This window comes from Phoca vitulina, unplaced genomic scaffold (genome assembly GCF_004348235.1).
Source record: "Phoca vitulina isolate PV1807 unplaced genomic scaffold, GSC_HSeal_1.0 scaffold6, whole genome shotgun sequence".
NCBI classification, from domain to species: Eukaryota; Metazoa; Chordata; class Mammalia; order Carnivora; family Phocidae; genus Phoca; species Phoca vitulina.
The window spans coordinates 8,224,379-8,368,557 of NW_022589709.1; the positions used below are offsets into that span (position 1 = coordinate 8,224,379).

General features: G+C 38.2%; 4 protein-coding genes across 5 annotated transcripts; 3 read left to right on the top strand and 1 right to left on the bottom strand.

Moving 5' to 3' along the window:
- The first annotated feature begins 17,876 nt into the window (after window positions 1-17,876).
- Window positions 17,877-25,137, top strand: CCNG1 (cyclin G1). Its single transcript, XM_032403673.1, has 7 exons — window positions 17,877-18,129; window positions 19,269-19,532; window positions 21,323-21,576; window positions 22,200-22,278; window positions 22,358-22,456; window positions 22,902-23,096; window positions 23,883-25,137. The coding sequence occupies exons 2-6, from the start codon at window positions 19,269-19,271 to the stop codon at window positions 23,091-23,093; spliced, it is 888 nt and encodes a 295-aa protein (XP_032259564.1). The 5' UTR covers window positions 17,877-18,129; the 3' UTR covers window positions 23,094-23,096; window positions 23,883-25,137.
- An 8,083-nt stretch (window positions 25,138-33,220) lies between these two features.
- NUDCD2 (NudC domain containing 2) lies at window positions 33,221-39,491 on the bottom strand. The gene is made up of 4 exons (XM_032403674.1): window positions 39,008-39,491; window positions 36,454-36,502; window positions 36,076-36,227; window positions 33,221-33,718 (listed from the first exon to the last, which is right to left on the bottom strand). The coding sequence occupies exons 1-4, from the start codon at window positions 39,194-39,196 to the stop codon at window positions 33,635-33,637; spliced, it is 474 nt and encodes a 157-aa protein (XP_032259565.1). The 5' UTR covers window positions 39,197-39,491; the 3' UTR covers window positions 33,221-33,634.
- A 343-nt stretch (window positions 39,492-39,834) lies between these two features.
- HMMR (hyaluronan mediated motility receptor) lies at window positions 39,835-76,160 on the top strand. The gene is made up of 18 exons (XM_032403472.1): window positions 39,835-39,908; window positions 42,688-42,786; window positions 43,251-43,330; window positions 46,664-46,711; window positions 49,025-49,213; window positions 50,392-50,478; window positions 50,569-50,669; window positions 52,537-52,611; window positions 52,744-52,922; window positions 53,348-53,496; window positions 57,461-57,675; window positions 59,738-59,854; window positions 66,894-67,040; window positions 67,335-67,487; window positions 67,575-67,674; window positions 68,344-68,520; window positions 75,221-75,383; window positions 76,098-76,160. Exons 1-18 carry the CDS (start codon window positions 39,863-39,865, stop codon window positions 76,115-76,117), a joined length of 2,145 nt encoding a protein of 714 aa, XP_032259363.1. The 5' UTR covers window positions 39,835-39,862; the 3' UTR covers window positions 76,118-76,160.
- A 17,423-nt stretch (window positions 76,161-93,583) lies between these two features.
- Window positions 93,584-113,973, top strand: MAT2B (methionine adenosyltransferase 2B). Of its 2 annotated transcripts, none has more exons than XM_032403676.1 (7): window positions 93,584-93,753; window positions 103,854-104,048; window positions 106,095-106,209; window positions 106,402-106,554; window positions 110,112-110,305; window positions 111,473-111,586; window positions 111,953-113,973. In XM_032403676.1, exons 1-7 carry the CDS (start codon window positions 93,724-93,726, stop codon window positions 112,121-112,123), a joined length of 972 nt encoding a protein of 323 aa, XP_032259567.1. In that variant the 5' UTR covers window positions 93,584-93,723; the 3' UTR covers window positions 112,124-113,973. The 2 variants fall into 2 exon arrangements, with proteins under 2 accessions (XP_032259567.1, XP_032259566.1); XM_032403675.1 differs by lacking the exon at window positions 93,584-93,753 and adding an exon at window positions 96,024-96,203.
- The last annotated feature ends 30,206 nt before the right edge of the window (window positions 113,974-144,179 follow it).

A 144,179-nucleotide genomic window follows, 5' to 3' on the forward strand; every position in this document is an offset into this window, starting at 1 on the left:
CAAGGAGTTGATCCCATTTAAAATTGCACCCAAAACCATAAGATCCCTAGGAATAAATCTAACCAAAGAGACAAAGAATCTGTACTCAGAAAACTATAAAATACTCATGAAAGAAATTGAGGAAGACACAAAGAAATGGAAAAATGTTCCATGCTCATGGATTGGAAGAATATTGTGAACATGTCAATGCTACCTAGAGCAATCTACACATTCAGTGCAATCCCTATCAAAATACCATCAACTTTTTTCAAAGAAATGGAACAAATAATCGTAAAATTTGTTTGGAACCAGAAAAGACCCCGAATAGCCATAGGAATGTTGAAAAAGAAAAGCAAAGCTGGTGGCATCACAATTCCGGACTTCCAGCTCTATTACAAAGCTGTCATCATCAAGACAGTGTGGTACTGGCACAAAAACAGACACATAGATCAATGGAACAGAATAGATAGCCCAGAAATGGACCCTCAACTCTATGGTCAACTAATCTTTGACAAAGCTGGAAAGAATGTCCATGGAAAAAGACAGTCTCTTCAATAATTGGTGTTGGGAAAATTGGACAGCCACATGCAGAAGAATGAAACTGGACCATTTCCTTACACCACACACAAAAATAGACTCAAAATGGATGAAAGACCTCAATGTGAGACAGGAATCCATCAAAATCCTAAAGGAGAACACAGGCAGCAACCTCTTCGACCTCAGCCACAGCAACTTCTTCCTAGAAACATCGCCAAAGGCAAGGGAAGCAAAGGCAAAAATGAACTATTGGGACTTCATCAAGATAAAAATCTTTTGCACAGCAAAAGAAACAGTCAACAAAACCAAAGGACAACCAACAGAATGGGAGAAGATATTTGCAAATGACATATCAGATAAAGGGCTAGTATCCAAAATCTATAAAGAACTTATGAAACTCAACACCCAAAGAACAAATGATCCAATCAAGAAATGGGCAGAAGACATGAACTGACATTTTTCCAAAGAAGACATCCAAATGGCCAACAGACACATGAAAAAGTGCTCAACATCGCTCAACATCAGGGAAATCCAAATCAAAACTTCAATGAGATACCACCTCACACCAGTCAGAATGGCTAAAATGAACAAGTCAGGAACCGACAGATGTTGGCGGGGATGCGGAGAAAAGGGAACCCTCCTACACCGTTAGTGGGAATGCAAGCTGGTGCAGCCACTCTGGAAAACAGTATGGAGGTTCCTCAAAAAGTTGAAAATAGAGCTACTGTATGACCCAGCAATTGCACTACTGGGTATTTACCCCAAAGATAGAAATGTAGGGATCCAAAGGGGTACATGCACCTCGATGATTATAGCAGCAATGTCCACAATAGCCAAACTATGGAAAGAGCCAAGATGTCCATCGACAGGTGAATGGCTAAAGAAGATGTGGTATATATATACAATGGAATATTATGCAGCCATCAAAAGGAATGAAATCGGGCACCTGGGTGGCTCAGTCATTAAGCATCTGCCTTCGGCTCAGGTCATGATCCCAGGGTCCTGGGATCGAGTCCCACATCGGGCTCTCTGCTCAGCAGGAAGCCCGCTTCTCCCTCTCCTACTCCCCCTGCTTGTGTTCCTGCTCTCGCTATCTCTCTGTCAAATAAGTAAATAAAATCTTTAAAAAAAAAAAGGAATGAAATCTTGCCATTTGCAATGACGTGGATAGAACTGGAGGGTATTATGCTAAGCGAAATAAGTCAATCAGAGAAAGACATGTATCATATGACCTCACTGATATAAGGAATTCTTAATCTCAGGAAACAAACTGAGGGTTGCTGGAGTGGTGGGGGGTGGGAGGGATGGGGTGGCTGGGTGATAGACATTGCAGAGGGTATGTGCTATGGTGAACGCTGTGAATTGTGTAAGACTGTTGAATCACAGACCTGTACCTCTGAAACAATACATTATATGTTAAAAAAAAAAAAAAAGATGTCACGAAGGGAAGAATGAAGGGGGGAAATCAGCAGGGGAGACGAACCATGAGAGACTGTGGACTCTGAGAAACAAACTGAGGGTTCCAGAGGGGAGTGGGGTGGGTGGATGGGTTAGCCTAGTGATGGGTATTAAAGAGGGCACATACTGCATGGAGCACTGGGTGTCATATGCAAACAATGAATCATGGAACACTACATCAAAAACTAATGATGTAATGTATGGTGATTAACATAACATAATAAAATAATAAATAAATAAATAAATAAATAAATAAATAAAATGGAGTCACTTGTGTCAGGGTAAAAAATGGAGATCTTCAACATAGGTGCATAAAGAACAAAACGTAACCTCGCCTAACAGGAATTTACAACTCTCCTCAGAGATCAGCAGAGGATGTCAACCAGTCCTCAAACACCAAGTCTGCTCACACCATCTCTGGACTTCCTTGTTGCTCTTGACTCAGGTACCCTGATCCAAATAAGAAGGCCACTAGGCAACCAATCAGATAAAAAAGCCAAATAGCTTTTGTGTTTACCCTATAAAAATCCCTTTCTTTGTGAGCAACCTGGAACTCCCTGCTCTGTAGCCTTGAGCTTCCCGGCTTGCAGGTCAAAACTATTGCAATAAACTCATCTTTCTGCTTTGTTTTACTCAGTATGCAGAGTTTGGTTTTGCACTATAACCTGGTCCCTGGAGAGAGCAGAGACCATCAGGAGAGAGCATGTACTCCATTAGTCTTTGCCTGCCCCATACTAGTCTACATCATCTAGATTCAACTTGCTCTTACCCCTTTTCCAATTGTGCTGTTTAAACCTATTTCTACTTCTTTATCAGTATAATGTCCCCCCCTAGTTCTAAATATCAAGGGGCCAACACACTAAAGTTTTCATAGCAATAGTCTGCATCATCTTTGCAGTGAAAAAGATCAAGTTTATTTTAGTCCAACAAGCCTTGAAAACATCCTAGTTTCATATTAATTTATGTCAGGCCATGGTGAGAGACAGGGACAACATTTCAAACATACATAGTACATGTGACACTTAATTCACCAATTCAAGTGTGTAAGAAATTTCACATTTACTTCCCTTTAACCCAATTCTGTCATTATTTCCTTCTCCAGAGTTACGTGGGAATCTGGGGAGCTTATCAGCCCCTGAAAAATCAACAGAAGTCCATCTAATCTCCATTGTGATTGCTGCCAGTATCTTCACTGTCTGCTTTTCAGGGCCCCTTGAAGTGGGCAGTTCCACTGTTGCCTTGTCAATGGGGCACAAGGGACTTTGCCTAGCTAAGTTGCCCCAGAATTCAGCTTCCTGGGCACACAGATAGCCATTCCTTCTGCAATTTTGCCATTCTCTACGTGGGCACTAGGGTTGCAACCAAGATTCAAGATTATATCACATCATATTGTTCATGTACCTTGGCGTCTTACCACTCTAGGAGAGGGGCAAGTGCTTTCCTAATCATTCACCTGGAAGTCTCTCTCATGCAGTCTGATGTCTGACTTTGCTAGATCTCTGTACTGCACTAGAATGAATGGACAAAATGTACCCACTTGCCTGCTACTTCTGTCTCTATGAATTTTCTCCAATGAACACTGCTATCTCAGATCTGATGTGTGTGCTCTCTGGTTATCTGCCTTTACTTGCACATCACACACCCTATGCCAGAAAAAGAAAAAAATGAATCTCTAGATTCATTCTCTCTTTTTTTTTTTTTTTTATTTTAGAAAAAGAAAGAGAGCAGGGGTGGGGTGGGAGATGGCGGGAGAGGGAGAGAGAGACTCTGACCTGAGAGAGAGAAATGACCCTGAGATCATGACCTGAGCTGAAATTAAGAGTCGGACATTTAATGGACTGAGCCACCCAGGCACCCCTAAACTTTTTTTTAATTCTGCAAACAGAATATTAGAGGATCCCTTGGTGAAGAAAATGAATGCCCACTAAAAAGCTCTATAAATAATACTTTTTGAAAAAGATTTGTGGATATCTCCCCATTTGTCTTATCACTAACAGCAGAGGTCATTATGCTGAATTACCTTGGTATAATTGACATTTTGGACCATATGATTCTTTGTTGTGGGGCCTGTCCTGTGCATTATAGGATGTTTGGCAGCATCCCTGGACTCTACCACTCAAAGACATAGCTCTTCCCTAGTGGTGACAATCAAACATGTCTCCAGACATTTGTCCCCTGGGGGGGGGGGTAAAATCACCCTCAGATGCATGAGTCCATTTAGAAATAAGAAGGTAAATACAAGAAGTAGCAGCTACAATGTTAAGTGCTTCGTCTCTAATGAATGTAAGTAAGGGATGAGAAGTGGGGGATAGGGGATTTGAGTCATAGCAGTAGATATGGAATTAGCTGTTCCTATTAGTGCTAAGAAGACAAAAGGGGTTAACTGCCAAATGTATAGGACAAATAATGTAAAAACTTACCAAAAAAATGTTTTTCTTTGGGAACTGGGGAGTTCTTCATTGAAGAAGCTGTGTTTGAAAACTATCTTCAAGGGCTGTAATGATTGAGAAGAGCGGATAAAAGAGGGGGAAGACATTTCAGACAGAGGAAACTATGTTTAGGTGAGATTAAACATGCAAGTCAAGGAAAACTCCAGAGCACAGAGGACTGCAGAGTGCAGTATCACCCAGCAGTGACCTGCTAGTCATGGTAGACCCTAGCGTTCTAGGAATCTGCTGTAACTCTAAAATATTTGAGAGGGGGATGTCAACCCAGTATTTGGGATTAGGAGATGCCTACAGGGTTCTAGTCTTAGAGAGAGAATTAATGTGTTAATGTCCAGGTTTCAGAAAACTACCAAGATGAAGAGTATTGATTTAGGATGTCCTCATTATCTGAGGATAATTAATAACAGGAAAATTAAATCTATTGAAAAGGGGGCTATCAGCTCATATTAAATAATGAGAAAAAAATTTATAGGGACATTTATAATGAGAAGAGAAACCAAAGGTTATAAAATAACTTTATGTTATATTTAAAAGTTAGTTTATAATTACAAATATGTCCTATTACAACAAACAAAAAATGGATTAAGGGTTGATTTTGTTTTTGTTTTGGTATGATTCTTTTGATAAAGTTGATTAGAGTTATAAGTCAGTATTTCCTTCATATTCAATTTTCAGATTTTTGCAAAATATTCTAGAGCTTCATCAATTTTCCCAAGGGCCTCTCCTTATGCTTTGATATTCAAATCATTCCCTTCTGAATTATCTATCCTGTCATCATCCTTTTTACAAGGTTTGCAACTTCATTTTGTAATCCATTTGTGTCCTAGTTACATTATAGATTCTGCCTGACAAAGACATTGACCTGATGGGTGGGCTAGACACAAGTGCTAATGAAGGAAAGAATCTCTGAGATCAGACTAATTTCATAAGTATTTGGTTCGTTAGTGAGTATGTTCATCTTATGTCTACTATTGTAACTGTGGGGCAACTTGTGTCAACATTTATGTAACAAGAACTCCCAGTACCTACCACAATAGTCTTGAGCTTACATATAAAATAAAGGCTCTGTTGTCCGGGAGAATGACAAAGGAGAGTTAGTCAAACATTCTGGTTAACCGATAGTACTAGGGTTTACTTAACCTTTAACCTAAAACTCGTGGGAGTAAACAGGGAAACAACATCTCACTGTAACAGCCCGCTACTAAAAGAACAAAGCAACAGACTTCTTCTCCAATCAGAATAATGAACTGTCACAACCCAGTATTCACTTAATGCCCTGTTCCAGTGACTGTCAGCATTTGGTACCAATAATTAGACTAGAGTTTGTAAAAAATATCAAATGTGTCTATTCGTAAAACTCTGTGATTGGCAAAGTGACAAACAATACAATTTGGGGGTAGCTCTTTTTCTCCCAGTTATGAGTAACTTTCTCAACAGGCACATACTAACCATGGACATCACAAGACCTAGTTACCAAATGTAAATCACTTAGACTTTTAGTTCAAAAACAGCATGAATAAGGCACTGCTGATATTCTCAGCACTAACTGCATCAAAATCACTCTTTCTCCATAGAATGCTAGATGACCTTCAAATCCATGTCCTTTTCTGACTTTCCTTGACATAATACTCTTTTCAGCATTCATCTTTCAAACGGTCTAATCTTTACTAATTTTATAATTAGGTGGTTTCAGAGTTTAAAAAAAGAATCCAAACTGATAACATCCTGACCATTCTGGATGACAATATTTCAATACAAGTTTAAGCAGCAACGATAAGGAAACTTATTAGGACATTCCCTTAAATCCTGGGATTAGTGAGTTTTCAAAAATAAATTCTACTTTGCAAGACTTTGCATGGACAGCTTGACTCACTTAATCCTTGGAAAATTTGCTCATTGTTCCCTTTTAGAACTGGCCCATGCATTGTAGAATGTGTGGTTGCGTGGTGTTACTGAAAGGGCTGGCTGACTGTCTGCCGGCATTGTGTTTTATTGCCCAAAACGCCCACTTTGGCAATCATTTCTTTAGACTTTGATATTGCCTTTTCAAAATTTGTATATTACTGTTGGTAGGTATGAAGACTGTATTTCCAAAAATAGCCAGAGCAATATTTTTTGGTCTTCAATGCTCTTCCAGAACCTTGCAGCTGTCTATCAGGAAGTGGAGCCTATTTTCCCTGCCCCTGAACTGGACTAGGCTACTTGGCCAACAGAGAACAACAGAAGGAACGTGGCATGACTTCTGAAACTAGTTCATATGGACCAGATGGCTTCTGCCTGCTCACTTTCTCTATCTCTCTTTCTCTGTCTGTCTACATGCTTACCCTTGGAACCCAGCCACCATGCTATAAGAAAGCCCAGCAGCCACATGGAAAGGTCACATGCAAGTATTCTGGCCAGAGCCAAAGCTGAAGTCCCAGACAGCATTAAGGCCACACAGGTGAGTGAGTGAGTGAGTGAGTGAGTGACCCTTTGGAGAATTCCAGCTACCAGTCTTCAAGCTACTCTAGTCTACTCTGAGTATGGATTTGTAGTATGTAAATGGCATCACAGTTTTAAGTCACTTGGCTTTGAGGTAGTTGTTGTTGTTGTTGTTTTTGTTTAATGTAGCCATACATAACCAACAGGAATAACACATTAATATTGGTACAAGTTAATTTTTCAGATTAGCTAGCCACTTTGTGGTACATATAAGGACCATGAGAGATTACAACATGAAAATAAAAAGGAAGAAGAGAGATAATGTACCTAAAGCAAAACTTTTTCTGCTTATGTTGGGAAGCTAAACTTTAAAACTCTTAAAAGAAAACACAGGGGAAAAACTTCGTAACATTGGATTTGGCAATGATTTCTTGCATATGACACCAAAAGCATAGGCAACAAAAGAAAAAAAAAATAGAAAATTGGATTACATCAAAATGAAAAACTTCGGGGCGCCTGGGTGGCTCAGTCGGTTAAGCGTCTGCCTTCGGCTCAGGTCATGATCCCAGGGTCCTGGGATCGAGCCCCGCATCGGGCTCCCTGCTCCGTGGGAAGCCTGCTTCTCCCTCTCCCACTCCCCCTGCTTGTGTTCCCTCTCTCGCTGTGTCTCTCTCTGGCAAATAAATAAATAAAATTAAATTAAATTAAAAAAAATGAAAAACTTCTATGCATCAAAGGACACTATGAACAGAGTGAAAATGCAACCTATGGAATGGGAGAAAATGTTTGTCAGCCATATATATGATAAGGGGTTAATATCCAAAATATATAAAGAACACCTACAACTCAACAACAACCTGCTTAAAAAATGGGCATAGGATTTGAATAGATATTTTTTCCAAAGAACATACACAAATGGACAATAAGAATGTGAAAAGACACATCTCCATTCAGAACACAACATTCTGAAAAGAATGGGTGTTATTACTTTTAGGCAGAAGAGAGAATGGGTGCTCAGACAAGTTAATAATGTTTCCAACATTGCACATCTAGAGCTAGCCTAAATCCAAAGAGGTTTAAGCACCAGACTACACTCTGCTAAGAAGAGCTTCTTGAGATCTCAGATTATGTATTTTGTTTCTGTGTGCCCAGACCTAGGTCTCAGAAGACACCTAATAAACATCAGTTGAACTAAAAAAGAATAAAAAATAACATAAAAAGATGCCTAGCATCACTAATCATTAGAGAAATGCAAATTAAAACAACAGAAATAACTATTTCACACCCATTAGGTTGGCTATTATCAAAAAAAAGAAAGAAAGAAAGAAAAAAAGAGAAGAAAGAAAGAAAGAAAGAAAGAAAGAAAGAAAGAAAGAAAGAAAGAAAGAAAGAAGAAAGAGAGAAAGAAAAAGAAAATAGCCAGTGTTGCCAAGGATGTGTAGAAATTAGAGCCATTGTGCAATATTGGTGGGAATGTAAAATGGTGCAACCACTATAGAAAACAGTATGGCAGTTCCTCAAAAAATTAAAAATAGAATTATAATATGATCCAGCAATCCCACTTTAATATACCCAAAATATTTGAAAGCAGGTTCTCAAAGAGACATTTGTATACCAATGTTCATGGCAGCCTTATTCACAATAGCCAAAATATGGAAACAACCCAAGTGTCCTTTGATTGATAAATGGGTAAGCAAAACAGAGTACGTACATACAGTTTATTCATCCTTAAAAAGTAAAGAAATTCTGACACATGCTACAACATGGGTGAACCTTGAGGACATAATGCTAAGTGAAATAAGCCAGTCACAAAGAAGACAAATACTGCATGATTACATTTTTCTAAAGATTTTATTTATTCATTTGACAGAGAGACAGCACAAGCAGGGGGAGGGGCAGGCAGAAAGAGAGGGAGAAGCAGGCTTCCCCATAGAGCAGGGACCCCAATGTGGGGCTCAATCCCAGGACCCTGGGATCACGACCTGAGCCAAAGGCAGACACAACCGACTGAGCCAGCCAGGCGCCCCTCTATGATTACATTTATATGAAATACCTAGAATAGTCAAATTCATAGACAAAAAGTAAAACAGTAGTTGCCAGGAGTTGGGGATCAAAGGGGACTTATTGTTTAATGGGTACAGAGTTTCAGTTTGGGAAGATGAAAAAGTTCTGGAGATGGATGGTGGCGATGGTTGCACAACAATGTGAATATACTTGATGCCACTGAACTATACACTTAAAATTGGTTACAATGGTAAATTTTACCTAATAAATATTTTCTGCAATAAAAAAAATGGGCAAAGGATTTTCCAAATAAGATATTAAAATGACCAATAAGCACATGAAAAGATGCTAGACGTTATTAGTCATTACGCAAATGCAAAACAAAACCATGAGATAACACATCATAGCCACTAGGATGGCAATCATCAAAACAACAGATAATTACAAGTGCTGACAAGATGTGGAGCAATTGGAACCCTCATAACATTGTTGGTGGGAAGGTACATGGTGCAGCCACTTTGGAAAACAGTTTGGCAATTGCTGAAAATGTTAAATATAGAGCTGCCATATGACTTATCAATTCCACTGCTAAGTAAATACCCCACAGAAATAAAAATATATATCCACACAAGAACATGTGCATGACTGTAGCATTATTCATAACAACCGAAAAGTAAAACAGCCCCATTATGGAGTGAACATGCCCCCCAAATTCATATGTTGAAGCCCTAAACCCCAATGTGATGGGATTTGGAGGTTGGGGGGGTCTGTGGGAGATAATTAGATTTGGATGAGGGTGGAGCCCACTTGATGGGATTAGAGAGCTCTCCTTTCCATCCTCCCAACCCATGGGACCCCCTTTCCCCCGCTATGTGAAGATAGAGCCAAAAGGTGGCTATATGCACACAGAAAGAGGGCTCTCACCAGGAACCAAATCTGCCCAGCACCTTAATCTTGGATTTCCCAGTCTCCAGAACTGTGCAGAGGACAGACTTTGTTCCACAGTGGATGTGTCATTTGTTTTGATACTCATAAGATGTCCCTATTAATTCCACTGTTTAAAAAAAAATGAAAATCTGAAACAGCAATAATTAATTCATAGCCCAAAAGGGGTTCTTAACATCACATCCATTGCTAGCAATTTCCTAATAGGTTCTTACCCTTTTTTAAGCACTTTTTGTTAAAGGGTTTGTGAGTTAGAGAGTATTACAATAAGCTAGCCCTTAATTTCTCAAGCTAACCCAAAAGCTATTGTGAAATGACCATCTGAAAATTAAAAATAGTGATGTCTAAGACAGTGAGTTCAGTTGAACAGACCAAAGTATAATTGAACAATGAAATTCTGAACTTGGATTTCAGGTGTGGATAAAACATCATTCTTTTGTCCATGAACTTCAAATCATTTCATAAGTACCTCCATCAAGAAAGCATTTGTGGAGGGTCACCTGGGTGGCTCAGTCAGTTAAGCATCCAACTCTTGATCTCAGCTCAGGTCTTGATCTCAGGGTCATGAGTTCAAGCCCCATGTGGAGCTCATGCCCAGCATGGAGCCTACTTAAAAAAAAAAAAAAGGAAAGGAAAGAAAGCATTTCTGGAGACGTAATTCAGCAGGGAATGTAAGATGTGTGATGGGAGAAATAGAAGAATGAAAAGTTAACCACAAGCCAGGTGACCCTGAAAAATCTCTGACCTCACTGCCCTCTCCAAGAAAATATGGATCACAACCTATTCTGAACGAAACTGTGTCCCCCTTAAAATTCATATGTTGAAGCCCTAATCCCACTGTCACTATATTTAGAAATAGGGCCTTTAAAGAGAGAAAGTTAAATGAGGTCCTAAGGATATGGCCCCTAAACTAATATGACTGTTGTAAGTGTAAGAAAAGGAATAGGGGTGCCTAACTGGCTCAGATGGTAGAGCATGTGACTCTTGATCTCAGTGTTGTGAGTTCAAGCCACACATTGGGTTTGGGGCCTATTTAATTAAAAGGAGAAGAAGAAGAAGAAGAAAGAAGAAGGAGAAGGAGAAGGAGAAGGAGAAGAAGAAGAAGAAGAAGAAGAAGAAGAAGAAGAAGAAGAAAGAAGAAGAAGGAGAGAAACCAGCAAGATGGGAGCACATAGAAAAGTCCATGAGAGGACATAGCAGGAAGGTGGCCATCTGTAGACCAAGGAGAGGGCTTAGGAGAGTCCAAACCTGATAACACCTTCATCTTGGATTTCAGCCTCCAGAATATGAGAAAATAAGTTTCTGTCATTTAAGCTACTCAGTCTGTGATATTTTATTATGGCAACCTAGAAAACCAAAACAATTTTTGTCCTGAAAATCTGGCAAGGATTCTAGGAAGTTTGGATTAGAAAATACATGCGGAATTCCTTTGTCAACAATGAAGTGTACTAAAAACAGAGGATGCCATTACCTCTTTTTTTTTTTAAGATTTTTTATTTATTTATTTGAGAAAGAGAGAGAAATAACGAGAGAGAGAGAGAGAACGAGAAGGGAGGAGAGGGAGAAGCAGGTTCCCCGCTGAGCAGGGAGCCCGATGCGGGGCTTGATCCCAGGACCCTGGGATCATGACCTGAGCCGAAGGCAAACACTTAACTGACTGAGCCACCCAGGTGCCCCTGCCATTATCTCTTGATTGGAATCATCACACACTTTCATATTAAGGGAATGTTCATTTAAGGAAAATGTTTAACAGAAGGAAGTCTAAAGAAAAACCTAAAATATTGGTTTATGTTTATTCGATTTATATTAAGCCAACTCCTCCCAGTTTTTGAGCTCTTTTATCTGGCATATTAGGAGATAAATTCCTAGTTCAAGGTTAAAACAATTGGAAGACTAATTTATTATTGTAAGTAATGAAGGGCAAAGTCTTGATAACATTGCTCAGTTTAAATATACTCAGTCACTGATGTCAGCAGTGCTATGGGTTATAATTTATCTCCCAGAAGATTACTTATATTGATAGATAATGATATCTAACACTTACCGAATTCTTACATGTTCTCTTTCCATGTATTAGTTCAATTAATCCTCACAATTTTTGATATGCTGTTAAAAAAGTACTGAGGCTGTGAACTAGTAAGGAGGGAAACTGAGACCCAGACTGTAGTCTGACCCTTGGTGTCTCAAACCACAGTTTTTAATTATTGGAAGTTCTTCTTCAAGGCAAGGATTGGCAGGAAATGCCTTTTTTTTTTTTTTTTAAGAGTTACTCATTTATTTTAGAGAGGAGGGGAGGGGCAGAGGGAAAGAGAAAATCTCAAGCAGACTCTGCATGGAGCGCAGAGCCTGACACAGGGCTCAATCTCACAACCCTGAGATCATGACCTGAGCCAAAATCAAGAGTCGGATGCTCAACGGACTGAGGCACCCAGGTGCCCTGGCAGGAAATGTCTTATAGAAAGATTTGTATCAATGTTATTTGGCAGTATTATTTACCACATTCAAGTATTTTCATGCTCAGATACACTGTATTTACGGTTACATGATGTAAATATATGCATATTTCCATTAAAAATAGAAACACCCATAATATGTCTGAAGTTGTTATTCTATTTGAGTTAGATCTATGCATGGGTGGCTTCCAACAAAAAGCTAGATATTTTAGAAGGCATAAGCAAATTGAAGCCTTGTTCTATCATATTTTAACTACACATGGGCACATAAAATGCATGTTTTTATTTATTACTCTTACTTCAACACTGATATAAAGGTCCTAAACTTGACAAGCCAAAATATTTTAAATCAAGAAGAGAGTCCTGTAAATAATTTCAAAGTGGAAATTATGAACATAAAGTAGCTATAGAAAACATAAACATGCATAAAGCATTTAGTGATATTTCTTCACATCTAGTTAGAGAATTTCAAGCATGCTAAGTACATAGAATCTCTGCTCCTTTGTGTTGTTTGCTTCCATTGTAATCTGTGAGTATTTGACTAGAAGCTTCTATAACAATAGAGCTGACCAAATGTAAATTGACTAGTGTCATAGGAGGTTTTAGATTGTTCCAGTAGTCAGATGCTTCTTTTTCACTACTGGCTCTTTCCTGTCATTATTTAAACATGTGCAGATCTAGCTCATCTTTGAAAAGCAAAATATCTCTCTCAATATCATATGCACCCTGTGACCATTGCCTCCACCCCTCACAATCAAGCTCCCTGCAAGAGTGCTTTATATATCCATTGATTTCATTTTCTCTCTTTCTTGTTCATACATCATTTTATCCTCTTTACAGCATCAAGTACTGGTGCTCCCTCTGTCCTTGAAAAACTTTCTCTTGATTCCTATAACACATCCTTCTGTATCTCTTGTCTCTAACTGATTTACTTCCACAACTCAAATCATCCCCCTTTATTCTGATGAGTCCCAAAGCGATCTGCAGCACCTAAAGTTTCTCTGGGTGCTTTTTGGACATCACCACTTGGAAGTCCCTCAGGCATCACTAGCTCAAAGACTTCCCCCACAAACCTGGTCTTTTTCCTGTATTCCATGATCTGAGCATATAAACAGAATCTCCATTCAACCTACTGCTTAAACCAGAAATCTGAACATCATTACCGACTCTTCCTTCTTCCTGATCCCCTAACCAGTCAAATCTCATCAGTCTCTACAATCCATCCACTGTACCCCAAAAGGTCCCTTGAATCCATCTCCTTCTTTCCATTCCCACTCTTACTCCCTCGGTTCAATCTCATCACTTCTGTCCCAGGTTAAGGCAATGGTCTCTCAACTACTCTTCCCAACTCCACTGTTGGCCCCCTCTTCACAGTCTTCATGCCAATGCCCAGTAGTCATTCTAAATTACAATCCAATTGTGGCAATCCTTTAAATTCCATGGTTGGTTTTCTAAAAACTGTAGAATAAAGTCCAAAATTCCAAGCATAGTATAATGGTGTACATGGCCCTTTAGGATGAACAGCTGCCTCTCTCCCCATCTCACTGTTAGACGCCACCCCCCACAACGCCCTCCACACATGAGCCAGAGTAATCTATATTCCATTTACAGAAATCAGTTCACTCTCTCTTTCCTCTGTGCCTTTCCACATACTGTTACTTTTGTCTGGAATGTCCTTTGCACCAGCCTCTTCAGTTGGCTAAATCTTTCAAAACTCAGATCAGGAATTAGAGTGAAGAGGATAAAGAAACAAGGAACATAGCGACATAAAGCAAGGAAGGCCTTGACCAATTCAAGGCTAACGTAGAGAACAAAAGTTCTGACCTATGACATAACCTTATTCTAGTACAGTGCAACAGAAAAAAAAGCAAGATTAGAAAATGCAATAATACTTCATTTTCCAAATCTCAACTCTGACAAAACCTTTTGTGTAGAGGTGTACATGTGCGCACATGTGCTTTTGGGAAGAAAGTGTAGCAGCCCAGGGAGAAACCTGAATAAGGGTGGGAACTGTTATCCAGCCCCATTCCCACCCTCTCCTACCAAAGCAGCAGACCACAGAGAACCCCCCCTCCCCCCCAGTGTGGCCTTTAGACTAAAGACATGCACCTGGATGATAATGACCCAGCTTACCCTTCCAACCCCTATCATCACAGAAAATAATAACCAACACATCCTGTGGCCCAAAGTTATAATATTTTTAATCTGGGACTACAAAATACAAAATATTTTTAGTCTGGCACTTCCGATGTCCTCAATAAATATTTGTTGAATGGTCAGACAAAGTAAATAGGCAACATTGTCAAAATGTCGATAGCTACTGAAGCTGGGTAAGGAGTTTGAAATGTTCCAAAATAAAAACTTTTTTTAAATGCAGTATAATCCAAATTCAAATTATGTTTAAAGTATATTTAGTTAACAGTAAATGGTAGCTACCAACAGGAAATATATAGAATATCCCTCAGTTCTGAATAATATACGACAATAACATCAGAGTTCTTAGAGAACTGAGTAAGATCGTGTGGGTTTAAGTTCAGCACACACCCTGCCTGCCATGTGGGAAGTATGTAACAAATACAAACTCTTTTTATTATTGGCTGATCTTGGCTTTGAGCTCCGCACTCAACAGAGTCTATGTCGATTGGACTAAATGCTAGCAGATCTTCCCCTGATGTCTCCCAGTGCCTTTATGCGGCAGTGGTTACGTGACAAAGTTTAGTTTTGCATTGAATGTAGTGAAACCTCAATTAGTTGGAAGGGGATACCTTATCTAAGGTAGTTAGAATCTCTGAATGGCAAGATATACCTGACATTACTAATCTATTTTCTACGTATCCTTCTCCCTGCCTCCCCCCCACCATCCAGACTATACACAATTTCTCTGGTACCCCACGGGCTAATAAAGAGTCAAAAAGCCACTGCCGAGCAAGCTCTCTTCATATGAATGAGACTGAGTGGATGTTCTAGCGAACCATTGGAGAGGTGGAAGGGGTTGTAATAACTAGTTCCAGGAAGGATCAGAAAGCAGAGTGGAAGCTACTCAGCTGAAATCCTTTTGATCCTCGATTCTTAGTCCCTCATCACAATTGGAAAAATCAACATACAAAAGTTCTGGACATTTGTCAGGGAGCATAAACAGAGGGTGAGGTGCAAAAGCTCCTCCAATCTCCAGGATAGAGACAGACCCAGTGAGGAATTTCCCTGTGAGTGATGGCAGCGTTTGACACTGGACCACCGTTATACCTGCTTGTTACAATTTTTGTTGCTCAAAGGCACTTCTACAGTCTACAATGTAGAGAATATGATTAAGTCTTCCTGTGACTGCCTGGGATTCTCGCCCAGCTTCAAGGCCGTTATTCTGAGCTTTGGTTCTTCCTGCACTTAACTGTTGACAGAGAAGAAAGTATGAAGATGGCAGCTGCATATATCATTGAGCCTCGAAAATACCTGAGAAGCCAGTCATTTGAAATATTCCTGAAACTCATTACTAAATCTACACATCTTTACAAATAATTTCATAGCCAATGAATAGCTCATTTTCTTTCTTTCATCGTTGAGTCTTACATTTGCACATTTTTCTAATTAGGTCTTTTAGTTATTTAAATGATAGTCTCTATTCTAATATTATGGAATAAAAATGACAGTGGGGGTGAGGGGAAGGAGAAGAGGTAAGGAATATCCATTTGATTTGATTTATAGTTAATCAATGTTTCTTTAGAGCTATTGAAACAATTACTTTCATGTAGGGAATTTCAGATTTTAAAAAATAATAACAAGATCCTAATGTGAGAGAAACATTTTTATCACATAAACACTAATATACTACCTAAAGCCTCGTGTGAAAATTTCAAGTATAAAAGACGTAGAAATCAATACATGCAATTTAGATAATTTTATTAGTTTTAACTAAACAATTCTAATACTCTGATTCTAGGCTGAGAAGACTAAATCTGACAATTGAGAAAACCCAATCAAATGTATGTTTAAGCAAGACATTTCAAAAGAAATGTTAGTAATTTAATGATAAAGGCTACCATTTAGCAAGTATTTACTGTGTTCTGGGCATAGTGCCTACCTCTTTATGTACTTTGCTTTATTTCTCTCAATAACCCTATGAATAGGGTACTTTGACTTGCCCAGAATGGAAACCAATGTGATTTAATAACTTGCTAAAAGTCACATAGCTAGTTAGTAACCTATGATTTGAAAATAAGTTTTATTCCAAAGTCTATGTGTTTATAGTGTTCATAAGACTACACATTTTACCAGGACAGGGACCAATATATTTTGTTCTCCATGGCACATATTATGTGTTCGAAAGATATTAGTAAATGAGTGTATATATATACATACATATGTAGGAATATATACATATATATTCCTAATTCTGTAACTAAAAGCCAAAAGAGAAACATGTACATTTATGAACTCACACATTATTGTAGTGAGTACTTTTTAAATGTTTTAAATTGTCCATTTATACTCACTATGTTAGTTTGTTTTCAAGGAGGACCAAGGCCCCTTCCCCATTTGAAAAGCTGAATTTTGTCAGCTAAACTGATTTTGTAGCTGAAGTATTATTTTGAGGTATTAACTTTTCTCCCAGTTTTCCCTCCCCTTTCCTCTCCACAACTCTGCCCCCATTTCAGGGCTTGGTTCTGTGACATTGCCTAAAGAAAATACACCTCAGAGAAAAGAGTAGAGATACCAGCAAACTTTCAGATTTTCACTTTTCATAGCTCAGAGAGCCACTAACCAGGAAGAGGTCATGATAACAGAGACATCCAAGTACAGTTCATGAGAACTGATAACTGACTCTGCTCACCAGTCCTCAGAGGGAGGGAGTCCAAGAAGGCTTCAGGCTAATTATTTTCCCACCAACATGGCATGGGCTCACTTCACACATGAGTCTGTGGACTTAGATTCATAGTTCCTACAAATATTTTCCCATGTACTTTCCTCTTAAGAGTCAACCACACACCTTCCATTTTAAGCCATTAAAAAACTACCAACTTTCTCTTTCAATTTGCTCAAAAATAAAATTCAGAAAATTGGTAAAGACCAAGAATTTACCTAGCCCAACTCCATTCTTGGTACATTATACCAAAAGTAAAATAAAGCAAGAATCAATTGATTTCCAAAGCTCACAAGGAGAAACCTATGGAATTTAATACACCGCCGCATAGAAAAATTCATCTCCTCTCCCTGTGTGATGAAAAATTAAGGCTTTACTTTGTGTTTTGTAACTAGCCACTGTATTTTTATAAAGAGAGGCCGAACAACTCTACTAAACCGCAGGGAACAAAAACTCCCAGTACATTCTGGAATGACATTCTAGCCAATCCGGCTGCCAGAAGAGACCTTAGCCAGAACAGGCTGCGTGCAGCATCTAGTTCCATCTCCTCCTCATTGAAGACACTTTAGGAAATTCTCCAATGAGAGACGCTTAGGGGTAGGGGGCGTGGTCTCAAGGGGCGGAGACTTTGTCTCCGGGATAATGGGAAGTGTGTGCTAATTGGCTGGACTTCCTCCCGCCCAGACCAGCCCTCTTTGGACCGCTGGGGCCATCCATCAAAAGAACTACACCAATCAGAGGCTAAAATTCCCCCCTTCCCTTCCCACCAGGGGAAAGCCCCGCCCTCCAATATATTACTCAGTCGCTCCGGCGCGGCCCCTTCGGCTCCGAGCTGATCCTGTGGTGGGCAGTGTCGTCAGGGCGGCGCTGCAGAGACCTCCACCCAGGACGGCTCCCCCTCCCCGGGCCTCTCCCCTCTTACCCGCGAGTCCCCTCGCCTCGTGGGCCTGTCGGATCTGATATCGTGGGGTGAGGTGAGAGCAGGCCCGGGGAGGGTGGTTACCGCTGAAGAGCCGCAGTCGCGATCAAGGTGAGCTGGGACTTCGGGGTTGACTTCGTGGTGCGGCTAGGGAGCAGGGTTGGGGGCGTGAGGTGAGGGATAGGTCCGGCCCGCGCTCTTTTCCTCGATTAACTCTCCCGTTGCTGTAAGCAACAAGTCCAGGCTAGTCCGAGCTTGGAGGGGCGGGGCCAGATCCGACCTCCTGAGAGTGTTACTGTCAGGTCGGCCAGCTCCCAGGGACCAGCCCAGGGCAAAAAGAGCTGGACCCATAAAGTTAGAGGTTCCTCATTTGCCCACCCCTTCCGTCGCGCAACTTTAAAGATCCCCTGCCTACCTGTCTTTCACTTGGTGTGGGAGGTATCCTTGTATCTGGGGCTTAGCTTGTGGCCGGGACATAGAAGCTGTGGAATACCGATTCTTAAAATTAATGAAACTCCCAGGTTCATTTTGCAACTTAAATTAGTCTCCCGCCCTCACTACGTGTTCCTGTAGCACCCTTTAAGTTTCCTTTCCTGACACCAATAAAAGTTAACAATTATTGAGCGCCGTGCGTCAAACATTGTGCAAAACTCTACGTGAATCATGTTAATTTAATTTTAACAGCCATTCAGAGAGAGAAATATTGTTACCTCGTTTTACAGAGGTAGAAATAAATTCATTATTATCGTCCAACGTTTCTTAGGTACCTATGTGCTAAGCACTATACCTAGGTGATCTCATTTTTCCACACAGGCCTCTGAGGTAGGTAGTAACCTCATACCCACTTTACAAATGAGGAAATAGGGATGAAGTAAAATTAACTAACATTAACAGTTCATACTGTTAATATATGGCAGAATTACATACTACCATCTAATTTCAAAGTTTTGGCACCCATCTTACAGCATCTATATTGTTATCTCTTGACAATGAATGACTTGAACAAGTATTTCTTGAAGATTTGCCATTTTTTTTAAGGTATGGCTCCTGCCCTCTAGGAACTCACAATTTAGGATGTGACCAACTGGTGGGATGGGAGGTGGGGGGGATTGTAACAGATGGCACTTTGCAACGACTTAGATTCACTAGCGGCATTGGGGAGGGGAGACTTGTGTTATAAAGCACTTGGCATGATACAAGGCAGGAAGGGCTTTTCTTACACTCCTTTCTGGGCCTTGTTCTATATATAGATGATAGAGGTACTGACAACAACTGACTCTCAGAAACTGCTACACCAGCTGAATGCCCTGTTGGAACAGGAGTCGAGATGTCAGCCAAAGGTCTGCGGCTTGAGACTAATTGAATCTGCACACGATAATGGCCTCAGAATGACTGCAAGGCTAAGGGACTTTGAAGTAAAAGATCTTCTTAGTCTAACTCAGTTCTTTGGCTTCGACACGGAGACATTTTCTCTTGCTGTGAATTTACTGGACAGATTCCTGTCCAAAATGAAGGTATGTTTAAAGCTACATTACACTGAGTATTTCTTAGTTTTGCTTATTGTGTTTTGGAGATGGAATTGCTCTAGCTTCGGGATGGCATTCATAAACTTGACCTTTTTTATTTTCTTCAAGTAGCCAAAACATTGTGATAGTTCTGTGTACGTTCTGTATACGTTCTGTACACAGAACGATAGGATGAATGCTTCCTTATAATCAAGAATAAGGCATCGTTAAATTTAACTTCTGACATTGAAAAATAGTCTAATAGCAAATAATTGCAGACTCTCCCAGTATGAGAGTTGGCTGTTGTTTTTAAATTGAAAGAAGTGTGTTAGAGGTAGAATGCTAGATTGTGGTTAAGAATTAGAGGTTTGTTTTTTGGTGGGTTTTTTTTTTTTTTTCTTTTTTTGGATGCTGTGAACCACTTGGTCGGTAGAGTATATTTCTTAATCTCCAGTCATATATAAGGTTCTAATTGTAGCCTTAGACCTATTCAGATCTTGCTTATGCTTGCCATTTTTAACATCAGTTGGCATACAGTTGAGAAGAGAATATCTTCTGAAGGAGAAGCATTTATATAATTATTTCCCTATACTGGATAAGCAGGACATCCATGTAGCTTTCAGAGCTTGCTTAACTGTTAAATACATCTGCCTTCTCTGTGCCAATGGTCATTCATGGATGAGATGATGTAACAACTGGAATGGAACTCATCTTTTAGTCCTCAGTACCTAACACAACACGTCATATACAGAAGAAACTCCGTATTTGTTGAATTGGATGGTTCAAGAAACTTGCTCGACAGATTAAACTATTCTTTAGGCACCTTGTGCAAGCACTACCTTTGAATCTATAAATGTTGCACAGATTAATAATATACGTCTGTCCCTTGGGGCGCCTGGGTGGCTCAGTCGTTAAGTGTCTGCCTTAGGCTCAGGTCATGATCCCAGGGTCCTGGGATTGAGCCCCGCATCGGGCTCTCTGCTCCGCGGGAAGCCTGCTTCTCCCTCTCCCACTCCCCCTGCTTGTGTTCCCTCTCTCGCTCTGTCTCTCTCTGCCAAATAAATAAATAAAATCTGTCCCTTAAGGATATTACAATCTTACATGAAAATAATATTTGTACCAATAACTATCAAACAATGCACGGCATAATAAGAAAGATAATTAAACCAAGTATGTTGCTGAAGGGGTTCCAAGAAAAGGAGGGTACAAACACTGGTAAAAGCTTCTTAAAGTTTCATTTAACTTGGAACTTAGGATGGAGAGAAGTTTGACCCTGTCACATTGTAGACATTCAGGCAATGATAAATAAATAAGAGAATGGTAGTGGATAGAGCTTTACAGGCAGAGTAAAACAGTGTGTGCTAAAGTATTTAAAAACGATTTTATGTGTTAACTACAAAGAAAACAGCCTGGAAAAACACAACATCCTAGAAATAAATTTTGCATACCTTCCGTAAGGAGTTTTAGTCCTTCTATAAGCCTTTGACCAGTTAATTTATTTGGTCCAACTAGAACTTAGTGCTTACGGTTCTATAATGATTTAGGAGGAAAAAAAAAAAGAATATCTTATGGACTGAAGTCAAACATTATACTGAAACTTAGTCCAGTTTCTCCAAAATTGGTTGCAAGTGGGTACATAGCGTCGACAGGCTGCAGTTAAGGTATGATTAGATCTCGTTAAGTCCTGCACAGTTGAGAAATAATACCTCAAAGATACATTTTCATAATGATGGATCTGATTATCCTTTATGTTTTTTTAATTGAAATAAGCTAAAACATGGGCTTATTGTCTTTTTTAGGTACAGCCCAAGCACCTGGGGTGTGTTGGGCTGAGCTGCTTCTATTTGGCTGTTAAAGCAATAGAAGAGGAAAGGAATGTCCCATTGGCAACTGACTTGATCCGAATAAGCCAGTATAGATTTACGGTTTCAGACTTGATGAGAATGGAAAAGATTGTATTGGAGAAGGTGTGTTGGAAAGTCAAAGCTACTACTGCCTTTCAGTTTCTGCAACTCTACTATTCACTCATTCAAGAAAACTTACCAATTGAAAGGTATGTAATCTTTGTTTTGACCAGAGGAGATTTGGAAATCAGAATGTTATTCTGGATGTTGCATAAAATCAGTATCTTGGGATAATTCCAATCAAAATAAGTAAAATGAGAAAAAAAAAAAGTAAAATGACAGCTGCAGCTTCTTGGATTTCACTTCACTGTCCAGCAGAAGTGAGACTTTAAGTTGTCAACAGCTTTTTGAAGTCTGTGAAGGCTAATTCTTGGGATTAAAGGACATTTCAACATTTTTTTATTACATTTTCCACTTTACAGACTACTTAACTCATAGAACCTAGTAAGTAAGCATCTAACAGATTTATGGAAAAAGAACTTCAGTAGCTGCAGAAATAGATTAAAATGAAAAGAAAAATAACTTGATGGTTGTGATATGATACTTTTTTGGCAGGGGTGAGGGGGAGCAAATTATTTAAAATTCATGTTGGTATCTTTAAGAAGTTAATGCCCCTGAAAGAAGGGGAATTCTTCAAATAATTTATTTTCTGTGGTAAGTGTGCATAAACTTCATTTTAAAATGACTTCTTTGTTGTTCTAAACATCTGTCTTTTGACTACATGTAAAATTATCTACATAAAATTAATCTCATTTTCATTTTCTATTTAAAGGAGGAATAGCCTTAATTTTGAAAGACTAGAAGCTCAACTTAAGGCATGCCACTGCAGGATCATATTTTCTAAAGCCAAGGTAAATATTTTATAAAGATTAAACCTATTTATATACCTATTTTCTATTCAACACTTACTTTAAAATTTACCTCTTTTAGCCTTCTGTGTTGGCATTATCTATCATTGCACTGGAGATCCAAGCACAGAAGTGTGTAGAGTTAACAGAAGGAATAGAATGTCTTCAGACACATTCCAAGGTATGTCAAGGTCATAGCCTAAATGGTGTTAACAGCTGTAAAAGAAACTAAACCACTTGTACTATCTCCTGAAGTAAAATGAGTTGTCATGTGTCTATTTGAAACTTGAGTAGCTTACTTATCCTCAAATTTATTTAACAAGGAAAGACACATGTTAGTAAGATTGCAATTATTGCTGTGGTTAAATACTATAGGACTTTTGATTTTAGAGAGAGCGAGCAGGGATGGGGGGGTGGGGAGGAGTGAGAGGAGAGAGAGAGAGAATATCTCAAGCCGACTCCCCACTGAGCGTGGAGCCTGACATGGGGCCCGAGTCCATGACCGTGAGATCATGACCTGAGCTGAAATCAAGAGTCGGATCTTTAACCACCTGAGCCACCCAGGCCCCCCATGTAGGACTTTTATTTTTATTGACTAATATTTTTTTTTTTTACTTTATGTACAGATAAATGGCAGAGATTTGACCTTCTGGCAAGAACTTGTATCCAAGTGTTTAACTGAATATTCATCAAACAAGTGTTCCAAACCAAATGTTCAGAAGTTGAAATGGATTGTTTCTGGACGTACTGCACGGCAACTGAAGCATAGTTACTACAGAATAACCCACCTTCCAACAATTCCTGAAATGGTCCCTTAATTGGTAAATGTGGTTCATAGTTACTCTCCATATAAAGAAAATTTTCTAATGCTATAGTTCTATAATTCAAGAATTAAAATTGAATTCTTTTCAAAATAAACAAGACAGAGTTCGAATAGTAATGGGGAAAATGACTTCACTGATCTAGTCAGTTAATATTTTGAGGGCATTTACTACCTTCAAAATACAGTACCCTAAGAGTAAGGAATTATCTAATCTTTGGTATGTACATTAGCCATTTCATTAAATTATCAGCTTAGAAAATCATATCCTCCTTAATAACCTAAATTTTAAAAGAAACACTAAGACACTATTTTTCACACCATTTTGCTATATGTAGACTTTAAAGTTAACACAAGCCTGAGCAGGACAACAGAACCAAAAGTTTGAATGGTAAATTATCTAGTTTGAGACTGTTAGCTTATAAGCAAAATCAGTATGAACTTGGATGTTACACTTAAAGTAAGTTATGGCAGATTGTCTCCATACTGGGTATCTGCAAACTGCCAGGGTATCTCAACACTATACCATTGCTATAGCAGTTGGAACACTGGAAAGTAGTTATATGCATAAAAAAACGAAAATCTCATTACTAACGTAGGATATACATTCTTGCCATCTGAATTTAACGGAGTGGTGATTTAACTTTTTCCTACTCAAAACTAAATGTTAACACATCTACATGTGACATGATTATAAATCTTTGATTAAACAGTTCATTTGTAACAGCTAATAATATCTATGTTTGGCAGAATTCTAATAACTTGATTTTTTTGTTTGTTTAAATAGGATTGTTACAGCAACAAAAAGCTCTTCTCTGAAGCCTTTCTCCACAATCCTGAGCTATGGATTCCATAATGTTATAATGGATTTAAGCTGTGAAGCCTCAGAACATCACAACTAGATTAGCATTGATGTTCTCAGATGTGGGAAAACTACCTAATTAACAAGCTGTAGTGGAATTCAATTAAATTTGAATTCATCTGTGAGGCATACAAATCAAAGCTAAGAGCATAAATGTGAAATGTTAATAACAAGCCTGGGAAGGTAAACTGTGAATCTTCGTTTCTAACATTGACCCAACCTTCTATATTGGGTCAGTATATCGTATTTAGGTGTTATTAAAAGTGGTAACGTAATTAAATTCTAAATTAGGAGGTATACATCAAAACCAACATTTCACAAATGCACTTTTAAGGCATAACAAGAAGGGTCACTATTAGGCAGTGAAAATGGTTTCTTGGTATCTATAGTGCAAGTAATAGATAATCCAGAGATTGGACTTTATTGATACTTGGGAATTACACTTAAATTTGAAGGCATTTTATAAAAGGAAAACTACACGCCTAGTCATTTTGGCATATTAAGTTATCTTTAATATTTTTTCTAAAAAGCCGGTGATGTTTATATCCATGATGAAATTTACACAATATCTACTGCCTCCATCTAATCCCATCAAGAAAATTTGTTTTTATTGTATTAGTAATTCAAAATAACTTCGCTCCAAAAACTTGCTGATTTAACACTCCAGAAGTTTTTACTAAGGGCTGTTTTTATAAAAACTGCTGTTGCTTCTAATTTAGAATTCTTAAAGGAAGAGAATATACTTTCACTAATTGCCCCGCCTGTGCCAAAAGAAAGTCTAAAAAAGTAAGTAGGCATCTTCATAATTATAAAGTTGTTAAGGTAGTATTCGAGATTTTCTATTAAGTCAGTGACTATAAGGAGATCTACGGCATTAAAAATGTTGTAAACAGTTACTCAGTGCAGCAAGTAGCCTGAGTCCATCCATAATGGCTGTATCCAATTTTGACATCATGTTATCAGTAAATGTGCACTGGAAAATAAACCAAAGAACCACAATATATCTTATACTTTTGTGAACTGTGTTCTGTGGATAACTTCAGTTTTCCCAAAAGGCTGATATATTTCAATAATTTGACTACATCAGTGTTAATTCTGAGTTGGCAGAGGTAGCCTAACCAACTACCATTATGTTTTGGTACTAAGGGATATTATCTTTCAATAAAGTTATTGAAATGCATTCCTTTGCTGGGTAGTTCTCTTTGTTTCTGTTCTGATTTAACTGTGATACCAGAACCACAATAAAAAGCTATCTCCACTCAGTATATTTAAATTTAGCGGGAAGATGCACGATAGCAGAAACAAAATCTCTGTTAATAGTATAGCTATTGCCTAATTGATGCTTTACTTTCTAATGGCTTTTCAGAAGACACAAGATTAGGACAAATATGTTTAATGTGCATTAAAAAGTTGGTGATGTAGTACTGGTAACTTGTCATTTAGATTCATCACTACTATGGATATTCTCAATACAAATTCACCCTTATATTCTGCCCAACTGAAGTTCTGTGCAAACTGCCTTACCTTAAAAGGCATCCCAGCAAGGTGGTTGTTAATGACAGGTAATTATGTTAGTCTGCTAACATATTGTGTTAGTCTGCTTAGATTGGTAATTGGAACTGAAACATAGGATTTTGAAGTGTTCATGTTTAATTAAACTAAGAAGGCAAAGTGAACACTGCAGAGTTATTGAAACAAAAACTTAAAAGGAAAATTCCTTTTGCACTTGACTAAGATTAGATATATTTAATAATCCCTCTTTTCAGTGTAATTTTTAAAAAGGGCACCTGAACCTTATGTATTTCTACTTATGAGGCATACTATCTAAAACAAGAGACGGGTGCCTGGGTGGGCAGTCAGTTGAGCATCCGACTCTTGGTTTTGGCCCAGCTCATGATCTCAGGGTTGTGGGATCAAGCCCTGCATCTGGCTCTGGGCTCAGCATGGAGTCTGCTCTCTCCCACCTCCCTCTGCCCCTCCTGCTCATGCCCTCTCTCTCTTTCTCAAATAAATCTTAAAAAGAAAACAACAACAACAAAACACATTTCTGGGGTGCCTAGCTGGCTCAGTCCAAAGAGCATGCAACTCTTGATCTTGCGGGTTTTAATTTAAGCCCCACGTTGGGCATAGAGCTTACTTAAAAAAATAACACATTTCTCATCTAACATTTGTGATTAGCAATAATGATTTTTTACTGTCAGGCACTACTGTCGTGTTTTATATGAATCCTCTCATCTAATCCTCCAAACGGAATCAGGATATCCAAATTTACAAACGAACTGGAGTCACACAGAAGGTGACTGATTAGCCCAAGGTCACATACCTGGTAATTGGAGTTAGAATTCAAATTCAGGCAAAGGCTTTGTTCTTAGCCACTCTGCACATTACCTCCCAAATAGAAAATTAAATGGACTGATGAAATTGAGTAATTTCCAAACAAAACTGTATTCTAGCCACATTAATTTCAGGGCTGCCATCATGATCATAAAAGAAGAATAACACCTTGGAATTTATTTTCCCTATTTTGTAATAGTAGATTAATTTTTATAAAATGTATTATTGCTTACTAAGTTTAACCTGTAAATTTTCATAAACCAAAACCAGTAAACATAAGTCAAATAAGATGGATTAAGATAAGCCAATTTTGGGGGGGCACCTGGCTGGCTCAGCTAGTAGAACATGCAATTCATGATCTCAGGGTCGTTTGAGTCCCACAATGGGGGTAGAGAATCTGTAAAAAAAAAATAAATAAAATCCTAAAGAAAAATAAAAGCCAATGTTTTACATTAATTTGACAAAGTAGATTTTGGAGCAAGTAAAATGATCAGGATTAAAAAGAGATCATTAAATAATGATAAAAGAATCAACTTACCAAGAAGACTTGACAATCCTAAATTTGTAGGCACCTAACATCAGAACTTCAAATACAAGAAGCACATTGGAAAGAAAAATGGACAAAGTTTCAACTACAGTTGGAGATTTAAACACTATTCTCAGTTATCTATAGAACTACTAAGAAATCAACAAGAACACAGAAAAATTGAGTAATACCAATAACCAAGTGGATCTACTTGACAAAAAATTTCATCCTAAAACAGAACAAGCATTCTTTTAAAATACACACGGAATATTCACCAAGACAGACTATATCCTGGGTCACAAAAAACCCTGAAGAAATTTAAAAGAACTAAAATTATAAAGTATGTTCTCTGATCATAAACTAGAAATACCAGGTAACAGGAAAATCTACAAACACTTGGAAATAAAACAACAAGAGTTCTGAATAATTCAGGGCTCTAAGGGAAATTCTAAAGAGTAAAATAATTTGAACTGAATGAAAATATCAAAATGTATGAAATGTAGCTAAACCAGTGCTTAGAGTAATTCACATTATTAATTGGCTTTTATTAAGAAAAAAAGTCTCAAAGCTTCCACATAAAGAAACTAGAAAAAGAGCAGAATAAACCCACAAAGCAAGCAGATGGGAAAAGGTTATTAAAAAAAAGGGGTTTAAAAATCAGTGAAACTGAAAATAAGGAAAATCAACAAAATAAAAAATTAATTCTTTGAAAAAAGCAATAAAATTGATGAATCTCTAGCAAGAATGACAAAAAAAGACATTACCAGTATCAGGACTGAAAGAGATAACACTATGTTAAAAGGACACTAAAGAAACAATACATACAACTATGCACATCAAGTTAAATGAATCCATCCCTTGAAAGAAAAGAACTACCAGAACTTAACAAAATAAACCAAACTAAAACAAAATAAACTAGATAACCTGAGTAAGTTCTGTTTTTAAAAACTGGATCTGTTGTTTAAAATGTTACTGGCAAATCCCATAAAATGCTGAAAGAAAACAACACAAATTCTACACATCTCTTCTAGAAAGGAGAAGAATCACTTTCCAATTCATTTTAAAAGGCTAGCATTGGGCGCCTGGGTGGCTCAGTTGGTTAAGCGACTGCCTTCGGCTCAGGTCATGATCCTGGAGTCCCAGGATCAAGCCCCGCATTGGGCTCCCTGCTCGGCAGGGAGTCTGCTTCTCCCTCTGACCCTCCTCCCTCTCATGCTCTCTGTCTCTCATTCTCTCTCTCAAATAAATTAATAAAATCTTTAAAAAAATAAAAATTAAAAAAAAATTTTTTAAAAAGGCTAGCATTACCCTGGTACCAAACCAAGATAAAGATAACACAAAATCACAATGATGAGACCATTATCTCAAATGAACAGACACGAAAATCTTCAACAAACAAATCCAGATACGTAAACGGCAGTAACATGCCATGACCAAGTCTGGCGTGTGTGAAAATATAAGCAGGTTCAAAATTTGAGAATCAATCAAAATTTGAAAACCAGACAAGACAAGGACAGCCACCCCCACCACTTCTAGTTTTCTAGCAAGTGCAATGAAGCAAGAAAAAAATAAAGATCTATGGAGTAGTACAGACTAAATAAAACCCTGTTTGTGGTTTCTGAAGAAAATCCCAGGAATTCATAACAAAAAACTCCTAGAATAAGCAAGTTTAGGAAGGTCACAGGATACAAGGTCAACAAACAAAAATCAAACATTTCTATGTTACTAGCTATGTACAACTGGAAACAAATTTCAAAAAATATATCATTTACAACAGCTCCAGAAAATGAACACTTAGGAATAAATCTAAGAAAAGATGTAAATATTCTATAAGCTGAAAATCACAAAATGCTCATGACTGAAATCAAAGAGATACTAAATGGAGAGATGCCCCATGTTCAAGGACTGGAAGATTTACACTATTCCAGTGAAAATCCTAGCAGGACTTTTTGTGATACAGACTGAATATAACTGATTCTAAGCTTTACACAGAAAGACAAAGTTAAACAGCTAAAACAATTTTGAAGAAGAATTAAGTTGAAGAAATCATGCTGCCCAATTTTAAGACTTACCATAAAGCTACAATTATCAAGGCATTGTGGTATTTGTGAAGGGACAGACACATGGATCAATGAAATAGAACAGAAAGATCAAAAACAGACCCATATAAACAGCAATTGATTTTTGACAAAAGTGCAAAAGCAATTTAATGAAGAATGGACAGTCTTTTCAACAAATTATTTTGAAACAAATAGACATCCACATGCAAAAAAATGAAGTTCCACCTATATTACACAGCTTACACAAAAAATTACTTAAAATGGGTCATAGATCTAAATGTAAAACATACAATAGTAAAACTTTTGGAAGAAAACATTGGAAAAAATCCTCATAACCTGGGGTTACACAGAGTTCTTAGATATGATACCAAAAGCATGGTCCACCAAAAGCATGATGAACTAGAATACATCAAAATTTAAAACATTCATGTTTTAAAAGACACCATCAAGAAAATGAAAAAAACCTACACAATAGAAGAAAATATATGCAACTAATATATATGAGACTTGTGTACAGAATATATAAAGAACTCTTACAACTCAATAATAGACAGATAACCCAATAAAGAATGGGCAAAGGATTTGAATAAACATTTCTCCGAGGAAGATACATAAATGGTCAATAAGCACAAGGAAAGATGCTCAACATAATTAGTCATCAGGGAAACACAAAACCACAGTGTGATACCACTTCATATCCACTAGAATGGCTAAAATTTTAAAAATCATGTAACAAGTGTTGGCAAAGATGTGGAGGTATTAGAAATTTCATACACTAATGGTGGGAATGTAAAATGGTATAGCCACTTTGGAAAACAATCTAGAAATTCCTCAAATGATCAGACATAGTTTCCATATAACTCGAAATTCTATTCCTAGGTAAGAAATAAAAATATACATACACATAAAAACTTGTACTTGTTTATTTTTTTTAAAGATTTTATTTATTTGAGAGACAGAGGACGCACACAGGTGCACGGGGGGCAGGGGCGGGGAGAGAGATGGAGAAGCAGGCTCCCTGCTGAGCAGAGATCAACTTGGGGCTCCATCCAGGGACTTCAAGATCATGACCTGAGCCGAAGGCAGATGCTTAACCAACTGAGTCACCCAGGTGCCCCTACTTGAATGTTTATAGCAGCATTATTCATAATAGCCAAAAGGTAGAAACCTCCCAAATGTCCATCAACTGACAAATGGATTAATGTGTGGCAAATATACAATGGAATATTATCCAGTCATACAGAAAGAATGAAATACTGACATACTAGAACATGAATGAACCACTAAAACGTGCTAAGTGAAAGAAGCCAGTAACAAAAGACCACATTATGATTCAATGTATATGAAATGTCCAGAAGAGAGAAATTTATGAGATAGAAAATAAATTAGTGGTCACTTGGTTGGGGGTAGAGGGAGAGGGAGTTGAAAGCTAAAAGGTACGGGATTTCTTGAGGTGATGAAAATGAAAACTGACTATGGTGATGGTTTAATAGATGACTATACTAAAAATCACTGAATTATATATTTTAAATTGGTAAAATGTATGGTATGCGAATTATATCTCAATAAATCTGTTTTTTAAAAAACATTATAGGGTGCCTGGGTGGCTCAGTCGGTTGGGCATCTGACTCTTGGTTTCCGCTCAGGTAGCGTCTCATGGGTCAAGGGATTGAGCCCCACAGCGGGCTCCGTGCTTGACAGGGCGTCCGCTTGGGGATTCTCTCCCTCTGCCCCTCCGCCCCGCCCTCTCTCTCTCCAGAGTGGATAAATAAACCTTTAAGAAAAAAAGATTACATATGATTCCACTGATGAACATTCTTGAAAAGACAAAACTATCAAGACAGTCTTAATCAGTGGTTTCCAGGGTTTGAGGCTATGACTACAAAGAGAGAGTATTTTAAGTTTTTGTAGTGATTAAACTATTAAATCTCTTGGGGCGCCTGGCTCGCTCAGCTGGTAAGAGCATGCAATGCTTGATCTCAGGGTCATGAGTTTGAGCCCAATGTGGGATACAGAGTTCACTTAAAAAAAAAAAAACTTAACTGTTCAATCTCCTGATTTTGAAGGTGCTTACAGATACCTCTACATGTTAAAAGTCACAAAACTATGAACAGAATCTACATGCTAAAAATTCACAAAACTACGAACAGAAGAGTTAACTTTACTGTGCTTATTCAAAATATGAATTTCTTTGAAAGTCGAGAAGCCAATTAAAAAAGCCTCTTCCCCAACAATTTATTCCTAAATTTATTGGTTAAAGTGAACAAGATAGCCTCTTTGCCAAAGAGTATGGCAGGGATTCAGTGGCCCACAACGGGGTGTGTTCAGGTCCAAGCAGGTGAGGATATCCCTGTTTGCTGCAGGGTGTTGGAGCCTGAGCAGAGTAAGGAAGGCATTCATGTGAGATGACCTAGAATAAGCAATCAAATATATTGAGGAAAAGAGAAATCAGACTTTTCACTGTTGTTATAAATATAGAAAGGGAGAAAATAAAAATGAACCCCATGGGATTAGACATGAAAGTTTAAGTGTGAACTCATGGTTTTCAATATATAGAAATAAACATAGCTGTACATATAAACACTATACACACGAACAGCAATTGCTCACTAGCACACAAATCTTGGTTTCTAAATACCATTCTCCATCTAAGAGAAGCAGGAGACCTTAAAAACATGGCTTATTCTTGAGCTAGGGCAGGGAAAGCATAAGCCTGGTATCAACTTGTGCCAGAAAATAAGAACTTACTCAAATAATGATGGGACAGGTCAACAGGACATGGAAACCACCTAAAATGGTTTTCCCCTAGCCAAATCAAGAAAAATTGTAAGCATCAGAGTAATGCAAGTAATAGATTTTAACCCACTGAATAAAGTAGAAAATCATGAATCAATAAAGATATAAATAAGTTGGAAGTTTGATGAGAAACAGAGTAGTACTCCGAAGCTACCGTCCCACAAAATAATTATAAACCTACAAAGAATAGCTTTACTGTGGAGAAGACTGACAGACACCACTTATTCAGTGATCTAAGTAAACACCAACAGAAAAAGGACAAATCAAAATTACTAACTCACGATAGGATGCAGTAAGAACACAGCATCATGGGGCACCTGGGTGGCTCAGTCGTTAAGTGTCTGCCTTCTGCTCAGGTCGTGATCCCAGGGTCCTGGGATCGAGCCCGGCATCGGGCTCCCTGCTCTGCGGGAAGCCTGCTCCTCCCTCTCCCACTCCCCCTGCTTATGTTCCCTCTCTAGCTGTCTCTCTCTCTGTCAAATAAAATCTTTAAAAAATAAAAATAAAAAGAACACAGCATCACTTCTGTAACATCCCTGCCAAAGATGAATAACCTGAATCTAATCATGAAGAAGTATCAGACAAAACTCAAAATGAGGGATGTTGTACAAAATTAGCCTGTAATATTCAAAAGTGTCAAGGTTGTAAAAGTCAAGAAAAAATGAAGATTTGTTCCAGACTGAAGTAGACACTGGTCTACTTCAGTCCAGACACCGGACATTTAATCTAAAGGGAAGGCATGATTGTGACTGGATCCTTTTGCTATACAGAACATTATTGGGACAATCAGTTAAACTTGAATGCAATAAAGATCTGAGGATTAGATGGTCATAACGTATCAATGCTAATTTCCTGATTATATGGTTGTATTGTAGTGATATAAGAGCATGTCCTTTGAAGGAAATACACACTAAGGTACTTAGAGATGATGCAGCGTCATATCATAAACTTACAAACAGTTCAGGAAGAAAACAGTTCTTTGTACTTTACATGTAACTTTGCTATACATTTGGGATTGTTAAAAATAATTTTTAGGGGCACCTGGCTGGCTCAGTTGGTGGGGTGTGCAACTCTTGATCTCAGAGTTGCGGGTTCAAGTCCCACACTGGGTGTAAAGATTACTTAAAAATTAAATTTTTAAAAAATGTAGAGAGATATTTGAAAATTCCAAAGGACATAAAAAGAATGAAATAAAATTTCAAGATAATCCTTCCTTATATGTCTAGATCACTGAAGAGCAAAATTATGTCCCTGACTTATAAACATTAACCATTATTTGCTTTTTGTCACTGACAAAGGACTCACCCAATGATCATATTCACGTCACTGCTTGTTTTGTATTAATCCATTCCTATTGTTAAGTCTCTATTTTTCAATTTCTTGACAAAGTCATCTCCCAAGGAATAATATATTACTTCAGAAATTTTCATTAACTCTTAAAATGAACTTACTCAGAATATATTTGTGGACTTTTTCCTTTCTTAAAACTTTTTTCAGTAATATAATTCCTTGTGTGTACTGGCATACTTACAGAAAGGGGTACACGATTCCTATTTAGAAAAGTTTATTGAACATTATTCCTGCATTACACTTATTGAAAGAAAAATTTAATTGTCCCTGAAGGCACCGGTCATTTCACATGATCTATACCCTAATGTTTTTTGTATTAAAAATACAGGTTAAATCTGAAATTAGTAAAATGCAGCATATAAAACTTCATGCTGAGCAAAAAAACAAGTCCAAAAAAAAGTTACTCTATATCAGTAGAATAGTTTCCACAGTATATAAGATGTTTCCTATGTAAATGATATTTGAATGCAATTTTTAGAACCATAGTTAAATATATTTTGCAATTTGTTAACTGCAGGTATCCACATTTTCCTTCCACCACATAATCTGTTCCTTTAAATTGGCAACATCTGCTGGGATCCACAGACTGTAGCAAAAAAAAAAAGTAGTAGTTATTTCTCAAGATTTGAGAAGTCTGGTCCACCTTTAGTGTAGTTTCCCGAGATTTCTGCTCCACTGAAGTCAAAACCAGGATTCTAAAAGACATGAAAAAAATTATGATAAATCTTAATAACGAAAAATATAAGATATAACTCAAAATATAACTCAAAGGGAAATGGTAAAGATATAAACTAGCAAGTGACACAACAGGAAATCCAAATGGCCAATAAACATGTCAAAAGATGTAATCACCAAAACGGAACTTAAAACTAGGAGGTATATCTCAATTTTCAGATCTACAATATTTAGAAAATCAATATGTATATTACAAGTTGACAAGTGTATGGGCAAACATATACTTCAGTATGAGTGTGAAAACAGATTTTAATAACTATCATCGTTTGGGAGTTTACTACATGCCAGGCAGGGTTCTAAGAGCATATTCAACTTTATCAACATATTCAATCCTCATAACAATCCTAGGAAGTACTATCTCATGCTTTAGTCTTTTTGGAAGGCATTTCATTTATTCAACAAACATTTACTGAGTTCCTACTGTTTGGAAGACACTACTAGAGGCATGTGGAATTCAAGAGTGAACAAAACAAAGATCCCTGAACTGGTGGAGCTGACATTCTTAGAGGAGGACACAAGTAATAAACTGTAAGTTATCTAATGTAGAGGTTGGCAAAGTTTTCTGTAAAGAGCCAAGTAGTTAGATATTTCAGGCTTTGAAGGCCATACAGTCTCATAACTCCTTAAGTCTGGAGTTGGTATAAGAAAGACAATATACAAATGAACAAGCATAGGTGTATTCCAATATAACTTTACTTCAAAAACAGGCAGTGGGCCAGATTTCCTCTGTGGGCCATAGTTTGTGAGCCCCTGATCCAGTGTTAAAAATTGGTGCAAGTGCTACAGAAAAAGAAGAAAGAAAGAAGAAAGAAAAGCAGGGCAGAGTAAGGGAAATGAGAAGATTATAGTATTTAAATAGGATGACCAAAGATAAAGTATACTTTATTGAGCAATGACTTGAAAACAGTGAAGAAGTTAGCCAAGCTTTGGGAGAAGAACCCTGTAGTCAAAAGGACAGAAAAGGAATGGCGTGGAATGTTCAAAAATAACAAAAAGTATGGCTAGAGCAGAATGACTGAAGGGGAGATTAGTAGGAGAAGAAGTCAGGGAGATCACTGAGGACCACATCGGATAGAATGAAAGAGTTCTGAGAAGAGAAGCGATATGTTCTGACCTGCATTTTAAAAGGACTACCATGCTATTTTGAGAACACTGTAGCTTGGCAAGGGTAAAAGAGAACTAGAAGGTTATTGGAGTAATCTAGGCAAGACACTACAGATGGTCCAGATCAGAGTGGTAGTAGAGTTGGTGGTGAGAAGTGGACAAATTCTGAATATATTTGGAAGGTAGTACCAGTAAGGTTTCCTAACAAATTGGACAGGGTGTGTGAGAGAGAGACAGGAGTGGAGGATGATATCCCATTTTTGTTCTTTGGTCTGATCAAGTAGTTTCCATCAACCAAGATGAGAAGACTAGAGGTAGAACACGTGTGGGAGGAAGTTAGGGAGTTCATGTTGAATATGTTGAGTCTGATATATCTGTCAGACTGTCAAGTGGAGATACTGAATTGGAAATGTGACTCCAAAATTGGGGAAAAAGTCTAAACTAGAGATACATATTTGGAAACCATCACCATATAGAAAGAAATTATCCATCAAAACTTTAACAGTGCTTTGATCCAGTAATTCTTCTTCTAGATAAATTAACAGAACATTGGAATAGTTTTACAGAGATGAAAGCACAAATTTTGTTCGAAATAGACACAAATCAAAAAATCCAAATCTTAAAAAAAAAAAAAATCCAAATCTTATCAAAAGGGAATAGCTAAAGAAATAATGTTGATATATTCAAACTAGAAAACCCTCTGAAGTAGTTAAAAGGAACAAGTTTTATCTATACGTACTGGTAGGAAGAGACCCAAGATGTATTATTAAATGAAAAAAACATGAACAATACACATAGTGTGATCCTGAATTTATGTTAAAAACAAAGTAGCAAACCAATACATCAATGAGATAAGAATGAGACAGATGCACAGAATGGAGAGATGTTGATGAAAGGAACTTTTCACCTTTTTACACTATGTAAGTCTATATTGATTGAATTTTTATGAGTTCATTTATGCATTATTGGTATAAACAAATTTAAACTTAGAAAACATGACAGTACAAATAAATTCCTCTACAGAAAATTTGACAAAATAAAACCCACACAAAGAAAGACCAGTCATTTTTCTAATGATTTAACTTAAAAAAAAAATCCTCTAAAGAACTTTCGTAATTTTTTGTAACCACATTTGAGTTTTAATTTCAAATAATAATCATTCTATGATTTTAAGATGTTTAACAATATATATTCATACATTCATCTGACTTACTTCTTTCTGGAATCTCTCTAATGTAAGTTTTCTCTGCATTTGGTCTTGCACCCAAGGATCAGCTGCATATTCAGATTCTAGAAGAGAAGTCCAACAATTTGCCGCATCTCTCTTTGTCTTTGTAAGAACAATACGGACCATTTTTCTGTCCTCTAAACAAACAAAAATCACAAATAAATTAGAGTTCATCATTAAATTTTATATTTTCAAAAATCATTAGGTAATCTTGACATACAATTATTTTCAATGCATTTCTATCACTATTCTCTTCCAAAGCTGCAAAGACAAAGGACGTAATACGACAGAGGGAAACATACTAAGTTCCAAGACAAAATTAATTTTTAAAAAAAGATTCCAAGAATTATAGATTACCCTTACCCAAAGTCCATGTTCCCTCATCAGCTATTGTAGAATCAAAGAGCTTGCCCTGAAAAATAAACATATAAGGTACTAAAAACATATTTCATTAATTTTTATAATGCTTTCATGATTTAAGACTTTCCTAATTTCCTATGTAATCCACATGTAATTGTCTAGTTTGGTTACAGTAAGGAGATAAAATTTTATACCATTTCTTTTTTTTTTTTTTTTTTAAAGATTTTATTTGACAGAGAGAGACACAGCGAGAGAGGGAACACAAGCAGGGGGGAGTGGGAGAGGGAGAAGCAGGCTTCCAGCCGAGCAGGGAGCCCGATGCAGGGCTAGATCCCAGGACCCTGGGATCATGACCTGAGCCGAAGGCAGACACTTAATGACTGAGCCACCCAGGCGCCCCTATACCATTTCAACATATTGATAGGTGCTCAACCCTATCTTTCCTCCTAGAAAGTGAAATGGAACCTAGTTTACATTGCTTGAAATATTTACTATGACAAAGAACACAGGGCTCTCTAAAGAAAGATCAGGGCTCCATATTTTAGAAGATGAATAAATATTACTGATCACTGAGCCAAATGTGAAATTAATATCTGAAATGCTTTATCTTTACCAATTGAAATGAACTACAAGAAGAGCTTTCCTGCTGAAATTAAGAAATGATATCTCTTAAAATAAACTTTAAAAAACTGGTTCAGGGGCACCTGGGTGGCTCAGTCGTTAAGCATCTGCCTTCGGCTCAGGTCATGATCCCAGGGTCCTGGGATCGAGTCCCACGTCGGGCTCCCTGGTCTGCGGGAAGCCTGCTTCTCCCTCTCCCACTCCCCCTGCTTGTGTTCCCTCTCTCACTTTCTGTCAAATAAATAAATAAAATCTTTAAATTAAAAAAAAAAAAACTGGTTCAATCTCTTTGTTGGGCAATGTAGCATCAAAAAAATTGTAAAGCACGTACTATAGTTCTGATACAGATTAGCCGTGACTGATTTTTCAGAAACTGTTCTTTTAAGAAAGAAATCAGCAAACATAAGTTTAAAAGAGAATGCACCTGCTCAAATCCATTTTGATTTGTTGCTACTTGCCAAATTTAAGTTTTAGGAAATGAAATTAAAAGGTCACATAAAAAGAGAAAACATTTTTTCAGTATGTCAATACTAGTGAGAAAAAACTCTACGGGTCTAAATGTATACCTAAAATGCTAAAGTTAAAGTTACTGTTAAATTCCCAAAGTCACTGGAATTACTAAAGGAAATATGAATTGTAATCTTAAACCACTGTTCAGGAAACTATGAATTATACAACTATCCAGAAAACTCAGTAAGATCCAAGCTGACATAAATCAATGTCTTTCACATGAATCTTTCTTTTCCCTGAGGCACTTAGAACATTTCCATATAGGGGCGCCTGGGTGGCTCAGTCGTTAAGCGTCTGCCTTCGGCTCAGGTCATGATTCCAGGTCCTGGGATCAAGCCCCGCATCGGGCTCCCTGCTCCGCGGGAGGCCTGCTTCTCCCTCTCCCTCTCCCCCTGCTTGTGTTCCCTCTCTCACTGTCTCTCTGTCAAATAAATAAATAAAATCTTTAAAAAAAAAAAAAGAACATTTCCATATAAATAATAGCTAACATGTAGTGTACACTCATTACATACTAGACACAAGTCCAAGCTCTTAATTCCCCTGGATACCATGTTATGCTCAAAACAATCCTATCAGAAAGTTACTACAATTACCATACTTTGTGGGTGAAGGCATAGAGACACTGAATAATCTCTTGCCCAAGGTTACAAAATTATAAAAATGGCATAGTCAGGTATCCTACAACAAGGAATCTCCCTTCACCACTTCATTACACTGTCATCAAACATCTTGAGCATCTAATCTGGGAAAGAAATCTAACTTCAAAGTAACTGAATTTAACTATAAAGCTTATCAAGGAAAAAGCGGCTCCCAGATCCAACGGACATGATGAGAATAAAAGGAGTATTATTTTCTTCAAACAACTCTCGACCACCTGCTTAACCACTCCACAAACATGCAGAATTTTTCTGTTTGATGAAAAAGTAAATCACCTGACATCATCTCTGAATCCTCATCCCGATATCCTTATCCTTTATTTTCTTCTTTACTGTTCTAGAACTGCCTGAACATTTATTAGTTTAGCTTTATTATGCCTGCCTGCAAGAACATAACCTATCTGAGTGCAGGAAACTTCTGTCTTGTTCACCATTGACCTCTCAACACCTCATCAGTGCCTGGAAGAAATATATGCACAATAATATTTGTTCCTTTAAAGATCTAAGTGAAGACCGGCAGAGGAACAAAAGCATTAGCTTCATTTGGTTTAGAAATAAAGACAGAAAACAGGGCTCCTCAAATCTCTACGTCAACTCAGGACTAGCCGTGAGAGTGGGGGGCTCCGACCAGACCAGGCCAGTGATAGCGCTCTTTCGGCCAAAGGAGCCATTCGGCCTCCCAACAGTCTTTTCACGGAAACCATGAACCTTAGGACTCTGGGACTTAGAGCCCAGGAAGAAACTGAGCACAAGCCCAGACCAGCCGCTACCTTGAGGATCTCGCGGCCACCCACGGCCAGCGCCACATGCCGGCTCTGCAGGCCGCACTGGATATCCTGGGCGCGAGTGCCAGGCGGCACCTGAACTTCAATGAACACCTCCTCCAAGGTCTGGTACCACTGGCCCCAAGGCGTCCCGCACGGAACCACCCCACTGCGCTCCTCAAACGGGGCCGACATACTCCAGTAGCCTCCCAGCTGCAGCCGCACGGAGCGAGACCAGCGCACGCGCGAAATCTCCACGCTCAGGCCACGCCCGGGACTCTCCGCTCAGGTCACTGCACATGCGCAGGGACGTAGGCTGATGTCTCAGCCTGTTCCTTTTTCCTTTTCAATGGCCATTTAGGGCCCTGGCAGTACCCAGTCTGAAAGAACTGAAATCCGGGGAAGTTTACACCCAAGGAAGGGTCGGAGGTTGGAATCAGTGAAACTAGAACTCACTGCACGGCCACCTATATGACGCCAAAAGCGGACTTTCCAAACTTCTCAGTTATGAAATGCGCTTGCGCAAATGTTGCTCGTATGTAAGTTACAATTGAGTAACGCCAGGAATGATTGGACACGGGGTGGGAGTGGAGGAGGAAGGAGGCAATAATAGTTTCCTATTGGCTGATAACCTAAACGCAAAGAAGCCCTAATTGGACGCGTCGAGGTTAGGTGCGCATGCTCTTTAGATGTTCCAGTCCTGGATTGGTGTGCCCAGGATTTTGGTTTCAAATCTGCTGACGTTAGAGGTGGGCGGGGAATAAGCCGGGAGGTTTGAATTTGCAGTGAGTAGGCTGTAATAAGCGGCAGGAAGTTGGGAGGAGAGCTAGTGACCTTCAGTTTGTGGAGCTGGTCGTCAACATGTCTTTTCCTAAGGCGCCCCTGAAACGATTCAATGACCCTTCCGGTGCGTACGGGGAAAGGAGCTGGGGGTCGGGATATGTTGTCACGCACCTTGCCCCTTTTGGTTCCTTTCATCGGAGGCTAATAGGCAATTTTAGGGCTGCGATGGGTCTCATTCAATTGATTCGTTTTTCTAAAATCTATACTAAACATTTACTACATTCCTAGTACTATTCAGAGTGATAAGGATACAGCAGTGAATGAAGCAAAGCCCCTGCCTCATGGAGTTTACGTTCAACTGGAGAATGCAGCCAATAAACAGTACTGTGGAGAAACTAAAGCAGAGGGAAGGGAATCAAAACTGTTGGTAGCTATTTGATGGTCGAGTGCGGAAGGCCTCACTGATAAAAAAAAAAAAAAAATGACCTGTGGCTTTTCGTATGAACTTGTGGTTTTCTTTTGGATATTCCATTCAGGAATAAAAGAAGGATGATTGGTAAAGGCAGTAAAGGAAAAGACCTGGAGCATGAAAATAACGTATACTACAGTTTCACAAAGGTCTAGTACGTATACAGGCTGGATTTCAACCTAGTTCTTCAATCAAAATCCTAAATCTAACAACCAAATTTGATTCTTTAGTCTTTAAGGAAGTTTTTGTTAAGTATGGTTTTAATTGTTCTCAACTTTCATGATGCTGCTCTGTCACTGTCCACCATCCCATCATTTGCTGGCCCATATCCCATTTTGGGAGAGTGTAAACCTAATGATGAACCAGAATATAAGATTTCAACATCATTTTATTTTCTGGCTGCTCTGACAAGTCTAGACTGGCACTTCTCATGCTTTCCCACAGAAGCATTCCTAAAAGAAGAGAGCTGGGCGCCTGGCTGGCTCTGTAGGTAGAACATGTGAGTCTTGATCTCGGGATTGTGAGTTCAAGCCCCATGTTGGGCCTAGAGCTTAACTAACTAACTAACTAAATAAATAAATAAATAAAAATTAAAAAAAGGAGAGAGCACACAATAACCACAGGCTCTGCATACCCTCATCCTCTCTTCCCCCAAAAGACATAGCTAACAGTAATGGTGAAAGTCTCTCGTTTGCTTTGAAACATAAAATGTTCCCCACTGCCTGCCTCAGCCCCTATCCCAAATGAGTAAAATAGGTGCTCTAAGACATGCCATTGTTAAACTGATTTTAGGGAAACCTTGCCAGCCTCCTATTCACCCCAGGTTATAAACAGTTTGTAAAGTGAGAGATTTGAGCTAGCCAAGATTAATGTTTTTTGCTAAGTCTGCCTTTACCTTAGATACCCCACTGAATTCTGTATTTCAATTTGAAACTCTCTTCTGATTAGAAATCCACTATCTCAATTCCTTATTGACCACATTTAGGTCAAAAAGCTCCCAGGATTGGAATTTTTGTGTCATTATTTTTGTTATCATTATTCCAGGTAGAGGAATGGAAACTTCATTCCCTCCTTGATGTTTTTATAGCCTCTTAGAATTGATGAAAGGAGTGACTTTAATACTTTTAAATTGTGTCCCAGAATGAGAAATAAATTGTGTATCTCTATCCAGGATATATTTTTTTATATTTCTACAGCTATCACTGAAACAAAAAGTCCCACAAACAGTGCTTAACTTTGCTACATTTGAGTCACACTGATATTTTCTATTGTGTTTCACTTTTTTTAATGCTAGTCAAGATGTACCAACAAGTTCTTATCTATCATTCCATTTAAAAAACACTTAAGGGACAGCCGGAGTTGCCTTGAAATGGTCAAACTCCTTGAAATTCCTCTTTATTTGCATGAAACTCTATGCTGAAGTAAATAGCTTTTCAGAGAATAGTATGAATCTATTGATTCTCAGTCGGTTAAAGCTTTATGCTAATGATATTTTTACCCTTTTGTTTAAGTAGGCTTTATGCCCAGTGTGGGGCTTGAACTCATACCCGGAGATCAAGAGTCACAGGCTGTACCAACTGAGCCAGCCAGGCTCCCCTTATGCTAATGATTGTCCTGAGAATGAGATCTCAAGTCGACTATGCATAAACACTCTGAAGTGCCTTCAGTTTGAGACTCTAGTTAAGTGAGGTTATACTGTATAAATTTCTGGATCATAGAAATATTGTCTAGTACAGGGGTGCCTGGGTGGCTCAGTCAGTTAAGTGGCTGCCTTCTGCTCAGGTCATGATCCCAGGGTCCTGGGGTCAAGCCCCTTGTCAGGGTCCCTGCTCAGCCTGGAGCCTGCTTCTTCCCCCTCTGCCTGCTGCTTCCCCTGCTTGTGCGTTCTCTCTCTCTCTCTGTCAAATAAATAAAAAATATATATTGTCTAGTACAGTTTATACTATGTATAACATGACTTTATAAATTTCCTGATATGTCAATATTAGCCAGAGATGAATTATCACTATAAATTTTTATTCCAGACTAAACCTTGAGGGCTAGACTTTTAGTTGCTTCATTTCTAGAATCTGATGGTAGTTACCTCAGTGACTCTCTTTGAGTAGAGTTGATTCCAAATATTTTTTTCTTATATTCAATCCTTAATACAAAGCCATGTTGCTTTTTTTAATGATGTTTATCTCAAGACAGTCTTCACTGTTTTGTTCAGTTGCCTGTTTCTTTGACTCATTGAAATAAAGAGCATTTGGGGAAGATAATGGTGTTTTTCATAGAGAGGCCTGTTTTTGTACTATCAAATGGATGCTATTTTTACATTTGAAAAAAATAAACTATTAATGGTATTTTGCATTTGTATTACTTTATTATGACATGTTTTTAACTTAAGATCATAAATTACATTAGATGAGACATTAATGTGCTATGTTTCCTTTAGGTTGTGCACCGTCTCCAGGTGCTTATGATGTTAAAACGTCAGAAGTATTGAAAGGACCGGTATCCTTTCAGAAATCACAAAGATTTAAAAAACAAAAAGGTAATGGATTCCAAAATAAAATAATGGTTATGTGATTTCATAAGTTTTAAAGTTATGACTAACAGTATTTAAATTAGAAGATTCTATACTATTTCTAAAAAAGTGAAGCTACAGTTATATTTAAATTTTCTTATTTGATGAATTTACAAATGAGTCAACTACAGAATAATGCTTTAATCATTTCACTGTTGTATAACCAGAAAAATTAAGCAAGATACTCATGTAAATATATAGTTTCCCTTTTGGTAATTACCTTAACCTTCTGTCAGGGAATATCAAGAAAATCAGAAAAGTGTTGGATGTGAAAATACTGTTGTGCAACTAATTATTCGGACATGTACAATCAAGAAATGAACTTTATATTACTTCACTAATAATTACAATAAGAAATTTGGAAATTGGATTTTGTCTGTGTTTCAACATGTAAGCACCAACCAAGATCTGTACAATTTATTTTATTGTAGAATCTCAACAAAATCTTAATGTTGACAAAGATACTACCCTGCCTGCTTCAGCAAGAAAAGTTAAGACTTTGGGATTAAAGGTGAGGAACTCTGATATTCTAGCTGGTTTATCACCTAAATCATGAAAACATTTCTGAAAAGTATTTTATTTGATTAGAATGGATTAAGTGTATAAAGTAAGGTTATAAGTAAACCTATAAATTAATAAAAAATATTATCATTAGGACTCTACCAAGATTTATATTTCTGCCTGTGTCATTACTAAATATATTGTTTAAACGTGCCCATAGTTCAGAATTACAAAAGTCTCCACTTCTCAGTCATTTCTCAATCTAAATTGTCTAACACCTTGTAAGCCTTTAAAAAGTATGCAATGCTTTGATTTGGTAGTTAATATCATTTGAGTTGTTTTGGTTTTGTTTGTTTGTGCAGAAAGGTAAGTATTGGTGAAGAAAAAGGAAAAAAAAAACATTCTAAGGCCTAAAAGAGATGTGCTGCTCAAAAACTATCGAGTGGTGGGAGATTAAATTCTTAACTTCATGTTATGGCTTGTGCAACAGCCTAAGTGTTATTAGTGTTTCCATTAGTTCATAAAGCAAGTTGTAGTTTCTTAAGAAATTGCAAAAAGAGATTTGTTAATATGGAAAAGATTGAGAGTTAGGAAACCAAGGCTGTAGGGTAAGCTTAGACTTGTTCATTCATTCAGCAATTACCTAAGTCTCTTGTTTTATAATGTGGGGCTTCATTATCCAATATGGAAGTGATTAGCCACATGTGGCTATTGAGCACTTGAAGGTGAAGAGCTAAATTTTTATTATTATTTAATTTTAATTAATATATATTTAAAAACTGATACTTGATTCTGTTGTTGGAAAACGCAAATGTTTTTTGAAACATATTGGGTATGTGAATCTACTTCTTGATCTGTACATTTTATGAAATCTAAATATAGATCTCTCTCTCTCTTTTTTTTTTTTTGTAAGTAGGCTCTACACCCAGAGTTACAGTGTGGAGCCCACTGCGGGGCTTGAACTCACAACCCTGAGATCAAGACCTAGCTGAGATCATGAATCGGATGCTTAAACAACTGAGCCACCCAGGCGCCCCATAGATAGCTATTTCTGATAAAAATCTAGCATCTGAATGAGATGTGCCGTAAGTGTAAAATACACAGCAAAGTTTGAAGACCTAGTACAAAACACATAAAATATCTCACTGACAATTTTATACATTATAATATAATGACATATTGAAATAATACTTTTTACATTTAGGGTAAAATAAAATATATTATTAAAATTCTACTTTTTAAATATGAGTACTAGAGGGGTGCCTTGCTGGCTCAGTCAGAAGAGCATGCGACTCTTGATCTTGGGGTCATGAGTTTAAGCCCCACATTAGGCATAGAGATTGCTTAAACAAATAAATAAACTTTAAAACATATATATGACTACTAAAAAATTTGAAAATACATATGTGGGGGGCGCCTGGGTGGCTCAGTCGTTAAGCATCTGCCTTCAGCTCAGGTCATGATCTCAGGGTCCTGGGATCGAGCCCCACATCAGGCTCCCTAGTCAGTGGGGAATCTGCTTCTCCCTCTCCCTCCACCCCTCCCCTTCTCATGCTCTCTCGCTTGCTCTCTCTGTCTCTCTCAAATAAATAAAGTCTTTAAAAAAAAAAAAGAAGTATGTATGTGGTTTGTGATGAATTATTATTGGGCAGCACTGATATAGACAGTCTTTTCTTACACATTGATTTAAACATATATACAATGGGATATTCTTCAGCCATAAAAAGGAATGAAATCCTGCTGTTTGCAATAACATGGATGGACCTAGAGAGGATAATGCTAAGTGAAATAAGACAGTTAGAGAAGGATAAATACCATATGATTTCACTCATACGTGGAATTTAAAAAACAAACGAGTAAAGGGGGAAAAAAAGAGAGACAAACCAAGAAATTGTCTCTTAACTCTAAAGAACAAACTTATGGTTACCAGAGGGGAGGAGGATAGGAGGATGGGTGAAATAGGTGATGGGGATTAAGGAGTGCTCTTGTCTTGATGAACACCTGGTGATGTATGGAAGTGTTGAATCACTATATTGTACACCTGAAACTAATATTACACTGTATATTAACTATACTGGAATTAAAATTTAAAAAAATAAAATAATTTTTAAAAAGAAGTTGCTTTAAATTTCTTGATTTGAATTTCTTGAAGAAACAGTTCTGAGATTTTGAATTAATTACAGAACTCTTAGAAAACTTACATACAGGCTTGTGTAAAACCCCTAATTAATAGACCTTCCTTGATAGAAAATGCCATCATATGGAAAATTAATAAATATGAAACTGATAAAGCCCCCCCCCCCCAACTTAGAAGCACATAAAGCAGGTTGTGTTCAATATGTTTATCTATTTTCTTCCATTTTAGATGGAAAAGATAGATATTCTGTTTAGGGCCATTGTGTCAGAAAAGCTGTTGGATATAAAAATACATTGAACAAAAATTATATGTCTTATTTAGAATAAAGGCAAAAGTAGATTAGAACCAGCTTACACGGGACACCTGGGTGGCTCAGTTGGTTAAACATCCGCCTTCAGCTCAGATCTAGGTTCCGGGATCCACCCCCACATCTGGCTCAGCGAGAGTCTGCTTCTCCCTCTGACCTCCCCCCTCTTGTGTACTCTCTCTCTCTCTCTCTGAAATGAATAAATAAAATCTTAAAAAAAAAAAAAGTATCAGCTTACCCCATTTTAATTTTTATGTCTTTGCATGTGTAGGTTTTTTTTTCCTCTTTGGGTATCAAGGTTTAAGTTTATTACTCTTTGTAAGATTCTTTTCTTTCTGGGATAGCATAATTAAATATTCAAAATGTATTGATGTTTACATTAGAAAGAAGGCATTCAGCAGCTTTATTCATGAAGCTCCACCTGTTCTTTTCCCTGGGCTTATTAGGAAAATCCTAATAATCTATTAGGGTGAAAACTCAAACCTGAAATATTTTAAGATTTAAAGAACCTTTTCCTTCTTTTACCAGACAAGTCTCTTACAAAATGTTTAATAGGCTCAGTGAAATGTTTAAAATAGAAATTAACTGTTTGATGAGGAGCTCCCCTCTACTTGCTAGATAGGATGCTGCCTGATTCATGAATTGCTTAATGAAGCCAATTAGATCTTTAAGAAAAAAAAAGAAAGGGGTGCCTGGCCGACCCAGTCAGTAGAGCCTGTGAATCTTGATCTTGGGGTTGTGAGTTCAAGCTGCACACTGGGGGGTAGAGTTTACTTAAAAAAAAAAAAAGAAAAGTAAGAGAAATTAAAGTGTTTAATCTTTTTTTATAACTGAAAATCAAATCTGTGATATTTGTGGCACTTAAATTTGCTTATCTCTGTTCTTTGACTTTTAAATAGAAGGAATCTCAAAAGAATGATAAAGATTTGAAGATATTAGAAAAAGAGGTAAGCAATGCTTTCAACTTAATTGAAAAACAAATGTGCTATAAAATGGAAAGAGTTGGGACGCCTGGTGGTTCAGTCGGATAAGCATCTGCATTCCGCTCATGTCATGATCCCAGGGTCCTGGGATCGAGTCCTGCATTGGGCTCCTTGCTCAGCGGGGCGCCTGCTTCTCCCCCTGCCTGCCGCTCCCCCTGCTTGTGCACTCTCTCTCTCTGACAAATAAATAACTAAAATCTTTAAAAATAATAAAATAAAATGGAAAGAGTTACTTAGAGTTAAGAGACAGGGATTCTGTTGTGCAGTTTGGCGAGTTCTATAGCAGATGGGCAAGGCCTACCATCAGGACCAATGCCTGCCAGTTAACTGTTGTTCCTTAGCTTCCTTAGATACCATGTTTCAGAGCCTGGTTGTCCATGTGGTATGCTGGCAACGTCAAGTTTATTGGGGCGCCTGGGTGGCTCAGTCGTTAAGCGTCTGCCTTTGGCTCAGGTCATGATCCTAGGGTCCTGAGATCGAGCCCCGCATCGGGCTCCCTGCTCCGCGGGAAGCCTGCTTCTCCCTCTCCCACTCCCCCTGCTTGTGTTCCCTCTCTCGCTGTGTCTCTCTCTGTCAAATAAATAAATAAAATCTTAAAAAAAAAAATCAAGTTTGTTAGCATACTAAGGGACAGATTCAAGATAACCCACTTCAATGAAAAATTGATAACTAAAAATTACTGCATTGGGCGCCTGGGTGGCTCAGTTGGTTGAGCGACTGCCTTCGGCTCGGGTCATGATCCTGGAGTCCCGGGATCGAGTCCCGCATCAGGCTCCCTGCTCAGCGGGGGGTCTGCTTCTCCCTCTGACCCTCTTCCCGCTCGTGCTCTCTGTCTCTCATTCTCTCTCTCTCAAATAAATAAATAAAATCTTTAATAAAAAAAATAAATAAATAAAAAAAAATAAAATAAAAATTACTGCATTGATTTATCACAATTATGCATGGGTCAGATATTTATATTTACTCAGCGCACACTCTTCCTGTATGCTAATCTATATGTTAAGACAGTGACTAGCTAGAGAATTTCTTAATGAGCATGAAATCCTAGCAGGTTAGTTGAACTCTGAAAAAGTTGTGCTAACCGGACACATCCTCAGCACTGTAGGTATATGTATGTCTTATTCAAGGATAAAATGGAGCTGGAGGGTGAACCTGGAACTGTCCTCTCCAATATGGTAGCCACTCACCACTTGAGACTTCTTAAAGTAAGAACTCAATTTTTTGATCACACTAGTCACATTTTTAAATGCGCAGTAGGCACTGCAGTGAGTGGTTCCCATACTAGACAGTACATTTCTACCATGGCAGAAGTCTCTACCGAGCAGAGGTGACCTGAAGAACCCACTTACTGGGGAGCCTGGGTGGCTCAGTTAGTTGAGCATCCGACTCTTGATTTTGGCTCAGGTCGTGATCTAGGGGTCATGGGATTGAGCCCCAGGTTGGGCTCTGCGCTCGGTGTGGAGTCTGCTTGGGATTCTCTCCTTCTGCCCTTCCCCCCGCTCTCTCACTCTATATATATAAAATAAAATCAATAAAATCTTAAAAAAAAAAAAACCCACTTACTTCCATAAGCAGGGGTAAGATAGTCACTGCCAGCTTTGCTTTTCTGGCAGTCTTTTTTTTGTATGTTTCCATTGCTCACCAACTCTTTTTAGTGCATATATTCTTTTAACATATTACAACTTTCATTGATTATAGTTAAATGTTGGCTTAGGACCAAGAATATGTCAAGTTAACTTTGCAAATCTCTGCCCTGGTTGCTCTGATTCTTTTAGTATTTAGTTATATTGGCCATCATTTTATTGAGGACACATGCCTACAATAGAGGGGTTGATACTTAGAGATGTGATAGCTGAGTCTCAGAGAGATGGCTGGTGAGTGAGTGGCAGTGCCAAGATCAGAACTGGTAATTTGTGTCAATTTCTTAATCTTTTAGAATAGAGATTTTAGACAAATACAGCTCTATTTTATTTAAACCCCACAGTATTTGTAGTTTGTTTAATTTGAATTAATTAGCAACATGTAGAGTAGAATTTCATGCAAAACAAATTCAGATTTCTGGCCTATGTAGTGAAATCAGAAGATCTGACAATACTCTTACAGATTTTTAAGACCTATCATAAATATGACTGTTGAAACAACTAGTAAAATCGGAATATCTAAGAGCATCATGTCACAGGGGTTTTTCTAGAACTTTAATGTTTCATTATCAATAGCATATAGTTTCATTGGCACTGTATTGGTGATTCATTCATTTATCATCTTGTTTCTGTCCAGATTCGTGTTCTTATGCAGGAACGTGGTGCTCAGGACAAGCGGATCCAGGATCTGGAAGCTGAGTTGGAGAAAATGGAGGCCAAGCTAAATGCTACAGTCAGGGAGAAAACATCTCTCTCTGCAAGTAATGCTTCACTAGAAAAACAGCTTATTGAGTTAACCAGGACTAATGAGCTACTAAAATCAAAGGTATTTGAACCTGATAATAATACTTACAATTGAATAAATTAAAAACATGTTTTTTTTTCCTATATAGTTGTTTGGAATTTTAGGCTCTAGTTTAGTCTTTTTCCTTCACCAAATGTACCTTAAATGTTAAGCTGCTTCCAAAAAGAATTATTATCTTTTTTATTATGGTACCTTTTTTATTATGGTATAAGAGGGCATAAACAAACAAGTTACTTTTGTTTTAATGTCTGATATTTTGTCACCCTTCTTCAGAGTTACCCCCAATAAATAAGGCCATTAATAAAACTTGCAAAATTTACACCTAGAGGTCACTTTAAAGATCTTTCTCTGAAATAAATAATAGCATAACAGCAGGCTTCCATCTCAAATCCTTTTGGAAATGAAGTGGGAAATGAATAAATTTGTGGACTAAATATGTTTAATAGATAAATTTTGTTTATTAATATTAATATACTAATAGATCTTAAAGGACATAACATGGTCATCTGCTTTTGTCTGAAGTAGGAGGAGGCTGTAAATCACTGTTCAGTTCGATAACAGTCACTTACTCAGGGCCTGTAATGTGCTGAGCTCTTTGATTACAAAGGGAGCGAGCGTGCATAAGAATCAAGCTTGGGGCAGGGAGCAGATTCCTGGGTCCCACTGAGGGAGATTCTGATTTGGTAGGCCTGGGATGGACCCTGTAGCCTACATATTTCCAAAGAGATCAGGCAATTCAGATGCATTTTGCTAAGCAAGCACACTTGACAGAATCCTCCCCAAGAAGCTTGTTATAGAGGCTTGCAGTGGACTCTTCAGCATGCAGAGGTAGGTGACCACCCAAGCTGCTCTCAAAAATAAACCAGAAAAGGGCGCCTGGCTGGCTCAATCCGTAGAGCATGCAACTCCAGATCTCGGGGTTGTGAGTTCAAGCCCCACATTGGGTGGAGATTACTTAAAAATAAAACCTTCCCCAAAAATTAAATAAATAAACCAGAAAGTCATATTAATCAAGAAGAGGGACAAGAGCAGTAATAGCATAAAATCAGTAATTCTGGTGTGGTCAAAGCCTATTTTCTCTACCAGAGTATAACGTAAGTAAATAATAGTTCCAGTAAAAGAATAATCAATATTTCTGTGATTTTTATGTAGGACCTAGTAGAAAATATTTCTGAATTTTTTATGTTTCTTGTACTTAGTTTTCTGAAGATAGTAACCAGAAGACTATGAGAATTCTAAGCCTCGAGTTAATGAAACTTAGAAACAAAAGAGAAACAAAGATGAGGGTGAGTGATATCTTTGGTGAGTTTGCTGTGTCTGGATCTGGGGGTCTGAACAATCTCTCATTTCCTAAAACAGATATTTCTGTTGTGTAGAGTGTGATGGCTAAACAGGAAGGCATGGAGGTGAAGCTGCAGGTCACTCAGAAGAATCTTGAGGAGTCTCAGGGGAAAATAGCACAACTTGAGGGGAAACTGTGAGTGACTAAAAAAGAAATTATTAAGTGTAACTAATTCTTGATTTACCTCTCACCCTGCTCTCGTTTACTGAGACTGAACCTTCCTTCGCTTATGTCATTGATCCCTGCTTGCCCTATTTCTCTTCTTCAGCGGAGCCCTGATGATTCCCAAACATTTTATGCTGAAAAGATGTATGAATGTTTTAATTTTGTCCATCTTCTGTATAAATGATGAGGAAAGGCTTCATAATCTTTGTAGTAGCACCATCTTATGGAGATGGTAGACCAAAATAGAGGAATATTGGTATAGGAAGCTGTGATTAATGCAAATCCTAGCCTTCTTTTTATTACTGAGCTGTAACTTACCTACAAAAAAATATACTGAGCATAAGTATTCAGTTTGTTGACTTTTGACAATTGTAATCACCTCTGTAATCACCACCCAAACAAGATAGAGAACATTGCCATCCTTCCAGAAAATTCCTTCCTGCCCCTTCCTGCTCCCCTGCCCTTCCCCATTGTGATGTCCCCCAACCCCTGAAGCCACTTTCTGACTTCCATCATCATAATTAGTTCGGCCTTTTGTGGGGGATGGTTATCACAGTATGTGCGTGTATGTCTTTTGTTTAACATAATGCTTTGAGATTCATCTAAGCTGTTGTATTATAATTTGTTCCTCTATTTCTGAGTAGTGTTCCACTACCTGAATTTAGCTCCATTTGTTTACTATTTCTCTGTTGATCATCATTTGGGTTTTCAGTTTCTGACTGTTGTGAATAAGACTGCTATGCATGTCTTTTTCTGGACATAAGTTTTTATTTCTCTTGAATTAACATCTAGGATTAGAATTCCTGGATCATAGGGTAGTGTAGTATATGTATAATGTGTTAAAAAACTCAAAAGTGGTTGTCACATTTTACAGTCGCACTTAGCAGCGTATGATAGTTCCAGTTGTTCCACTTCCTCTCCAAAGTTTGATATTGTCACTCTATTTGATTTTGGCCCTTCTAGTAGGTAGGAAGTAGTGTCTCATTTGTCATTTTGTTAGTATAAGGGTCAAGCTTCTCTTTCTGTGCTCGCTGACCATTCATATAAATCCTTTTATAAGGCGTCTATTTAAGTTTTTTGCTCATTGTTTGAATTGTTTGGAGGAGGTAAACACATGAGTAATTAGAAGAAAGGCAACCTAAAACAAAGGCTTTATAGCAACAAAATGCTATTTTGTATGTGCGGTGGGTAGGGAAGCCAGGAAAGCTACAAGAAAGATCATTTCTAACACTCAGGATTTTATAGGTGATAATTATCATCATCATAACCCTTTTATCAGAATTTATTTGGAAAGCTTAAAAAAAAACCAAAACTTCAGTTTCCTATTTGAATATTTTAAATTGTCAATTTGTGGGCGCCTGGGTGGCTCAGTTGGTTAAGCGACTGCCTTCGGCTCAGGTCATGATCCTGGAGTCCCTGGATCGAGTCCCGCATCGGGCTCCCTGCTCGGCAGGGGGTCTGCTTCTCCCTCTGACCCTCCCCCCTCTCATGTGCTTGCTCTCTCTCATTCTCTCTCTCTCAAATAAATAAATAAAAAATCTTTAAAAAATAAAAAAAATAAAAAAAATAAATTGTCAATTTGAGAGGTCACATAAAATGATGGTTAAGAATTTGGATGCTACAGTAGAGCATGCGACTCTTGATCTCAAGGTTGTAAGTTCGAGCCCCACATTGGGTGTAGAGATTATTTAAAAATAAAACTTTAAAACACACACACACACACTAAAAAAAAGAAGAATTTGGACTCTAGAGACAGCCTATCTGATACAGCATTATTTGGTACAGATTAAGCATTATGTGTGACTATTGTACATATTCATAATGCCATTTTTTTCAGTGTTTCGATAGAGAAGGAAAAGATTGATGAAAAATCTGAAACAGAAAAACTCTTAGAATACATCGAAGAAATTAGGTAATATGAATAGTAGTTTTTAATTGGACCTTATTTTGTTGAATAGTGATGAATACATCATTTCATCCTTTTTCATTTAATTTTCTCTGTGCCTAAATTATGTGCTCTTCAAAATAATTTGTTTTAATGCAGTTGTGCATCAGATCAAGTGGAAAAATACAAGCTAGATATTGCCCAGTTAGAAGAAGATTTGAAAGAAAAGAATCATGAAGTTGTAAGCCTTAAGCAGTCTCTTGAGGAAAATGTTGTTTTACTTTCTAAACAAGTAGAAGACCTGAATGCTAAGTGTCAGCTGCTCGAAAAAGAAAAAGGTATTTAGATAAGTAATATGTATAATATTTAAGGAAAGTACTGCTATATGAAAACATTTTTTAATAATTATGTAAACAACATAAAAATCCTGTTCTCTATTTGGGAATTTTTATCTTTTATAATGTTTGTTCTCTATTTCAATATATTGCTTGTCTTCATTGAAATACATACAGTGGTGCAGTTCTTGACTTCCCCATTGGGTGGCCATTTAAAATGAGAAGATACAGAACCAGGGTTCGAGGTTTTATTTTGTACAATAGAATATATACTATATTATATATATAAAATGATACGAACCTCAGAGTTATGTTTTGGCTTTATTTCTTTCGAAATACTTGATCTGTGTAACATGCTAATAACAAAAAATATGGAAATCCAGTTTCTCAAAGTTAGTATCTAATTTCAGCATTTTTCACTTTTATAGAAGACCTTGTCAACAGGGATAGAGTATGGGATGAAACTCTAAATTCTGAAATGCAAAACTTAAAGGAGAAACTTACTCTTGAAAAACAGGAACATGAAAAACTACAACAAAAAGAATTACAGACTGATTCACTTCTGCAACAAGAGAAGGTAGTTTACTACAATATAAAAAAAGAAAACAACTTGTGCTTATTGTATGTCATTCATTTCCACGTATATCAGAAAACCTTTCAATTGTATATGTCCTTCACGCTGACAATTCTATTTTTAGCATCTTATCCTGCGTAAATAGTCCTGTCTATGCTACAGATTTATCTGCAGAGATGTTCATGACAGGGTGATTGATAATGTGAAAAAATTATAAGCAACTGATGAACCAAAATAAGAAAACTGTTTAAAAATATTTTCTTGTAGGATGCCTGGTTGGCTTAGTCGGTAGAGCATATGACTCTTGATCTCAGGGTTGTGAGTTCCAGCCCCACGTTGGGTATAGAGATTACTTAAAAATAAAATCTTAAAATAAAAATAAAATCTTAAAGATATATATATTTTTCTTGCACATTCTGTGTTAGATTACTACTTGGGCATTTACAGTTATGTTATAAAATAGTGTCTAAATGCATGTGAAACAAAAGTGACAGTTTTTAAAAATCTGGATTACATAAAGAATAATGTACATATTGGTGAGAAAAACAGTTCACTAAAAAAAAAATGGGCATAGGATGGAAATTCATCATTCTCAGAAGTAGAAATTCAGATAATCTATAAAGATGAAAAGATGCTCTACCTTAGTAATAAAGAAATTGAGATAATTGTTTTTCCCTTACAAGATTAGTACAAATTAAAACATTTGATAATATATAACATGTTAATGAGAGTGGAGCAAATAGGTACTCAAATGCACAGATAGGAAATACTATATTGTTGGGCAACCTGCAACACTGAAGGAATTAAGTAGATTTATATATACTGACTTAAAGATCTCAAAAACTATTGTTAGGATTTTTTTAAATGACCTTTACATATGTAGCTTATATTATTTATGTGTGTGTGTGTGTGTATTTTTTTTTTAAGTACATAAGTGTATAGAAAAAGACCAGAAGGCATGTATACCAAACTAGTGGTTATCTCTATAGTGAGAAAACTAAGATTGGGGTGGGGTATAATCAGAGGCAATTTTCACTTTACTTGGGTTCTTTTTGTTTTTTGTTATTTTTTTTGCCATCCAGTCCCGCAACTGCATTTATTGTTGGCAGACCTCCAAATGTTTTTTTGTATCTTAGTATCTAAGAGATGTGTCTCCTAAATGCATTGTTAGGAGTGTAAAGATGGAGGGAATGCTTATTTACAGTGAACATTCTTTTTAAAGGCAAAGGGCCCTGTTTTCATTCATTAAGTGCTCTGGGCACATCTATACCAGGTTTTTCTTTTTGTTTTCGGTTGAGGTATAAATTGACATAAAACAGTATATAAGTTTCCGGTATTCAACACAACAATTCAATACCTGTGTGTATTGCAAAATTATCACCACAATAAGTCTAGTTAGCATCTATCACCATAGATAAGCTAAAGAATTTTTTTCCTTCTGAGGAGAACATTTAAGATCTATTCTCTTAGCAACTTTCAAATATGCAATACAGTATTGTTAACTATAGTCACTCCACTGTACATTACATCCCCATAACTGAAGTATTTTATAACTGGAAGTTTATACCTTTTGACTTCACCCATTTTGTCCACACCCACCTCTGGCAACCACCAATCTGTTCTCTGTAGCTGGGTTTTTTATTTGTTTTTAGATTCCACATATAAATAAGATCATATAGTATTTTTCTTTGACTTATTTATTACAATATCCTCAAAGTCCATCCATAGCATCACATATAGCAAGATTTCCTTCTTTTTTATGGCTAAATAATATTCAGTTGTGTATATACCACATTTTCTTTATCCATTCATCCATCAGTACATATTTAAGTATTTTCCGTATCTTAGCTATTGTAAATAATGCTGATATGTACATTGGGTGCATATATCTTTTCAAGTTTGTATTTTCATTTTCTTCAGATACTTAGAAGTGGAATTGCTAGATTGTATGGCAGTTCTATATTTAATTTTTTGAGAAACATTCATACTATTTTCCATAGTGGCTACACCAATTGATATTCCCACCAACAGTGCACAGTGGTTCCCTTTTCTCCACATCCTTGCCAACACTTGCTATTTCTTGTCCTTTTTTTTTTTTTTTTTTGGAATCTCTATGCCCAACGTGGGGTTTGAGCTCATGACCCCAAGATCAAGAGTCACATTCTCTACCAACTGAGCCAGCCAGGCACCCCTGTTTATTTTCCTTTTGATAATAACCATTCTGACAGATGTGAGGTGAATCTCATTGTGGTTTTGATTTGCATTTCCCTGACGATGAGTGATGTTGAGCATCTTTTCATGTACCTGTTGGCTATCTGTATGTCTTTGGAGAAATGTCTATTCACATCTGCTGCCCAGTTTTTAATCAGATTGTTTGGGGTTTTTTTGCTTTTGAACTGTAAGTGTTCTTTATATATTTTGGATATTGACCCCTTATCAGATAATTATTTGCAAATATTTTCTCCCATTTAGTAGGTTACATTTTCAATTTCTGGTGGTTTCCTTTCCTACAGAAGCTTTTTAGTTTGATACAGTCCCACTTGTTTATTTTTGCTTTTGTTGCCTTCGCTTTTGGTGTCCTAGCCAAAAGATCATCACCAAGATCAATGTCAAGTTGCTTACTCTGTTTTCGTCTAGGAGTTTTATGGTTTCAGGTCTTACATTCAAGTCTTTAATCTATTTTGAGTTAATTTTTGTTTATGGTATAAGATAATAGGTCCACCTTCCTTCTTTTGCTTGTGGTTTTCCAGTTTCCCAATACCATTCATTGAAGAAACTGTTCTTGCCGCATTGTATATTTTTAGCTCTTTTATCATAAATTAATTGACTAAATGTGTGGGTTTGTTTCTGGGCTCTATTCTATTCTATTGATCGATTGTCCATTTTTTTTTAAAGATTTTATTTATTTGACACAGAGAGAGAGAGAGGCAGGCGGAGGGAGAGGAAGAAGCAGGCTCCCTGCTGAGCAGAGAGCCCTACGTGGGGCTTCATCCCAGGACCCCGGGATCATGACCTGAGCTGAAGGCAGATGCTTAACCAACTGAGCTACCCAGGCACCCTTGACGTGTCTCTTTTTATGCCAGTACTGTTTTGAGTGCTATAGATTTGTAAGATAGTTTGAAATCAGGAAGCATGAGGCCTCCAACTTTGTTCTTCTTTGTCAAGATCACTTTGGTTATTCAGGGTCTTTTGTGTGTCCATACGAATTTTAGCATTTTTCTATTTCTATGAAAATTCCCATTTTGATAGGGATTGCATAGAATCTATAGATTGCTATGGTTGTATGGATATTTTAACAATATTAATTTTTCCAATCCATGAGGACAGACTATCTCTCCATTTGTGTCTTCTTCACTTTATTTTAATGTTAGAATTTTTTCACAGTGGTGATTTATTTGTATATTATATAACTTTAAAATACATTTATATACTATCAAAATCATAGTATACTTTTTTTTAAGATTTTATTTATTTATTTGACAGATAGAGACATAGCGAGAGAGGGAACACAAGCAGGGGGAGTGGGGGATGGAGAAGCAGGCTTCCCGCCGAGCAGGGAGCCCAATGTGGGGCTCGATCCCAGGACCCTGGGACTATGACCTGAGCCAAGGGCAGACGCTTAACGACTGAGCCACCCAGGCGCCCCATAGTATACTTTTTATATAGTATCATCTGAGAAAAATATATGCTGAAAGTCAGTTGTAAATTATAATTTTAGTTTTACAAGGAATGTGTTGTGGGTGTGCAATGCATAGAAAAAAGACTGAAATAACATTTACCACAGTGTTAACACAGTGCAGGATATAATCCATGACAACATGCAGGTGGATATCTATATTTTTCAAGTTTCTTTGAAGCTCATGAATTTAGTATTCATACTTTATTATCTGTACTTCTTTTTTGTGCTTAAGTAAAAGCCTCATGATGCCATTTCATACTATTTCAGTGGTTTTCTGTTTGGATGTAGGAATTGTCCTCCAGTCTTCAACAGAAGCTATGTTCTTTTCAAGAGGAAATGTTGAAAGAGAGGAATCTCTTTGAGGAAGAATTAAAGCAAGTACTGGATGAGCTAGATAAATTACAGCAAAAGGAGGAACAAGCTGAAAGGCTAGTTAGGCAGTTGGAAGAGGAAACAAAATCTCAAGCTGAAGAACTAAAACTCCTAGAAGAGAAGCTGAGAGGGTTTGTATTAATAATATTAGACCTCGTGTTTAATATGACTTCAGATGTTAAAAGGTATTTTCCAGTACATTCTCTCAGGATTCTCAGGTCAATCATGCGAGTAAGTGAGGTTGGAATTATTTTACAAGTGAGGAATAGAGAGGTAAAATATACGCATAGAATGTGTATGCAAACAAGTATGACAGCCAAAGTTAGAAGCATAGCTTCTTTCTTTTTCTTAAGGCCAGAAGTTTAAAAGGATGTTAATAAACAAATGACCAAAATTTGGGGTTCCCTTACTGCTCATATGTTATCTAAAATTATTGGATGTCAGCATTATAGCAATAACAGATTTAGAAGAAGAAAAAAAAAGGTGAGAATCCCACCCTTTATTAAGAAACATTTCCATTTTTTGCCCACGTGTACATTAGATTACATAGCATAAGTCATACCTTTAATTACCTTTTCTGAGGGAGCACAAATAATCAGAAGTAGCAATCAAAAAAGCAAAATGAGAAAAAAATAACCAAACCTGGGAAATATTCAAAAATAAGAAATTTAAGAGATCTCAAACTTTTCCTTTTTCTTCTTTTAAAGTAGGCTCCACGCTCACTGTGGGGCTTGAACTCACAACCTCAAGTTCGAGAGTCACATACTCCACTGACTGAGCCAGCCAGGTGCCCCTTGGACTTTTTTTTAATTCTAATTCCGTATTATTTTTATTACATTATGCATCCTTCTCCACTATATTTATTTAAAATATCCAGGTTGATTCTTGAGTTCAAGTTGTAACTAAAAATAATTAGGTTATTTGGATCCTTGGGATTTCCTTACTAAAAATATTTCTAACAAAGAACCAAGAACTATACATGAGTCTACAGAATTGTAATGTATCTCACAACTATGTATCTGTCTCCTGTTGGATATTTTTACTAAAATCCTTTTTCTATTTTCTTGTGGTGATCAGTGATAAAAAGGACACAAAGGTTTTATGCCTGCTTTGGAGGGGAGCATTACCAAAGTGTTATTAGGGGGAATTGTTCCATACTGGAGCCAGTCTCAGGAAAGAGCACTTTAAGAAACTGAGTAGATGATGTCAGTTTCAGGGAGGAAAGAAGGTTGAGACAATCATTTATTCTAACTCAAGGAATTGGGTACAGAGTTCAGGAGATAAGGATTTTATTGCTGGGTCTTCTAACCAGCTCTGTGATTCTAAGCAAGACAATTCTAATTTCTTTAACTTTCTATTTCATTAGATACAAAATAAAGGGGTTTTAATGACATGATCTCTAAAGTTCCATCCAGCCTGGAAATTTTAGGCATAAGAGAAAAACTAAGAAAATTGAAAGTGATTTCTCTATGGGGCAGGGAAGAGAATATTTTTGTCATAAATCCTTTACTATATGTGATTGCTTTCAGCTGTTGGCATGTAGATTTTTTAAATCCCATACTCATTATAGAAGGAATTTGATTAGTTGTTTATTTTCTCTGTCTGACTTAGCCTATAGGTGAATAATAATGTACCAAATAAGTTATTGAATCTTTGAATAGTAACAATTTATTATGTGGATTACTGAAATAAAATAAGTCTACATAGTCCTATAAACTCTTTTTTCAAAGAAATACCAAGTGTAAAGACACTTAGTGTTTCTTAAATGTTTAAATGCAAAGACTTTATTCAATCCGAGTGCTTTTTAACTGCTAATTTTTCACATTCTTTAGTTTTGTTTGCTGCAGTTAAGATTGTTTTAGAGTCTTTTTACCCTACCTTCTTCCCCCCAAAAAATTTTAACTACCTACATAAGTACATATAATATTGAAAGAAAAATTTAAAAATGAGTAAATTAGGATTAAAAAAAAGTAAAATAAGGGCAGGAAAGATAAGATGAAGCCAGAAGAGAAGTTAGTGCATAAAGAAACATGCTATTAGAAGCAGATCATAAAGTTAAATCTAAGCTATCTAGTAGCGTACACAAAGATGCAGACATTGGACACATGATCCACAGTGTCAAAAGGTAAATACTAATCCCTTTCTTGGAATAATGATTTGTAATTAGTGTTTTATCTTTTAATTGTTCCTTAGGAAAGGAGCTGAACTGGAAAAAACTAATGCTGCTCACAGTCAGGCCACCCTGCTTTTACAGGAGAAGTATGATAGTACAGTGCAAAACCTTGGAGATGTTACTGCTCAATTTGAAAGGTATTTTTATTGGGAGCCTGCACTCTGAAATATAATATGAGTGGGGAGGAGTGTTTAGTGAAGTCTGAAAAAATAATCACACAAATAGAGTGGTTGGTATTACTATAACTTCCATAATGACCAACCATAAATAGGCATTTAGGGTTCCCTGGTAATCTTAATATTTATACAAATTTCCTTTCCTGCCATCCCCTTCAAATTTCAAGTGCTCTCAAACCTTTGACACTTCTGTCTTACTCTCCTGACACCATCTTTTTCCTCATGAAGAATTCTAAAGCTTTTATCTCCTCATTACCAAACCTGTAAACGCACCTGCATTTTGGTCATCCTATCTTCCCACCTGTTACAGGAGAAGTGTTCCAGTCTTTTAGCCTTCAGTGACATTATTCCATTTGTCCTTTTCAACCTTTCAGGTGGATTTGTTTCAATCAATATTAAAACATGTTAATGCATTTATCTTTAAAATACATAAATTTTAGGGGCACTTGGGTGGCTCAGTCATTTAAGTGTCTAACTCTTGATTTCGGCTGAGGTCATGATCTCAGAGTCATGAGATCAAGCCCTGCACTCAGCAGGAAGTCTGCTTCTCTTGCTCTCTCTCTCTCTCCCTCTGCCCCTCCCCCTGCTGGCATACTCTGTCAGATAAATAAATAAATCTTGGGGCGCCTGGGTGGCTCAGTCGTTAAGCGTCTGCCTTCGGCTCAGGTCATGATCCCAGCGTCCTGGGATCAAGCCCCGCATCGGGCTCCCTGCTCCACGGGAAGCCTGCTTCTCCCTCTCCCTCTCCCTCTGCTTGTGTTCCTTCTCTCTCTGTCTCTCTGTCAAATAAATAAAAATTAAAAAATCTTTAAAAAAATAAATAAATAAATAAATCTTAAAAATATGAATATAAAATACTTAAATTTTAGGGGTGTCTGAGTGGCTCAGTCAGTTAAGCATCTGACTCTTGGTTTCAGCTCAGGTCATGATCTCAGGGTCATGAGATCAAATCCCGCTTCAGGCTCCATGCTCAAGGTGGAGTCTGCTTGGGATTCTTTCTCTCTTTCTCTCCTTCCTTTTCTGTCCCTTCCTCCCCTCCCCCACCCCACCCACTCATGCATGCTCTCTCTCTCTCTCTCAAATAAATAAAACCTTTAAAATATATAAATTTTATTAACTCCTTTGACCCCCCCCACTTCCTTCTGCAGCTATCCAGCAACACCTCTCAATCCCAACACCCTTCTTCATCCAAAATTCTACTCATCTTTGTAGCTTGTCTTTTTTTTTTTTTTTTTTTTTTTTTTAAAGATTTTATTTATTTATTTGAGAGAGAGAATGAGACAGAGAGAGAGAGCATGAGATGGGGGAGGATCAGAGGGAGAAGCAGACTCCCTGCTGAGCAGGGAGCCTGATGCGGGACTCGATCCCGGGACTCCAGGATCATGACCTGAGCCGAAGGCAGTCGCTTAACCAACTGAGCCACCCAGGCGCCCCTGTAGCTTGTCTTGATAGAAGCTTCTCTATAATTACTGTATCCGTTTCCTCACTTCCTATTCCATCTACTTATTATTTTCCCTTTAAAAAAAAAAGCTTATTTTGGGGGGGACTACAAATTGCAGGGGATAATTAAAGAAATTTGTGTGCATCTCACACCAAGAGCATATTGCTATAAACATTTTTATTATCTTTAGAGCATTTGGGGATGAGGTCTCTTTGTCTTATATCTATTTTAATATATTTAATAAATACAAAAGGTATACAACACATAAATTATAAAACATAAAGATAAAATCAACATGCATGAGCCAGTAAGACAACCAAACCAGTAGCCAAAAGATTTCAACAACTTAGTATTATATAGGAGTTCCTCTACTGTCCCATCTGCCTGCTTTCCACCAATAGATAACACCATTTAAAGCCTACATTAATAATTTCCTCACTTTTTTCCTGTGTATAATTTTATAGCATGTGTAGCCATACAAATATATTATGTAATTTTGCCTTTTTCCTGAACCTTGCCAAAAAATGTCATTATGCTGTATGACATTTCCTGAGACTTGTCTTTATATTCTGCATTATGTATGTTTCAAGAATTGAATCACATTGTTGACTGAGGTTATAGTTTGTTCATAGTAATTGCTGTAGAATATTTGATTTTATTAATATTACCACAATTTACCCATTCTCACTTTGGGCTTTTGGGTGGCTTTTCATTTCTTTCGTTATTTATTTTATTTATTTATTTATTTTTTCATCATGATAAGTGTACTCTTTAATCCCCATCCCCTATCCCCCCCACTAACTCACCCACCTCCCCTCTGGTAACGATCAGTTTATTCTCTGTGGTTAAGAGTCTATTTCTTGGTTTATCTCTCTCTGTGTCTCTCTTTTTTATTTATTTATTTATTTTTGCTTCTTTGTTTCTTAAATTCCACATGAGTGAAATCATAAGGTATTTTTCTTTTTCTGACTTAGTGTACTTAGCATTGTATTCTCTGGCTCTATCCATGCTTTTGCAAATAGCAAGATTTCATTTCTTTTTTATGGCTGAATAATATTCCATTGTATATATCTACCACATCTTCTGTATCCATTCATTTATCAGTGGACACTTGGGCCGCTTTCATAGTTTGGCTATTGTTGATAATACTGCTATAAACATAGGGGTGCATGTATCCCTTTGAATTAGTGCTTTTATATTTAGGGGGAAAATACCTAGTAGTGTGATTACTGGGTCATAGGGTAGTTCTATTTTTAATTTTTTGAGGAACCTCCATACTGTTTTCCATGGTAGCTGCACCAGTTTGTGTTCCCACCAGTAGTGCAAGAGGGTGCCTTTTTCTCCACATCCTCATAAACATTTGTTATTTCTTGTGTTTTTGATTTTAGCCATTCTGGTAAGTGTGAGGTGACATCTTGTTGTAGTTTTGATTTGTGTTTCCCTGATGATGAGTGATATTGAGCATCTTTACATGTGTCTGTTGGCCATCTGGATCTCTTCTTTGGAGAAATGTCTGTTCATGTCTTCTGCTCATTTTTTAATTGGACTATATGTTTTTTAGACATTGAGTTGTATCTGTTCTTTATATATTTTAGATACTACCCATCATCGGATGTCATTTGCAAATATCTTCTCCCACCTTTTAGTTTTGTTGATTGTTTCCTTCGCTGTGCCAAAACCTTGTATTCTGATGTAGTCCGCATAGTTTATTTTTGCTTTTATTTCCCTTGCCTCAGGAGAATATCTAGAAAAATATTACTACAACCAATGTCAGATTCATGCCTATGCTCTCTTCAAGGATTTTTATGGTTTCAGATCTCACATCAAGGTTTTTAATGCATTTTGAGTCTATTTTTGTGTATAGTGAAAGAAAGTGGTCCAGTTTCATTCTTTTGCATGTAGCTCTCCAGTTTTCCCAACACCATTTGTTGAAGAAATTGTCTTTCTCCCGTTGTATATTCCTTCCTCCTATGTCCAAGATTAATTGACCATATAATTGTGGGTTTATTTCCCGATTTTCTGTTCTGTTTTATTGATCTATGTGTCTGTTTTTATGCCTGTACCATACTGTTTTAATTACTACCACTTTGTAATATAACTTGAAATCTGAAATTGTGGTACGTCAAGTTTTGTTTTTCTTTTTCAAGATTGTTTTGGCTATTCAAGGTCTTTGTGGTTCCATATACATTTTGGGATTGTTTGTTCTACTTCTGTGAAAAGTGCTATTGGTATTTTGATAAGCATGGCATTACATCTGTAGATTGCTTTGGGCAGTATAGACATTTTAACAATATTTGTTCTTTCAACTTATGAGCATAGAATGTCTTCCCATTTCTTTGTGTTGTCTTGAATTTTTTCTATCAGTGTTTTATAGTTTTCAGAGTATAGGCCTTTGACTTCTTTGGCTGAGTTTATTCCCAGATAATGTTTTTGGCACAATTATAAATGGTATTTTATTAATTTCTCTTTCTGCTGCTTCATTATTAGTGTATAGGAATACAACACATTTCTGTACATTGGTTTTGTATCCTGTGACTTTACTGAATTCATTTATCAGTTCTAGTAGTTTTTTGGTGGAGTCTTTAGGGTTTTCTACACATAATGTCAAGTCATTTCTAAATAGTGAGAGTTTCACTTCCTTACCAATTTGTATGCCTTTTATTTCTTTTTGTTGTCTAACTGCTGTGGCTAGGATTTCCAGTACTATGTTGAATAAAAGTGGTGGAGTGGACATCCTTGTCTTGTTCCTGACCTTAGGGGAAAAGCTTTCCATTTTTCACTATTGAGTATGATGTTGGCTGTAGGTTTTTCATATCAGGCCTTTATTATGTTGAGGTATGTTCCCTCTAGACCTACTTTGCAGAGGGTTTTTATCATGAATGGATGTTGTACTTTGTCAAATGATTTTTCTGCTCCAATTGAAATGATCATATGGTTTTCATCCTTTCTCTTACTGATGTGATGTTGATTGTTTTGTGACTATTGAACCACCCTTGCATCCCAGGAATAAATCCCACTTGATCGTGGTGTTTGATTTTTTTTTAATGTATTGTTGGATTCAGTTTGCTAATATTTTGTTGAGGATTTTTGCACCTATATTTATGAGAGATAATGGCCTGTAGTTTTCTTTTTTGTGTGGTGTCTTTATCTGGTTTTGATACTCGGGTGATACCGGCCTCACAGAATGAATTTGCAAGTTTTCCTTCCTCTTATGTTTTTTGGAATAGTTTGAGAAGAATAGATAGTAACTCTTTAAAAGTTTCATAGAATCTTTTGCTACTATTAATAGTATTCTTAGGAATATTCTTGTAGTCTCCTAGTATACATGTATAAGAATTACTCTGAAGTCCTACAAATGTGAATGTTCAACTTTAAAATTTAATGCCAAATTGCTTTACAAAGTGGCAGGGAGAATCTACACCTTCACTAGTGTTGTACGGGCAACCATTGATTTACTTCGTCTCCAAAGCTTGTTAGATTTCTTAAATTTTACCAGTGTACTTAGTGTAAAATGACTTTTTCCTAGGGATAATCCACCTCCCCTTTTCTATAAAAGGCTTATATATGACTTTTATTCATTTCTCTATAGAATTACTATCTTTTCCTGATTGTAAAGTTTTTATCAGCATTATGGGTTGTAAATATCTTCTACCAAAGTGTGGCTTATCTTTTCATTTTCTTTGTGGTTTCTTCTGATGAATGGAAATTCTTGATTTTAATTTTTTTTTTTAAGATTTATTTATTCGAGAAAGAGAGTACACACAAGTGGGGCAGGGAGAGGCAGAGGGAGAGGGAGAGAAGCAGACTCCCCACTGAGCCCATGCGGGGCTCGATCCCACAACCCTGAGATCATGACCCAAGACATAATCAAGAGTTGGACACTTAACCAACTGAGCCACCCTGGCGTCCTGATTTTAATGTTTGAATTTATAGATTTTTATATGAACATGTTTGCGTGTAGTTTAAGAACTTCTTTCTATCCCAAGAACATAAAGGTATTTACCTTTTATTTTTAAGTTTCTTTTCTCCATCCAGATTTCTGTGTGTGCAGTGATATAGGGAACAAATTTATTTTTGTTTTTCCATATGGATAATCTACTGCATATAATGTATATGTGTACCTATAATGTATATGTGTACATATATTTCTATTTATATATGTTCAAGCATAACTAAAAATTATATTTTAGTAGTGTTTTCAACCCTGTGAAGGGATTTCCTTTCCTACTACTTTGAAAAATTGTGCCTTGGGAAGTTTTTAGCCATTCTGTGACTTCACTCACCATCAGTATGCTAATAGCATTAAAATTTATTTCTTCAAACCTGATCTTTTCTTTCAGCTTTATACCCATATATCCAGCTGCCTACTTGACATCTCAAAGTAGGTATCTCCCTACCATGTAACATTAACCTGTCCAAAACAACTCTTGATTTTCTTTGTCTCTTTCTACCTTTCCCTCATTCCTTTTTATTTCAGTCAGTGACATCTCCCTCTTTCCAGCTTCTCATTCCATAACTCTGAGAGTCATCTTTAATCATTTTCTCTCCCTTTCTCCCAACATCCAACCTATTTCATGAAATTTGCAATTCTGCCTTCAAAAGAGATTTCACATCTTTCCATTGCCAAGTCCTTGTCTAACCGTCCTTTACCACTCCCCTTGGCTGATGTACTCCACAGTGATGACTGGCCTCGTGCCTCTAGCATCTGCTCCTGCATCCCTGCTTCATTACATTCCAGTCTCATCTCTTAGCACTGTGTTCTACCTGCCTCAGAGTACATATGCATCTTTTCCCTCTGAACCACTTTCACCTGAATCCTAGCTAACTTTTCTTTACCTATCACATCTCAGCCTAACTATAAATTCCTCAGAAAGGCCTTTTCTGAATCGCCAAGAACAGTACGTTCCCCTGTTTGTCAGCTTTCTGCTCTTTAGTTTTCTTTTTCTTTTCTTTTTTTTTTTTTTTTTAAGATTTATTTACTTATTTATGAGAGAGAGAATGCGTGGGCGTGCACAAGTGTGGGGGAGGTGTGAAGGAGAGGGCGAAGCAGACTCCCTGCTGGGCAGGGAGCCCTTTGCAGGGCTCTGTCCCAGAACTCAGATCCTGACCTGAGCCAAAGGCAGATGTTTAACCAACTAAGCCACACAGGCGCCCCTCTAGTTTTCTTCATAACACAAATCTTATTATACATATATTTTCACATTTTTTTGTGAAGACCTGGAGAGGCATTTCCCTGTCTTCCCCACAAGATCATAAACTTTGTGACAATAGGTGCAGGGATCATATATTTATTTGTTTTGGAGTAATTTTCATGTTTGGTATACTTCATACACATAGTAGGCACTCGATTTGTTTTTTCTTTAAATGAACAGCGTATGCCATATAAGCTCATTAGTACTGACCTCAGAATACTGAATTCTTACCTGTGTAAATGCATGGTTTATAAGGTTTTGTTTGTGTTACCTTAAACCGTATAAAATATAAACTAATGAGCTATATATTTATCATGCATACAGTAGTTAGAAAAATCCTTCAACTTTTTATTTTCCTTTTAATAAGTTATAAAGCATTAACAGCTAGTGAGATAGAAGATCTTAAGCTGGAGAACTCATCACTTCAGGAAAAAGTGGCCGAGGCCGAGAAAAGTGCAGAGGACATTCATTATCTGATATTGGCAACTGAGACCTCAAATCAAGAATACGTAAGGTATGTGGGAGAACTAAAACCTGCCCACACTTGTAGCGTTAGAACCATTAAGATAATTTAATGTTGAAAGCCAGCTACTAAATGATGCAAGGAATTGTAATTTCATGACTTGCTTTGGGTGATCTTCAATTGCAAATTAAGAGTTTACATAGTTAAAAAAGTACAATTTTTGGAGAGTTCCTTGAGTTGTTTTGTTTCATTTGTTTTTGTTTTTGTTTTTTTAAGTAAAAAAGGGGGGAAAGTTACTAAAATGGCTATAAAATGTTTAGTGGACTCTTCTCTCTCAAACTCAAGGATGCTTCTAGATCTGCAGACCAAGTTAGCACTTAAAGAAGCAGAAATTAAAGAAATCACAGTCTCTTCTCTTAAAACAATAACTGACTTGCAGAACCAACTCAAGCAACAAGGTGAAGAGTTCAAGAAACAACTGGAAGAGGAAGAAGCAAGGTAATCTAGGTTTAGAACCTGACTGCCATATAACCTCAGTAATTTTTTCTAATACACTGTGTTTTTAAATTTCATTTCCCCTTACAGAAAAGCTGGAAAAGAAATCACAGTGGCAGAGTTAACTGAGGAAATGAATAAGTGGCGTCTCCTTTATGAAGAACTATATAATAAAACGAAACCTTTTCAGGTTTGTCAGTTGGGTCTATACTCACTTGTGTTTGTTTTAGGCATTCACTTTGTTCCCTGTCATAGTCACCCCAGTGACTTGATTTTTCTGAAAGATCATTTTGCTGTATATTTACAGTGCCAATTTAACTCCTTATTAAAGGAGACTTATAAATTTTTTTTAATTATTATGCATACATTTTTTTGTGTAGTCTTTATAGGCTAAAAATTACCTTCTAATAAGAGACTTGATAGCTTAGAAGGCTCTCCTGATAGAAATTTTCGATAATTTATGTAAATTTGTGATCCTTAATTTTGTTATGATCTTTTTGTGTTTCTCAAATTAATATACTGATCTTAAAATAAAAAAGGATAAATGCTAATCTCAGCACTTAAAAAAGTGGGAGGACAGTATTGGTTATGACATGGTGATCCGGCTGATACACAGATTAGACTGGCTAGCTGGCCTTCTTTCCCTGATTCTTTCCCTCTGCTTTAGTGATCTTAAAAATGAAATACACCAAAGTTTTTTTAAAGAGTCTCACAGAATTTATGGAGAGCCCTGAGGATATGTCAGCATGATCTGGTTTTGTCCATCATTTTTTTTTTTTTGGTACTTGAGTTTCCTTTGTAGTTTATATGAGACAAGTAAATTTAACATTTCTAAGTCTATAAAAAAAATCTTTTTCAGCTACAACTGGATGCATTTGAAGCAGAGAAACAGGCTTTGTTGAATGAACATGGTGCAGCTCAGGAACAACTAAATAAACTAAGAGATTCGTATGCCAAATTACTGGGTCATCAAAATCTAAAGCAAAAAATCAAGCATGTTGTGAAACTGAAGGATGAAAATAGCCAACTCAAATCGGTTTGTAAAATAACACTTAGTTCTATTGAAGGTATTAGGGTGGGGCATTTGTTATTCTAACTATAAAATTTGAGTTTAAGGAAGGACTTTGGTATTGGAAAAAACTAAGTTTATAGAGGAACATCCATCTGAGAATTATGGGTTTATTTTAGAGTGTTGACCAGATGGCTATTAATGTTCTCAGGTTTTCCAACTACCTCATTAGTATATTGAAAATCACTAGTGTAATTGGAAGAGTTCATAAACCTTTACACATCCATTTCTATTTGCAAAATAGCAAAGTCCTTGGTATAAATAAATATGATAAAGATAAGCCGTATTCAAAAGTAGTTTAAGCATTTGGGGCACCTGGCTGGCTCAGTTGGTAGAACGTGTGACTCTTGATCTCAGGGTCATGAGTTCGAGCCCATATTGGGTGTAGAGATTACTTAAGAAAAAGATAGCTAAGCATTTAAGTTTTTTTTAACACCTCTATTAAGATATAATTCACATACCATACAATTCACCCATTTAGCGTATTCAACTCTGGTTTTTAGTACACTCACAGATATGCAACCATCTCCATAGTCAATTTTAGAACATTTGTATCACCTCAAAATGAAACCCCTTACCTTTTAACTGTCATCTCCCTATCTCCTCATTCACCCCTCCCACCACTAATCTACTTTCTGTTTCTATAAATTTCCCTATTCTGGATATTTCCTATTTGTGCACTCAAATAATATGTGGTCTTTTGTGACTAGCTTCTTTTGCTTAACAGTGTTTTCAAAGTTCATCCATGTCGTAGCATGTATGAGTACTTCATTTCTCTTTATGACCTAATAATATTTCATTGTGTGGATATGTCACATTTTATTTATCCATTTGTCAGTTGATAGACATTTGACTTGTTTCCACCTTTGGGCTATTATGAATAATGCTCCTATAAGCATTCATGTACAAGTTTTTGTGTGGACATATGTTTTGGTTTCTCTTGGGTTATACTTACAAGTGAAATTGCTTGGTAGCTTGGTAACTTTACGTTTAATCATTTGAGGAACTCTTTTCCAAAGCAGCTGTATCTTTCTATATTCCACCTGCAATATATGAGAGTTCCAGTTTTTCCACATCCTCACCAACATTTCTTATTACCTGTTTTCTTCATTCTGACCATACTAGTGGATGTGAAAAGATACCTAATTGTGGTTTTGACTTGCATTTCCCTGATGACTAATGATGTTGACCATCTTTTCTTGTGCTTATCAGCCATTTGTATGTCTTTCCTGGAAGAACTGTCTATTTATATCCTTTGCCCATTTTTAATTGGATTACTGTTTGTTTGTTTTTTTAATAAATTATGGGAGTTCTTTATATGTTTATAAAGATACTCATCCTTATCAGATGTATTACTTGAAAATATTTTCTCCCATTCTGTACATTGTCATTTTACTTTCTTTTTTTTTTTAATTTTTTTTATTGTTATGTTAATCCCCATACATTACATCATTAGTTTTAGATACAGTGTTCCATGATTCATTGTTTGTGCATAACACCCAGTGCTCCATGCAGAACGTGCCCTCCTCAATACCCATCACCAGGCTAACCCATCCTCCCAACCCCCTCCCCTCTAGAACCCTCAGTTTGTTTTTCAGAGTCCATTGTCTCTCATGGTTCTTCTCCCCCTCTGATTCCCCCCCCTTCATTCTTCCCCTCCTGCTACATTCTTCTTCTTTTTTTCTTTCTTAACATATATTGCATTATTTGTTTCAGAGGTACAGATCTGAGATTCAACAGTCTTGCACAATTCACAGCGCTTACCAGAACACATACCCTCCCCAGTGTCCATCACCCAGTCACCCCATCCCTCCCACCCCACCCCCCACTCCAGCAACCCTCAGTTTGTTTCCTGAGATTAAGAATTCCTCATATCAGTGAGGTCATATGATACATGTCTTTCTCTGTTTGACTTATTTCGCTCAGCATAATACCCTCCAGTTCCATCCACGTCGTTGCAAATGGCAAGATCTTATTCCTTTTGATGGCTGCATAATATTCCATTGTATATATATACCACATCTTCTTTATCCATTCATCTGTTGATGGACATCTTGGCTCTTTCCACAGTTTGGCTATTGTGGACATTGCTGCTATAAACATCGGGGTGCACGTAGCCTTTCGGGTCCCTACTTTTGTATCTTTGGGGTAAATACCCAGTAGTGCAATTGCTGGATCATATGGTAGCTCTATTTTCAACTTTTTGAGGAACCTCCATACTGTTTTCCAGAGTGGCTGCACCAGCTTGCATTCCCACCAACAGTGTAGGAGGGTTCCCCTTTCTCCGCATCCCCGCCAACATCTGTCATTTCCTGACTTGTTAATTTTAGCCATTCTGACTGGTGTGAGGTGGTATCTCATTGAGGTTTTGATTTGGATTTCCCTGATGCCGAGCGATATTGAACACTTTTTCATGTGTCTGTTGGCCATTTGGATGTCTTGTCATTTTACTTTCTTAATGATGTTCATTGAAGCACAAAATTTTGACAAAGTCCAACATATCTATTTTTTCCTTTGTTTCTTGTTCTTTGACATTTAACAATCCTTTGCCAAATCCTAGGTCATGAAGATTTATCCCTGTTTTCTTCTAAGAGTTTTACAGTGTTAACTTTTATATTTAGGTCATTGATCCATTTGAGGGTTTTATATACAGTGTGAAGTAAGGGCCCAACTGTATTCTTTAGCATGTGGATATCTAGTTGTTCTCATGCCATTTGTTAAAAAGACTATTCTTTCCCCAGTGAGTGGTCTTGACACCCTTGTTGAAAATCAGTTGACCGTTTATTTATGGTTCATTTCTAGACTCTCAAATGTATTCCACTGATCTATCCTTGTACTTCTACACTGTCTTGATTACTGTTGATTTGTAGTAAGTTTTAAAACCATGAAGCATGAATCATCCTACTTTCTCCTTTTTCAAGATTGTTTTGACTATTCTGGGTTCCTTGCAATTCCGTATGAATTCCCAAACCAGCTATTCAACTTTTACAAAGAACTCATTTAAAATTCATATGGGAGGGGCACCTGGGTGGCTCAGTCGGTTAAGCGTCTGCCTTCGGCTTAGGTCATGATCCGGGGGTCCTGGGATCGAGCCCCGCGTCAGGCTCCCTGCTCGGCGGGAAGCCTGCTTCTCCCTCTCCCACTCCCCCTGCTTGTGTTCCCTCTCTTGCTGTGTCTCTCTCTGTCAAATAAATAAATAAAATCTTTAAAAAATAAGATAAAATAAAAAAATAAAATTACATGGGAATTATGCTGAGTGTGTAGATAGGCTTGGGGTATTGCTATCTTTTTTTTTTTTTTTTAAAGATTTTATTTATTTATTTGACAGAGAGAGACACAGCAAGAGAGGGAACACAAGCAAGGGGAGTGGGAGAGGGAGAAGCAGGCTTCCCGCCGAGCAGGGAGCCTGATGCAGGGCTCGATCCCAGGACCCTGGGATCATGACCTGAGCCAAAGGCAGACACTTAACACCCGAGCCACCCAGGTGCCCCTTAACTGTGTTACATCTTCTGATCCAAGAACATGAGATGTTTTTCCAATTACTTAGATCTTTAATTTCTTTCAATAATGTTTTGGCCATTTCAAAATGTAACTTTTGCCCTTCTTTTGTTAAATTTATTCCTAAGTATTTTATCCTTTGTAATGTTGTTGTATGTGAAGTTGTTTTCTTAATTTCATTTTTGGGTAGTTCATTGCAAGTGTATAGAAATAAAATTGATTTTTGTATACTGGTCTAGTATTCTCCAATCTTGCTGAACTCATTTATTTGTTGTAATAGTTTTTTAGTGGCTTCCTTAGGATTTTCTGTATAGAAGATCATTTGTAAATAGAGATAGTTTTACTTCTCTTCTAACAATGCATTTGATTACTTTTTCTTGCCTAAGTTCCCTGGGTAGAACCTCCAGACAATGTTGAATAGAAGTGATATGAGTGAACATCCTTGTTTTGGTCCTGATTTGGGGGAAAGCATTCACACTTTCACCATTAAGTATGCTATTAGCTGTGGGTCTGTCATAGATACTCTTTATCAAATTGAGAAAGTTTCCTTCTATTACTAGTTTTTTTAGGGTCTTTATCATGAAAGTGTGTTAAATTTTGTTAAATGCCTTCTCTGTGTCTATAACATAATCACATGACTTTCTATTGATATGATTTCTTAAATTAATTGATTTTTGGATATTAAATTAACCTTGGATTTCTGATAAATTTCACTTGGTCATGGTGTATAATTCCCTTTTTATAAAGTTGCTGGATTCACTTTGCTAATTTTTGCTAAGGATTTTTTTCATCCATATTCCCAACAGATACTGGTCTATAGGTTTTATGTACTATCTTTGTCTGGTTTTGGTATCCAGGTAACGCTGACCTCATAAAATTAGTTGGGAAAGATTTTTTTTTTTACTTTTTGAAATAGTTTATGAATAATTGGTTTAATTCTTCACTGAATGTGCAATAGAATTCAGTAGTGAAGCTATCTGGACCTCAGCTTTTCTTTGTGATTTTGATGACTATTCAATCTTTTCATGTCTTAGGACTCTATTCATATTGACTTTCTTTTTGAGACAGTTTCAGTAGTTTGTGTCTTTCTAGAAATTTGTCTATTTCATTTACGTTATCTGATTTATGGATATATAACTGTTCATAGTACTTTTTTTATAATCCTTATAATTTTGGTAAGGTCAGTCATCATATCCCTTCTTTCATTTCTGATTCTAGTAATTAGAGTATTCTCACCTTTTTTGGGGGGGTTCCTTTGGTTCTATGAATATATATATATATTTTTTTTTTTTTTTTTTAAAGATTTTATTTATTTATTTGACAGAGAGAGAGGCAGGGAGAGAGGGAACACAGGCAGGGGGAGCAGCAGAGGGAGAAGCAGGCTTCCCACGGAGCAGGGAGCCCGATGCGGGGCTCGATCCCAGGACCCTGTGATCATGACCTGAGCCAAAGGCAGACGCTTAACAACTGAGCCACCCAGGCGCCACCCTATGAATATATTTATAATGGCTACTTTAAAATCTTTTTTGGATAAGTCCAATATCTGGTTACTCTTGCAGATGGTTTTTGTTCCCTGCTTTTTTCCAATGTATAGGTTATGCTTTCCTGTGTCTTTGTACATTTTTGTCAGATAGTGGATATTTTAGATTACATATTATAGCACTTCTGGTTATAGCCCTCTCCTTCCAGGTCCGTTGTTATTTTCTTGTCCATTTGTTTAGCAATTGGCTGGATTGTGCTAGTGAATTCTATTCCTTCTCTCCACTCCCAGTAGTGTTGTGCCTCTGATGTTGCTACTCAGGGAGATTCAGTTTAGAATATGCCCACAGTCACCCTGGCATGACACTGATTTTGGTAAGGCTGTCTTCCTCTGTTTCCCTGATCACTTGTTAAACTGCTAGTTGCTAGATAACTAGTTGCTTATTGCTCTGTTATTTTCAGCAGTGCCCTGGAGCATAATTGCTCTACAAACTAACCCAAGTAAATTCTGGCTCTTCCATTGGAATTGTGTCTGAGGTCAATGATTATGTTCTGACTCCAGAAGGGTTCCTCCCAGCTGTCTTATTCACCAGTTTTAAACCTACCATTTAGCCTATATTTTGAATCACCTCCCAGTTCCCTTACACCACCAGCTCTACTGTTCTTCCAGCTTGAACTTCTCTCACTTCTGTTCCAAGTGAAATCAGCATTCTGTTCCAAATGAAATCAGCCCCTCTGGCAAGAAATTAGGAGCTATGTGTTTTAGAGCCCACTTCTCCCCTCCAGATAAAATCTCTGAGACAGGGTTTTGGAGCTGAAGTTGGAGAAGATGACCAGCTTTTCTCTGAGCGACACATCTGGCCTAGGAACTGAGTGCTTGGTGGACTTGGGGGAGAGGGAAAAGGGGAACAGCCTGAGGTTCTCTCCCTGGCATGGAATCATCACTTTATGAGCCAGGGCAAAGGTGATCAGGGTCTCAGCATTTTCAGCACACAGCTCCTAAGGTAGAGCCCTTTGTTCTACGGAAGAAAGGATCTTTCACCTCTCAGCCACATTTACTTGGGACATGGCCTCAGCAACAGGTAGCTGGGGGTGAGAAGAGAAATGCTGATGTCCAGCTTCTGGCAGGAAAAGCCTCCGAGTGGGTGCTGGAGGAAGAGAGGGCCCCATATTCTTCACTGCAGCTGTCTGGTGTAGAGTTTTTACCTCACTAAGGAGCAGGGTTGGTTTAAATACCACAGACCCTTAACTTTTTTTACGTATTTTTCTAGATTTGCTTGAATAGAGATTTCTTCATTGGCCATTTTGCCTTAGGACCATTTTTACAGGCTTTAAATGGTTGCCTTTTTTATAATTTTTAATTTCCCTGGGAAGCAGGTTAGTGGAGCTTCTGAGGCTGTCATGCCAGAGGTTGGCCTCTGCATTTCATTTGGAGATGAACTTTTATCAGAAACAGCTTTGTATGTTTGCCACTGTAGAGTGGCAAGAAGATTTAAATGTCTCATTATCTCCTCTGTCACAGCCCTTCAGAGTCATTTTTAATTTGTAGTCTTAAATCCTGTATCTAGTAGTGATTTTTGCCTTTTGGTTTGGTAGATGAGCAACTTTGGAATTTGTCAGTAACATGGATAACACAGTTCACCAACATGAACTTTAATTCTTGTTTATTGTCTATATTTTTCTTACATAGGAGGTGTCAAAACTCCGCTCTCAGCTTGCTAAAAGAAAACAAAATGAGACAAAACTACAGGAGGAATTGAATAAAGTTCTTGGTATCAAACACTTTGATCCTTCAAAGGCTTTTCTTCATGAAAGCAAAGAAAATTTTGCTCTCAAAACTCCGTTGAAAGAAGGTAAGAAAGGAATAAATGCATAAGTGACATCTTCCTTTGGATTTGGTTTCACAGCATGTTGCAAGTTATCCATTTTTACAAACTGTGAGAATTTGTTGACAATTTCTGATGTACAAAATCCATACTAAGATTTTTGTGTAAAATGCCTTTTCCTCCTTCCATACTCTCTATTTTCCACATGTCTAGATCCCACCTTCAAGCCCAGTTCAGGTCCCATGTTCCTTGAAGCCTTGTCTGACATTTTTGCTCCTACCTGCCCACCCAAACCCCACCCTACCCCCAGAATTGTTCCCTTTCTCATACCCTTAAATGTTTAACCTAAATGTCAAATTTGTAGTTGTGGACAAGTAAAGTTTTCTTTTTTGACTATGAATCTTTTTATCTCTGACAATAAATCAAAATTGGTTGAAATAGTGAATGAAGAAATATAATTATGTGGGACACCTGTCTGGCTCAGTTGGAGGAGCATGCTACTCTTGATCTCGGGGTCATGAGTTTGAGCCCCACATTGGGTATAGAGATTACTTAAATAAATAAAACTAAAAAAAATTTTATATATATATATATATATATATATATATATATATAATTATGCTACAGAATGCAGACATTGCTTCACCTGCCTTATAGAAGATAGGAAATGCCTGTTTTTAATTTATAATGACTGATGGATTAGTTTAGAAGACTAATACCTCTTTTTAATATTTCTTCCAGGCAATACAAACTGCTGTTGAGCTCCTATGGAGTTTCAAGAATGATGCAAGTAAACATCTGAAAGACCTGTTAAAGATTATTTCATTCTTACTATTTTTATTATTATTGTTGCTGTTATTATTATGTTTGTAATGAATATTTTTAATGTATTTAATATTAACTTCCTATTCTTAGGTATGTGAAGGGAAGTTCAATATTTTTTACCAGTATGACTTCTGACATTTTATTTTCTGTTATCTGTACCTCCTCCTTGTCACCTCATTATACACCTTCTCACTGGCTTTCCAACTTACAACTCATCCCATCCAATCAACATTCCTTTAAAAATTTTTCAGATTATTATTCCCCTACTCTGAAACCTTAGACAGTTTCAAGATTCTAATCTATAGGTTTTTTAGTTTGATACCAGAGGCCTTTTCTAATCTGAAACTCTTAAGCTAGGCTAAAACACCTTGGCTTGTTCTTGCCTCTACCTGGATTGTCTAATAATGTTCATTCTGTTGTACCCATCGTCCATTTATCCAGTTCAAATAAGAAATAAGGGTATGCCTAACTCCATAGTGATCTCTTTGTCTCCTGTCAGGGTCACTGAGTTGGTCAGTAATTTGCAGATTCCTAGACTCCATCTCAATCCTACTAAATTAAAATCTAGAGTTTAGCCTGAAAATCTGCATTTTTTTTACAAACTGTGCAGTCAAGTCTTAGATACACTAAAAATCTGAGAAACTATCTTCAAGAGAATTTGTCTTAGAGTGCTTGGCATCTGACTACTGGCTGCTTGATTAATATTTGTGTAATATGAAATAAAACCACACATTAAATCATTTACCCCGTTATTCAACTTGTATTATATGAAATTACATTAATGGTTCTATTTAAGGTGTATTTCTTGTCTCTGCTCTCCCCTCCCTACCTGTCCCCAGAATCACACATGGTAGTATATTATTTAGAAAGTGGTGATTCTTCATCTAAAATAACTGATTTATTTTTTTTTTTTAAAGATTTTATTTATTTATTTGACAGAGAGAGAGATAGCGAGAGCAGGAACACAAGCAGGGGGAGTGGGAGAGCGAGAAGCAGGCTTCCTGCTGAGCAGGGAGCCCGATGTGGGACTCGATCCCAGGCCTCTGGGATCATGACCTGAGCTGAAGGCAGACGCTTAATGACTGAGCCACCCAGGCGCCCTAAAATAACTGATTTATAAGGTTGGTATGCTATTATAAGCCACAAGTTCAGAAGAAATGTAGAAATTAGAAAAAAATGCACTTCAGATATAAAGACAAAAATAGGTGAAAAGTAATACAGTGTTTTGTTTTGTTTTTAAGATTTTATTTATTTATTTGAGAGAGTAAGCAAGAGAGAGCAGAGGCAGAGGGAGAGGGAGAAGCAGACACCCTGCTGAGCAGGGAGACCAACATGGGGCTCGATCCTAGCACCCTGGGATCATGATCTGAGCTGAAGGCAGACGCTTAACCGACGAGCCACCCAGGTGCCCCATATATCTTTTAAGATATACCATGCTGAGACATGACATCAGCAAGATGGTAGAATAGAAGCCTTGGACCCTCCTCCCCCACCCCATAAACATACCGACCAAGTCAGCGGTAATACAGAGACAAATTCCCTTTGTGAGCAATCCAGAAACTAGTTGAGAGTGCCAAAAATATAAGTCAGCATCAGATAGTGTCTTCAACAAATAGTGTTTGGAAAACTGGATATCTAAATGCAAAACAGTGAACGGTACAAAAAAAAAATCATCTCAAAGACCTTAAACTGTAAAACAACTAGAAGAAAATATAATAGGAAAGCTTCATGACATTGGTCTTGATAATGATTTCTTGGTTATGATCCCAAAAGTCAACAAAAGCAAAACTGGACGAGTGAGACTTTTTTTTTTTTTTTCTGCATAACAAACTAACAACAGAGTGAAAAGAATTCAAGAAAATAATTGCAAACTATATATCAAAGGGGTTAATTTCCAAGAAGTATAAGGAACTACAGCTCAGTAGCAAAAAAAAATAATAATAATAATAACCTGATGTAAAATGGGCAAAGAATTTGAATAGATACTTCCCCAAAGAAGACATACAAATGTCAAACAGGTATAGGAAATGATGCTCAGAGGGACTAGTCATCAGGGAATTGCACATCAAAATCACACAGATATATCACTTCACACCTGTTAGGATGGCATTATCAAAAAAAAGAAAAATGTTGGCAAGGGTATGGAAGAATTGGAACCCTTGTACATTGTTGGTGAGAATGTAAAATAGTGCAGCCACTATGGAAAATGGTATAGAGGTTCCTCAAAAAATTTAAAATAGAATTACCATATGATTCAGGAATCCCACTCCTGAGTATTTATCCAAAAGAATTGAAATGAAAATCACAAAGAGATACTTGCATTTCCATATTTATTGCAGCATTATTCACAATTGCCAAGATGTGGAAACAGCTTAAATGTCCAATGACAGATGAATGAATAAAGAAAATACAGTGGAATATTATTTGGCCTTAAAAAAAGAAGGAAATCCTGCCATATGCAACAACGTGGGTGAACCCTGAGGATATTACGCTAAGTAAAATAAGTCAATCACAGAAAGATAAATACTACATGTGATTCTACTTACATGAGTTATCTAAAATTGTTAAAATCATAGAAGCAGAGAGTAGAATGGCGGCTGCCAGAGGTTGAGTGGAGGGGGAAATGGAGACTATTTAATCCAGTCATGCAAAATGAGTAAGTTCTCAAGATCTGCTCTACAATACCATGCCTATAGTTAAAAACACTATATCTTGCACTCAAAATTTATTAAAAGAGTAAATCTGTTAAATGGCCTTACCACAAATTTAAAAAAAAAAAAGTCAGGATAATGTAAACCAGTTGAAAACAAAAAACTAGAGTGCCTATATTAAGAACAAATAAAACAGATTTCAGAGCAAAGAATATAACCAGGAATATAAAGAAGTTCATGTCATAATGATAAATGAGTCAGAGCATTAGGAGGACAAAATCTAAACAAAGCACCCACTAATAGTTTCAAAATACATATATCAAAAATTGATAGATTTTCAGGGAGAAATAGAAAAATCTGTCATTATAGTTAGAGATATCAATAGCCTCCCTCTGGGGCACCTGGGTGGCTCAGTTGGTTAAGTGTCTGACTCTTGATCTCAGCTCAGGTCTTGATCTCAGGGTCATGAGTTCAAGCCCTGTGTTGGAAAAAAAAGAGCCTCTCTCAATAAGTGGTAGAACAAATATATAGAAAATCTGAAAGGATATTGAAGATTTGGACAATACTCTGAACCAACTTGATTAGATTGACATTTATAAAAAAACTACCCAACAACAGTAGAATATACATTCTTTTTATGTAAACATACAAAATTTACCAATATTGACTATATCCTGGGCCACAAAACCAGTTCTCAATGTAAATGGATTCAAATCATACCTGCTATATTCTCTTCCACAATGGAATTAATTTAGAAATAACAGATCTCTGGAAAACCCATAGATAGTTGGGAGATTAAATAATGCCCTTCTAAATAAGCCATGGGTCAATGAAAAAAATCAAAAGGGAAATTAGAAACTATTTCAAAGAGAATCAAAATGAAGACACAATGTATCAAAATGTATGGAATGCTTCTAAAACAGATTTAGAGCAAAATTATCTCACTGAGTGCCTATATTTCAAAAGAAGAAAGGTCTCAAATCAATGCCCTCAGCTTTTAACTTAGGAATGAGAAACAGAAGAGCAATTTAAACCCAAACTAAATAGAGGAAAAGGAATACTAAAGATCAGAGCAGAAATCAAAAAACTAGAAAACAGAAAAATAATAGAGAAAAGTCAATGAAAGTTTATTGAGATCAATAAAATTGATAAACCTCTAGACTGATTAGGAAAAAACTACCAATATTAGGAATAAGAGGTATTATTTTTGTGATGAATATATTTACTGCCTTAACTATGGTGATGGTTTTATGGGTGTGTGTATATATATATGTCAAAACGTCAAATTGTATATCTTTAATATATAGTTTTTTATGTGTCACTTATACCTCAATAAAGCTCTTAAGACAAATAGTTTATTCCCAAACTAAAGTTTTAATGTTGAGATTATTCTTTGGACTACCAGTTTAAAATGGCTTTATTTATGAAGACTTGTTTATTTTTGTGTGTATTACTTTTTGTTAATATTTGTTTTAAAAGAAATTAGGTTGCATTCTTGTACTTTTTTAAAAATTTTTGAGTTTTGTGAGGAGGGTTTCAAAAAATTTTTTAGTCATTAATGGAAGAAAATCCTTATATGCCCCTGTTAAAATTGCATTTTCTAAAAATATAAACAATTTGAAGCTAATGATTTCTTCCTTTTTGAGATTATGAAGAAAATGGAACAGATTGTTAGGAGGAATCTTTGTGATGGCTTCAGACTGAGAAGGTTGACTCCCAAACTTTATTTTTTGTCCTCTCCTAACCCCGTCCAGCCCCAGCATTATAATCCTTCAAGTATGATATAAATATCTTTATCTCATTAAATAAAATACCATAGTAGATATTTGGAACAGTTTTAAAATGTATTCCCAGCGTTTTGCTAACACTACCTCAGAGTAGCGTCTAAGAAGCTTCTAGTCTTGAAAGGCCACATATTGGAAAGTGTTTATAGTTAAGGCCTAATGAAGATTTACAGATACTCAGCTCCTAAACTAGGCTTCTGATCTAGGCCTTAAGTAATTGAGGTGATCTCAATTTTCCTCCTATTGCAGATAATATTTTCTTTTTTTTTTTTTAAGATTTTATTTATTTGAGAGAGAGAGAGAGCGCAGGGGGAGGGGCAGAGGGAGAAAATCTCAAGCAGACTCCCCACTGAGCATGGAGGCCCACTCAGGGCTCAATCTCATGACCCCGAGATCATGACATGAGCCGAAATCAAGAGTTGGGACACTTAACTGACTGAGCCCCCAGGTAAGAAGGTCTCTTACAAAATTGTTTGAAAGCAAAAGGTGATGTAGGTCCTTGATTAGCTAAGTAGTTAACTAAGATCTTGGTTTGCAAAGTACTTTGTGATCTAGCAGGAGTTTCCAACCCCTTTCAGGTCAGGTGAGGAGGTGAGTACTAAGCTAGGACCTGAAGAAATGGGTAGGAGTGAGTCAGATGAGGATCAGGGATGAGGATTCAGTGGAAATGTATTATCAAATGGGAAGGTAAGAGAGTTTGCCCCATTTAATAAACAACATTTAGTATCACCAGGAGAAAAGTGGCAAGAAGTTGAACTGCAAGAATAAGTAGATCTGATTGTGTGAATAATAATGAGCAAATTGCATTAATACAAAATGTGATCTTTAACCTGTGACAATAGTGAGCCATTAAAGGGCAATGGATCAGCATCAGATGTTTCTGAATGTCACATTGACTGCTGAGTGAAAAATTAATTCTATGGAAATAAACCAGAAGTCAGATCATTTATCCAATAATATTTACTAGTACCTAGTCTGCATTAGACACTGTCTAGTTGCTTTAGAAGAAAAAAAATAAGATAATAATCCAGGTAAAAAGAGAAGATGGCCCATAGCCTAAGGGAGAGTTGAAGGCTTTCTGGCTTAAACAATGGATGAATGACCTTGCTATTCCCTGAGATAAAGAACTTGGGTGAAAGAGCCCATTTGCCAAGGGAAGTAGACACATTCAGTTTGGGACATACTGAGTTTGAGGTGGAGTGGAGATGTCAGGTCGAGCCTTGCATATATAGGTCCTCGGGAGAAGGCTCTGAACAATAGATACACATCTGGGAACGGTGTATATATGGATGGTAACTCTGATCCTTATGGATCGGTGAGATCTGCCAGTGAGAGTCGTTTAAAACTACCAAGATTTCTTAAATAACTACTATGCTAGAGGCAAAAAAATGTATGAAGATGGCTCCTATCTTCACAGAGCTTTCGGTCTAGCAAGAAAGACAGTCACACTTACCCTTACATAAAGTTACAAACTGACTTAATTATGCTGAAGAAAAAGTAGCACAGCTTTAATAATATGAGGATGGAGGTACAGAGGATAATAAATGAGCAGCAATGGATTACATCAAGGACTACATGAGTGAGTGGCCAGTGATGTTAGTTTTCCATAGTGTTGCCAGAAGTCGTCATTATCATCATCATCATCAGTCCCAGTTCTCCCCAAAGGAGGAGGCTATCTAGGGGAGAAAGTTCAGACCTTTCAGAAATCAGCTGTGAAATGAACGGACTACATTTCTGAGGGAGTGCCAGGCTAGTGTGTACTGAAGGTGTGGATGAGGTCTCTTTAGAAGGAAAAGAGCTGAGGGGCGCCTGGGTGGCTCAGTCGTTAAGCGTCTGCCTTCGGCTCAGGTCATGATCCCAGGGTCCTGGGATCGAGCCCCATGTTGGGCTCCCCGCTCTGCGGGAAGCCTGCTTCTCCCTCTCCCACTCCCCCTGCTTGTGTTCCCTCTCTGGCTGTCTTTCTCTCTGTCAAATAAATAAAAAAATAAAAAACCTTAAAAAAAAAAAAAAAGAAAGAAAGAAAAGAGCTGAACTTTGGACTTTTTATTAACACTTCAAGCTTTTGCTTCAAGGTCTTTGGCATGCTGCCTCCAGGGAACATGTGGGACCTGGCCTGTGTGTGCTGAGGCTAACAGGTAAAAACCCAAGTGATAGGAAGCCTGGGCTTGGGAACTGAGGGCCATGTCTAGTTCAACTCAGGCCCTGTATATCCACGTTAGCCCTTAACCTTGAATACTTGTCCATGTTCACACTACTGACAAGAGAGCATTGTCCACAGTTTGGGATGTCCTGCCTCCTTCCTCACCATCCCTGGAAACCCTCACTCCAGATCCTCTATTCTTGTTGCTATTCATGACTTCTATGGGAATATCTCCTGGAAATAGGGTGGGGGCCCCAAAAGTAGTGGGAAAGTAAAATAGAAGGACCCAGAGCCCAAAGATATGGAGACATTCCCTCTCCTTACAAAAGTTTTCATTGAGACCCCAAGTCTAACATTCCTTCAAATTAGGAGTCACCTGAGCCTTAATCACAAGTCAAATTTTGTCAACTGATTTTCTGGAGACCATTACTATAGAGAGGGTGGCTCCAATACCCTCTCTTCCCATCTCAGTCATGATAATGTTTTATCTCTTCTCCCTGAATCAGGGAGAAAGGACTGATCCTCTGTCACCCCCATCCACTTCATAATCCTCATTAGCTTCAAATTCAAGAGAATAACAACAGCAGGACAAATATTTGCTGGTTTTCTGTGTTTTCATTTGAACTATCTTTTTTTTTTTTTTTTTTAATTTTTTTATTGTTATGTTAATCCCCATACATTACATCATTAGTTTTAGATATAGTGTTCCATGATTCATTGTTTGTGCATAACACCCAGTGCTCCATGCAGAACGTGCCCTCCTCAATACCCATCACCAGGCTAACCCATCCTCCCAACCCCCTCCCCTCTAGAACCCTCAGTTTGTTTTCAGAGTCCATCGTCTCTCATGGTTCTTCTCCCCCTCCGATTTCCCCCCCTTCATTCTTCCCCTCCTGCTACATTCTTCTTCTTCTTTTTTTCTTTCTTAACATATATTGCATTATTTGTTTCAGAGGTACAGATCTGAGATTCAACAGTCTTGCACAGTTCACAGCGCTTACCAGAACACATACCCTCCCCAGTGTCCATCACCCAGTCACCCCATCCCTCCCACCCCACCCCCCACTCCAGCAACCCTCAGTTTGTTTCCTGAGATTAAGAATTCCTCATATCAGTGAGGTCATATGATACATGTCTTTCTCTGTTTGACTTATTTCGCTCAGCATAATACCCTCCAGTTCCATCCACGTCGTTGCAAATGGCAAGATCTTATTCCTTTTGATGGCTGCATAATATTCCATTGTATATATATACCACATCTTCTTTATCCATTCATCTGTTGATGGACATCTTGGCTCTTTCCACAGTTTGGCTATTGTGGACATTGCTGCTATAAACATCGGGGTGCACGTAGCCTTTCGGGTCCCTACTTTTGTATCTTTGGGGTAAATACCCAGTAGTGACAGATGTTGGCGGGGATGCGGAGAAAGGGGAACCCTCCTCCACTGTTGGTGGGAATGCAAGCTGGTGCAGCCACTCTGGAAAACAGTATGGAGGTTCCTCAAAAAGTTGAAAATAGAGCTATCATTTGAACTATCTTAATTCTCCTCCTGGCTCTGTAGATGCTGCAAAGTGAGTAGGAGAAAATTAAGAGGGTGCTATAAGAAATTAAAAAATACAAAGATTAATATTTCAAAATCTTATCTCACTACACTGTATTTTAAAACTTACATTGAGAGAAATGACCAAAGGAAGAGAAATAAGTGTAAAATTTCTGAAAAACAGTATTTATTGACAAGCCCAAGCTAGAGATATTTAAAGCCACCTCTGAGGGGTGCCTGGCTCAGTCAGTTAAGTGTCTGACTTCGGCTCAGGTCATGATCTCAGGGTCCTGGGATGGAGCCCCAAGTGGGACTCCCTCCTCAGTGGGGAATCTTATCCCTCTGCCCCTCAGCCCCTCCCCCCACTGGTGGGCTCTCTCTCTCTCTCTCTCTCAAATAAACAAAATCTTAAGAAGTAAATAAAGCCACCTCTGAAAAAGGTACATAGTATAGCTCTTTCTCCCTTGTCTTTCTCATTCTTAACCCACTGTAGTCTGATTTCTGTCCCCAGTCCTCTGCAAATCTCCTGCCAATTTCTCCAGTGAATTCTATCTTACCAAATCCAATGGGCACTTATCTAGTTTCTTCTTATGCTAATAGAACTTGCTCTTTCTTGGAATGCTCTCTTTTCCAGAGAGCTGAAGCCATGTACTTGGTTTTCCTTTCACCTAACTGTTGCTTTTCTCACTCCTTTGCTGCACCATCCTATACCTGGCTTGTTATTATTGGAGTAAGGAGTTGAACCTGGACTCTCTAACTACACTCACTCTCTCCCTAGATGACCTCACTAAGTCTTATGGACTTTGCCCCCTCCCAATATAATCACTGATTTAGATGAGAAACATCAGTGGAGGCAATTAGGTGAAAGTTGTTAGGTTAGAGGATACTCACAGGTTCCAAAGTAGGATCCTGAAAATTACTTATTAATTGCAAGGGGTAAAACAATGTGCCACCAGGGGCACTTGGCTGGCTCAGTTGGTGGAGCATGCGACCCTCGATCATGGGGTCATGATTCGAGCCCCACATTGGGTGTAGGGATTACTAAAAAGGAAGGAAGGAAAGTAGGAAGGGAGGGAGAAGAAAAAAGGAAGGGAGGGAGAGGAAGGAAGGAAAGAAGGAAGGCGGGGGGAGGCAGGAAGGAAGGAAGGGGGAGGGAAGGAAGGACCACCATACCAAATGGTAAAACACCATGAATATTAGGATGACCTTTTGTCAGGTGCCTCCTAATATGATACAACATGTGTACACAGCCCTATCAATCTAATCAAGTCTCAAAAAAAAAAATCACTTTACAGAAAATACAAGGCTTAGTATAATATTATATGAATCCCTGAAGAAAATCATCAGGTAACTGGTAATGTCTCTTCAAAAAGCTAATGTGATAGGGGAAAAAATATGAATGTTAACATAAAAACCTGCACACAAATGTTTATGGCGGCTTTATTCATAATTGCCAAAACTTGGAAACAGCCAATATGTCCTTGAGTAGGTGAATGTATAAATTGTGGTACATCCAGACAATGGAATATTAATCAGTGCCAAAAAGAATGAGCTATTAAGCCATGAAAATGCATGAGGGAAATAAATGCATATTACTAAGTGAAAAGAGTCGATCTGAAAAGGCTGTATACTGTGGATTCTAACTGTATGACGTTCTGGAAAAGGCAAAACCTCGGAGACAAAAAGATCAATGGTTGCCAGGAGCTGGCAGGGGACGGAAAGGGATGAACAGGCGGAGCACAGAGGATTTTTAGGACAGTGAAAATGCTCTGTATGGCACTACAAAGATAGATATATGTCATTATACATTTGTCCAAGCCCACAGAATGTACAACACCAAGAGTTTACTAATGTAAACTGTGGACTTTTGTTGATTACAATGTGTCAATGTAAGTTCATCACTGTAACAAACGTATCACTCTTGTGGGGTTGTTGCTAAGGAGGCTGTGCAAGTGTGAGGGGCGGGGGATGACAGGAGGGCAATATGAGGATCCATATTGCTGTGAATTTATTTTATTATTTTTTTTAAGATTTTATTTATTTGACAGAGAGAGACACAGCGAGAGAGGGAACATAAGCAGGGGGAGTGGGAGAGGGAGAAGCAGGCTTCCCGCTGAGCAGGGAGCCTGATGCGGGGCTCGATCCCAGGACCCTGGGACCATGACCTGAGCCAAAGGCAGATGCTTAACAACTGAGGCACCCAGGCTCTCCTCCTGTGAATTTAAAACCGCTCCTTTAAAAAAGGAGATGAAAAGAGTAAACAAAATGTGGGAACCTTGGTGATATATTGATTTTTTTTTTAAAAAGCTGTAAAATATATTCTTGGTACAATTAGAGAAATTTAAATGTAGATGATATTATGGAATTGTGAATCTTCCTAAGTGTGACAATGGTATTGTTGTCATATGAGAGAATGACCTTATTCTTAGAAAATGAATGCTGATATTTTTAAAAGTAAAATGTCATGACATTAAAAAAAGTAAAATGTCATGATGTCTACAACTTATTTTGAAATGTTTCAGAAAAACAAATTTAATTTAAAATATATGTAGAGGGGTGCCTGGGTGGCTCAGTTAGTTAAGCTGCCAACTCTGGATTGAAGCTCAGGTCATGGTGTTTGGGTGGTGTGATCGAGCCCCAAGCCCTGTGTCAGGCTCCACATGCTCAGCGGGAGTCTGCTTGAGGTTCTCTTCCTCTCCCTCTGCCCCTCTCCCTGCTAGTGTGCTCCTTCTTTCTAAAATAAATAAATAAATCTTTAAAAATATAAAATATATATAGAGAAAGCAATTATAGTAAAATACCAACAATTGTTGAATTGGGTAGAAAGTATAAGGATGTTCATTAAGCTCTTTAATCTTTCTGTAAGTTTGAAAATTTTTATAATAAAAAGTTTTTAAAATTCTCCTACATTAGCTAAAAAGTTACATATTTTAGTTCAGTCCTCTCCTCAAAGTTCTGACTCATGTATCCCTCCTTCCTCATCACCCTCAGCTGATGGCATTACCACATACTTAACTGAAAATTGAAGCAGTCAGACAGGACTTCCTCATCTTCCCTCTATGAAATTTACTAACCTGAATACACATGTCCTCATATTCTCTTGCTTTTACTCCTCGTAATAATTGTATTATTGTTTGAAAGACAGTGATTCCAGGGGGAGGGTTATCCTTCTCCACTCCACTGATGGCAGGCTGGGTCACGAGACTTGCAGTGTCCCTTCTTTCAGGAGAATTCTACATTTCTGTGTCTGTAAATGTGAATTGGACAACAGCCCTATTTCTAAACAAGGTCACGTTCTGAGGTGCTGGGGATTAGGACTTCAATGTGTCATTTTGGGGGTCACAGTTCAACCCATAATACCTCCTATTAGTTTAATGGATCATCCCCACTGTCATACAAATGTGCTCTAGTAGTAGACCTTCCAAAACTGAAAAGAAACAAGGCAAAACAAAACTCACAGTCCTCCTTGGATCTTACATAGCACCCTCCACCCTTCCACACCTTTACCTCTTCACAATAACAGTGTTTGGAAGAGTTTTCTACAATACTGAGTTCTACATCCTTATTTTCCAGTCCTTTCTCTCAGCCTTCAGTTTAACATCTGTACCCCTCCCCCACCAACCTGCCAATTCCAGTGGCCACCTCAAAGAATTTGGCAGTGTCCCTTGGATAGTGGTGATGGTTGCACAACTCTGAATATACTGAAAACCATTGAATTCTACACTTTAAAAGGCTGAATTTTAAGGGTTTTTTTTCCCTGATTGATTTTCAAATCTCCTTATATAGCATGGCAATTAGCTCTGGATTTCTCATGCATCATATATATTTTCTCACAGTTTGTCTTTTGACTTGGTTAATTATCACTATTATTATTGCTATTGTTGGTATGCAGATATTTACAAAATCTATATAGTCTAGGTTGTTATTTTCACTTTTGGTTTCTGAATTTCATGATATGCTCATTAAAGGCTATCTCACCCCAAGATTATTGTACACATTTTCGTCTAGTGCTTTTCCCCCACATCTTAACATTTTAAATCTGTCGACAACTTATTTTAGTATAAGTGAAGTAGGAATCCAGTTTATTATTTTTAATGATTCATTTTTAATTTATCTTTATTCCCTAATAAATTCCCATATGTATATTTGAGTCTATGAGTTAATTAGTATAAAAGTATCTCACAAACACATGCCTAGCACATCAACATGCTTAAAAATTTTGGGGGACAAGATGATGAATTAATATTAAATTTACTTTTAGTTTCTTGGACCCGTGAGTTTGATATACCAGAGGAACATACAGGTAAAGATGTCTTTTTTTTTTTTTTTTTTTTTAGATTTTTTATTGATTTATTTGACAGAGAGAGACAGCGAGAGAGGGAACACAAGCAGGGGGAGTGGGAGAGGGAGAAGCAGACTTCCCGCGGAGCAGGGAGCCTGATGCGGGGCTCGATCCCAGGACCCTGGGATCAGGACCTGAGCCGAAGGCAGACGCTTAGCGACTGAGCCACCCAGGTGCCCCGGTAAAGATGTCTTTTAGGCATCTGGAAACGGGAAGTCATAGCTTGAGAGAGAGTTTGGGACAGAGCCATTCATGTGAGGATAGGAGTCACAGAAATAGGAATCAAAGGCAATTTTAAAAATGGATAGGAGTGAGGAGGGGAGAGGAGGTTGTAAAAAAGAAAAAACAAAAACCTTTGTTCTTGCCCTTGGGGTATCATTATAACTTAGAGATATATTTCTTAAACTTGAAAAATGTGTGCTTACCCTATCAAGGAAAAAGATTTTGATTTCTTAGGTCCTAATGAGTTTTAAAAATTTAAATACTGTCCATTTAGTTCATCATTTATACTTTAACTGAACTCAAGGGGTTCACCTCTTGGGGTCCACTAAATTGAACAAAACCCAAGGAAGTGTTGAAAGCAAAGAACTTTTCATTACTTTTAGGAGACAGGGATAGCTCTCAAAGTACTCTCCATGCGGTTAGTAAAGGAAGCTTTTATTCAGTGTATTAGGGGGCAGGGAGTTTGTATGTATATTAAGGAACATATATATATTCTATTAGGCACTTTGGTTCAATTACACATGCCTAGCACATCAACATGCTACAGCATACATTGTTATGTTCAAAAATGGCAGAAAACCCCACCCATTGGAGGAGATCTTAGCATTATAATGAGCTAAAGGTAACTTCAGGACAGCTCAAGGGGCTTCTGTGTAAGCCCTCAGCTCCAAATTAGTCAGAATGGCTAATGCAAGGGGCTATCAGGAAAATACCTAGCCAGGTGTCTCCTTGGCAGGAAGTACTGGTCTGGCAAAACAAAAGACATTCCCTGCTTTGGGCCCTACTCCCCCTCCTCCCTTCTGCTAATAGCTTTCAGCCCTCTGATCTGAATAACTTCCCATTGCATCCTAGCAAACAGTACCAATGCAATGGTTAACCCTACCTCAAACTTATATCCTGGGAATTATTGACTGAGTCTAAGGTTGTGACCCAAATGATCCAAAATATGACTGTGTTGTTGTTTTATTTTTTTAAAGATTTTTATTTATTTACTTGACAGAGAGTGAGAGAACACAAGCAGGGGGAGCAGCAGGAGAGGGAGAAGCAGGCTCCCCGCTGAGCAGGGATCCAGGACCCAAGGATCATGACCTGAGCCGAAGGCAGACGCTTAATGACTGAGCCACCCAGGCACCCCTGTGTTATTATTTTAAAATTGAGTTATAAATTACATGTAGTAATATAGACAGTGAAATGAACAGATGTTAATTCTTTTTTTAAAAAATTCAATTGCAAATTATTTTTTTAATTTTTATTTTTTTTAATTTTTATTTATTTTTTTTAAAAGGATTTTTATTTATTTATTTGACAGAGAGAGAGAGAGAGAGAGCACAAACAGGGTGAGCAGGAGAGGAAGAAGCAGGCTTCCCGCTGAGCAGGGAGCCTGATGTGGGGCTCAATCCCAGGACCCTGGGATCAGGACCTGAGCCAAAGGCAGACGCTTAACCAACTGAGCCACCCAGGCACCCCTAAATTTTTATTATTTTTTTAAGTAACCTATACACCAAACGTGAGCTTGAACTCATGACCCTGAGATCAAGAGTTGCATGCTGTACCGACTGAGCCAGTCAGCCACCCCCAAATATTAAGTCTTACAGTTTGATAAGCATATATACCCTTGTTACCCATATCCTATGAAGATATAGAACTAAAAAAATAAATAAGATATAAAATATTTCCATTACCTCAGAGAGTTCATTTATGGCCTTCACAGTCAATCCTTCCCCCTCCCCCAAGCTAGTGTCTTTTAGCATAGTTTCGATTGTTTCAGAATTTCACATAAATGGAATCATACTCTTTTGTGTTTAGTTTCCTTAACTCAGCATAATGATTTTGAGTTTCATTCATATAGTTCATTTCTTTGTATAGCTAAGTAATATTCCAATACTATGAATATACCACAATCTATCAGTCTATCCATTCATCTATTAATGGATATTTGGTTTATTTCCAGTTTTAGGTTATTTTGAATTAAGCTGCGATGAATATTCTTGTGCAAGTCTTTACGTACATACGCGTTCATTTCCCCTGGGTAATCATACAGAAATGGAATTACTGATTTAGGGTTCAACTTTATAATAAATTGCCCAACAGTTTTCTACAGTGGTTGTGTCATTTTATACTCCCACTGGCAATGAATGAGCAATCTAGTTGCCAAAAATGCTTGTTAGCATATGATGTTATCAGTCTTTTTAATTTTAGCCATTCTGTTAGGTATGTAATGGTATTGTAACTGAACTAACACAAGTTCCCTCTTTGGTAAGTCACAGATAGGAACTACACCAGGCGGAGTTGTTGCACAAAGTAAACTTATTTGCAGCAAATAAGGAGATCACAGGGAATAACTTCCAAAGCCGTGAGTCCCCAAACAAGGGTGAATGGGGTTCCTTTTATTTAGGGTTAGGATGAATATTTAGAAGGGAGCCTGATCATCGCATGTAGAGGCAGGCATAAGGTCACACATGCACCTAAAGGAAACATGCCTGTACATACATTATATATTAAGTAAATGAGGCTTGTGTTCCCCCCTCCTTGGGTGGAGATTTTATATAATATTATATAATAATAGAGTATTATAATGAGGGAAAGGTAACTGTCGGTCATTCCATAGGTCACTCCGTGGTCCATCTGTGCAGGTGTGAGCCAGGGTTTAAGCTCAAACTGCTCTGGGTGGTACTCAGGGGAACTCTGCCCAGTCAATTGTTATTGCTTGAAGGGTAGTTTCAGTTTCCATCACCGGGTGGATGCTATGCTGCTCCTCAGGTCTTTTGGCTGAGTTAAGCTGGAAAGAAGAGCTTAAGGAAAAATGTGGGACAAAGGTCGGTGGGTATGAGTAGGTGAGCAGTAAAGGTCAAGTCTTGGGGTCTGGCTGATGACAGTGTTTCAATATGATTTTAATTGGCATTTCCCAGATGTTGAGCATCTTTTTATATAATTATTGGCCATTCTTTGTCTTTGTGAAGTTATCTGTTGATAATGTATCCACTTTTAAAATGATTTTTAAAAATTATTGAGTTGTAGTGTTGTCGATAACCGACCTCTATGCTTTGGAGCCAAAATATAACACAAAGACAGAGTTTGGAATAGAGGAACAATAGCTTTATTGCTTGGTCGGGCAAAGGAAGCTGCAGCAGGCTATGGCCTTCAAAACTGCAAGTCCCCCTAGAAAAAAGGGCTGGAGGCTTCATAGGGAAAAAGAGGATCTAGCCAGTTTTGACAAGAATTGCGTATGTGCTGCCAGCCTATGTAGTAGTTTTCAGGGTGGTACTGGGTTCCTGAAACAAAAGGCTAAGAACAGAAGAGGGGAGATTTGCAGAAGGGAGGAGGGAGGTTTGTGGAAGAGAGGAAAAATGATACTCAACTCAGTTTAAAATCAAGCTTCGGGAAAGCATTAGTGCAGCCATTTGATTTTTGCTCAACTTTATGCTCTAAGTTTTTTTATTTTAATTTTTTTAAAGATTTATTTATTTGAGAGAGAGAGCATGAGAGAGGGTGGCGGGGCAGAGGGAGAGGGAGAGAACCTCAAGCATATGCCCTGCTGAGCACTGAGACCATGAGATCAGGCCCTGAGCAGAAACCAGGAGTGGGTCACTTAACCAACTGAGCCACCCAGGCACCCATTATGCACTTTTTAAAAAAGCTATTTATTTATTTAAATAATCTCTATACCCAACATGGGGCTTGAACTCACCACCCGGAAATCAAGTCACATGCTCCAGCAACTCAGCCAGCCAGGTGCCCCTCAACTTTATGATTTTAAGCAGATTCAGTAGGGGTTCTTTAAATATTCTGACTAGAAGTCCTTTTCAGATATATGTATAAAGATCCCCCCCCGTTTGTGATTTGCTTATTTATTTTTTATTATTGTTTGTTGATAAATTTTTTATTTTGATAAAATGTATCAATTTTTTAAAATTGCATAGTTCTCCATGACTTATAGACCTTCTGCATGTCTCTAGAGTTTACTGTGCGCTGTGTGCTTGAACTGTCTAGAATACAAAGAGTTAAGTGTTTTTTTCTTAGCTCTATCTAAATGGCATGTTGTTGTTGTTCTTAAATTGTTACAAAGCCATAGTCCAGAAGAGTGGTTTAAAATGTAACTGAGTATATTCATTGTCCTTGAAATTGTTAAAAATAAGATTACTGGACTTCACTCCTACAGAATGATTTTGTTTCATAGGTTCTGTGGTACAGGCAAGTTTGTGAATCATTCATCTAGAAATCCTTAATGCTTGGCCAAACTTAGAGCTACTCCACCTACCATTTTCTCAGTCCGAAGGTAGCATAGTGTTAATAGAAATGACCTGTTGCATTTTAATTGTTGGGTGCTGTTACCGCCAGTGCCTTTTACTGTCCTTTGAAATAGTTAATTAGAAGGCATTGGGCAGAAAAGCACTGGAAAAACTTCAGGTTCTGTTGCAATAAGGCATAACTGAATAAAATATTTCAGAACACGAATCAATTGCATGATCTGTGTGCTTTCCAACTGTAAGCTCTTGCTTTTCTTCTGCAAGAGAAAATTGCAACAAGTCTTCACAGTAAGTTTTTTTGTTTCTTCTTCATTTTTAATTGGTTCTCCTAATGATTTTGCTAATGGACCCTAACTTGACATGCAATTAAACATGAAACTTCTCATTGGGTATTTTCAACACTGCCAGGGGGAATCAGCTGCCAGTTTACTGCAATGTGGAAAACTGCATGAGATTCTGGGATTGGAATCAAAATGCTAATTTAAAAGGTCGAGTGAAGCTGAGGCTCACGTTTTTGCGTGCCTGCGCTCTCTTCAGGCAGAACAAAGACCCAGGCAGAAGAGGCAGAGGCTGAGACTCATCCCAAATCTCTTTTCCTGAGATAATTTTGGAATCATGCCTGAAATGCCGGAGGACATGGAACAGGTAAGAGCTAGCTATTCAAGAAATGAAGCATTCTGGAGTTAGTTTCTTTAAAAAGCATCCTAGTGAATGTCTTGTAAAAACCACAAGGGTGTGTTAAAAAAAGAAAAAGAAAAAAAGAAGCGGGTGTCATTCATTTCTTTAAAACATGTAACTTTGGGACATGGAAGAATATACCAACTTAAATTACTGACCCCAGAAACCAGGTTCTGAAGCTCAGCTAAGTCTCATTAACTGACAAAAATAAAACGCAAAACAGAACAGCAGTTTCATTTATCAGACTAAATGCAATGATGTGTAGGTGAAGGTTCTATATAAGTAAGGATTTTATCTATAGTTATGTGCTCCAGCCTTTCTTTGTCATAGCATGAACTGAATCTGCTAACATAACTTTAGCTCCAGGCTGCTCCCTTAGAATTTATAGACTTAGTCACCACAGGAACTTGGATATTGTCTGTACAACGACAGCATTTTTGTTCGCAGAGAAACTTTCATCTTTAAAGAGAATGAATAAAAACTATACATGAACATATACCTCTAGAACTATACTCAGGTTTTACCTGGGAGGTATCAAACCAAATTTTCAAAGGTAGGCAAGAAAACTCTTGTTCCTAACTCTGGACAAGGCTGCTCGGAGATTGAAAAAATAGTAATTGCATATGCATGTCCTTAAATCTTCGCACTGTACACTTAATTTTTTTTTTTCTTACCAGAACGATCAGATTGCATCACACGTTGCTTCTAGAAATTAACAACAACAACAAAAATCCCAGTTTTTCAAGAGGAGGATTAGGAGGATCTTGAATTTGCCTCTCCTACCCACCCGCCCACACTCACCTTTTCTTTGTTTGTAGATTACGAATGTTTAATGCTGGGGCAGTCCTCTCAAGGACTCTCTGAATAATGCTAAACTGATTAACAGTAACACTTTGGGTACAAATGAAAATCGGACAGTGAGGGGCTTCAGGCTCTCTTCCCCCACGGTTCCAAAGAAAGATTGTTTACTCGAATAAAGAAATGAGTTCTTGTTGGGGGGTTGGGTAGAAAGGAAATTCACAGGGCTCAGACAAAGAAGAACTTTTTCAAAAGGCTCCTTAGTCTTTACTTCTGAAATAAACCAAAAGGGATTATAAAAATAAGGCCTTTTAAGAAAAATCCAAGCAGCGGTCATGTCTGTGGGCGACTTTTAAGCCTTGTATCCGGCGTGTCTAGGTAAGAACACTCGGGACTGTTGGGTGCAATGCTGGCGAACCCTACACGGTCCATGGCGGGCGGGTTTCTTCCTGAGTAAATTTCACAGGCGTCCCGACTGACCGGGATTTTGCAGTTTTGAGCTGGGAGGGAAACCAGTTGCTTGCGAGATCTTTCTCAGCACTCAGGGCTGTTGTTTTTGATTCACTACTTTTAAGAAGCCATGCAAGTGGTGGAGTGTCGCATTACTCTCTCCGCTTGGTTTCTTATTTAATTTGCTGTGGTTGAGGAGGCCAAGCTCGCGGAGCCCGACGGGGCAGCTCCTGATGGGACTGCTTCTCAAAGGGGGTTGGATGGGGTTTGGACTCCTGTTCATTCCGCTAAAATGTAGAGTCTCTGGCTCTACTACCCATAGATTCTCGTTCTGTATTTATGGGTACAGTCCGAGAATCAGTGTTTTGAAGATGCACCAGGACAATTCCTCCCCCTAGCGCCCCCCCCCTTTTATTTTTAACTAGTTAAAAATAGTTTGACTTATTTGGAGAATTTCACACGTACCACTTTTTAGCATCCCAGAAAGACAAATGGGTTGTTGAGGTGTTAATGACTCAGATGCCAACACTTGTATTTTTATTCTTTGTCTTTCTAAATCTCTGGAAAAAAAAAAAAACACAACACTCCTAATGCTGCAGAGATAGATGTCCACTCTCCTCCCTCCTCCTCGTCTTCCCCAAACCCACCCCCTGGCTTTAAAATGTTTTCTCCTAGTTTATGTATTACATGCCCAGTTGATTCTTACGCACTGCACAGTCTGGTGACCTGAAACTCTAGGCGATCCAATTCAATCCTTCCCTAGTCTAGAACAAAGACAAAGAGAGAAAAAAGTACATAAAATAAACAACTCCTCCCCAAACAAAACTTGTATTCTCTGCGTAAGGCCAAGGCCTTTGTTTTGTGTATCCCTTTAAGAGTTGGCGAGTGGGCTGGGAGCGTATTGAACGCGCCCGCCTCCTTTCTGGGGGCTACGGCTGAGCGTGGCCAATCAACGGGCGAGGCCTTGGCGGCGGAAGCCGGAAGCGGAGAGCGGGGGCCGGCCCGGACCTAGGGAGGCGGGCCGAGGGCGACGGAGCTGCGGCCCGTGGCGATCCTGGGCTGGAGGAAGTGGCGGTCGCTGCGGCGGCGGCGCGGAGACGGCGGGCATGGTGGGGCGGGAGAATGAGCTCTCCATCCACTTTGTTCCCGGGAGCTGCCGGCTGGTGGAGGTGAGGGAGTCGGCCCGGGGGTCTCGTAGGGGGAACCGGGAATGCAGAGGGGGACGAGCTAGGTCGCGGGGGCTCGAGTGATTTACCCTGCGCATCCTGCAGGAATCCGAGCCCCCGGCTCTGAGTCGCCCCAGCACCTCCATTCCAGCTCTGGGAGGAGAGGGCGGCGCCACCGAGTTTGTTTACTTTTGTGCACACCCGTCAGTGTTTGCTCTTCCAGTCCTGCGGCAGGAAACGAGTAGGTCTGGTTTTATTCTGTTGTCTTCTGTCTCCCTTCCCAGGAACGAAGAGGGGCTTTTCAGAGTTCTTTCGGTTTTGTTTTATCTCTCTGAATTTCTTTTTCATTCTTTGTTCGGATCTCTCGATCTTACCAGTTCTTATCTGAGAAAGAAGGGGAAAGTTTTTTTTTTTTTAAAGCAGATTTGGAGATGACAGCTTGTTGAACTCTTAGTGCAAGGCATTATGTTATCCACTTTACATGCATTATTTACATGCATTATTTAATCGTCATAACTATAAGATACTGTTTTTGCTCCATTTTACAGATGAGAAAATTGAGGTTTACAGGATGAGTCCTTCGCCCAAGTTCATTCAGTAAGCTTGGAGCCGAGATTCAGATACCAATCTCTTTCACTTTCTTAGGCTTTGAACCGCTATTGAGGTTACATAAAGGAAGATTGTTACTGTGGGAGAGCTATCCCAGGCATCCCTCTCCTCCATTCTTTCTTGTATTTCATTCCAGGCTTCCCAGCAATCCACAGAATATATCTAGCAATGGGGAAAAGGAAAGTGTTAATGCCTAGACGGATATGTCTTATGGAAATAAGAGAAGATATGGGAGATGGCTGTTTTTGATATTGCAGAATTTTTATGCTTCCAAGAGATAGTGTATTTAGTATTTCTAATCACTTTGGGGCTTGGGGGGGTAAAGTTAGGCTAGATGGACTATTTAAACTTCTGTATTGTTCCTATGTGCCCCCAAAAGTACTGAATGCATAATGTTACATGTTGTTTACATATATATGCATACGTGTGTGTAAAGCTTAATCTTTTTTCACAGTAGGAGTTCAGTAAACTAATGAAAAGATTTCCTTCACTAAAAACGATAACCCTGTATCTTTTTTTTTTTTTAAGATTTTTTTTTAATTTTAAAATAATCTCTACACCCAACATGGGGCTCAAACTCATAGCCCTGAGATCAAGGGTTGCATGCCGTACAGACTGAGCCGGCCAGGGGTCCCCACCCTAAATCTTGACACATATTTGCTGCTCTCAGAATGTGTAGAATTAAAATTCACTTGTGAGAATGAGGAATGCCTAACAGCTTACATTGGAGAAGGCGACTGTAGTGGTGCCTGTTAAGACTGTCTTGTAGGGTAGAAATAGAGTGACAGTGTCACGTAGGTAGTCACGGGATCTTGAGTTTCTTAGAGTCCAGTAATGTCTACTCAGAGATCTGCCTCCAAGGGAATGTTGTATGAGGTCAATTAAAGAAATGCATAGGAAACTGCCAAATTTAAGAGGTTTTAAAAATAGCAAAGTATTATATTTACCACTAAAATTTAAGAAGATCTCTATTTAGATGTTAGTGATGTCTCATTCTTTTTCTAGGACATTCTGAGTAGAAGTTAATGCAGGTGTGCTAAAGTAGAAATCACTGCCCCAGAGTAGTGTTTGACCATTTTGAAAGAGCCATTTATCCCATTACCTATAGTTTAGTGTCATTTGATTAGGTAGCATAATAAAAGTGGTACCTCTACATTTATTTATATGTATTTAAGTTTTACAAGAATTCTTTTGGTGTATATAAATCTGGTCACTTGTAGTTCCGTACTTCTAAGAGTTTATATAGTTAGAGGCAAATACGTTCAGAGTAACTTAAAGTGATACTTGATACTATACATATAATAAAAATTAAGAAAGTAGACTTTTCAGGGGCGCCTGGGTAGCTCACATGGTTAAGTATCTGCCTTCGGCTCAGGTCGTGATCCCAGGGTGCTGGCTCCCTGCTCAGTGGGGAGTCTGCTTCTCCCTCTCCTTCTACTCTTCCCCCTGCTTGTGCTCTCTCACTCTCTCTGTCAAAAAAATAAAGTCTTAAAAAAAAAAAAAAGAAAAAGACTTTTCAGGCAGACAGTATTTTCATCTCTTTATTGTGGTTTGGGTTAACTACAGCTTCGGGCGCCTGGGTGGCTCAGTTGGTTAAGCGACTGCCTTCGGCTCAGGTCACGATCCCGGAGTCCTGGGATCGAGTCCCACATCGGGCTCCTGGCTCAGTGGGCAGCCTGCTTCTCCCTCTGACCCTATCCCCTCTCATGCTGTTTCTCTCTCTCTCTCTCTCTCTCTCTCTCTCTCAAATAAATAAATAAATAAAATCTTAAAAAAAAAAAACAAAACTACAGTTTCTTCATTCTGAGTTCCTTGAAGTGCATGGATATTCCTGAGTTTTGCAGGACTAAAATATTTTATGGAGTAACAGTCCAAAGTAATTTTTTAGAGGAATATTTTTCCTTTTAAAAATAAAAAAAATCAAAACAATGTGCTTTTTATAAGCGTCAGGTGGATTTGTTTATATATAGAAAGTCAAAAATAGATATTTTTGTTTGGCATCTTTTAATTTCAGAGTGAGGCATACTTTATTTGCTAACCACCAATAAACTTGCAGTCCAAATGACAAAAGTCTTGGCTCTTATAGTGGTGACAGAAGGTGCTCATTCAGTCTCTAGAGAGAACTCAGTGAAAAGAGGAAAAATTAAGTAAATGAAGTTCCTTTCACTTTTTTTCAGTCCCCTCTATGTTAAGGATAATACGAAGAATGTTAGAATTGTAGAACTGTAAAGCTGGAAGAGCCTTAGTCATCTTTTTTTTTTTTTTTTTTAAAGATTTTATTTATTTATTCATGAGAGAGCGAGAGAGAAAGGCAGAGGGAGAAGCAGGCTCCCAAGGAGCAGGGAGCCCGATGTGGGACTCGATCCCAGGACCCTGAGATCATGACCTGAGCCGAAGGCAGACGTTTAACCATCTGAGCCACCCAGGCGCCCAAGAGCCTTAGTCATCTTGTCCACATACCTCATTTTACTAATGAGGAATTCTATCAATAGAGATTTCAGTAACTTCTCAATACCACATTTTGTGGCAGAATAGTTAAAATTTAATCATTATGAAATCAAATAGAAGGTCAAAGGATTAAGACAAAACTCAATATGTATTTGGCTGGACCACAGATGCTAGAAACAAGTTCTGGGCCCAACCTTTTCCATTTCTTGTAGGTAAAGCCTTTAACATCTCTGGGCTTCAGATTCCTCAGTTTGGAAACAGTATTTGCCCTGCATGTCTAACAAGGCTATTCTTAATGATCAGAAGGTATGAATGAGGCTTACATAACACTCGATAGTTTTCTAATATAAGATTGTGCAGTATCATTTCCGTTTTAGGAAATGCTTGCACTTCAGATCTCTGCTCATTTAATAAAGAAAATTCTGAAGCATTGACATCTGACCACTGGGTACCATGGACTGTTTCCTCTTCTAGGGATCTTACAAATTACCCCAGGCTATAAGGACATAAGGTTGGGGCGCCTGGGTGGCTCAGTCGTTAAGCGTCTGCCTTCGGCTCGGGTCATGATCCCGGGGTCCTGGGATTGAGGCCCGCATCGGGCTCCCTGCTCAGCGGGAAGCCTGCTTCTCCCTCTCCCACTCCCCCTGCTTGTGTTCCTTCTCTCACTGTGTCTCTCTCTGTCAAATAAATAAATAAAATCTTTAAAAAAAAAAAAAAAAAAAGGACATAAGGTTTTATTTTTTCCATGCAACCTCATCCTTTTTTTAAAGTTAAGTGGATTAAATTCCCTAAGAGCCTTGCTGTCCTTGTAATTTAATACTGTATTTCATCAAGTCTAAGATGTACTTGATTATAAGATCATCTGAGCTCTGATTTTAAGATGCACTAAAAAGCAAAAGACAATGCCAGACTATGACACAGTAATAAGATGCATCTCTATTTCATTCATTTAACAGGGATGTTAAAATGAGGAAAAAGTGTGCTTCACAGAATCAGTGAAGTACTCAGAGATCTGAATCCACTGTTCAGTAACCTTTGTGGAATACATATACTTGTTCTTTCACTTTTCTTTTTTCTTTTTTTTTCTTTTAAGATTTTATTTATTTATTTGACAGAGAGAGATAGTGAGAGCAGGAACACAAGCAGGGGGAGTGGGAGAGGGAGAAGCAGGCTTCTTGCGGAGCAGGGAGCCCGATGCGGGGCTCGATCCCAGGACCCTGGGATCATGACCTGAGCCGAAGGCAGACGCTTAACGACTGAGCCACCCAGGCACCCCTCTTTTTTCCTTTTTTAATGGGAGAAGAGGGAAGGAAAGATGTTGCTTCTAGAACGGTAGATGACAATTTTTTGGCTTCTTTGAATAAGATAAATTTTTCTTTAGGAAAACCTTGGATTTTTCCTGGAGTTCAAGATTATACTTCTCCAAGGGCATTTCCCAAATCACCATCTTCAGCACATTCCTGGGAACTTGTTAGAAATGCAAATTATCAGGACTTATCCCAGATGTACTGAATCTGAAAGTCTTTTGCATGATTCTTATAAATAGTGAAGCCTAAGAACCACCAACTAAGAACTGTTATATATTCCTTTGCTTCTTTAATGTAATAAAAAGAAACTCAGAAGAAACCAAATCATAGCTCTTTTATAATAATTTTCCTAGGGATCTTAATGGTATTTATCCTGTATAAATTGTTTTCTGATTGTGTCTACTAGGCTTGGCATGTTTTCTCTTCTTTACAAATCAGTCTTTGTAGAGCGGTTTTTCTTGCCAAAATTCAAAGAAAATATTTTGCTGGCTGAAATCCTTGTTTTCATAGATCAGTTGGCTTAGAGCCAAGTTTTACAACAGAGAGCCTAGACGATTTTTACTTCAACTTTTAAAATGTTTGGAATTGGTTGAACTAAGGAAAAAATATCTTTAAGAGTTAACCATTATATGTTTTTTTTTAAGATTTTATTTGAGAGACAGAAAGTGTGAGAGAGCATGTGCGCAATCGGGGAGGGAGAGGGACAATCCGACCCCACGGGGAGCCCAACCTGGGGCTTGATTGCACCACCCTGATCATGACCTGATCAGAAACCAAGAGTTGGATGCCTAACCGTCTGAGCCACCCGGATGCCCCCCTTTATACTGTTTCTATCAGCCCTTTCATTTCAGATTTTTACTATGGTAAGAATACCTAATTTGGGGGGCTTTTTTTTTTTAAGATTTATTAATTTCAGAGAAAGAGAGTATGAGCATGCACGTGCATGCAAGCTGGAAGGGCAGAGGGAGCAGGAGAGAGAATATCAAGCAGACTCCCTGCTGAGTGTGGAGCCCAATGTGTGGAACCCAACACTGGGCTCAGTCTCACGACTCTGAGATCAGGACCTGAGCTGAAACCAAGAGCTGGAGGCCTAACTGACTGTGCCACCCAGGTGCCCTGTGGTGGCCTTCTTTAAAAAAAAAAAAATTGCATAGTGTCAAATTATTCCGTTGAACTAATGACTAACAAAGAAAGATCTTTAGTTATTGTATGCTTGTTTAAAGTTTTTTATTTTTATTTTTTTAAGATTTTATTTATTTGAGAGAGAGGGAGCAAGAGAGAGCATGAGCTGGGGAAGAGGCAGAGGGAGAGGGAGAAGCAGACTCCCCTCTGAGCCAGGAGTCTGATGCGGGACTCAATCCCAGGACCCTGGGATCGTGACCTGAGCTGAAGGCAGATGCTTAACGAACTGAGCCACCCAGACGTCCTGCTTGTTTAAAGTTTTTGACAGCTCAGAATAGGTGACTATAACAGCACTTGAAATAAAAAGACCCCAAATTGAAAAAATGTAATAAAAATTTTTTTTAAAGATTTTATTTATTTTTTTGACAGAGAGAGACACAGCTAGAGAGGGAACACAAGCAGGGGGAGTGGGAGAGGGAGAACAGGCTTCCCGAGGAGCAGGGAGCCTGATGCGGGGCTCAATCCCAGGACCCTGGGATCATGACCTGAGCCAAAGGCAGACGCTTAACGATTGAGCCACCAGGCGCCCCTAATAAATTTTTTTTTTTTTAAGTAGGCTCCACACCCAACTTGGGCTTGAACTCATGACTCTGAGATCAAGAGTCGCAGGCTGTACCAACTCAGCCAGTCAAGTGGCCCTAATAAACTTTTTATTGGTGCTTTTTAAAATAGTAAATGTTGATTTTATTCAAGAATTTGGGAAATTTGGTGTTACCCATCTTGGGAAGAAGGGAAGTTTTTAAACTGCTTTGGAAAGAACTTTTTTTTCCCTAAATTGTAGTTCCTTTTAATTTCATTGTGTAAGGAATTTTTTTTTTCATATAAGAACACAGATTAGTTTAAAATATTTTAGTTTCTTTTTTCTTTTTTTCCCTTCTGTGTAGGGTCCCCCCCCCGACCATGTTAGTTTTAACTGGTCTGTTAAGGTAAATTTAGAGTTAACTCAGGAACATTTACCAGTCAACCTGGAATATTATTACTATAAGGACCACATTTATTTTTCCTCCACATAAATTCCTGTGAAATGAGAATTCTGTAACTCAGACCTATCAGAATATGATAAATCAATGAGAGTTGAAAGAAAACTTGGGATTACAAACTGAAGACCAAAATTGTCAATTTGTGAAATTATTGGTGGATTACAGCCAGATAGTTAATCGGGGCACAAAAAATTAGTAAGCTTTGGGGCGCCTGGGTGGCTCAGTCGTTAAGCGTCTGCCTTCAGCTCAGGTCGTGATCCCAGGGTCCTGGGATCGAGCCCCACATCGGGCTCCCTCCTCGGCGGGAAACCTGCTTCTCCCTCTCCCACTCTCCCTGCTTGTGTTCCCTCTCTCACCGTCTCTCTCTCTGTCAAATAAATAAAATCTTAAAAAAAAAAAAATTAGTAAGCTTCAAACTAATTGTGCATGTTTATAAACTGGAGAATGTAATTAAAATTGCTCTTTATTCATTTGGACATCATTGATCATTAAAATAAGATTTTCCATTATTAACAGGAAATCAAGGCACCTGGCTAGCTCAGTCAGTGGAGCATGTGACTCTTGATCTCGGGGTTGTAAATTCGAGCTCCATGTTAGGTGTAGAGTTTACTTAAAATTAAACATTTATTAAAAAAAATAGGAAATCTAAATCTATTTGACTAGGTATATCCTTATACTATCATCTTAGGTTCTTAGGTTCTTCTTAATGGTTAGGATTAATAAAACCTTTTCTTTTTTTTTATTTTTTTAAGATTTTATTTTTATTTATTTGAAAGAGAGCACAAGCAGGGGGAGCAGCAGGCAGAGGGAGAGGGAGAAGCAGACTCCCCGCTGAGCAAGGAGCCCGATGTGGGGCTCGATCCCAGGATCCTGGGATCATGACCTGAGCCGAAGGCAGTTGCTTAACCATCTGAGCCACCCAGGCACCCCAATAAAATCTTTTCTTAACTGATATAATTATTGATGCAGCTTGATCTTTGTTCTAACTAAAGAATTGTCTAATAGATATGGGACATGAAGCAAACTACTTAGACTTGAAGTAGTTAGTAAACAATGATGGTGACTAATTTTGTAGAGAGAATATTTTCAAAATAAGTAATCCTTTTTTCTCCCACTTTACCTTTTAGGAGGAAGTTAACGTCCCCAGTAGGCGGGTTCTGATTACTGGTGCCACTGGGCTTCTTGGCAGAGCTGTGTATAAAGAATTTAAGCAGAATAATTGGCATGCCTTTGGCTGTGGTTTTAGAAGAGCAAGACCAAAATTTGAACAGGTTAATCTTTTGGATTCTGAAGCGGTTCATCACATCATTCATGATTTTCAGGTATGGTTGTCTGTTTATTTTAACACATATATAAACTATATTAAGAATTTTCTCTAAACTGTATTAAGAATTGTCTGGATGATTTAGAAAATGTTCTTGCTCTCAAGGGAGTTACTGTACTTAAGCTCTAACCTATTAAAAGCAGCAAGAGTACACAGTTGACCCTTGAACAGTGCAGGGTTTAGGAGTGCCGACCCCTGCACAGTTGAGCATCTATGTATAACTTTTTACTTCCCCAGAACTTAACTGCTAATAGCCTACTATTGACTGGAAGCCTTAGCAATAACATACATAGTTGATTAACACATATTTTGTGTACTTGTTATATACTCTATTCTTTTTTGTTTTTTTTTAAAGATTTTATTTATTTATTTGGCAGAGAGAGACACAGCAAGAGAGGGAACACAAGCAGGGGGAGAGGGAGAGGGAGAAGCAGGCTTCCCGCTGAGCAGGGAGCCCGATGTGGGGCTCGATCCCAGGACCCTGGGATCATGACCTGCGCCGAAGGCAGATGCTTAACGACTGAGCCACCCAGGCGCTCCTATATACTGTATTCTTACAATAAAGTAAGCTAGGGAGAAGAAAATGTTACTGTAAAAATACATTTACAGTACTGCATTTATTTATTTTTTTTAAATCAGCATACAAGTAGACTCGTAATTCAAACCCATGTTCTACAACCAACTGTGTAGTGCACTTTTTTTTCCTGTGAGCATGGAAAAGTATATGCAGCCCTTAAAAAGATTGGGTTGAAATATAGGTTGACAAAACTTGGAAATTTTATAAAAAGCTTTTGTTTGTGAGGTTCTCTTGTTAAGTACAACTTTATATGCAAATGCCTTTTTAATATTATCTGTAAACCTTACAACACTGCAAAGTAGATATTATCGTTTCCATTTTAGAGATGACAAACGCTCAGGTTAAATAACTTGTTGACCATTGGTGCAGAAAAGTTACTGAAAATTTTAGGTTCTGTTCTACCTCTGATCAAATTGAGAGTTAAAGTTCTTTTCAATAATGTCCAAGGGACACCTGCATCAGAAGCACTTGGGGAACTTGTTCTTTAGGTCTCACTCCCAGAGATTTTAATTCAGTAAGTCTGTGTGGGGCCCAGGACATTTTAAGATGCACTCCAGATGAGGCACATTCAAGTTTTAAAACAACTCTAAGATTGTGCTTCTTCAGTAGTTGTTAAGGAAGGAGATAGTTTGGTATGTTTGTACATTAGCCCTGCCTGTCAGTGGTTTTACCAAATCTTCGCCTTGGTTCATCTTCTCTGGGAAGTAGATGCCCCTTCTTTACAAAGGATCCTGAGCATTCTTCTATCTTTACTTTAATTTTTTTTTTTTTTTTTTAAGTAAGCTTTAGGCCCAACATGAGGCTTGAACTCACTACCCCAAGATCAAGAATCGCATGCTCTACTGACTGAGCCAGCCAGGTGCCCCCTTTCCTCTGTCTTGATGTCTGTCACATAATACTGAAACAGTCCCTTTACATGTTCTTCTTTTCCAGTAGATGATGAAATCCTTGCTCCTTGCACAGTGCTTAGTATACAGGCGACATACTAAATGCTCAACTGGAAGTATAGTTTTTATGGATAGTTGACATTCTTTAAATGATTGGTCTAAGAGATTTGAATTTATGAATTTAATTTGAAATTGGTATTCTTTTAACATACATTAATTAAGTATTTAGGTCATATTAATTACATAAATGTTAGCTCTTTTCTCCCATCTAAATTAGAGAATAAAGCTTATTTTGATTGAGAAATAATATTTGTTGACACTGAGTTTGTCTGGTTTTGCCTAGGGATTACTAAATTGCTCTTTCCTTTTCAGGGCCTACATTTATTTTAAGGAAGTTTGAAACTTGAAAAAGGGAAGCATGACAAAACTATTACAGCGATTCTAAAAAAAATTACGATTCTTTAGTTGAAGGAATGTCGATTTAACAAACCTTTTTTATGCATTGAGTTGCTGTTGGAAGGCTGTAGCTCCCCTATTTTACTCCTTTTGCGTTAAAAATACATCAATGTTTAACTTCCAGCCCCATGTCATAGTACATTGTGCAGCAGAGAGAAGGCCAGATGTTGTTGAAAATCAGCCAGATGCTGCTTCTCAGCTTAATGTGGATGCTTCTGGGAATTTAGCAAAGGAAGCAGGTAATGATGACTTTATAAAATCTTTGTAAAATATTAAATAATTGCTGAGTTTATAAAGATTAAAGTTTTCTAGATCACTTATAAGAGATTTGTTTATATATGATGAATAAGCTATTATAAATGCCAGTACAGAGTGATGTTCTGTAATAATTTAATAGATTATTTTCTTTCTTTTATGTCTGTCTTTTTTAGCTTTAATTGGAGCATTTCTAATCTACATTAGCTCAGATTATGTATTTGATGGAACAAATCCACCTTATAGAGAGGAAGACGTACCAAGTCCCCTAAATCTGTATGGCAAAACAAAATTAGAAGGAGAAAAGGCTGTTCTAGAGAACAATTTAGGTAAGACACAATTTCTTTAGCCCCTGATAGTTTTGATTGTTTTGATATATATATATGGAGATGATGTATGATATATAAATGATATATATATATATGGAGATGTACAGATCTAGGTATATATATGATATACTACATATGAAAACTATATATAAAATTTTGAAACAATGAGTCAAGGAGCATAAATCATTGGAGAAAAATTAGAGAATATAGTTAATAAAAAAGAAAAATAAGAATTTTATTTTATTTTATTTTTTTATTTTTAGATTTTATTTATTTATTTGACAGAGACACAGTGACAGAGGGAACACAAGCAGGGGGAGCGGGGGAGGGCGAAGCAGGCTTCCCACGGAGCAGGGAGCCCGATGCGGGGCTCGATCCTAGGACCCTGGGATCATGACCTGAGCCAAAGGCAGACGCTTAACGACTGAGCCACCCAGGCGCCCCGAAAAATAAGAATTTTAGAAATCAAGGGCACCTGGGTGGCTCAGTCGTTAAGCGTCTGCCTTTGGATCAGGTCATGATCCCAGCGTCCTGGGATCGAGCCCCGCATGGGGTTCCCTGCTCCGTGGGAAGCCTGCTTCTCCCTCTCTCACTCCCCCTGCTTGTGTTCCCTCTCTCGCTGTCTCTCTCTCTCTCAAATAAATAAAATCTTTTAAAAAAAAAAAGAATTTTAGAAATCATTAAGAATTTATGAATCCTTCCAGACTTTTTCCAGTATCAGTATATACATGCATGTCATTATATAAGGGTACCTGGCTGGCTCAGTCAGTAGACCATGTAACTCTTGATGATCTTGGGGTCGTGAGTTCAATCCTCATATTGGGTGTAGAACTTACATTAAAAAAAAAAAAATGTTACTGTATAAAGAAAAAAAATCTTATAGTATAAATATTTGTAATATACTTTGGAAAAACAGGTCCGTATCATTTCTTCTAGATTGAGGTATTTGTTATTTTTTGTATGGTTTTTAAATTTTTTTTTTTTTTTAAGATGAGAGAGGGAGAGGTTGGGGGGGAGGGGCAGATGGAATGAGAGAGAGAATCTCAAGCAGGCCTCATAACCATGTGGAGCCCAACGCGGGGCTTGATCTCACAACCCTGAGATCATGACCTGAGCCAAAATCAAGAGTCAGACACTTAACCGGCTGAGCCACTCAGGTGCCCCGGTTTTTATTTTTTTTATTTTTTATTTATTTATTTATTTTTTTTTAAAGAGGATTTATTTTTTTATTTTTTTTATTTTTTTTTAAGATTTTGTTTATTTATTTGACAGAGAGAGATACACAGCGAGAGAGAGAACACAAGCAGGGGGAGTGGGAGAGGGAGAAAGAAGGCTTCCCGCAGAGCAGGGAGCCCGATGCGAGGCTCGATCCCAGGACTCTGGGATCATGACCTGAGCCGAAGGCAGACGTTTAACGACTGAGCCACCCAGGCGCCACCGGTGCCCCGGTTTTTAAATTTCTATTTGTATGGCTCTTCTTTTCCCTGTGTTTGTGTATACATACACATAAGTATATGTGCTAATATAAAATGTATACCCTTATTGAAAAAAATTAAAAAGAAATCAAAATTGTAAAGGGTGGAAGTTCTTTTATAATGCTGCCTCTGAGAAGCACCAGATATGGTTAGGTAGGAAAGCACTTTTTTTGAATTTGTAAAAATGGTGGATTTCGTTTTATAACCTGGTACCCCCCCATATTTGTATTTCAATGCATATTGAATCGTCTCTGGGTTATCTTTTTCCTATCAGTGGCTGCATAGTACTTGATTTAATGATTCCTTGCACTGCTTTACACTATACAGTCTTTAAGAAGCATCCTCTAGTATAGACACCATACTTACAGGCATTTAGATTCCAGGTGTTTTTTGTTTTTTGGTGGTTTTTTTTGGTATTATAAATTATTCTGCAGGAATCATCCTTGAATACCTATCTATACATGTTTTTCCAATATGTTAATTTAATTAAAAAGTTGTTAATTTTCGGTTAAAGTGTTAATTATCCAAAGTCTGTTGTAACTGCTGAGTAGGGACCAACATAAAATCTGAAAACAAACTCATAATTCCTTAATCAGTGGTTTCATGAATTATGTGGTGAAACACTCACCTAACTTTATTCACCACTTGTTAATGCGTCATGTGCCGTGTGTGTGTATTTTTTTTCGCCGAACTTGTTGAGAATTAGTTGAAATTCACCCCAAAATACTTCACCATGTTGTTTAAAAAAAAAAAAAGGTAAAGATTTATTTACTTATTTATTTATTTATTTATTTTGGGGTGGGGGGAGTAACAAAGGGAGAGAATCTTAAGCATACTTGCACTGAGCAGAGCCCTATGCGGGGCTTGATCTCACAGTCTGAGATCATGACTGAACCGAAACCAAGGGTCAGAGACTCAACAGACTGAGCCACCCAGGTGCCCCTATGCAATTTATCTTCTAACAAGAATGTTCTCTACATAATTACAGTGTAGTTATCACACTCAGGAAATTTTTTTTTTATGTTACGTTAATCATCAGACATTACATCATTAGTTTTTGATGTAGTGTTCCATGGTTCATTGTTTGCGTATAACACCCAGTGCTCCATGCAGTATGTGCCCTCTTTAATACCCATCACCAGGCTAACCCATACCCCCACCCCCCTCCCCTCTAGAACCCTCAGTTTGTTTCTCAGAGTCCATAGTCTCTCATGGTTTGTCTCCCCCTTCAATTCCCGCCCCCTTCATTTTTCCCTTCCTGCTATCTTCTTTTTTTTTTTTTAACATGTAATGTATTGTTTGTTTCAGAGGTACAGGTCTGTGATTCAACAGTCTTACACAATTCACAGCGCTCACCATAGCACATACCTTCCCCAGTGTCTATCACCCAGCCACCCCATCCCTCCCACCCCCCCACCACTCCAGCAACCCTCAGTTTGTTTCCTGAGATTAAGAATTCCTCATATCAGTGCACACTCAGGAAATTTAACATTAATGTGATGTTATACTATATCATCTATGTAGGAATTTTCCCACTTGTCTCAATAATGTCCTTCACTGCATCTTATTTTTTAATCTAGGATTCAATCAAGGATCTCTCATTGCATTTAGTTGTCATGATCAGTTTAATTTCTTCATTATAATGGTTGCTAAAAATAATATATAAAAATACCCCAAATGACAAGAGACCTTTAAAAATATTCAGTGTGATAGTTGTTAAATGGGCATTATTATAGGTGAACTATGTCATTTTGGTATACTGCAAGTTTTCTACAACAGTATTTTTTTTTTAACGATTTTATTTATTTGAGAGAGAGAGAGAGCGCGCACATGAGCACAAGCATGGGGAGCAGCAGAAGGAGAGGGAGAAGCAGGTTCCCTGCTAAGCAGGGACCCTGACGTGGTGTGGTTCGATCCCAGCGTGCTGGGATCATGACCTGAGCCTCAGGCAGATGCTTAACCGACTGAGCCACCCAGGCGCCCCACTATGACAGTATTATTTAAATCCACATACTTTCATTTTATATCAAGACTTCAGAACCAGTCAGCTTTAAAAAATTACCCGTTTTTATTAATTCCTAGGAGCTGCTGTTTTGAGAATTCCTGTTCTTTATGGAGAAGTTGAAAAGCTTGAAGAAAGTGCTGTGACTGTGATGTTTGATAAAGTGCAGTTCAGTAACAAGTCAGCTAACATGGACCACTGGCAGCAGAGGTTCCCCACACATGTCAAAGATGTAGCCACTGTGTGTCGCCAGTTAGCAGAGAAGAGAATGCTGGTGAGAGTCTTTGGAAGGAAGAGTTCCTAACTTCCCTCCACAAGTGAAAGTCAAAGTGTTTTTGCTTTCTTTATTGTTATATGTAATAACATATATCTTTATAATAATATAAATAAATAAATACAGGGTTTAAAGCTTTTTTTTTTTTTAAAGATTTTATTTATTTATTTGAGAGAGAATGAGACAGAGAGAGCATGAGAGGGTCAGAGGGAGAAGCAGACTCCCTGCCGAGAAGGGAGCCCGATGTGGGACTCGATCCCGGGACTCCAGGATCATGACCTGAGCCGAAGGCAGTCGCTTAACCAACTGAGCCACCCAGGCGCCCGATTTAAAGCTTTTTAAAACTACAAGGTGACCAAACAAAAGTAGTTTGCAGATAGTAGGCTATATTTATGAATAGTAAAAATATTATGCTCTTGTGTTTGAATTTTTTTCTCACATACTGTGGACCTGTCTGTCATTCTTCTATTGCAAGATGACTAAAATCTTGTATTTTTTCTTTGGATGACAAAATAACGTCTTTAAGAAATTAATCTGTTTAAGATTTATGTAGTGCCAACGAAGACTCTCCATAGGAATTTTTAATTTCAGCCTTTTTAAGAATGATTTGTAATTTTTTTTTTAGATATTGAAATAGGAGTTAATATCAGACATTTGAAAAGGTTGCGACTAACTAGAATATTAATAGAAAGATGAGAGAGTGATTTATTTTAGAATGTTAATAATAGGTTGTCCATAGTTTTTAACACATAAAAATTTATGTTTTAAATATGTACTATGGAACTATTTAAGGATGTCATGCCTAATTAGCTCATACTGCAAAATGGTTATATTACGTTTTGGTTTTATTAGTATAATTAAAAATACTCATTAAATTGGCCTGTGTTTCCGTAAAAATCTGTACTCATTCTTAGGATTCCCACTAAAAATTTGGAGCCACTTATATTTTTATTAAAAAAAAAATTCTTAAGCCTAAATTCTAGAAATTGCTTCTTAGGTTTAGCTGGGTATATTTATAGGAATTTGATTTTAAATATCTCATGGGGAGCATTCCAGAAAGGAGGGATGCATTTTAATTCCTGGACTTTTAAATTAGCTTTTTTTTTGTTTATTACTCCACTCAACTCAAAAAGTTGAAACTATTTTGAATTTTTATGTCTTTATTAGGATCCATCAATTAAGGGAACCTTTCACTGGTCTGGCAATGAACAGATGACTAAGTATGAAATGGCATGTGCAATTGCAGATGCCTTCAACCTTCCAAGCAGTCACTTAAGACCTGTAAGTACATGGTGTTTAAAACCTCACTTGTTGAAAGCCCAGATCTGTCACTATAGTATGTATTACTGATAAAACTTTCTTGTTGCTTTGAAAATATTGGATAACTTCATTTTTTGGTACTAATTAAAGTGAACTTTGTATGTTGGTGGTTTATATTGTTACTTATCTCTAAATTATCATTTATAAGGAAGCCTATGAGTATTGGTGAAGTTTATAGGAAAAGTACTGTCTTGATAATTTATTTGTGTATTTTTCCAGTGATCAAATCAGATTTTCAGTGAACGGCAAAGTGAAATAGAGATTATAAAACTGCAACATAGGCTTTTCATTTATTTTTAAATTTTTTGCTTTTATTTTTCTTTAAAGATAACTGACAGTCCTGTCTTAGGAGCACAACGTCCAAGAAATGCTCAGCTTGACTGCACCAAATTAGAGACCTTGGGCATTGGCCAGAGAACGCCATTTCGAATTGGAATCAAAGAATCACTCTGGCCTTTCCTCATTGACAAGAGATGGAGACAAACGGTCTTTCATTAGTGTATGTGCAGTTTGGTTTTTTTTTATTGAGAAGTATAGTATGTGGCACTTTTTAAAGAAAAAAGGAAATAGTTTTGTATGAGTGCTCTTTAATTGTGACTCATGATCTTTCAGGTAAATGATGCTCTTGCACTAGTGAAATTGTCTAAAGAAACTAAGGGCAATAATGCCTCATTTGAAGTAATGATTTTTCTTTTTATCATTTTGTTCTGGCTTAACTTTGTTTGAGTATAGTGAATTATGATTCTTAAATATTTACGAGCCAGGATGAGACAGATCTACTGTAGACTTTTTCTTGGATGAAATGCATTATTCATTCCTATAACCTCTACATTTTCAGGACTTTTGCAACTGTTGACCTTTTTATGTTTTAAAGTGAGTTAAGTAGTATGAAAATCATTGGTGTTCATTATTTGCATTGCTTGAGCTCTGATCAAAATGTTTGAAGAAAGAAACTTTATTTTTGCAACTTATGTGCAGTTTTTAAGCTTGAGATATTTCAACATGTTATGTATATTGGAACTCCTGTAGCTTGACGCCTCCTGCTTTTGTAGCAGTGTATGGTGAGCACTTGACAGAGAGAGTATGTGTGTATGTGTATGTGTTTTTTTAATATGTGTAAAACTGTCCTTTTCACTCCATGTCACTAAGTGATATTTCATATCTGTGGTTATACTAATAATGATGGGCCTTATAAGTCTTTTGGCCATTCAAAAATAATAATAAATATGTACTGCTGGCATGGTAATGCTTAGTTTTCTTTTATTTACTTATTAAATGTAAGGACCAAACATCTAAACTGGTATTTTGTTGCTTTAATTTTTAAAAATTATATTCTTATGTAACATCTGATGCCTATATATAGTTAATATCTATCGAGATATAAATAATAAAAATGAACCCTGGTGAACTCCACTTGAGACCTAGAATGTTACAGATACTGTATCTACCTGTGCCAACTGAGTGTTTTTTAACTAAAAATAACTATGTAATCTTGCTACATATTTACATTGAATGTTCGTTCTGAAGAATGCAGAGTATTTGAATGTATTATCTATACAGAGTAACATTGAGGTGACCTTAGCCTCAAGGATATTTTTGATCCTTAATAAGGAATCAGCATGGTGGAATGAAGCGTATGACTTGGCTTCTATTCAGGGGTCAGTGCGAACCCTGGTTTTAGATTTTCTGATATCACTTCTGGGGTATCCTTTCCCTAGGTTATGATTTTATCCTCCATTGGACAAAAAGTATTTGTTTCTTAAGTTCCTAATTTACTTAGAGTTTTAGGTTTAGAGAGAATCAGGTTTCGATGATTTGTTTAAAGCACCAATTTCCAAACCATGTTATATTTTATAATTAGGGAAATTTTAGTGGTACCTTGACCCCTAACCTGGACTCACTGAAATAGAATTTCTGGAATTGAGACCTGCTAATCTAGTTTTAAATTTTCCCTGGATGCTTCCAGAGTAGCCAGCCTGGCACTTCCATTTGGCAACCACTGGATTAAAGCTTTTTCTTTTTTTTTTAAGTTACTTCATTTCACATAGTACAAAATTGAAGTTTCAGAGTAAAAAACCTTTCTCATTCTTCTCTAGCTACTGGTTTTCCATCTGTGGAAGAAACAATGTAGATCAGATCCTAGTATGTTTCTGCAGGCACTCTGTATAGTAAGAATACACTCATTACATATGTGTGTGGACATACATGTATGTCACCATCCCTTCTTTATACAAATAGTATAATATACATTTTTCTGTACTTTTAAAAAATTTAATATACCTTAGAGTTTATTCTATATTAGTTATAATGAATGTCTATATTCTTTTTTTTTTTTTTGCTATTCACTTTGAAATTTCAATTTTTTTTTTTTTTTAAGATTTTATTTTTAAGTAATCTCTACATCCAACATGGGGCTCAAACTCACAACCCCGAGATCAAGAGTTGCATGCTCCACCAACTGAGCCAGCTGGGAGCCCCTGAAATTTCAATCTTAACAGAAAAGTTGTCATAATAGCACAAGAATGTCTGTATTCCCCCTTCCATATTTCCCAGTTATCAACATTTAGCCACATTTATCCTATCATTTTCTCTCTCTCTTTACATACACACACAAAGTATGGTTTTTTTTCATGAGCTATTTAAGAGTAGGTTGCAGACCTGATTCCTAATCACTCACCTACTATATAAGCCTCAGTGTATAATTTCTTTTTTTTTTTTTTTTTTTTTTTTTTTTAAAGATTTTATTTATTTATTTGAGACAGAGAGAATGAGAGAGAGAGAGAGAGCACATGAGAGGGGGGAGGGTCAGAGGGAGAAGCAGGCTCCCCGCCGAGCAGGGAGCCCGATGCGGGACTCGATCCCGGGACTCCAGGATCATGACCTGAGCCGAAGGCAGTCGCTTAACCAACTGAGCCACCCAGGCGCCCTCAGTGTATAATTTCTAAAAATCAGGATGCTCTTCCACATGACCCCATAATAACCATCAGAATCAAGAAATTAACATTGATACAATTTCCAATCCATAGACCCCGTTCAAATAAGTTGTGCCAGTAACATCCTTTATTAAGTCTATCCAGTCCAGGATTACTCATGGCATTTCTTATCATTTTACTTCACCTTCAACCTGCAGCAGTTACTCAGTGTTGTTTTCTCATTCGTGATCTTGACTTTACTGACTTCTCTCTTTAAAAGAAACATTGACATTGACACTTAACAATGCCAGTATTGCTCCATTCTTTTTTGTGTAGCTCCATTCTCTGTTGGTGAGAAATCCAGCTCCTGTTATTCTTAATATGCTTATTAATTGGCTCAAGTCATCTGTAAGAACCATTCTGATCAGAGTTTTCCTGCTACCCTCATCACAGACCTCCATGAGCCAGTTGAGCATCCCTGACCCCTGCGCCATGGCCTGATGACAGTGACCGTGTCAGTCACTGTACCTAGTAGAGGCCACCAGCCCATGCGGTGTACTGCACCAACAGCCACAGAAGCTACCACATACCTACTTGCAGAGCACCAAAGAGAAGATACTAGGTATTCTTTCATGCAGTATATATTCCATTGTATCAGTGAACGAACCCCAATTTATTTATTAGTTTCTTAATGATATACTTCAGGTTGTGTGGAATTTTAGAGCATGCTTTTAATGAGCCCAATGTATAAAACATTCAAGTTTGTGAGACTTTCTCTTCTACTGTATATCCACAGATTATACCTGTAATCTCATAGGTATATATTCCACAGGTCCTGGATGTATCAGTCTGTGGTGTAAGAATGAATTTAGGAAAAAATCATTACCAAAATAGGAAAAGAGCTTGATCTGTAGACCTGAATGTATGAAGTATAGAATGTATATTAAATATTTCTCCGACTATTTTTGTTATATGTTTAAACCACTGTCTTATGTAGTTAAAGGTATTTGCTTATTTGGGGTTTTAATACAAAATAGTAATCATTTCAGCCACTTTCAGAAGGAAATAGGAAATATTCAACTGTCCAATAAAACCTTTGGGAGAAATTACTGTTGGAGTCTAAATTCTATCTCTTTGCAAACCAAATCCTATCATTAGCAGTAAATAAGGCAGCAGATTTTAATTCAACTGTGTAGATTAATCAAGAGAGAATTTTCTGACTTGAGGGCAGTATTATATATAGCGATTAAGAAACAGTCAAATCTGGATTCGGATGTGGTTCCACCACTTGCTTCTGGCAAGTTATTTTTCCTTTGAGTTTCAGTTTCTTTGTAGGGTTAAGTGGGAGTAATACTATTTCACAGGTCTATTGTGGAAATGCATAGAGCAGAGATGATTAGCAAAAAGTAGCAGTGGACTTACCAAGTGCCTTGGGGAAGGGCTTGGGGAGGTGTGTGGAGGAGCCTGTGCTTAAACCCTCTATGGCTAGCTGCACTTTCTGACATAAGACAATGGGAGTTTTCCTCCATAAGCAGGATTACAAATGGGTTTTTTTCTTCGTGATTTTTTTTATATTTTCTGACTTTTCTACAGTGAGCATACGTTTAATATTTTGGAAATAAATTATAAAAGATTTTTATTTATTAGTGCAAGTGGGGAGGAACAGAGGAGGAGGGGTAAGTGGGGAGGAACAGAGGGAGAGGGGCAAGTGGGGAGGAACAGAGGGAGAGGGGCAAGTGGGGAGGAACAGAGGGAGAGGGGCAAGTGGGAAGGAACAGAGGGAGAGGGGTAAGTTGACTGTGCTGAGTCCCACAACCCTGAGATCATGACCCCAGCCGAAGTCAAGATTCGGACGCTTAACTGACTGAGCCACCACCCAGGAGCCCTTAAAAGATTTTAAAGAGGGGATACCTGGGTGGCTCAGTCAATTAAACGTCTGCCTTCGGTTCAGGTCATGATCCCAGGGTCCTGGGGTTGAGTTCTGCATTGGGCTCCTTGCTCAGCGGGAAGCCTGCTTCTCCCTCTCCCTACTTGTGCTCTCTCTCTCTCTCTGGCAAATAAATAAAATCTTTAAAAAAAAAAAAGATTTTAAAGAGGATAAATTATTCTTGTAACCTCTTTAGCCTAACTGCCTTGCTTCTGAAGTTCTGTATTTTGCCACGAAAATGGCAAAATACTTGAATTTATATGTACCTAATTGTATCTCTGGAAATTGGATGTTAAAATTCCTGTATTTGCATTGATTTAATTTATTTATTTTTAAATTTTTATTTTTTTTAAGTAGGCTCTACACCCAACGTGGGGCTTGAACTCAACGACCCTCAGACCAAGACTTGAATGCTCTACCAACTGAGTCAGCTGGGGGTCTCCCCCCACCCTTTTTTTGAATATTGTTGTAGGGCTTTTTTGTTTTTGTTTTTGTTTTTGTTTTAACAATTGATTTAACATCAAAAGATGGCCATGAAATTGCTTAGCTCATTCCCGCAATTGTTTTGTTTTCTGTGGACCCCATCTTCATTCTGATTTTTGACAAACATACAACATTGAACAATTTCAATTTTTCCCCACTTTGTTACGGAACTTAAAAAATGTTGCCTTTGAAATGTGAACTTGTTAATAGAAGTTTCAAAAAGTTTTTTTCTAAGTTTATGTAAGTAATGTCTACATCCAACATGGGGCTTGAACTCATGATCCCCAAGATCAAGAGTCACATGCTCTTTTGACTGAGGCAGGAAGGCTCCCCGGTTTCAAAATGTTTTAATGTGAGATGCCAGAAGTTATCCAGGGTAAGTCAAACACTTGGCATGTTGGAAGGCTGGGAATAATTTTTTATTCTCACCCCCAGGCTTTATGTGCTTAGTACCTATTAGGTTGTTGGATAGTTGAATTGAAAGAATTATGAGGGTTCTGGCCTTCAGAAATGTTCTTCTATCATTAGAATTAACCCTGAAACTATAGGAAAAGGATGGATGATAGAAAAAATACATGCCGTATGAGGTAACACCATAGGAAACCGTGCCATTGTCTGCCTGGTTTGATTATGTGTCCCTCAGCAGCATGAGGGATAATCCTCTTTAATAATGTCAACCTCAAAACATTCCTGAGTTCTCTTAGTGATTCACTGCAGATCCATCACCATGATCCACTTAAGTCAGCTAAACCAAGTTAACAACTGTCTCCGGCTACAGATGAGCTTAGCAGGCCCAGGTTACTTATTTAAAATCTGGAAGGGTTAAGAAATCTAGATGTGAACTCTAGTGAGAAAATTGGTTTCATCCCAATCTTGGAAGTAAAAAAAAAAAATGTTTTTAATTGTGATAAGTCATACATAACAAAAGTACGTAAGATGTATACACAGTTTAAAGAGCAATGATGAACACCATGTGCTTGTACCACGTACAACAACCCAGGTTAAGAAATAGAACATTGTGGGTACCTCAGAAGCTCTCTATGCAGTAGTCTCCCCTTATCCGTGGTTTCGCTTTCTGTGGTTTCAGTTACCTGCGGTCAACTGCAGTCCGGAAGCAGACAATCCCCCTTCTGACGTATCGTCAGAAGGACAGTAGTAGCCTAACGCTACATCACAATGCCTACATCATTTACCTCACTTCTCATCACATAGGCATTTTCTTATCTCATATCGTCGTAAGAAGAAGGGTGAGTACAATACAATAAGATATTTTGAGAAAGCACATTCACATAACTTTTATTTTATAGTATATTATTATAGTTGTGCTATTGTTAATCTCTTACATTGCCTATTTATAAACTAAACTTTATTATAGGTATGTATAGGAGAAATAGTATGCCTAGGGTTCAGTACTCACTGCTGTTTCAGGCACACACTGGGAGGTCTTGGAACATATCCCACATGGATAAGGGAGACTACTGTATGCCTTTCCCCTAGTCTACCTGTATTAGGGTTCTCCAGAGAAACAGAACCAATAGGGTGTGTATATATGTTGCAAGAAATTTATTATAAGAAATTGGCTCATGTGATTGTAAACACAGGCAAATTGAAAACTTGCTGGTTGGACCCACAGGCTGGAGACCTAGGAGAGCCAGTCTTCCAGTTTGAGTTCCAAATGCAATCTGCTGTAGAACCAGGAAGAGCTGATATTGCAAATAAAGTGTGAAGGCAGTCTGCTGGTCAGTTGATTGAATTGAGGCCCACACACATTATGGAGGGCAATCTGCTTTACTTGATGTCCATTGATTCAAATGTGAATCTCATCTAAAACACCTTCACAGAAACACCTAGAATAATGTTTGACGAAATATCTTGGCTCCCTGTGGCGTAGCCAAATTATCATAAAATTAACCGCTGTAGTGCCACTTGTCCCTCCAGAGTCAACCATTATCCTCACTTTTTTTTTTTTTTAAAGATTTTATTTATTTATTTGACAGAGAGAGAGACAGTGAGAGCAGGAACACAAGCAGGGGGAGTGGGAGAGGGAGAAGCAGGCTTCCTGCCGAGCAGGGAGCCCGATGAGGGGCTTGATCCCAGGACCCTGGGATCATGACCTGAGCTGAAGGCAGACGCCCAACCATCTGAGCCACCCAGGTGCCCCTATCCTCACTTAAAAAAATTTTTTTTAAAGATTTATTTATTTGAGAGAGAGTGTGTGAGCAGAAGGGGCAGAGGGAGAGGGAGAGAGTCTCAAGCAGACTCCACGCTAATTGCAGAACTGGATGTGGCATTCGATCTTGCGACCCTGAGACCATGACCTGAGCTTAAACCAAGAGTTGGACACTTAGCTGACTGTGCCACCCCCACCAAAATTTTTTAATTGTGGTAAAATACCCATAATGTAAAATGTGCCATTTTAACCAAATTCTGAAGTGTATAGTTCATTAGTGTTAATTATATTCACCAGCAGATTTCCAGAACTCTCCATCTTGTAAAACTGAAACTCTATGTCCATTAAACACCTTCCTATTTCCATCCTCCCCACCCCCACCCCCCGCCCACTGGCCCTTGGCAACCACTATTCTAGGTACTTAATATAAGTGGAACCATGCAGTATTTGTCTTTTTGTGACCAACTTATTTCACTTGGCATAATGTCCTCAACGTTCATCCATGTTGTAACATGTCAGAATTTTTCATTTTTAAGGTTTTTAAAATATTTTTAATATTCCCTTGTATGTGCCAAATTTTGTTCATCCATTGATGCTTCCATCTCTTGGCTGTTGTGAATAATGCTGCAGTGAACATGGTTGTCAAGTATCTCTTTGAGACCGTGCTTTCAGTTCTTTTGAGTACATACTGAGAAGTGGAATTGCTGGATCATATGGTAATCCTATTTTTCAATTTTTTTTTTAAAGATTTTGTTTATTTGAGAGAGAGAGAGTGAGAGAGAGATAGCGAGAGAGCATGAGCAGGGGGGAGAGGGAGAAGCAGGCTCCCCACTGAGCAGGGAGCCCGACATGGGGCTCGATCCCAGGACCCTGGGATCATGACCTGAGCTGAAGGCAGATGCTTAACCGACTGAGCCACCAGGCGCCCCTATTTTTTAATTTTTTGGGGAGCTGCCATATTGTTTTCCATATTGGCTGCATCATTTTACATTCCCACCAACTGCACAAGATTTCCAATTTCTCTTCCTTTTTGCCAGTACTTATTTTCTGTTTGTTTTTAATAGTAGTCATCTTACCATCCTTCTGAGGTAGTATCCTGACCTTTGTATTTGTCACTATCTTGATTATTTTTATGGTTATTTGCAATTTGTGTATATATCTCTAGCTATATATTATTTCACTTTGAAAAATGGATAATAAGCATACAGCTAGACAGGGAAAAAAAGGGTCATATTGCCACAGCCGAGTGACAGCTCCCAGGAGATGATGAACAGAATGCCTCTGGCATCACCTTTCCTGAATATGTACAGAGCTCCTGGGAATTCAGTGGATAAAAGTGTAAGGAAAAGGAAAATTTGTCCTACTATAGAATAATGCTATGAGTCAGGGACTGGGTGGCCAGTAGGAATGTGGTAAGGGGGACTGCTTCTAAGCTCATCATGGCCCACCTCTGGCTCTCAGACATTTTTGGGGGGAGTAAGATGAGGATACCCACCTATTGCAGGCATCACAGCATGAAGGACAGAGTAGGAATGGATAACATTTTGCTCAGGCTCATCTGGCATTCTCATGTTTTAAAAAAAGATGGTACAATTGCAGAAGCATCTTGGTGGGAATAGCCCTCAGCTTACTCTCTTTAGTCATATTGCTCCAATCTGGACTCATTGCCTTGTATTTTCTGATCTCCCTTCACTGTTGTCCTGTAATTTCCCCTATTCCTTCTGTGTTGGGTCTCCTGTTTTCCTGTATTTCATTTCTCTCAGCTTCAGTAGCTTCCTGAGAAGAAATCCGTAGGATAAAAATGTTAAACTTGACTGAGTGCCTGGGTACAAAATTTTAACAGGCGAATAATTTTTCCCCCAATTTTTGAAGACCACGTTCCATTGTGTTTGTGCTTCCAGTGCTGGTATCGAGAAGTTCAGAGCCATTGTGATCTTTTGTTTTTTGTTATGTTTCTTTCCCCCTCTCTGGAAGCTTGTTGAATCTTCTTTCTGTCTTTGGTATTGTAAAATTTTACGGTGGCATGCCTTATTGTGGGTCTATTTCCATCCATATCGCTTAGCACTGAGCCCCTCCATCTTTAAACTTACATCCTTCACTGTTGCATTGCTATCTCTTCCCCATTTTCTTGTTCATTCTACTTTATGGTTACTGTACCTCATATTTTGATTGTGGTAGGCTGAGTAGTGTCCCCAAGCCCAAGATGTCCATGTGCCAATCTCCAGAACCCATGAATGTTACTTTATATGACAAAGAGACTTTGCATATGTAATTAAATTAAGAATCACAAGACGAAGTTATCCTGAATTGTCCTAGTGAGTCCAATATTATCACAGAGGTCCTTTTAAGAGGGAGGCAGGTAAGCAGAGACGTAGGACATGTGATAATGGAAGCAAGAGGTTGGAGTGATGCAAGGAAGAGATCACGAGCCAAGGAATGCAGCAGCCTTCACAAGCTAGAAGGAGCAAGGAAGCATTTCTCTCCTAGAGCTTCTGGAGGGAAGACCCTGCCAACACCTTGGTTTTGGTCCAGGGAAACCCATTTCAGATTAATGATGTCCCGAACTGCAAGATAATAAATTGTTGTTTAAGACACCAAGTTGATGGTAATATGCTACAGCAGCAATAGGAAATAATACAGTTGACCCTGGGACAATGTGGGTATTAGAGGCCCTGACCCCCTGGGCAGCTGAAAATCTCTGTCAAACTTTTGGACTCCTCCTCTCCACCCCCAAAATTAAACTACTAATAACATATTTTTGACTAGAAGCCTTATTGATAACACAGTCGATTAACATATTTTGTGTGTTATTTGTATTATATACTGGATTCTTTTTTTTTAAGATTGTATTTATTTGTCAGAGAGATTCTTAAAATACAGTAAGCTAGAGTGAACAAGTGTTTAGAAAATAATAAGGAAAATGCATTTACAGGGGCACCTGGGTGGCTCAGTTGGTTGAACATCTGATTCTTGGTTTTGGCTCCGGTCGAGCCCCGCGTTGGGCTCTGTGCTCAGCATGGAGTCTGCTTCAGATTCTCTCTCCCTCTCCTTCCCACTCGCTCTCTCTCTCAAATAAATAAATTTTTTTTTTTTTAAGATTTTATTTATTTATTTGACAGCACAAGCAGGCAAAGCGGCAGGGAGAAGGAGAGGGAGAAGCAGGCTTCCCGCTGAGCAGGGAGCCTGATGTGGGGCTCGATCTCAGAACCCCGGGATCGTGACCCGAGCTGAAGGCAGCTGCTTAAGCAACTGAGCCACTCAGGCGCCCCTAAATAAAATCTTAAAAAAAAACCCAACGCATTTATAGCACTATACTTAAAACATCCACATGTAGGTGGACCCATGCAGTTCCAGTCCATGTTCCAGAGTTAACTGTACACTGATCCTCTGAATTTTATTTTCTTTCCTATTTTTTAGCTCTTTATCTTTTAACATTTGGGGAGATTGTCCTAACTTTTAAAATATTTTCCTCAGTTTTTCTCCTAAATTATTCTTTTTTTGTTGTTACCTCCTTAGTTTCCAAGAGCTTTTTTTGTTTTTTCAGTGTTTCCTTTTTGTAAAAAAAAAAAACAAAAAACACTCTCATTATCTCATGTTTCCTGGATGTATGGACTTTTATCTCTCTGAATTATTAGTGATAGTTTTGTTTTCGTTTCTGTTTTTTTGGCTGCAAGATCTCTCTTTCCTCCAAACTGCTTTTGTTTCTTTGTGCTTGGTCTGTTTCTTCTTTGCTGTTAGAGGCTTTGCTAAGCTGTCCTGTAATCTTTGGCTGTCTGATCATGTTGGGAGTGAGACACTAAAAGGCTTACTGGAATTGCAGAATATATGCATGCAGGAGACAGTCCTGTGGATTGTAGGATGATTAGCAGCATCCTTGGCCTGGGCTCATGTCAGCCCTCTAGTCAAGACAGTCAAAAGTGTTTCCAGACATTGCCACATGTTCCCTGGGAGCAAAGTCATCCCAACCGAGAACAACTAGGACTGTGTGAGTGGTTCCCTTTCACTGGGGAACTCCGACGGTCATTATTTTTAGTTTTCTTTTTCCTTTTGGACAGGTCAGATTCCTCAGAAAAGGGTCTTCCCTTTCCTTGCTTGAAGGGCAAAGGTCTGACTGCCTGGGATCTGGTGGTTGGGTGGGAGATGAAGCCTGGGATCTGTGCTGTTAAACTATTTCTGTGGTAGTTACCACAAAAAAAGTGTTGCAGCGGGAGGAGATGTATAAGCCTGTCAGCACATCACTGTCATACCTTTAAGCTATCTCGAGAGGCTAGAGATAGAGGGGCCAGAAGGGAAACCAGCCTTGGGGGCTGGTGGCACTCATAGCACCGGGGGATTCTCCCACACCATCCTCTTCCTACTTAAGTTAATTCCATCTTAGAGATTCCATAATTAGTAATTGTCGAGGGCCATTGTTAGAACCAAGTTCACCTTCTATATAATAAGCTTTCTTAAGACTGTGGAGTTCATCCAGTAGAGACCTAGTCCCAAGATACAGGGTAAGCAGTTTTGGGTTCTTTACTAGATTATGTGAGAGTTCCCACACAGTTGAAAATTCCTGCAATTAGCATTTAGCTTTCATCTTTTCACTTAATCCTCCCCTTTTCGGTGCAATACCTCCATCCTCACATTCCTTCCAGTCCAGGTCTCTATAGAATAAAAGTCCAGTAATCTGGGCGTGTTGGGGAAGGGATCAGGGAATTTCAGAGTAAATTATTTTGGTTCTCAGCTCTCCCAGCCATTGGCTATAATTCAGCTTTTTGAGGCTTGTTGAATCGTTTACATTAGTCCTCTTTGCCTTCTAGCTTCCAAAATTTTGTCACTATTGTCTGCTTTCCTCTCCTCCCTGTCCTTGTTATTTTCTTTTCAAAAAGATTTTTCACTGGGGTTTTGGGAGGAAACCAAATTTGATACATGTCTTGCATCCACCATCTTAAAATGGAACACCATACTTTTATTTATTTTCATAGGCTTGGATCATGAATCTCTTCCTGACCCACTTTATGAGCTGAACACTCTCAGTTTTCTTTAGCTTAATGCCTTCCATAGCAGATTTTGTAATGTCCTGGCTCACTTGAGTGGCTATTCTTTGCCATTATGTATTTGGGAAAGCTGATTACACCTGGAACGTAAGTATCTTAGATGAGGTCATTTTATCATTTAATACAAATGAAGCACCAAACTAACCATTATATTTTTGGTTATTAATATTGCCTGCATTCATCTAGAAAAAGTGATGCTGTTATTAGTCATGATTCCTATTGTTTTGGAGTGGTTTTTATTGAAAAGATCTAATATTCCTTGAATTCCTGTGGACCTCTTGTTACAGACTGTCAAGGCTGAGCTTTGAAATTGAGAAGAATCAGTTTTATTCCTTCCAAGAACAATTCTTGGGAGATGACTAAGGGTCAGCATGGCATATTAACAACGTTAATCTAAAACAAAGCTAATGATTTTCATCCTTTATCCAATGTCCCAGTTAGTGTCCGTAAGTTAATAATGTCAGCTTCCTGAAAGGACACTAGATTCTTTATGTTTTCCATTTGTCAGATACAATTTAATTTGATTTTAGCAAGTGCTATTTGAATTTCCATTGCACAGGGGTACTAAATGCTATATGATAATACAGTTGCTATATGATAATACAGTTAATATTAAATCTCTTGTATTTGGGCACTTCAAGGATGATCTAGGTATATAAATATGGTATGATGATGATCTAGATATATAAATAGGATGTTACAGGGATGCCTGGCTGGCTCAGTCAATGGAGCATGTGACTCTTGGTCTTGGGGCCATGAGTCCAAGCCCCACATTGGGCATAGAGCTTACTTACAAAAAATAGGATATTACACTATAGACGGTGTGTTGATTTTCTATGAGTCTTTAACACATTACCACCTATATAGTAGCTTAAACAGCTCAAATGTATTATCTCATAGTTCTGTAGGCCAGAAGTCTGCCACAGCTCTCCCTGGGCTAAAATCAAGGAGTTCTCGGGCTGTATTCCTTTCTGTGTAGGCTCTAGAGAAGAATAAGTTTCCTGCTCAGGTGGGTTGTTGATAGAACTTAGTCCCTTCTTGCTAGTTGTAAACTGAGGGCTCTTCCCAGCTTCTAGAGGCTACCACGTTCCTTGGTTTGTGGCCCCTTCCTCCATCTTCACAGCCTGCGTCAGTGGATTGAGTCTTGAGTTTCTCCAACCCTTCTGCTCATCTCTCTCTGACCACAGCTGGGAAAGGTTCTCCAAATTTAAGGAGGCATATGATTAGATTGTACATTCCCTGATAATCCAGGATAATCTCCCCATCTCAAGGTCAGTGGCCTTAGTCACGTCTACGAAGTCTATTTTGCCATTTAAGGCTCTGGGGACAGGGCGTGGACATCTGTTGGTGACCATAATCCTGCCTGCCATTAATGTAGTTCTGTGACTAAAAAATGAAATTATTTAGAATTGGCAGCTTGAAAACACAAGTAAAAATGTTCCCTTAAAGTAGATAAGTGTTCCATCATTTACTTAAATCTGTTAAAGGAGGGTAGCAGAAACAACCACCTTTTGACAGTATTCCTTCTCCTCCCCAAATTTCGTTATTTTATTTTTGCTGCAATCTTTATTTATTTATTTATTTTAAAGATTTTATTTATTTATTTGAGAGAGAGCAGGAACGGGGGGTGGGGCGGAGGGAGAAGCAGACTCCCCGCTGAGCAGGGAGCCCGAAGTGGGGCTCAATCCCAGGACCCCAAAGGCGGACGCTTAACAACTGAGCCACCCAGGCGCCCCCCTGCAATCTTTATTTAATCTTTGGTTAAGATTCTTCATGGGGTCCCTGGGTGGCTCAGTTGGTTAAGCGTCTGCCTTCAGCTCAGGTCATGATCCCAGGGGTCATGGGATTGAGCCTCACTTCGGGCTCCCTGCTCAGTGGGGAGTCTGCTTCTCCCTCTGCCTCTGTCTGCCGCTCCCCCTGCTTGTGTTCGCTCTCTGTCTCTCTTTGTCTCTCAAATAACTAAAATCTTTAAGTAAAATAGTATTCAGAATAACGCAGGCAATCCTTGTATCCTTTCGTAAATACTGACTGCATCTGCCCCCAAAGTGATAGCCATTGCAAGGGGACAGATAAAAATGGTGGGGACATTTTCTTTTTTCTGTATTCTTAGAAACTGTCATTTAAAGGGAAGTCAAATTAAAATGGAGATAACTGAATAGTTTAGGAGGCAAATGTCGCCTTTCTTTGCTTTTACCCAGAAACCTCAGCGTGTGATCCTAAGACAGACTGGCAATATTGTCTACTGTCTTTTATCATGCTCCAAAAAGCAGCTGATTATCTTGGAAGGGCTTCAAAAGCAATTAAGAAAGTCCCTTATGTCAAGTTACATTTCAGACAGGACAAATTAGATGTATGGGGAAATGTCCTGATAAAAGTACTTGAGAAATAATGAATCTGTGTACAATTTGTAATTGCTCCTGCAAAAAATTTACAACATGAAAGAGGCTGTTAACCTGAGACTGAAACTCAGAGATGTATTTTTTTTTCATTACAAATGCAAATGCCTTATGAAATTGAGCCCAGAGCATTTTAAAATGTCCAAAATGTAATTCAAAACATTGTTTATTACATCTCTGTCTGGGCTCTTCACTGCATCACAAGTTGCTTTGTAAATGCTGATTTTTAAGCAGCAGGTCTGCAATGAAAAAATGGCCAATTCGACTTACTAATGTGGCACAGGCGCCAGAATAAAGGGTCAGGGTTAGCACCGATGCCGCAAAAGGGTGGTGATGGATGGTGATTGAAAAGACATTTAGTTACGTGTCTGCGAGATTGTTGCAATTGGTTTCTACTTTATGCATTAAAGATGGACAGGTGATCTTCAGTCTGCATAACCCTATCCCTTTGACTAAGGGCCAGCTCCATGGATAACCAATAATGAGTTAGTAGGGTCAGGGGTTGGTGGGTTGGGTGCTGGAGGCTAGGGATACTCAGTGAGAAATAGGTATCATCTAGATAGAGTACTTTTATCACAATGCTGAGAAATTCAAACGCAATTTCCTTCCCTTATGAACTGTTATTCCCCTCGGAGTAAAATGATTTCAACTCTTCCAAACTGCTTGGATTTTATCCTCAATTTCCTAACTTTTGAAGTATGAGTGTGCCCATTGCTAATTTTTCCCCAGTGATAAACATTAGCAAGTGGGAAGTTATTCTAGGGTTATCATACAATATTTATAGCCCACTTTTTATTTGTGAAGTGTTTGAAGGTCTCTTAAATATGAACTGTTTCCAAATAACCTTGGGCTCATTTTTTATCTTGATCCAAATCCCATGGAAGCAAACCAATCATGAAGCTCTCTAAAAAGTCATTGGGAGCCCCAGGCTCAGAACCCAGCTGTGGAGCACGAACTATTAGGTTCTGTGCTGCTGGAAGCTTTGAGTAACTGAGCCACAGGGACGGATGCTCATTTAGGAATCAAAGTTTGTGCTTTGTATCTGGAAGCCTTTGCCTGAGCTGAGGAAGGTGGACTAAATCCCTCATAGGAGTCCAGATTGTATAGACTTTACTTTTTACACAATTGCCTTTGAGATTGTTCAACAAAGTGATGTCTCTTCTGTTTAAAGAACAGAGAATAGGAACAACAAACCAATGAGAAACAAACTTCAGGGTATTCCAATCTGCAGGATGACTCTGATTTCTAAGTTTGTCTTCATTAATGTTCTATTCCACTTTCATCGGTTCATGTTTTCTCCTGGTGAGCTTTTCCCCACTCCCATCCATCCTCAAATACCATCACAGGTACATACCTCATTATTTCTTACTTTGATCTGCCTTCTCCTGATTTACAACTTGATCACGTTAATTTCCATCTCTCATCAAAGTATGTTTGTCCTGATTCTCTCTAGAGTCAGCATTTGACATGATAACAGTAATCATGCTTGCCGAGTACATTTCTAAGTACAAATCCATTTATGCTCAAAATAACCCTCTGGAGTATTGACTACTTGTGCTCATTTTCTCCGTGGAGGAATGGGAGACACAATGAGGCAAAGCATGTTGTTTAGGCCTTACAGCTGGAAGTTGGTAGAGTCAGGGTTCATGCCCAGCTGATCTGGCCCCAGAGCCCATACTGTTCACCTGTGCTTTTCATTGGCTCTTATAGTGGGGAGAACATCAGCTTTAGGTAAGTTAGACCTGGGCTTAAAGGCAGATCTTGATCTCTGTACTGGCTGTTTTGCCTTCGGAAAATGAAGTAACTTCTCTGGGCTTTAGTTTCCTGAGCAGTAAGTATCTATTTGTGTGCAACACCCAGACAGCCCTCATAAGCTTGCATGGCCAATAGAAGGTGGTTGTATTGTATTCAAGTACTTCCTCAAATAAGCCCTCACATTGTTTTCTTTATTAGTTTGGACAAATCTCTCTCTCTGCACCCCTTTCTTTACTTGGCTTTACCATATGTAAATCTGATCATGTTAATCCACAGCCATGTATTGAGTCCTATGTAATCTCCTGTGCATATGGGAGTATCAAGAGGAATGGTGCATAATTCTTGTCCTAAAGGATCTTGAAATCTAATAAGACCTAAGAATTAAACATGTATAGATGCTATACAAGCATATTAATGTTTTTGGAACAACAGCTATTAGTAAACTACCAATTATTTAGGTATCCTTCCAGAGCTAGCCCATGCATTGATTAAGCATATATTTATATACATACTTCTTTTTAAAAAATGTAGTTAAAAGCATGCTGTAATCCTCAGGTTCCTGGCTGTTTTTTCACTGGACAATATATTTTGTAGGTCATTTCATAGCTGCACCTATATACACACACACAAACACACACACATATGCTTCATTATTTTTGATAGCTTCATAGTATCCCATTACATGGAAACCAGTTCTTTCCTTTATTATTGCCTTATTGTTTTTAACTCCAAACATATACATCAAACTTGCCCACTCACCTGAGTCTTGGATTTAAATGAATTTTAATTCATTGCAAAAAGTCTGTTCTTTTTTTTAAATTCAATTAGTCAACATATAATACATATAATTCATCATTAGTTTTTGATGTAGTGTTCAAAAAAAGTCTGCTCTTAAGGGAGAAAAATTTAGGTACTGAAATTTTGAACTTCATTAAAACATATCTTTATTTTGAAGGTGATGACATTTATTTGGATTTATATTCTGACTTATTTGCTTAGGAAAAACAGCCTCATTAAATCATAGTCATATCAACATACCAGACGAATGTTAAGAAAATGTTAAAGGGGTTCTGTGTATGGAGAAATTGTTGGAGTAATTTTTAATAAAGCAGCACCCTCATGTATCATGGCCACCAGTAACAGTAGATGTAATTCCTACCCCATTGCTCTCCCCATATTTGAAAGTGGGGCTTTGGCTTCCTCAATCACTGTAGGTTTATAATTTTATTTTATTGTGGTAAGAACACTTAGCATGAGATCTACCTTCTTGATAAAGTTTTAAGTGTACAATACATTATTGTTAATGTTGCACAAGGGTTGTAGAGCAGATCTCTAGAATGTACTGATTTTGCGTAATTGAGACTTTATGCCTATTGATTAGCAATTCCCCATCCCCGCTGCACCCTTTCATTCCCAGTCCCTGGCACCTACCAGTTTATTCTGCTTCTAGGAGTTTGACTATTTTAAATACCTCATACAAGTGGAATCATGCAGTATTTGTCCTGTGACTGGCTTATTTTATTTAGCATAATGTCTTCAAGGTTCATCTGTTTCATATTGTAGGATTTCCTTCCTATTTATTTATTTTTTATTTTTGTTTTTATTTATTTATTTATTTTAAAGGAGATAGGCTGCCGAAGGGCTGAAAAGAGAAAGGAGAGGAGGGAGGGAGGGAAGGATCCCTCTGAAGGGCAAAAAGGGATAGCCTTCACCCTTTTGGGCAAGATAGGTCTGGCGGGTTCCCCCAGGGGCTTCGGGTCCTCACTGAGGAGGAACCTTGGCTGGAGGTCATCAGTTCCCCAAGGAGTCCTAGAGTCAGTCTACTGAGGGGAAGTCCTGAGAAATTCCCAGAGAATCCGGGGAGAGCCCCGGGCTGGCAAAGGCTCCTAGTGTGGGGTCCACCAAATTGGGGTGGGGGAGCCCACAAAGGCTCCCGTATGGGCCACCAAGTGGGGTGTCTCTCCTGATCAGATGGGGGGCCACCAAATATGGGGTGATCCTTTGGTTAGAAGCTGGCAGTGTGGGCAGTGAAAGAATTCACCCAAGGCAGAACAAGAGAAATAGAAGCTTATTGAATACGAAGGGAGGAAGCCGCCGGCAGGACAGCAGAGCCTGTTTGCCCCTTCTTTTTTTTTTTAGATTTTATTTATTTATTTGACAGAGACACAGCGAGAGAGGGAACACAAGCAGGGGGAGTGGGGGAGGGAGAAGCAGGCCTCCCACCGAGCAGGGAGCCCGATGCGGGGCTCGATCCCAGGACGCTGGGATCATGACCTGAGCCGAAGGCAGACGCTTGACTGAGCCACCCAGGCGCCCCTGCCCCTTCTTTTTTAAAGCTAAATACTATTCCATGGCATGTATATACCACATCTTCTTTATTTATCCATTGACAGAAGCTTAGGATATTTCCATATCTTGCCTATTGTGAATAATGCTTCATTGAGTATAGGAGTGCAGATAATCTCTTCCAGATCCTCATTTCATTCTTATGGATAAATCCATTAATTTTTTGAGGAATCTCCATGCTGTTTTGCATAGTGACTACACCATTTTACATTCCAACAACAATGTTCTAATTTGTCCACATCCTTGCCAACACTTATATTTGTTAGTCTGATGGTCACCCTAACAGGTGGGAGGTGATCTCATTATGGTTTTGATTTGCATTTCTCTGATTATTAGTGACATCGAGCATCTTTTCATATACCTGTTGGCTATTTCTTTGGAGAAATGACTATATAAGTCTTTGGCCTATTTTTAAGTTGAGTTTTAGTTTTTTTTGCTGTTGAGTTGTATGAGCTCCTTATAGATTTTGGAAGCAAAATCCTTATCTGGCATATGGTTTACAAATATTTTCTCCCATTCTACAGTTTGCCTTTTCACTCTCTTGTTTCTTTTTCCTCACTCTAGTTTTTGCTGTTGTTATTTTTTGTTTGCTTGTTTGTGTTAGGGCAACATAAAAGGAGATATAACATGTTCAGCAAATTTTAACTGGTAATTTTCACATTTTTATTCAATAAAAGCTGATGTTTATAATGATGTTTTAGAAATTCCAAGATGCCGGTATTATTGTTGAAGAAAGATAAAATTCATGCTAGTTTTTTTCCTATATATATATTCTATATATTTCATTTATTTTTACCTATATTTTATTCTAAATTTTTCTTGTGCTCTTAACTGTGTGCTCAGTGCTTTACATGCATTATGTCATTGAATTCTAACATCACGTGAGGTATGTGTTATTCCATCTTACAGATGAGAGAAGCTCAGGGAGACTCAGTAACTCACCCAAGATCATATAGCAGGTGGCAGAGTTGGAACTGAGGTCTGCTTGTATCCAAAGGCCTTGTAATGCTGTTCTGCCACACTACCTCTACGTCTTTGAAAACTGTGGATCTGAATGTCATATACATAAATGCAATCGTATGTATATGTGCACACCTACCCACAATGTTAACTAAAATAGTACTCAGCCATTCCAGGTAGCTCTTTGTTGTAGATAGATAGATAGAGGGTTTAGACCCCCACAGTGTAACATTATACTCCTTTTTTCACTTTGAAAATCTTTGGCCAGCACTGCCAACAGGTAACCAATTTGATTTATATGAATTTTATCTCATCTCAGATTTGCCTGTTTGGGGATGGAAGTGACGAAATGAGGCAGAAGAGTGAGTTGATGGAAAAGGCATTGTATAATATTCACTATGTGCTTTCTGTACTAAGCAAAGAGCTTTGTAGTTGTGGTGTGTAGTAGAAGCTCATCTGTATCATATCAGAGTCCACTTTACTTGGGGAAAACCCACTGCATGTGGTTCTCATGAGACTAGACTCCTTCCTCCTCCCTGCCTGGCAAGGAATGGTCATTTGATCAGTACGTAGGCAGAGAACTCCATTTCCTTGGCCAAAGGGATTGGATCAGAAATGGGCATATGACCCAGTTTGTGTTATTTTAACCTCTTCATGAGATTTTTGCTGTGACTATCAAGAGTTTTCTTTTTTTACCTAGGAAAAATAGTTGTGAGGGTAAAGATTAGCGGCTATCTGAGCCACCATGTGTAGGCTACACTGTAGTCTAGGAATGAACTTCAGAAAAGCAGAGCCAAAAGTTTGAGAGAAATATTGGAATTCCTAATGACATCAGTTGAACCCTTTGTTCAGCTATGCTCGAAGCCAGCTTCATTGTCTTGAACTTTCCAATGACATGAGCCTCCTTGGAGCAATGGCATATTCAGGGCTGGAACTGTGAGGTGTGCATAGGTACCAGAAAGTAAGGAAGTGATCAAAAATAACGGGGGCATGTCAGAAGGACACAGGAACCAATGTGAAGACTCTCCTAAGAGCCACATCTGGGACAATTTTAGCATAATAATAATAATAGAATATTTGATATGTAATAAATATGTGAGTCCATACCAATTTACATAAATCATGGAATAAACAAATAAATCAGGGAAATGGGACAGCTTTTCCTTAACAGTAGAATTCTAGTTGATAAGTGTAAGATGCATGGTGGAAACAGAAGCTTATCATTTGCCAAACACCACAGTAATAATTGTTGCAGGCAATAATCATTGGTGGATGCTAAAATGAGTGAATGAAAGTATGATGAGAAAAGCCTATTTGCACCATCCCAAGATACCACCTTACAAAATACTTATTTACAAAGGAGAAACTAGTAACTCTACAGCGGAGAAACCTTGTAGATACTACCTTGACCAAGTAATCAAAGTTAGTATCACAGCAATGAGACATTGACATGTGGCTTCTGATATGATGCCCTAAGAAGGACACAATGTCGCTTCTGTGGTATTCTTATCAAAAATGCATAACCTGAATCTAAATCATGAGAAAATCTGAGACAAACTCAAGTTGAGGGACTTATTTTATTTTATTTATTTAAAGATTTTATTTATTCATTTGATAGAGAGAGACACAGCGAGAGAGGGAACACAAGCAGGGGGAGTGGGAGAAGGAGAAGCAGGCTCCCTGCCAAGCAGGGAGCCCGATGCGGGGCTCAATCCCAGCACCCTGAGATCATGACCTGAGCTGAAGGCAGACGCTTAACGACTGAGCCACCCAGGTGCCCCGAGGGACTTATTTTAAATAACTGGCTAGTATTCTTCAAACTTGTCAAAGTCAAGAAGGATAAAGAAGACTGAGGAACTTTCCCAGATTGGTAGAGACCAAGGAGATATGAAGCCTCAAAGCAACATGGGATCCTGGACCAGAAAAAGACAATTGTCAAAATTTGATTCAGGTTTGTAGATTAAGGTATTTTTATCAATATTAATTTCCTGGTTTTAGTGGTTTATGGCAGGGGCGCCTGGGTGGCTCAGTCTGTTAAGTGCCTGCCTTCAACTCAGGTCATGATCTCCAGGTCCTGGGATCGAGTCCTGCATCGGGCTCCCTGCTCAGCAGGGAGTCTGCTTCTCCCTCTCCCTCTAACCCCCCCAACCCTGCTCATGCATGCTCTCTCTCTCTTAAATAAATAAATAAAATCCTAAAAAAAAAGAGTTTATGGTAGTTAATTTGTTTATATTTTGGGGAAGCTGGGTGAAGGGTATATGGAAATTGAGTAGTGTTTTTGTAATTCTTTTGGAAATCTAAAATTATTCTAAATAAAATTATTTCCCCTCTTGTTGTCATTTTAAGTTATTTTATGTTAGGTTTCTCTCATCTGAAACCAAAAATGCCGTAATTTAATAAAGTATACTTATTTTGTTGAATTTTCACAACAGCCCCATAAAGCTTTAGGTAGTTTAAATAATTTTCACATAGTAAATGACAGAGCCAGGATTTGAATCTACATCTGCTTGACTTCAAAATTTTATGCATATTATAAAAATAACCAACTGGATAAGCAGTCCAGCTTATGTTAAAATTTACTGTATTTTCAAAAACTCTACCTTGTTCCAGAGAAGACTTGAAGCAGAATACTTGAGATTTGAGTACAGGTTAGGAGAAATATTGGCAAAATATTAGAAAATATTTTAGTGTTTGTGTTTTATAAGCATACAGTAAAACTCTAATTATGTGGTACAGGAAGGCATACCAATTAGCCTCAATATGGACTTCCTCTGAAAATAATTAACATTTGACAGACAGTATGATCTAATGAACCAGATGACTGAGGCATTTTTCCAATGGGATACATACCTGGTTTAAGCCTTTGATGAACTGTTTTTTTAGATGGGAGTAGTTTAAGGAAAAGCAAACAGTAGGGCATGTTAAAGTATCTATTAACTAAACACCCTGAAAGGGCATAAAATGCCTCCAGCTGCCAAAAAACAATTAGGCTGCAAATATGCCTTTGGTTACCTAACTACACATTTCCCTAAACATTTAGTTCTAATTAATTTTCTTCATTACACAACAATGCCTCTCCTAATTACACTAGAGAAATTCTATAAACCTACTAGCTATTCGAAGTCTTTATTGCACAAATTATTCTGGTAGGCCCCTATTAGAAGCAAATCCTCACTCTCTAATTTATACATACCTCATCTCAGCGGACATGGGCTACTTAGTAAACCCTTGACAGCCCAGCAAACTAATCCTGATGTGACCATTTTCCAAATTAGGAATTTTGGCATGATGGAATACCAAGGCTGAATAATTTAAAACATACCAAGGTAAAGGAAAGAAACGTACAAACACAAGGACCGTGTAGCATCCGAATTCATACACATGTTGCCAAAGTTTGTGATCCCTGGATCAGCAAGAGAGGCTGACTCTGAGGAGAAAAAAAACGCCTTTGCTTTCAGTGAACTCGTAAGTACAAAGGGTAGGCAGTGGCGGTCCTCAGGCACCAGAAACAATACAGCGAGTACAGTCAGTATAAAGAACTAAATGGGTCATTGAATCATAGACTTCTAAGGGTAGGAAGAGACCCCGAACCCCTCACCTCATAAACGAGGACATTAAGGTCCATTAAAGTGACTTGGGCTGGTGCCACTCTCCAAGGTCCTGGCAGAGCTGGCCACACAACACAGTGTCACCCTAGAGAGGGTTAGTACACTTGATTGGAGCCTATTAGCTGTTTGAAAGTTGGGGCAAAGCAGAGTTTGATTCCTACACAGCTATTTTTGGCTTCCTTTCCCAGCCACATAAAAACTGGTGAACTTAATTATCAAGGTTTTGGAGGATGACATGTAAGCCAGTCAGTACACATGCATCTTCAGTATTCAAAACTCAAAGCCAATGGATGGTGATTTAGCAGCTCCCCTTTCTATGCCTGGAGTGTGGTGATTAATCAACCATCTCAGCCCAGGCCTAGGGACATGCTTCTGACTTTTTTTTGGTACATATGAATTTTCTCTCGTGACATTAGATGAAAAGTTACCTAGAGTTTTGCTAGCATCAACATCACTTGGGAGATTATTAGTTCCCAAACCTATAGGAACAGAATTTGCATTTTAACAAGATCCCCAGATAATTCATGTGCTCACTGAAGTTTGAACAGCATGGGTCTAGAGCAGTAATCTTCAAATGTTAGCATGCCTCCACTCATCCGGAGGGCACCCCATCCCCAGAGTTTCTGAGGCCTAGAATTGGCATCTCTAACAAGGCTATCAGGAGACTTCTGAGAAAAAAGCTTGGATTCTGGCATAGACTCTCTGCTTTGCCAGATCTTTGGGGGTTTTGGAGATTCAGTTGCTGGAGTTTTTGGTAACCGAGGGCTCTTTATTGTTCACGAAGTGTGGATTTGTGCAGTCCTTTTGGTGACTGGAAATTCTACACATTTGAAGATATCAGTAAGTCAGTGGTTTCAGAGGTAGGTTGTTAATGCAGATTGCTGATCCCCACCGCCAACCCCTCCCCCACCCCCCCAAATTAGTGGGTCCTGGATGAGGTCCAGAAATATGCATTTTTAATAAACATCCACCTGATTCTGAGACAGGTGGTCAAACAACATACTCCGAGAAACACTGATTTAAATGCTGAACATCTTAGGGAAAAAGCAGGATTTGTGCCCTCTCAGCAGCAGGATTTCAACATTCTCCCAGTGCGGGCAGCAAGTACTTCTCATAATTTAGAAATTGAAGCAGTTCCAGGAAGTCAGTCCACTGAGCCTTTTCCTCATGGAAGCCCCAATAGAACTTGCTCACTCCTCCTTTCTTAATTATGTCTGGCCAGAAGTGAGCACTCCAGCCGCTGTGTTCTTTAATCTACTTATCCATCTTATAACTGCAATTAATCAGGTGCAGCCATCCATCTGGTTAATATGAGGACAAGCTGTTAATTTGTGAATGAAGATAAAGGTCTAAAGACAACAAACAAACTAGCAAGGAGCTCTAGAAGGTAACATTTACCCCAAACCCTGCAAAGCAGGGTGAAGGAACAGGGGAATTCACTTGTTACAATAAAATAAGGAAACGCTTTTTGGTGGAGGGAAGTGAATATAGAATTTAGGCACCTCTGGGTATCCATGTGGCTTGTCCCCAGGTCATCTCTGAACTTAGAATCTTTAGCTATAATATAGGAAAATAATAGGACTTAATCTTCATCTCAGGGAAGTGAGGAGACTCCACTGAGATCAAGAGAGACAAAACACTTTGTAAAATGCAGCAGAAATATTTTTGGTCATTTCTGTGTATTTCTTTTACTTGTTTCATAGATATACAGGGGGATCTCTTTTCATGTGCATCTGACACTTTGAGTTTTCTAGCAAGGAGATTGCACACGTTGATCACATGGTAGCTTTGCTATTTTATAGTCTTCAAGTTTTTTTTGTTTGTTTAGTTTTTTGGTTTCTAAAATCCACAGAACAGATTCCCTAATCCTTTCCAACCCCAGTCTTAAACTTAAATGTACATTTCAGTGTGTTATGGACTGAAGGTGTCCTCTTCAAATCCACTTGTTGAAACCCTAACACCCCGTGTGATGGAATTGGAGGTGGGCCTTTGAGAGGTAATTAGATTAAGATTATATTTTGAGGGTGGGACCCTGGTAATGGGAATAGTGCCTTTATAAGAAGAGGAAGAGAGAGAGCACCTAGGAAAGGCCATGTGAGCACACAGCAAGGGGACACATTTCTTTAAACCTGGAAGAGTGTCCTCACCAAGAACTGAATGTGCCAGCACCTTGATATTGGACATCACAGCCTCCAGAACTGTGAGAAATAAATATTTGTTGTTTAAGCACCCCCCCATTCCCTTCAGTTTATGGTATTTTGTTATAGCGGCCTGAGCTGACTCAGATGGGGCTCCCTGCCACTGGGCCCAATTCAGTAGGTTTGGGAGGAGCCTGGGAATTTGCATTTTTGGGGGGGATTTTTTTTTTTAAGATTTTATTTATTTATTTGAGATAGAGTGAGATAGGGCACAAGCAGGAGAGGGAGAAGCAGGCTCCCCACTGAGCAGGGAGCCCAATGTGGGGGCTCAATCCCAGGACCCTGAGATCATGACCTGAGCTTCATGAAGGCAGATGCTTAACCAACTGAGCCATCCAGGCGCCCCAAGAGAATTTGCATTTTTGACAAGATCACTTTCCTTTTTAATTCTGCGGTGTTATGGACTGCATTTTAAGCACCACTGCATTAAAACAAAATTTCCTCTGATTACAAAATGTAAGCTTTCTTTACTTTTAAAAAGTTTATGTTCTCTACCTCATATTCCTACTCCTGGTCTCCAATTTAAAAGGAAGCATACACCAGATTTAGAACTAAATGAGGTATAGAGAAAATATACACCTAATGACCTTGCATGCACTTTTGTCAACACTGCACTAAGCACAATTTCTTCTTTTCCATGTCATTAAGAAATATTTTGAAAGCCTTTCAACTACCCTAGGAGTTTATGATCAAGTTGGGAAGACCAAATATACCCTGCAAAACACTTTGCGAATAATTACTGAGCAAAATAAACTATGAATGCAGAACAACATTGCCTAAAGTCCCCAGGTGAGAGCACGGTCACATTCCTAAAAGGAGAAATTGAGATCTAAATCCCAAGTGCTCAGAAAATCTACTTTATCACTTCAACTTGTTTACAGCCAGCTAGAGGCAAACCTCTAGACTACAGTTCAATCACAGATGGGGTAAAACTTTGAAGTGCTTCCAGTGGCCTAACGGTCTGCCCCGTGTCATTAGATAAAGTCTGAGAGCAGTCTCTCCAAGTGTGATCTATGGGCCACCTGCAGCAGGATTGCCTTAGAAATCTATTCATTGTACCTCCCCCAAAAAACCTTGAAAGCCAGGTTGTGGAAACTTGTCATTTACCTAGCTCCCCAGATAACTCTTATGTTTAGTTTGAGAGGACATCCTCCAGGAACTTCTCCCCAACCCCACCCAGTACATCTGACTTCTGGGATTACCACTTTGTTCTTGAGACAATGTTACTCGGCAGGCATTGTTAAACCTGCAGCTGTCAGGAGATGTTGAGTTTTCAGTTTCAGTCTGGGTAGATTCAGATAGGACAGGAGCCTTCCCTTTGCACTCGCAAGCACAGAGATCTGTGATGGACAAATGGGGAGGTGAAACTCTGTGCTGTGAATTGTGTAAGACTGTTGAATCACAGACCTGTACCTCTGAAAAAAATAATACATTATATGTTAAAAAAAAAAGATAGTAGGAAGGGAGAAATGAAGGGGGGGAAAATCGGTGGGGGAGACGAACCATGAGAGACTATGGACTTTGAGAAACAAACTGAGGGTTCTAGAGGGGAGGGGGGTGGGAGGATGGGTTAGCCTGGTGATGGGTATTAAAGACGGCACGTACTGAATGGAGCACTGGGTGTTATACACAAACAATGAATCATGGAACACTACATCAAAAACTAATGATGTAATGTATGGTGATTAACATAACATAATAATAATAATAAAAAAAGGAAATCCAAAGAAAGAAAAAAGGATCAGGGTCTGAGGATAGTTTCAAGAGCCCTGTCGCTGTTGGGCGGGTCCCAGGGAGTTGGACTGATTAGGTTGAGACTGTAGTGTGAACCCTGAAGGGTGGTGTTTTTTTGTTGTGAGCAAGTGCCTGATTTCAGCTTTGATTGCCCAGGCACCCATTTCAAAGTGGTGTCCACTTCAAAAATGACTATTTCTCATAAACACACGCCAGCTACATGATTCAATAAAAATCCAGGCCACCTCCCGCACCGATGCTCCTTGGTTTTAGAGATCTTGGTTGATTTTGGTGACTGACCATTTGGGCCACTTGTCTTTTCCCTTCCCTGCACTTTAAACTCCCCCTGTTATGTTTTAAGTTCTCCAATAAAGAGAGAGCCCTTGAAACCCTAGGCCCCCACCTTCAACCCCGATAAAAACAGAATGTTTGGCACTCTCCTGTGCTCACTCTCCCTCCCTCTCCGACTTCTACTCCTCCCTGAGACCTCACTGTGTGGCCCCAGGCGTGCTGTGTAATTTCTAGGTCTTGTAAATAATAAACCTTTATTTTTTCCAAAGTTTCCGGGTGGTTGTTGCTGAAGGGCGTCTTGCTATCATAATAAGAACCACAAGGGTCAGTCCAGTGGTAACACTGGTTTGGAAAGGTTGTCTGTGGGAATCTCACTGGAGTCCAGGTGAGTGCCCCCAGGCATTTCTAGCATTGCTATTGATAAGCTGAGACCAGCACAAAACAGAGGTAGACTTATTTTTGTTTGTTTTCTTAAAAAGTCCTGTTTCTAAAAAGAAAATTTCTTTCATTTACCCATGCTGTATCCAAAGGGTAGATGACAGGAATATGAGGGCAGTAAATTTAGTCCTGTGATCTATTTATGAGCTTCAGGCTGAGGCAAAGTCTTTCTTCTTGAAAGCCATTGAGCAATTTCTAATTATGAATGAATACATATCCATTGTGGACACCTGTAAAAGCAGCAATAAATGCAAAGAAATCTAATCCTATCAAAATAATCTAATGATTGCTGAGTGTATAGTGGTGTGGGATTTCAGATTATTAATAAATGGAGCCACGCTATGCATTTGCTAGCTGCTATCTTCCCCTAATATAAATATTGTCACTGTTTTTCTCCTTTAAAATATATTCTGTGCCCTGATTTTTAAAATGGCTACATAGTTCCCCATTGTATTGATATTATGGTTTATATACATAGTCATTGATATGGAATGCACTGTCCTTTGATAGTTCCCAACAAGATCTCCCTGTTTTATACCAGATGGCTTCTCCAGCTCTTGCCTAATGATCAAGGGGTAATGTTCTGATTATAGTAGTTGTTCCATTTTTCTCCCTTTAGATCACTTACGTTCTCATTTCATCCTTAGGGGCTTTCTGAAAGCAACTACAGCAGTCTCAACCCCTTGTATTTCATTCATTCATTTATTTATTCATCAAATATTGAGGAAATGGAGGTGACAGATACAAACCCTGCCTTTCATGGCTTTGATTCTGGTTTGAGCTCCAGAGCAATATACTAGTAAAAAAATATATAATGCCAAGTAGTGAGAAGAATCACTTAAGTAGGTCTAGATTTATCGCTCTTAATTGGAAGGACATCTGTTACACTACAAACATTACTGTCAGCAAAATCAGGGTAGAAGGCTGAGGTCACAGTGGGTCAAGGGGAGGAGATCAAGGACCCCCTCTCCTCCAATATATGAGCACTTCTCGCTCTGTCACTGATGGTCTTCCTGGTTCCCCATTTTATGTACCATATAAAGGCATGATCCGATTATTAGCTCAATGGATGACAATTTTTTAAATTAGATGGCGAACACCAGGCCTCCTTTCTGAAGTAGATCATTTTATTTATAATGGTCTTGCCTTTGGCTTGCTGCTTACTGTTTTTGTGGTTTTTCTTTTGTTGTTGCTTCTTTCTTTCTTTCTTTCTTTCTTTCTTTCTTTCTTTCTTTCTATCAATGAAGGATTTAGACTGGATGGACAGTGTTGGGAGTCTTGTTTCTCTTTTAAAGTTGAACAGAATGCTATTTATTGCGTATTTCTGGGGTCAAGCAAATCAATAAAGGAGGCCAACAAAAGCATGTCCTTCAGAAGTCACCAGCTCACTGAACGTGTATTGTGGCAAAAGCTGCACTTTTGTATCTTAAGAAAAAGGGATGGATCCCAATACTATCTAACTTCTCTGTCAGACCGCAGATGAAGAGAAACTAGTCCAAAAAGTTATGTTTCCTCACTGAACTTTCAGATGTCTGCTCATAGATGAGCTTCTAATTAACCAAAATCTGGCTCCCATGAGGTCACTAAAAATCTGACACTTTTTCAGAAGGAAATTTTAGAGTAACCCTCTGATCATTTTAGAGAGCATTGAAGCATAAAAGCATTTTGCTTTCCAATGGAAGTTCTTTTCTGTTCGTGTCAAAGATAAAATCTCCATGATCCCTTCTGTGTTTCTAAGCATCACGGCTAAACAGCTTAAAGAAATTTCCCATCCTTTTTCTCTAATTTGAACCTAAGCAGGCTTAAAGGGAGCAATAATGATATCTAGGATGGCTTCGTGTAGACCTCGATGGTTTTTGTGTATTTTCATTATGCATTTATTTGGTAATCAGAGGAAGTTATTTTGCTTCTTATATATCCAATTCCTCAAACAGAGTAAAGTCAGAATAAAGTGAACCATCAAGTGTTATAAAAGATTCACATTAGAGGAAAATATCCTTTTAGCTTTATTTTAATGGGAAGGGAATTAAGAAGTGCATGCTCAACATTTGTTAAGTCTGACTATTGTAGAATCTATTTCCTTACTACATAATGGTGAAATTTTTGTGGGTTAAAAAGAAAGGATGATACGTTAGTTGGCTTGGGCTGCCATAATAAGGTATCACAGACTGGGGTGGCTTAAACAACAGACATTCATTTTCTCACAGTTCTGGAGGCTGGAAGTCCCAGATCTCAAGGTGCTGTTAGTATGGGTTTCCGTTAAGAGCTTCCTCCAAGCTGGCAGACCGCACCTTCTCGCAGGGTGCCTACAAGGCCTTTTCTCTGCGCATGCTCGGAGAGAGTGCTCTGGTTTCTTTTCCTCTTTCCATAAGGACCCGTCCAACTGGATTAGGACCCCACCCTTGTGACCTTATTAACTTTAATTATCTTGAAGGCCGTATCTTCAAAAATAGTCACATTATGGGTTAGGGTTTCACCATGAGTTTTGAGGGACACAGTTCAGTCCGTAACAGATGGAATAATTCTGAGGGACTTTTGTGAGGGATCTTTCTGAAAGAGTTCTTCCCAAGTGTGAAAACCCTTGTAACCTCTATCACTGAAGTAGGTAGAGAGGGGAGTGATAATTTGAAATGGGACTTTTTAGTGCCGACAGAGCCTCAGACCTGAGCATGTTGACCCAGAACCCAGGGTCCCCCTTCAGGAGCTCGTTAAAACTTTTCAATCTACCTATGTGAGGGTTTCCAGATTCAAGCCTAGAGAATTTCTACAGGGTGGTGTGATACTTTGGTCTACCAAAAGCTTTCTCAGCTTTCTTTCTTAAATAAGAAACATGTTTGTTTGTTTATTTATTTATAGGAAGAATCACTTATTTTTTTAAAGATTTTATTTATATATTTATTTGAGTGACGGGGAGAGAGAGAGAGCAAGAGGAGGGACAGAGGGAGAGGGAGAGAGAGAATTTCAAGCTGACTCTGTGCGGGGCTCCATCCCAGGACCCTGAGTTCATGACCTGAGCTGAAATCAAGAGTCAGACACTCAACCAACTGGGCCACCCAGGTACCCCAAGAAATATGTTTATTAATAACCAAGTCACCTTTTCCTTTACCTTTAGTGTCAGTCCCCAACCAAGCTAAACACATGTTTCTGAACTGGATTTAATGCATATCTTAATGACCACTTTTGTCAAGGATTTATGCAGTCTTCCTTGTGCTCTTTGAGAAACGTCAAGTTCATGTAATTTTTTAACCTACCTCATTCTACTTTATATATGTCAAACCTCTCAGTCTTCAAAAGGGAACAATTGTGCTCTCTTTGGACATAAATGCTCTTGCTGCTGGTGAAATCAGGTCTGTTTGTTCAATTATAGGACTTTCTCCGGATGCCTACAATGGAACATTATGTCTGGTCAGTTAGTGGTCCTTTAACCTTCAGGTAAAAACAGCATGGCCTGGAGAAGAAAATTTATTTTTTCTCCTGATTAAAAAAAAAGAGATTATGGATGATCATTATAGAAAACAGGAAGGAGAAGGAAGAGAAGAAGAAGAAGAAGAAGAGGAAGTGCAAACCCCACATACGAGAAAGCAAGCTCATCATCTTACCACGAAGAAATAGTCATTGTTAACATTTTGGCTTATTTTCACCTGGTCCTTATTTTAATAGTATTGACAGAGTATTTGTCATGTGTTAAATACTTTGCATTCATTGAAAGATAGACCTTGTTATCTTAAACTCTTAGAAACTACTATGATGCATACAGATAATGTATTTAGGGTACTCCACATCTACGCCCCCCCCATAGATGGATTCCCCTGTGTGGGTTTCTCTGTACCTTATTTTCCTTAATATTGCTATTATAGACATTTAATCATGAAAATAAATAATCTTTAAAAATATCTATTTCATACCTCTATTTCAGGCTGCAGATGTAACACGATGTATTTAATCACCTCCCCACTGCTGGCTTTTGAGGTTGTTGCTCGCCTTTTTATGCTGTTGCTTTCAGGATACTTGTTCTGCCAAATCAGAACCAAAATGTCTATATTCTGAAACTTGATTTTACAGTAGGTATCAGGGCCTTTTTTTTTTTTTTTTAAACTATCTGGAAATTCTCTCTTATACCTGGTTATAGACAAAAAGACTTTGAAATATGAGCATTTCCAGAGAGGGGGAGGGGCATCAAAATTACTTTAAAGATTGGCAAGCAGGATCTGAAGTCCTCTTAGACCACAGTTCCTTCTATCACCGGACTCCTTCCATCAATTCCATACACATCTGTTTGGGGCGCAGACAGCCCCTC

Bases quoted from the DNA above. Each gene is read 5' to 3' on its own strand.
- CCNG1 (XM_032403673.1), top strand. From the start codon at position 19,269: ATGATAGAGGTACTGACAACAACTGACTCTCAGAAACTGCTACACCAG. The intron at 22,279-22,357 runs GTAAATATTTTA...TACCTCTTTTAG, and splicing joins TCATATTTTCTAAAGCCAAG to CCTTCTGTGTTGGCATTATC. The intron at 22,457-22,901 runs GTATGTCAAGGT...CTTTATGTACAG, and splicing joins GTCTTCAGACACATTCCAAG to ATAAATGGCAGAGATTTGAC.
- NUDCD2 (XM_032403674.1), bottom strand. From the start codon at position 39,196: ATGTCGGCCCCGTTTGAGGAGCGCAGTGGGGTGGTTCCGTGCGGGACG. The intron at 36,503-39,007 runs GTAGCGGCTGGT...TTTATTTTTCAG, and splicing joins GTGGCCGCGAGATCCTCAAG to GGCAAGCTCTTTGATTCTAC. The intron at 33,719-36,075 runs GTAAGTCAGATG...CATGTCTTTTAG, and splicing joins TAGAGAGATTCCAGAAAGAA to AATCCTGGTTTTGACTTCAG.
- HMMR (XM_032403472.1), top strand. From the start codon at position 39,863: ATGTCTTTTCCTAAGGCGCCCCTGAAACGATTCAATGACCCTTCCG. The intron at 50,479-50,568 runs GTGAGTGATATC...TCTGTTGTGTAG, and splicing joins AAAGAGAAACAAAGATGAGG to AGTGTGATGGCTAAACAGGA. The intron at 67,675-68,343 runs GTTTGTCAGTTG...AATCTTTTTCAG, and splicing joins ATAAAACGAAACCTTTTCAG to CTACAACTGGATGCATTTGA.
- MAT2B (XM_032403675.1), top strand. From the start codon at position 96,141: ATGGTGGGGCGGGAGAATGAGCTCTCCATCCACTTTGTTCCCGGGAGC. The intron at 106,210-106,401 runs GTAATGATGACT...TGTCTTTTTTAG, and splicing joins GAATTTAGCAAAGGAAGCAG to CTTTAATTGGAGCATTTCTA. The intron at 110,306-111,472 runs GTGAGAGTCTTT...TGTCTTTATTAG, and splicing joins TAGCAGAGAAGAGAATGCTG to GATCCATCAATTAAGGGAAC.